Genomic DNA, 144,179 nt, shown 5'->3' on the forward strand with positions numbered 1-144,179 from the left:
GGATAGAAGATTGGCTGGCTGGCAGAAAGTAGAGAGTATGCATAAATGGGTCTTTTTCTGATTGGCAGGATGTGATGAGTGGAGTCCCACAGGGGTCTGTACTGGGGCCTCAAGTTTTTACGATTTACATCAATGGCTTAGATGAGGGGGAGTGAAGACATGGTAGCTAAATTTAAAGATGACACAAAGGAAGGTAGGAAAGTATATTGTGAAGGGGACATGAGGTTGCAGGTAGATATAGATAGGTTGAGTGATTGGGCAAAGATCTGGCAAATGGAGTTTAATGTGGGAAAATGTGAAGCTGTTCACTTTGGCAGGAAGAACAAAAGAGCAGAGTATTACTTAAATGGAGAAAGGCTATATAGTTCTGAGGTGCAGGGGGATCTAGGTGTTCTAGTACATGAGTCACAAAAAGTTAGTATGCGGGTACAGCAAGTAATTAAGAAGGCTAATGGAATGCTATCCTTTATGACGAGAGGAATTGAACATAAAAGTAAGGATGTTATGCTTCAGTTATACAGGGCATTGGTGAGACCACACCTGAATACTGTGTGCAGTTTTGGTCTCCTTATTTAAGAAAGGATGTGAATGCATTGGAGGCAGTTCAAAGGAGCTTTACGAGATTGATACCTGGAATGAGTGGGCTGTCTTATGAGGAAAGGTTAGACAGACTTTACTTGTTTCCACTGGAGTTTAGAAGAGTGAGGGGTGATTTGATTGAAGTATTCAAGATCATGAACGGCCTTGACAAATGGATGTCGAAAGGATGTTTCCTCATGTGGGTGAGTCCAGAACTAGGGGGCACTGTTTTAAAATTATGGGACGTCCTTTTAGGGCAGAGATGAAGAGAAATATTTTCTCTGAGGGTTGTGCGGCTTTGGAATTCCCTGCCTTAGTAGGTGGTGGAGGCGGGGTCATTGAATATTTTTAAGGCAGAGGTAGATAGATTCTTGTTAGGCAAAGGAATCAAAGGTTATCGGGGTTAGGTGGGAATGTGGAAATTGAAACAAAAGAAGATCAGCCATGATCTTATTGAATGGCGGAGCAGGCTTGAGGGGCCTAATGGTCTACTCCTTTTCCTATTCCTTATGTTCTCAGGATTCCTAGCCTCTGACCTGCTCTGGAATCCACAATCCACAGTATTTATATGGCTAGTCCAGTTCAGTTTCTGGTCAATGGTAACCCCCAGGATGTTGATAGTAGGGGATTCAGTGATGGTAATGCAATTGAACGTCAATTTATGATGGTTAGATTCCATCCTGTTGGAGATGGCCATTGCCTGGCACTTGTGTGGCACGATTGTTACTTGCCATTTGTCAGTCCAAGCCTGGATATTGTCCAGGTCTTGTTACATTTGGACATGAACTGCTTCAGTAAGTGAGGAGTTGTGAATGGTGCTGAACATTGTGCCATCATCAGCGAAAATCCCCATCCCCACTTCTGACCTTATGGTGGAGGGAAGGTCATTGATGAAGCAGCTAAAGATGGTTGGACCGAGGACACTATCCTGAGGAACTCCTGCAGTGATGTCCTGGAGCTGAGATGACTGACCTCCAACAATCACAGACATCTTCCTTTGTGCTAGGTATGCCTCCAACCAGTGGAGAGTTTTCCCCCTGATTCTCATTGTCTCCAGTTTTGCTAAGTTTCCTTGATGCCACACTCGGTCAAATGTGGCCTTGATGTCAAGGGCAGTCACTCCCACTTCACCTTGGGAGTTCAGTTCTTTTGTCCGTGATTGAACCAAGGCTGTGATGAGGTCAGGAGCTGAGTGGCCCTGGCGGAACCCAACCTGGATGTCAGTGAGCAGCTTATTGCCAAGCAAGTGCTGCTTGATAGTACTGATGATGAACCCTTCCATTGCTTTACTGATGATTGAGGGTAGACTGATGGGGCAGTAATTGGTCGGGTTGGATTTGTCCTGCTTTTTATGTACAGGACATACCTGGGCAATTTTCCACTTTGCTGGATAGATGGCAGTTTTAGCTTGGATAGGGACGCGGCAAGTTCTGGAGCACAAGTCTTCAGTACTATTGCCGGAATATTGTCAGGCCCCATAAACTTTGCAGTATCCAATGCCTTCAGCTGTTTCTTGATAATCGAATTGGCTGAAGATTGGCATCTGTAATGCTGGGGACCTATGGAGAAGGCCGAGATGGATCATCCACTCGGCACTTCTGGCTGAAGATTGTAGCAAATACTGACGTGTTGGGTTCCCCCATCATTGAGGATGGGGATATTTGTGGAGCCTCCGCCTCCAGTGAGTTGTTTAATTGTCCACCACCATTCACGACTGGATGTGGCAAGACTGCAGAGCTTAGAACTGATCCATTGGTTGTGGGATCGCTTAGCTCCGTCCATCACTTCTTCCTTGTGCTGTTTGGCACGCAAATAGTCCTGTGTTATAGTTTCGCTCATTTTTAGGTATGCCTGGTGCTGCTCCTGGCATGCCCTCCTGCACTCTTCGTTGAACCAGGGATGATCCCCTGGCTTGATGGTAATGGTAGAGTGGGAGATATGCTGGTCCATGAGGTTACAGATCATGTTAGACTACAATTCTGCTGCTGCTGAAGGCCCACAGCACCTCATGGATGCCCAGAGTTGCTAAATCTGTTTGAAATCTATCGCTTTTAGCATGGTGGTAGTGCCACACCACACGATGGAGGCTATCCTCAATGGGACTTCGTCCCCACAACAATTGTGTGGTGGTCACTCCTACCAATACTGTCAAGGACAGATGCATCTGTGGCAGGCAGATTGGTGAGGATGAGGTCAAGTATGTCTTTCCCTCTTGTTGAGACGCTCACTCCCTGCCACAGACCCAACCTCGCAGCTATGTCTCGGCCATCTCAGTTAGTAGTGGTGCTACTGAGCCACTCTTGATGATGTACATTGAAGTCTCCCACCCAGAATATATTCTGTACCCTTGCCACCCACAGTGTTTCCTCCAAGTGCTGTTCAACATGGAGGAGCACTGATTCATCAGCTGAAGGAGGGTGGTACGCGGTAATCAGCAGAAGGTTTTCTTGCCCATGTTTGACCTGATGCCATGAGACCTCATGGGGTCTGAAGTCGATGTTGAGGGCAACTCCCCCCTGACTGTATACAACTGTGCCGCCAACCCTGCTGGGTCTGTCCTGTTAGTGGGACAGGACATACCCAGGGATAGTGATGGTGGTGTCTGGAACATTATCTGTAAGATGTGATTCCATGAGTATGACTATGCCAGGCTGTTGCTTGACTAGACTGTGAGACAGCTCTCCTAATTTTGGCACTAGTCCCTTGAAATAGTAAGGAGGAGTCTGCAGGGTCAATGGAGTTTGCCATTGTCGTTTCCAGTGCCTAGGTTGATGCCGGGCGGTCCGTCCAGTTTCATTACTTTTTTGAGACTTTGTAGTGATTTAATACAACTGACTGGCTTGTTAGGCCATTTCAGAGGGCATTTAAGAGTCAACCACATTGCTGTGGGTCTGGAGTCACATGTAGGCCAGACCAGGTAAGGACGGCAGGTTTCCTTCCCCAAAGGGCATTAGTGAACCAGATGGGTTTTTACAACAATCAACAATGGTTCCATGGTCATCATTAGACCTTTGATTCCTGGTTGCTATTGGGGAGGATTTGAACTAACTTGGAAGGGGTGTGGGAACTAGGAGATAATATCAGAGAGGAATACCTGCTTGCACAGTATACTGGGAGAGATAGATAGGACTAGAATATGGAACAGTAAGTTAATAGATGGGGTCAGATTAAGGGGGAAAGTAACAAAGTATAAATCCGGGTTATGTGCATGTATGTGAATGCACGGAAAGTGGCAAATAAGATTGGGGAGTTACAGGTGCAGATTGCCATGTGGAAATATGATCAAGTGGCTACAACAGAGACCTGGCTCAAAGAAAGGCAGGACTGGGTGTTAAATATTCCTGGATACAAGGCGTTCAAGAAAGATAGGAAAGGGAGAAAAGGAGAGGGGTGGTGATATTGATTAGGGATAGTATTGCAGTGCTGGAGAAAGAGCATGCCCCAGATGGTTCAAGGACAGAATCTATCTGGCTAGAGCTAAGGAACAAAAAAGGTGCAATTACATTGCTCAGTGTCATTTATAGGCCACCAAATAGTGGGAAGGATGTAGAGGAACATATTTGCAAAGTAATTGGAGAGAAGTGCAAATATTGAGTAGTTATAATGGGGGATTATAATTACCTGAATTATAGACTGGGATAGTAGTAGTTCAAAGGGCAGAGTGGGGCAAGAGTTCCTTGGTGTATTCAGGAAAATTTTCTACAGCAGTATGTTTCCAGTCCAACAAGAAAGGAGGCACTGCTAGACCTGGTTCTTGGGAATAAGGCAGGCCAAGCAGATCAAGGGTCAGTAGGAGAACATTAAAGGGACATTGATCATTGTATCATGAGGTTTAGGCTGGCTACGGAAAAGGACAAAGAACAATCCAGAGTAAGAATAATTAACTGGGGGGAACCGACTTCAATGGGTAAGAACCGATCTGGGCTGAATAAATTAGAGTGAAAGGTTGGTGGGGAAAATGGTTGCTGGACACTCAAAGAAGAGAGTGTTTGGGCACAGTAAAGATATACTCCCTCAAAAGGGAGCAACCAGAGCCAGAGCTCCCTGGATGACAAAAGAGATAGAAAGAAGAAAAATTGCGCTTATGACAGATGTCAGGTAGAAAATCCAATTTAGAACTAGGCAGATTCCCTAAAGGGCATTAGAGAACCAGATTGGTTTTTACAACAATGGTTTCATGGTCATCATCAGACTTTTAATTCCAGGTTTTTATTGAATTCAAATTTCACCATTGGCCATAGTGGGATTTGAACCGCAGTCCCCAGAACATTACCCTGGGTTTCTGGAATACTATTCCAGTGACAATATGACTATGCCACCACCTCTCCTTAGGGGTGGTGCCAGAGGACTGGAGCATTGCAAACGTTATACCCTTGTTCAAAAAGGGGTGTAAAGATAAACCCAGCAACTACAAACCTGTAATTTTGGTGGTGGGGAGTCATCTAGAAATGATAATTCAGGACAAAATTAATAGCTACATGGACAAATTAAGGAAATCCAGCATGAATTTGTTAAGGGAAAATCAGGTTTAACTAACTTGTTGGATTTTTTTGAAGAGGTAACAGAGAGGGTTGATGAGGGCAATGCTGTTGATATGGTGTACATGGACTTCCACAAGGCATTTGATACAGTGCCGCACAACAGACTTGTGAGTAAAGTTATAGCTCATGGAATGAAAGGGACAGTTGCAACATGGATGCAAAATTGGCTGAGTGACAGGAAACATAGATTAGTGGCTATTGGATGTTTATTGGGCTGGAGGAAGGTTTGTAATGGAGTTCCCCAAGGTTGGGACCCTTACTTTTCCTGATATATATTAATGACCTAGACCCTTGTGTACAGGATATAATTTTAAAATTTGCCGATGCTACGCAACTTGGAAACATTGCGAAGATTCTGAGGAGTATAGTGTAGAACTTCAAAAGGACATTGACAAGTTGGTTGAATGGGTGGACAGGTGGAAAATGAAGTTCAATGCAGAGAAATGTGAAGTGATTCATTTTGGTAGGAAGAACATGGAGAGGCAATATAAAATAAAGGGTACAACTCTAAAGAGGGTGCAGGAACAGAAGGGCCTGGGTGTATATGTGCATAAGTCATTGTAGGTGGCAGGACATATTGAGAGTTTGGTTAATAAAGCATACAGTATTGTAGGCTTTATTAATAGGGGCATAGAGTACAAGAGCAAGGAGGTTATGTAGAATTTGTACAAGACACTAGTTCAGCCTCAGCTGGAGTGTTACATCCCGTTCTAGGTGCCGCACTTTAAGAAGGATGTGAAGGCATTGAAGAGGGTGCAGAAAAAATATTCATGAGAATGGTCCCAGAGGTGAGGAACTTCAGTTATGAAGATAGTTGGTAAAATTAGGACTGTTTTCCTTGGAGAAAAGAAGGCAGGGAGGAGATTTGATAGAGGTATTCAAATCATAAGGGGTCTGGACAGAGGAGATAGGGAGAAACTATTCCCACTTGTGAAAGGATTGAGAACAAGAGGGCAGAGGTTTAAAGCAATTGGCAAAAGAAGCAAAAGCAATATGAGGAAAAAACCTTTTTTACACAGCAAGTGGTTAAGGTCTGGAATACACTCCCTGAGAGTGTGCTGGAGGCAGGTTCAATTGAAGCACTCAACAAAGAATTAGACTGTTAACTGAAAAGGAAGAATGCGCAGGGTTATGAGGAGAAGACGGGAGAGTGGCGCTAAGTGAATTGCTCATTCAGTCAAGATGGGCCGAATGGACTCCTTCTGCTCTGTAACAATTCTGTGATTCCATGGGGAGAATTTTTCCCATGTCGGGTGGGCTGAGTGGGAATGGGTGTGAACCTGATCATTGTCCGCCATTTTACGCGGGTGGGCCAATTAAGGCCCACTCAGCGTATTTCTCGACACCCGAGGATAGTGGGAGTGGGCGGGCGGTGGCAGGAGTGCACTGACCGCCGGATCCAATAGCGACCCGGCAGCCTGTTTAAATGAAGCACTAGCAGCTTTTGCAAGGCTGCTCACAATGGCTGGTAGAAGGGCTCACCAGAGGGTTCCTGGTGAGCAGGCAAGTCTGGATGGTAGGGCAGCAGAGCAGGCCAAGCCAGAGGGTAGAGCAGCGGGGGCAGTGTGCACCTTGGTTTTCGGATGAGTGCCTAGCTGCCCTCCTGGAGGGGGTGGCAGCATGTTGGGAGGTCCTGCTTCCAAGGGACGGGAAGTGGAGGCCTCCCCACCTGACCAAACATACGTGGAGGAGGTGGCCGAGAGTGTGAGCTCCCACGATGTGGTGCAATGCACATGGGTCCAGTGCCGCAAAAGAGTCAATGGCCTCCTGCGCTCGGGAAGGGTGAGTGTTGACATGTTGACTGAGGTCACTTAATGCAGCCGTCACCCTTTCCCCCCAGCCCCACCCCCACACAACCCCCCACCCAGCAACTCTGAGTGCAGTTACAGCATTGAATCCTTCACGGCATGTATCCCTCGCTGGGTGGGCCAGCAGATATTGTCAATGTCTAGTTGACCCTGAGAGGGTTGTGCTGAGATGGGTTCTGCACCTGCAGCATGTGTGGCACTGACACCCAGAGCATAGAATCGGTGGGGGGGGGGGAACTCAAGGGTCTGCACCTAGGCGCAGTGCTGGAACTGTGAAGCATGTCAAAGTGAGGGTGCTAACATGCTGGGAGGAGAGCTTCCAGGTGGTGGGGCACCAATCCATCCGCTGGCCTTTGCATTCCACATGCTTGCACCTCCGTGCTTTGCAAGGTTACACCTTGTGCTGCCAAATGTGATGGAGGCAGCATTTGGGCAAGCGGGGGGTCAGCCCTGGCTCCTTTGTGTGAGTGTGCGGCAGCTGCGAGGTAATGAAGAACTGGAGTCTTGCAATGTCCCACTCTGGCTGGGTTGGCAGGGATGTGATGGGAATCCAGGTACAGGCCAGGCTAATCAATGCTCTTCTCTCCTTTTCAGAAGAAGACTGCACACAATTCTGCCAAGTGGATGTGGACTGGCAGAGGCCAGGCCCAGTTGGCCATCTTGACTCCTTTTGAACAGCAGGCCATGGATCTGGAGGGGTGACAAGTGCCCAGGTCCACTGGTGGTGGTGAGGCTGGGGTGCCACGGGGAGATATATTTACCAAGCACTGAGTTCACCATATGTGTCCCAGCAGCCACAGCACTGCTGAATGCTCAGTGATTGAAGTTTGCAACATGGGTTGACCATTGATTATGGAATGATGAGCGCATTACAATCCGGGAGTCAGGCGTGCACATTGACATTGTCTCCACTTTAACTAATCAAATGTCCTTGCTCTTCCTTTCAGCATCACCGGAGCAGGGCTGGGAGGAGGAGGCAGAGGGGCCACCTCTAACACCTGAGGGCCCAGAACATATCGATTCACCAGCGTCTCACCATCTCTGCCAGGCAGGCACCAGCGCAGATACTAGCACCTCGGTGGTAATTAGATCTTTCGCTAGTGTCCCGGGGCACAGCAATGAGGGCACTTCACTCTCACTTGAGGTGCGGGCGGAGACAGAGTGTCCAGGGCGCCGGCAGTCAGAGGACAACTGGAAACCAGGCACATGCTCGGTTGGTGGCTGATGCTGTGCCTCTGGAGTTGTCCGTGAGGCAGCAAACACTGGAAGTGCAGCAGGGTATGCGGGAGGATCTGGTGGAGATACGTGAGGCAATGCGTGGCATGGCGCCTATGCTGGAGGAGTCCGGAGCATCGCCGATGCAGCAAGCCCCATGGCTGAGCGCCATGCTTCCTCCATGGAAACAGTGGCGACTCTCGTGGAGAGGCTCCTCCAGGAGAACATTCAGGGCCTCCTGGGGTTGCGCTGGGACCTGCAAGCTCTCATATCGGCATTGATCACAGCTGGTCAGTGCCAGTGTGGGAGAAGGTTTGGGTACCAAGTATCCCAGCTCGGCGCCCATCCGTCTACGGTGAGCAGGGAGGTCCAAAGCGATCTCACGTCGGCGCAGCAGCTGCCTGTTGTCTCTGCGGGCTCCTCTCAGGGCGCTCCGGATGAGGACAGCAGCTCCTCTGCCCCTCTGCCAGTGACCGTATCATCCGATGAGGCTACAGCGACTGGGGAGATGCCAGCTGTGGAACTGGCCGCTCCCTCCCAGGCGGGGACATCAAAGGCTCCACTGGCCAGAGGATGGCTGCCAAGGTCATCGAGGCCAATAGGACAGCACAGTGAACAGGCTGTCTCAAATGCCAGTGCCAGCGAGGGGACAGCACCTAGATGTGGCACTCGTAAGCGTTAATTTAAGGCAAATTAGGCACACCGCGGGTTTCTCACCGGTGCTTTTATGTTGCCCCATTAAGACTTGGTGTGATGGGCAACACTCTTTTTGGTTTCTGAGGTTAATTTTGTAATCTCATTAAATTTTGATATGTGAGCATGGCTCAGGGTGATTCCTTACTGCTGCAGGTGGACGGGAACCCATGATGTTATGAGTGAGTTGCTTGACATTGAGCTTTATTGACAAAGGCCTTAGTTAATGTTCCTATCCAGGCAGATTGAGCACTCGGGTATTGAGTATGGAACCTACAGCCCTGGTGTGTGTTGGGGGTCCATCTGTGCTGGGCTAGCGGAAGGTTCTTTGGATTAAAGCCTCCCGGGTGTCCCTGCCTCCCTGGAGTATTCCCGGGACAGCCTCTACCCCCTCAGCATTTCTCCTGTGCGTGCTCATCCTCGGACTCACTGCTGGACTCATTGTGTGCAGCCAGAGCAACTGCGTCTACGTCTTCTTAATGCACTGCGTCGCCCCTTTCCCACGACAGATTGTGGAGAGCACAGCATGCAACCACTATCAGCAACACATGATCTGGGGGGTATTGGAGTGCGCCCCCTGAACAGTCCAGGCATTTGAAGCGCATCTTTAGAAGACTGATGGTTCTCTCCACCACAGCCCTAGTGGAGGCATGGCTCCTATTGTACCGCTGCTCAGCCTCTGTTCTTGGATGGCGGAGAGGCATCGTGAGCCACCTTTTGAGGAGATAGCCCTTGTCACCCAACAGCCTTCCATCCAGCTGAGCTAGAGCACTGAAGAGATCGGCACCTGGGAGTGTCTGAGTATGTAAGTGTTGTGGGAGCTGCCTGGGTACCTTGCACAGACTTGCAGAATCTGCATCTTGTGATCACACACTATCTGCACGTTCATGGAGTGGAATCTCTTCCTGTTGACAAAGGCACCGGGCTCACCCACTGACGCCTTGATTGCCACATGTGTGCAATCGATTGCACCCTGGTCGGGGAGGAAGCCAGCAATCACTGCGAAACCTCTGGCTCGCTCTGTCTGGCTGGCCTCATCCCAGTCATAGTGGATGAAAGTCAATGCATGCCTGAGCAGAGCATCTGTCACCTGCTTGACACAAGTGTGGACAGCTGACTGGGAGACTCCGCAAAGATCACCCACCAACCCTTGGAAAGAGCTGGAGGCATAGAAGTTGAGGGCAGCTGTGACCTTTAGCGCCACTGGCATGGGGTGCCCACCCACACAGTTGGCGCAGATCTCAGGGCCTCTTATCTGACAAATGGAAGTGACTGTCTCCCTTGAGAGATGGAGCCTCCTTTGGCACTGCACCTCAGACATATTGAGGTAGCTGCTTCACCGCCTGTATACCCTGGCAGCAGGATAGTGGCATCTTCTGCAGCCCCTTCCGCCTTGGACTTCTTGTTGACCCTGCGCCCCTCCTCCCAAAGATGGCTCCCCTGGAGGCTGAATGTGGACTCCTGGCTTCCTCCTCCTTCTGGCCCTCCCTTCCTCCTCAGAGGAGGTGCCTCCATTGGATTGCACAACTCCCATTCTCAGGCTAAGGGAAGGCTTCCTGAAACCTGCAGGCCCCCAAAATGATCTTTACTCTCGAGTCCTGACCTGAAGGTTGTGAGTCCTGTCCAAGCAGCTGGTATGAGTTTTGAAGTATTCCTGCTCACACAGGCGAGTAACATAACTTTCACAATTAAATATCTAACAGATACCACTTGGACCCCACTCACCCCTCTTATCCCGCCCGTGGATGAAGTTTATACAAATGTCTCCTACCCGTTGCGCCCGTGCAATGTCCTGAAGATTGCATGGGCCCTGAAAAATTGCAGACAATTGCTGCCTCAAGGGCCTTAAGTACCTGAATAATTAATGTCAGGTGTGCATCTGAGAACATCGCGTGCCCACCCACCGATGGCGCGTGGTGACGTCGGGACGACCGCCTCTGCACGCCAACGAGAAAATTCTGGCCTATGTGTGGGCCAGAAGCACCCTGCTCTCTCTCTCTCTCCTGTGATGATACTGCTGTTTTGCCATCAGCAATTGATTGGCTGCTCTGAGGCTCAATCAGTTTCAGCGCCATCAACTCTGCCGGAGTTCAGGATACCCAGGTCTGGGAACCCTCCATCAGTCTTCGCCCTTTCTCAATTTTTGTGCACCTATTTCTCCTGCAAGCAGAAGGAGGTACACTATTAGTTTCCCCACGAAGACTAGCAAAAGGTGGCAGCTCTTTTGTCCATAATGGGGGCTCACAAATGCCTCCTCCGCGCTTGAGGAGTCTGGTAGGGGTCAGCAAAGACAGGCAGCTGCTTCTTGCCGAGAGACAACCATGTCTCTGAAAGAATATGCTGCTGCCTGATCCCCTTGCCACTGATTGGGTGGTCACTCCTTCTCACCTAGCGCACCTTCTCACAATACCACATGCAAGACTCAGAAAGGAAAGTGTTATGGAGAGCTCACCTTGACAGAGCAAAGGAGGTCATTGATCTGTTTGTGTACTCACCCATGTTTGGGTCGTGACCCCACAGCTGCTGACCTCCTCTGCAATCTCTGTCCAGGCTTGCTTGGTCAAGCGTGACCGGCTCTTCTAACCATTCCATAGTGTGAGGACCTCCTGCCTTACACTTGCAGCCTGGAGGAAAACCTGTAGGGAGGCATCACTAAGCTGTGGGGCCAGCCAGTGTCTTTTCACTGCCATGGTTACACCAGGCTCCTGGTTAGTTATTTCGGGTTCTTCTGCACAGCAGGAATCTTATCGAATGGCAGAGCAGGCTTGAGGGGCCGAGTGGCCTACTTCTAATTCGTATGTATGTTCGTATGTAGAAAGGAACTTCGGCACAGTAGGTCAAGCGATCCTTTAAAACAATGCAGCATTGCATGCAGGGCTGGCAGCCCTTTAAATGTGGTGCCGGCATTTGCCATTCAATCAGATGATGCCGCCATTGGTGCCTCTTTTCCCACCTCTGCTCCTTAATTGGATGAGCCTCCTGTGAGTTAATTGGTCAGGCACTGTGTGATTACACCGGCCAGCCACGTGATACTTGAGTGAAAGTGGCAACTACTTCTGGTGCTGCTGCTGGGACCTGCAGCCTCTGTACAAAATTCAGCTCCATGTTTGAGCAAGCACATTGGACATCTGTCCTCACTTCCAGCAGGAAATGCCCCTGTCCAACATGTTTTTGTCCAGAGCTCCTGGAGTTACCGGAAGCAGAGTCCCTGCATTCTAGGGATGTTTCTTTTCCTTTGAAGTTCAGGTGTGTTACCAAAATCTTTACAATCTTCACACTTTGACAAAGTGCTAATAGCCTAGGGATCATGTTTCCTTGCCATCTACTTGACCTCTTTCAATTGAGGAAATTACATATTTAGACAGCTATCACCAGGAGGAATTCATTCTAAGGTAGCTTTTTGGGAGGTCTCTTGGAAAATAAATGATCTGTTGTGTGTTGGGTAATCCATCAAGGTAAAGAAACTTACATACATGTAGGCCTGTTTTTTTTTATATTTGTCCCCGGGGTGTGAGTATTGCTGGCAAAGTCAGCATTTGTTGCCCATTCCTAATTGCCTTTGAGAAGGCAGTTGTGAGCTGTCTTCTTGAACTGCTGCACTCCATCTGGTAGCCCCACTGTGCTGTTTGGATAAATTGGATAAATTCTGAATAAATTGGCAACAAAAATAATTTGTTTTTTTAAATAATGCCTTTAACATTGTAAACCATTCAAAGACATTTCACAAGAGTATTCTAAAAACTTGCTGGAAGTGTAAAATACCCTGTTCTAATCCACATATATATGTAGGATTAACATTTGGTTTAATCTCATGTGAAAATGTGACACCAAGCCACATAAGGAGGTATTAGGACAAGTGACCAAAAGAGGTAGCTTTTGAGGAGCATCTTTAAGGAGAGAGAACTGGAAAGGTGGAGAATTTTGGGGAGGCAATTCCAGAGCTTAGGGCCTAGATAGCCAAATGTGGTAGAGCCAGAATTGGAGGAGCATATAAATATCAGAGGGTTGTAGGGGTGGAGGAGGTCAAGGAGCAATGCAATGATGAGTGAATGGGATTTGGTGTGAGTTAAGTTGGGGGGCAGTAGAGTTTTGGATGAGCTCAAGTTTGTAGAGGATGCGAGGTGGGATTCCGGCCAAAAGAGCATTGGAATTGTTCGGTCTTGAGGTAATAATGACATAAATGAGAGTTTCAGCAGCAGATGAGGTTAGGCAGGGGAGGAAACAGGCAATGTTAAGGATGTGGAAGTAGGTAGTCTTGGTGATGGAGAGATATGGGTTTGGAAGTTTAGCTCCGGGTGAAATATGACACCAAGGTTATGAATGGCCTCGTTCAGCCTCAGATGGTGGTCAGGGAGAGAGGTGGAGTTTGGTGGTTAGGAAACAGAATTTGTGAGCGAGAAGGCAATGGCTTTGGTCTTCCCAATAATTAATGGGAAGAAATTCCTGTTCATCCTATAATAATTGTTGGACAAGCATGCCAAATCAGAGGTTTGATAGGATAAACAAAATTATGTTTCTACTTTTGCAGGAAACCAATGAGATTTATGCAGGGGGCCATAAATATAAGATAGTCAATAAATCTAAAGGAAATTTCAGGAAAATCTTCTTTACTCAGAGTATGATTAGATGTGGAGCTCACTACCACATGGGCTAATTGAGGCAACTAGCATTGATGCATTTAAAGGGAAACCAGATAAATACATAAGAAAGGTTATGTGAAGAGAGTGCTGATTGGTTGGCAAGTGACGTTGCCATGGAGAAGGCATCACTGATGGTGCATTTTCCATGGACTCTCTATGGCAACACCACTTGCTAACCAATCAGCACTCTCTTCACATATAGTATAAATTGTCTCTTTTTTCAGCAATACTCAAGTTCTGTACTACCAAACACCTAAAAGGTTATGATGATAGGGTTAGATGATAAGGGTTTGGCGAAGGCTCGTGTGGTACATAGATTATTAGTACCAAGACCAGTTAGGCCAAATGGCTTGTTTCTCTCCTGCACACCTTATGTTAATCGATGTAAATCTACAAAAAAAATCAAACAAATCAAAAATTGTCAAATAAAAAAAAGTTTCAATGAATTAAGCTTTTTACACAGCAGTGCAAAATATTTATGAAGTCATTTACATAATTAATCATTTGAATGAATCTGAGAGGTTCAATTTAAAAAAAAATCTATCCTGCATTTATGTAGGAGCAATGTGGTACATTAGAGGTACACTTGAGGTTGTAACCAAATTTCTATAGTGGTTGATTAATGAATCGTTGGAGTTCTGTCTGATATTAGTGCAAAGTGATATGGAGGAGAGCTCCTAATGTGACATCAGTGCAGTTAACAAATTCACTTAATGTAAATCATCTTGGCTTACTAAGCCAAGACATAATGCATAACTTGTTACAGTGTGACAATCTCACTGTGCAGCTGGCTCAGTATATAACATTGCTCTCTGAGTTAAAACCAGAGACCTCAGCGTGTCTGCTTTAAAATTGAGAAACTCAGATGAAGGGTCAAGAGTCATAGTGCATGATACTATCAAAGCTAAAATGAGCTGGGGAAAAGAAGAGATAAATCAAGAAGCAGCAATTATATGATGCAAGCCTGGGTTGGCAAATGTGCATGTTGCAGGATGAAAGAAAAATGAGGATGTGAGTAAAAGTTATTACTAAAAATGGTGACAACAATTTTGGCATGCTGTTTCCTGTATTGCAGGCTAGTTGCCTAATGTATTTCCTACCAGCTTTTCAAATGATTAGTTAATAATAGTTCTTTCCCTGGAGTTGTCCCCCTCCTTACTCTGTCTGGTTCTTGGTTGTTACTTCTGAAGAATGATGGAGTTTTGTTCCTACATCTTATCAGATAGAAATATGGTTATCCCCAGAGGTAATAGGGATGTCTCAGTGAATCATCTGTAAAGAAATTACTAGAGGATTATTAATTATTGACTTTGAGCAGGCATCATTCAGGGAAAAGAGTTGACGTTTCGAGTCCTCATGACCCTCCAACAGAACTGACAAGCAGTTCTGTTGAAGGGTCATGAGGACTCGAAACATCAACTCTTTTCTTCTCCGCCGATGCTGCCAGACCTGCTGAGTTTTTCCAGGTAATTCTGTTTTTGTTTTGGATTTCCAGCATCCACAGTAGTTTTTTGTTTTTATCATTCAGGGAAATATGTTTATCAAAGTTTAATTGTGACTTCAAAATAATCTGTTTAACAATATGGTCTATGCATACATCAGGAAAGCAACAACATATATTTTCCTTCACCAAATCAGTTTATTCAGTATCACGCTTGTTTTAACTTGCCAAGAAAGAAATTGGAAGAGACCAGTTGACTAATCAGTCGCCATGTCTAAACAGTGTGAGATGTGAGAAAAAAAAAGCAAACACAATGCTGGCTTGCCAAATAGATTCAGCTCAATCCCCAAAAGATATTACAGATACTGTGCAGCGTTTTGGTCAGGTTGCACCTGCAGCATTGTGCGTAATTATGGTCATTTCCACGAACGGGGGCATCCAAAGGTTGAAAAGCAGTGCAGAAGTGAGCAATAGGACTATTATTTGGCTTCATCGTCTTGAACTTTAAGAGAAGCTTGATAAGCTAGGATTTATCAAACTCCAAGATATTTCAAGGGGATCTTATAGAAATATACAAAACACTTAACAATAAATCAAGAAGAATGGGCTGGATTTTATGTAGGCAGCAGAAGACCTGCAGCAGGGGCTGAAGCAAATTGCGACTCTGCTTAAGCAGGCAGTGGGACCTGGGGCTGCATCTTGACTGCGGCAGCAATCAGGTGGTTGCTACCTGAGCTACCATCCCTAATAAGGACGATGGCCCGCCCCAAGAATTGCCGGCCTACAGCTGAGCCTACAGCTTAGCAGACTCAACAGCATCATTGCTAGCAGTGGCCACTTCTGGACTGCCCTTGCAGGATGAAGGTACTTTGATGGTCGTGTATCCTTTAGTCAGTTAATTGGGATCTGGAGGCATTGGGACCAGTCAAGCAAGCCCTGATGAGGGCAGGTGTCATTGAGGGCAGGCAACGGTGCCAATATTGTGGGGGAGGCCATTGCCACCGGGGTGCCCTCTGTGGGCCTGAAAGGAAGGCTTCCCCCACTGAAGCCCAGTTGGAGGCCATCAGAGTTTATCTGGCAGTCTTCCCATGCCATGAGGGCTCTCAAGTACTGGTAAAATGCCAGTGGAGGTGGTAAGAGGCCCTTAATTGGCTACTTTAGTGCCTCAATTGGGTTCCGGGTGGGCTGTCTGCCATCTTTCTTGCCACCGGCAAAATGTAATGGCAGTGGAAAGGTGATGGGAACACCACCAGTGGCTTTCCTGCGCCATTTTGGCAGCCTACCCACCACCCAGCTCATCCAGAAAGGGCTGGTGAAATTCAACCTGATATTTTCTGATATATCAGAGAAGTAGGACAAATGAACATAGATGCAGGGTTAAGAGCATCAACAACAACTTGTATTTATATGGCTCCTTTAACATAGTTAAATGTTCCAAGGTACTTCAATGAGGGTTATCAAACAAAATTTGCAACTGAGCCATTTGGGCAGATGACTAAATGCATGGATGAAGAAGTAGGTTTTAAGGAAAGAGTGACAGAAAGGTTAGGAGGGAATTCCCGAACTCAAGAGTGTTTGTAACTGAAACCACAGCTGATTAAAATCAGGGATGCTCAAAATATGATGTATTGGAGTAGTGAAAATATCTCAGTGTAAGGCTGGAGGAGCTGGTAGAGATAGCGAGGGGCAAGGCCGTGGAGGGATTTGAAAATAAGGTTGAGAATTTTAAAATCAAGACGAGAGCCAATGTAGCATGCACCAATGTGATTGGCCAATGGGATTTGGTGTAAATCAGGAAATGGGCAGCAGAGTTTTGGATAATCTCAGGGTTACCTCAAGTGGGAGGCCGTCCAGAGGTGCATTGCAATTGTCAAGTCTAGAGGTAACAGAGGCATCCATGAGGGTTTCAGCAGCAGATGAGCGAAGTCAGGGATCGAGTCAATTGATATTAGAGGTGTAAATAGATGGTCTTAGTGCAGAAATAATAAAAAAAGTTCACTCCCTCCACCACCATTGCACAGTGGCTGCAGTGTGTACCCTCTACAAGATGCACTGCAAACAGGCCTGTGGAGAACTGGTGCAACAGGATTGGCTAGGAGGGCTTTCAAGAAGTCAAACTGAGGCGATGAAAGCATGGATTTTGGCAGCATAAGGGGGAGAAGTAGGAACACAGGAAAATAGTGTACTGAAGTGAAAGAAAATGGTCTGAGTAAATGAATAAATGTAGGTGAGGGTTGAGTAGTTTGTAATACAGCAAAATTCCACACTCCTCAATAGTTTAATGAGGTAGCCAGGAATGCTGATGATGTCTGAGGCATATGGGAACTGATCAGAGCCAAAAAGGAATGACATCAGTTTTATTGACGTGAAATTCTGGCTTGATGCCAGTTAGGTAGATTGCACCAACAACATTTGGATTGATGGAAGAGTAACATAGGAACAAATAATTAGACCCGTATGTCATCAGCGTGCAACTAGAAGCTGATCACATACTACTAGATGATGTCACCAAAGGTGGGTGTGGGGGCTTACCATCTAGATGGTGAACAGGAAAGACCTAGTATTATAGGTGATTTTCTGTCTTGTTAGGAAATAGAGACAGTTTAAGTAAATTATATTTGTATTTGTGGGTGTTAAGAATGAGTTTTAGCTTTAAAGTTTAAGTTTGATTTGTATTTCTGTATTTGTGTTAAGAAAAGGTCAATTCGAGTTTTAATTTCACTTTAGAAGCTCTGTTGTATACTTGCATTGCTAATGAGTTTTATGACTCTTGAAGCTAAGTTAGAACAAACACATTAGTAGAAAAAACTGTGCTGTTGCCTAGCGACAGGGGTCCAGAGGGACAGTCCCTCCCCCTTGAGTTCAGTTGGCTGAAAGTACCTGCCAGAGAGACACTGGAGCAAAGGAACAGATAGCAGATATTAAGCTAAAGAGAGTCCCCAAATCCAGGGGAGCGGAACAGGAGGAAGTCCCGAGAAACCTTCCAGTCAAAGGAGGGACAGGAACCTGGAAAAGGTGAAGAGTAAGGAGCAGAGAAGGCTCCAAGGTTAAAGAGACAAAAGTTGCAGGATAAAAACAAAAAGCTAAAAGCTACTGCGGATGCTGGAAATCCAAAAAAAAAATCCAAAAAAGTTGCAGGAAGCAGATTAAAAGCAATATAAATGCTTGTGAGAAGTCAGAAGGCCCAAAGAGACATCTGAAGGTTTGTAACTCTTTGTTATGGGCATGTAAAGCAGTGGTGTACTGTTGACAGGTGAGTTGGTGCGAGAGAGTCCGTGGAAGAAAGCTTGAATGCACGTGGTGACCCAGGGGAGAGGAACATCGGAAGGAGAGTTCGAAACCCTGGAGGTGGATCCTTGCGGAAGGCATCTGAGAGCAAACGTCGGTTTGGGAGAAGATTCCAAAGTGAATTCTTGGAGAGCGGAGATTGGAAACCCACATCTGAAAGATGGAGTTCAGTGAGGCCGATTGGCTCATGGTGTTCACGCAACTGGTGGGCGTGGAGGAGAGGTCCATAGCATCTGTTTAGGGTGACATTTGTCACTTGGTTTCAGAGTGTGATGTGTCTGACCACAGGTCGCCTATTCGTTTACATGGACTGTGTACTTACTGTGAACATTAGAGTATAAGGTAACTTGTGTTATCCTTACAAACAAAAAATAAAAGTTAGGATCTATCAAGCCGGGTTCCACCCTAGGATCAGGCTTGTCCAGTTGTAACATTAGCTGGGATCGTAACACTCAAATTCAGAGATTGAGAATTACGATTGCCATAATCTCACACTAAATCTAACACCTTTATTGAGAATTTTAAACAAAACAGTTTCAATTAAATCATACAGTTACTCTTCAGGTGGTCAATCTGAGATGATAGTAGGTCGCTTTGAAGCGATCTTTGACTGAGATTTTCCTGCTTGGTTCACCGGGACACTTCCTGTCGATACATATATATATTGTCTTCCTTCTTGAAGACATACAGAATACAGTTTTTGAAAGAGCTTATGCACAATCCTCTTCTGGATGCAATTGGTTAGTGAGGTGCACGATCGGCTGTTGGTTGGTCAGCGTATTCCCAAGTTGTCTTCCATTGACTTAACTACATAAAGACTTCTTGCTGTTCAGCTATGATTACCTGTTTGGTTTCAATCAGTTTACTGCAATTCACTATTCTATTTCCATGTAAGTTATCCTATTAAATTCAGCAGTGTCACTGCAATGAACAACAGCAGTGTAATTAGTAAGTATCGCAACTATCCGTTTCCACATAGCAAACACTGCTCTGAACTCGTAGCCACTCTGTTAACCCTTTCCTTACAGGATAGATCCCTTTCTTACACTGGATGATTATGCAGAGGAGAAGACGATGAAGCCATTATGGCACCTGTATTAAGACATGCATCAGCAGTACCAGTGCAGAGCAGAGCCATAGAATTAGATTTTGGGGGAGCGGTGTTGGAAGAAGATGGAGGAAAGCGGAGAAGGCAGTGGAAAGATGTGAAAGATGAGGTGACATAGGAAATCATGGTTACAAGAGATCATTTATGACTTTGACTAATGTGGTCTCAGAGTTTTGGGTAGGGTGGAAGCCAGATTGAAGAGTCCTGAATAAGATGTTTTAGGATGAGTGGAAGCATGGCTGCAAGGCAACGGCATATTCCAGGGCTTTGGAGAGATGGAGAAAATTAGAGTTAGAGTGGTGCTTGGAGGCAATAATGAGTTTGAGCTGATTCCTTGAAGAGGTGCTGATTGGCATTCTGGAATGAGCTGAGGCAGTGTTGGAGAATAGAAATAGATTAATGATATCAACACCATAGGCTGAGTAAGTGCAGTTGGGTGGTCAAGGGCTGGGATGGGAATGGATACATAACATTACAGAATGGATTGAGCCAAGTCACCAATATTAAACTCTAGTTCATGTACGATTTATAGCATAGGTGAGTGTAACGATTTAGCCAAAAAGTGGAATGACACAGACGTTGACTTCATATGCCCATAATAATTAGTTTAATTGTTGTTTAACAGATAAAAGGAAAGGTCATAACTCAAATCAAATTATATGGCTTGGCGTTTGCAATGTTTAGACACTTTTTATGTCATGTCTGCTATTTGTCAAATGGTAGTTAGTTGACATAATTACCAATACTCAGAAAATAGCCTCTACAGTACTTAAGTTTAAACACAGGGTATAGTCAAACGAAGATGAAGCAAATAAAAATAGAAATGTAAAGTCAGTCAGGCAACACTTGTAGAGAAATCAAGTTAACATACTGGAATTTGCTGAAAAAAGTAAGTGTGTGAAAGATACATGCTATTATTAATTAGAGACACTTTATGGTGAGGAAGAGATTCCTTGCAAATTGCTAGAAATTGCTTGATGATTTTGCTGTTCTTTTGTTAGCTTCATGAACTTCACCCTTAACCTTTCCATGTTGTTGCATTTGCACATTAATTGTCCATTAAATATCACAGAAAGTTGAGTCTAGTAATTAATAAGTATCCTTTTAACAACGTAATTGTTAATGACCACCAACGAATCTCTCTGCACAGAAAATTAACAATTTAAAGTGTGAAGTCTCATTCAAGTAGTGAATTGCTGATGTTTCTTACTTGTCCTTTCTCTTGACTCTCTCCCATAATCCAATCTTTCTTTCCATCTTTATTTCTTTCTGTACCTGATTTGACAATGAAGTCACTCTATCTAATTCACCCTCCTAATCCATCTCTGTGTTTATTTCTTAATCCTTGAATTTTTTTTATTCGTTCATGGGATGCGGGTGTTGCTGGCTAGGCTAGAATTTATTGCCCATCCCTAATTGCCCTTGATAAGATCGTGGTATGCTGTCTTCTTGAACCGCTGCAGTCCATGTGTTGTAGCAACACCCACAGTGCTGTTAGGAAGGGAGTTTCAGGATTTTGACCCAGTGACAGTGAAGGAACTGCGATATAGTTCCAAGTCAGGATGGTGTGTGACTTGAAGGGGAACTTCCAGTTGGTGGTGTTCCCATGCATCTGCTGCCTTTGTCCTTCTACTTGGTAGAGGTTGCAGGTTTGGAATCTCATTGGTAAGGAGATAGTCTGTTGGTCTTGTTGTTCACCAAGGCCTCATTGCCCTGGCAGTGCCATTTTCAGTTCGCATTTATAGCAAATTACTGAGAAACCATTTTGTGAGCTGAAGGGTGCAGGCAAAGTTCTAACTAACCAGACACACTCTAAATACCCGATCCCAGCAAATTCTGGTCCAATGTTTCTGAACTGGTCACTGACCTAAAACATAATAAGAACAGAAAGTGTTGGGAAAACTCAGCAGGCCTGGCAGCATCTGTGGAGTGAGAAACAGAATTAACGTTTCAAGTCCAATATGACTATTCTCGGCACTGAAGAGAGGTAGAAATGTGATGGGTTTTATGCTGTTGAAAAAGGGGCGAGTGTCAGCTGGATCAAAAGGGAAGGTTGGAGATAGGTTAGACAGCAGGGGAGATTAAATACCAAACATGTCATGGAACAAAAGGCACAGGGAGTGGTAATGGTAGTTATAAAGAAACAAAACAGAACAGGGTCAGAATAAATGTCAGTTCTATCAGAAAGCAACAACATGAAGACAGATACAAACTGAAACTTGGGGAGGACAAAAATCAAAATGGAGGACAGAGTTCATGGTTTGAAGTTGTTGAACTCAATGTTGAGTCCAGAAGGCGGTAAAGTGTCTAATCAGAAGGTGAGGTCCTGTTCCTTCAGCTTGTGTTGGGCTTCACTGGATCATTGCAGCAAGCTGAGGACAGAAATGTGAGCATGAGAGCAAGATGGTGAATTGAAATTGCAAGTGACAGAAGGTCGGGGTAATGTTTGCGGACTGGAGGAGTGGAGATGTTTTGCAAAGTGGTCACCAGTTTGTGTTTGGGCTCCCCAGTGGATTGTGAGCAGTGAATACAGTAGACTAAATTGAAAGAAGTTCAAGGAAATCTCTGCTTCACCTGGAAAGAGTATTTGGGACCTTGGACAGTGAGGAGAGAGGAGGTAAAGGAGCAGGTGTTACACCTCCTGTGATTGCATGGTAAGGTGCCATGAAAAGGGGCTGACGTGTTGGGGATGATAGAGGAATGGACCAGGGTGTTACGGAGGGAACAGTCTGTTCAGAATGCTGACAGGGGACTAAAACATTAACTCTCTTTCTCTATCCATTGATGCTACATGACTTGCTGAGTGTTTCCAACAGTTTCTGTTTTTATTTAAGATTTCCAGCGAGCACAGTATTTTGCTTTAGTTGGAGAATTAAGCAAGGTCTTGTTTTTATATCTCCACTGCTGATTTATCCACATCTTGACAGGGTTTGAATTATGGCACAGCATTGTAATTGCTGCAGAGGAGAAAGTGCTCAGAATGAGAATCTGGTATGTCTAAGAGAAAAATTGGGAACCGAACACATCTAACAAATTCCATGTAGAAGAGTGCCTCATATATTAATGCTGCATTGTTTACATAATTACATTACATAGAATTTACAAAAACAGGCCATTAGGCCTAATTAGCCTATGCTGGTGTTCATGCTCCACACAAGCCATCTCCCACTCCTCTTCATCTAACCCCATCAGCATTCCCTTAAATCCATCAATGCTATTTGCCTCAATTGCACCATGTGGTAGAGAATTCACATTCTAACCACTCTCTTGAGTGAAGAAATTTCCCCTAAATTTCTTATTGGATTTATTACTGGCCTCTTGTATTTATCGCCCTTTGTTTTGGGCCCACCTCCATCAAAAGATTATTCTTTATATTTTCACATGTAACCAGGACAATCTTAGTGTTGAGGTGTTATTTGGATTCCCTGTATGTCCTCCTGGCCCATTAACATTCTCAATTCACATAAAACATGATTTTCTTCTCAACCTGGTTTTGCAATGTCAGCTTCCCTTGTTTAACACTAGCCCTAATTAAGACAGATTTGTCAATAACCAAGGTCAACTACAAGCTTCCTATTTGTGAAGGTGATAAATGAAAATAATTTAATCCAATATATCACTAGCTAGCTTAAGTTACTGCTGGTTGGAAACTACTAATGTAGGACAATATGGTAACACAGCTCAGAGTAAATATATCCATATTTTGGACCAAATGTCATACAAAACAATTCCACCTAGATGATTAAAATCTCTCTCACAACATTGCATAACAATTAGGAAATAAACTAATTCTGACAAAAATGGTATTGACCACAAATGTTTCATTTCTTCCTTTCCAGTAACAGGTCTTGCATATATTAGAAGTTAGGACAAAGATAGCCGAAGCACTATTACACATATATATATAAATTGCATCAGCTGTGGCTCAGTTGGTAGCACTGTCACTTCTGAGACAAAAGCTTGCAGGTTCAAGTTCTACTTCAAGGCTTGAGCACAAAAATCAAGGTGTTGATTGAGGGTGGGAACAGGTGGATGGGTGGGTAGTGGGGGTGTACTGAGTGAGTGTTGTACTGTTAGACTTGCATTCTTTTAGATGAGACTTTAAGGCAAAGTCCCATATGCCTGTTTGGGTGGATTTAAAAGATCCCACGGATCAACAAAGAGTAGGGGAGTTATCCCTGGTGTCTTGGCCAATATTTATCCCTCAATCAACATCATAAAAACAGATTGTCTAGTCACTATCACATTGCTTTTTGTGGAAGTTTGCTCTGTGCAATTTGGCCACCACATTTCCTACTTACAACAGTGACTACACTTCAAAAAGTACTTCATTAGCTTAAGGTGCTTTGGTCATGAAAAGCACTATATAAATGCAAGTTTTTATTTTTTATTAATAAAGGAAATTATGCAAGAGAACTGGCAGACAGCTAGTGTGATTCATTTTATAAAAAGGGAGATGGAACAAGTTTGGTTAGGGTAGCAAGAGAAAGGGTAGATAAGGTTATGGAGTAGATGTAATATATTTAGATTTCCAAAAGTGTTACAATTATGACACGGATAAGATTATTATATTTTGGGACTGTAGCTTTAAATTTAGAGTAAAGAAAAGGGAGGGGGGGGGGGGGCATGTGACCTGTTCTGAAGTCTACCTGACAGTAAGCCTGGGTGGTTTAATTGTTAGAGATAAAAGGAAGGCTTAGTTTGTTTTATTGAGAAGAAATTGCAAGGTATTTGTGCTTGTAGACAATGGCAGCAATCTCTGAATTAACATTGAGTAGACTCTGAGTCTCCCAACATCCCAGAACGGTGGTGTAAGTATTGGGTTATAAACAGTCATGTTGTAAGCTGTCCATTTATTTCTAAGATGAAAGGGAGTTGAGGTCAAAAATAGCTAATCAGCATGTCTACGTGAATGCAAGGTTAATATGTTTCACATTGCTATGGGGAGGAGGGCAGAGGAAGCCATTTTTGAGATCAGGTTACAGACTTCCCTACAAATCAATGAATATCACAGACAACAGTTTGGTGTGGTCAGTAGGAAGAAGAGGCTGCTTGGCTTTGTGAGCTACTTCAGCAGATGCAGTACGGAGATGGTCTTTAGTCGAAGAGATGTATCCTTCTAAGGGCTCTGGGTGGTATGTCCTGACATGGCCAGGGGGCAAAAGAAAAATCAGAATGGGCTTTACTGCTGGTGGTGTATTTAAGAAACTCTCCAAAAACTGAGATAGTCCTGAAGATGGTCACTTGAAGTTACTACTCAACTAATTAGCGATACGGGAACCCATTGAAAGCTGGGAGCAACTGTGGATGGTTTGCTATAAGGACTGTAATTCCAAGGAGAGTGCAATGTGTGATAATCATAAAAGGGGACCATTCCTTTCTGATGTTTAAGGTATAAGTTGCCTATAAAAAGAAAATGGTGTTTAGTGATTGTTTTAGTAATTTGTTAAAACGTGAAATCTTGCCATGCAATTCTTTTAGCTAGTAACTGAAAATTCAAATCCCTTTTTAATGTTATTAGTCTCCAAGGAGATTTTAACAGAATTGGGGGATTTTTGCGGGATTTCAGATCCACAGGCAGAGCTAAGTATACTGAGTTTGGCCAGTTTACACGAACAAGATTTCACGGTGACTTTTGCTATATTTACTGAAAAAGTAAAAATGGCTACGACTACTGCTGAAGCTTTGGTCGAAAGAGAGGATTGGTCTTTGAGTGCCTTGCAGCACTTAATGGTTAATTTAAAAGCAGTGGCAGAAAAGTTGAGAATAGATTTAAAAGTAGGTGCTACGAAAGCAGAGATGGTTGAGGTATTGGCTTAAAATGTGAACCTTGAGGAAGAAAACGTTAATCCAGGTAAAACGTAGTTTGAGTTGGCTAGGATTCAGCTACAAATAAAGCAATTTGAACCCAAAGAGAGGGAAAAGGAAAAGAATAGAAAGAAAGAGAAATTCAAAAACTTGAATTAGTATTTCAAAGAGTAAAAGAAAGGAAAAGCCTTGAATTACAGAGAAAGAAAAGCCAGAAAACTTGAACTGGATAGGGAAAGGATTTGAATACATGAAGAGGCAGTAGTGGGTAGAATTGACCATGAGTCAGATTTATCTCTTGGTTTTGATTTGGCAAGGAATATTCGCCTAGTTCAATGAGGGAGTTGAAATGTATTTTATATCATTTGGGAAAATTGCTACAAAGTTACAATGCCTACAAGAAGTTTTGACAATCCTATTACAAAGTGTTTTGGTAGGAAAAGCATTGAAGGTTTATTCAACCCTTTTGGATAAACAGTCTGGAGCTTATGACATCATGGCCATAAGACATGAAAGAAATCATAAACTGTTTAAATCAAACCTTACTTTCTGCTCATTTAAAAAATGGCTACAGGTCACATGGTTTGGAAGTTGACTACAGTTCTGGAAACTTCCAACAGTAATTACAGAACAAAGCACAACCTTCATCCTTGTGGAATCTCATACCTATCATTGTGTGGACCCATTACAATCAACAAAACAAGGGAGCAGTAGATGGTCTATCTCTCCAGCCTGAACTTAGAACAAAGAGTCATCGAAACTCATTATACTTGTGGAGGTGCTAATATCCACCATCTATCTCCCAAAACAAACAATGGATTTTGACCAGAGACATAGAAACTGATTGTACCTGAAACTGACAAATGAATGGGCAACACCAATTGACCTAAGCTCCTCTGGCCTTTGGAAAGTTTTTATGTTACATTCTTGGACTCCCAGGGCAGTCTGCTGTTAAGCATTTAGCCTGTCAACGCCAAAGCAGGACTCCAGGCTGACAACCAAGCCTGCCTCAAGTCCAAACCTCCTCAAAGTCTGGTTCTCTGGAAGATTCCTGCCATCGCCTATAGAGTGGACCAAGTCTCTGATTACCAACCTTATCTTGCTATGCCATCATCAACTTTGAAGGAATTTGGCAACACCTGCTTTTAGCTAGCTGAACCCGCCTGAACTGTAACTCCTACTTGAAGGAACCCTCATTGGACTCTGACATCCATGTGAATTAATATCCATATCTTTGTTTTTTTGTTTTAAGTTATTCCTAGTTGTAACACTTTTTTTCCCTATCTCCTCCTTGTGTGCTTGTGTGTATGTATGTAGTTGCGATGACCATCTCCCGGGTTTGAATGTATGAATAAACAATACTGCTTATTTAACCCTAAAGAGACTTTGCTGCAAAATTTAATATTGACTTCATAAACAGAGGGTTTGGGGAAACACGCCAAAGCCTATTTCAAAAATTTAAAATACCTATGCTTATGAACAGATGGCAAGAAAATAAAGGAATTCAGTTTGCCCTTCTCCCCTGTCCGTAATAGATGCATTAGACTGCTGTGCTCAATGTGTTTGAGCTGGTTCCAGAAGCTTATAAGCAAAAATGTAGAAACCTGAGGAAGAGACAAAATCAGACTTTTGTGGAATTTGAGAGAGAAAAAGTGGCACTTGATTGATAGTATAGGTCAATGAAGTTGGAGCAGGATTCTATAAACCTTAGAGCAGTATTGTTACTGGAAGAATTTTTAAAACTGTACTCCTTTAGGAATCAGGTCCCACCTAGAAGACTGTAAACTTTCTAAAATAAGAAACACTGCTATTTTAGCTTATAGTTACGACTTATCCTACAAACGCATAGGTGGCAGCAAACTATTGTTTGCAAACTCACACAGAAGCCTGAGAGATAAATGAGTGGATAATGAACAGAACACTAATCACCTTGAAGCGGATAAGCAAAACTGAAATGGCAGATGCTCCTCCAAGTAGTAAAAGAGGCATATATAGAGTATAGAGGATAAGAATGATTCAAGGAGACCAACATGTTGTTATTGTCATAAGGCAGCAAGTAAAAGTGGATTGCTGGAGTTAAGGCCAAAGCCAGTAGCTTGTGTAAGCGTATCTAGTGTTTTTCCAGAGAATGCTGTACCTGTAGGTGATGCTGGTGAAAAATCAATTCCATCTAATATATTACACCAGGTGTAAATCAAAGTATAAAAGATTATGGGAGTTTTATATTTGAGGGTGAAGTAACTCAATTTTTCACAGAATTCTGTGTGTGGGAGGCCATTTGGCCTATTGTATCTGCACCAGCTCTCCGTAATTCACTTACTGCCTTATCCCGCCTCCTCCCCGTAACCATGCACATTCTTCCTTTTCAGATAAGTCTAATTCCCTTTTGAAAGTCACGATTAAACTTGCCTCCACCAGATTCTCTGGCAATGCATTCCAGACCTTAACCACTCGCATTTTTGTCTGATAAAGGACCCAAAAATATTATTATCCTTAGGGTTACAAATTCAGCATTGATATCAAAAGCTGATATTAGCATCTTTTCTTCAGAGTTTGTTAAATAAAAGAGCGTTGGTACAGGATATTGATGGAATTGTGCACCTGTTCTATTGTATAGAGTGAATTTAAACTGTGCTTTAATCAATAGGTCTGCTATTGTTGGAATAGTGTCCGAATTGCTTAATAATCATGTTGATTTCATATTAGGGGAAAGACCTCTGGGGATAAGGTGTGTGCATCTCCTGGGATGGAAGGCTAATCTAATGAAATTGACAACGTACTCAAGGAATCAAGGACTATTTGTAATACTGCTGTAGAAAATACTGTTTCAACTAAAGATGTGTCCAAAGAATCAAAGCTCAGACATTTGAGAATAAAGAACCCTTGAAACCTCTGACTGACAATAAAGAGTTAAAGTCAAATGCAAATGAACTGAATCTGTCTACTTTGAACTTTCCTGCAGATCCTAAGCCACAGGTGTCAATACACAACACAGCAGCAGTGCTTCAGACTGATAGATAACCAAAGAAAGGCAGTGCTTTGAAGAAAAAGGACTTGTTTGTAGATAATGCCAATGCAGTGGAATTACAGGGCTGCACTAAAGTTCTGTAGTGGAAATGATGAAGCTGTGGCTCTTGCTTGGGAATAATTGGACAAAGCTTGAATGGAATGGGAATATGAAATTCAGAAAGAGTGCAAAGAACTGCGAGAGCTAATTAAGAAATATATGATTAAAAAATTTTGTCTGAACATAAACATAATCTCAACAGAATTCTTAAAGCACTGAAGGAGAACTATAATCTTGCATTTAAACAGGAGAAAGAGAGCTTGGGTGATTGCCTAGCTACAACATTTTTTGCAGATTTAGACATTAAAAAAACTTGCAGCCACGAAAAAAAATGGAGGTCAAACAAAACTTGGGCCAAGTGGATCACAGACTGATTCTAAAGGAAACAAAGAGAAATACTGAATGCAGAGAGTAAAAAGCAATATGATAGAAAATTTCTTCTGAGTCTACAATTTACACCTACTGGTATTCCAGAGACACTATCAGAAGTCAGCAATTATGTTTTTGATAAAGTCTCCAAGATTGAATCAATTGTGCCATCTTTTAACTAAGGACATGGAAACAACGTGAACTTAAATCGTTATGAGAAAGGAGCTACTACCAATGTCAAAGACACAAACCCTGTACTTAGATGAGCCTGGACAGTGAATGTGTGAAATATTTGCTCATTCTACTATACATTATCTCTAATACTTCCAACCTTGATTGCGCCCAGCCAAAGATTTATCCAGATCTGTTGAGGGGAAGCTGGATAAGTACATAAGGGACTACATAAGTAATAGAAGGGTATGGTGTAGGATTAGATAAAGTAAGGCCTCATGTGGAGCTTAAGCACCAGTATAGAAAAATTGGGCCAAATGCCCTGTTTCTATGCTGTTAATTCTATATAGTTCTATGTAATTTTTTTCAACTATTTAATCTATACTGTATTACTTCTCATATTCATTATGATTTTTATTTATTCTAAAGCCAAACAGCTCATTTGTAATAACTCCAAATTCCAATGTAATGTTCATAAAGTTCACTTATGCTTCCCAATAACTGATACACTGGTAATTTTTTTTCTTTATTCTTTCATGGGATATGGGTATTGCTGGCAAGGCCAGCATTTGTTGCCCATCCCTTATTGCCCTTTGAACTGAGCCATTTCAGAGGGCAGTTAAGAGTCAACCACATTGCTGTGGGTCTGGAGTCACATGTAGGCCAGACTGGGTAAGGATGGCAGATTTTCTTCCCTAAAGGACGTTAGTAAACAAGATGCGGTTTTTATGACAATCGATCATGGTTTCATGGTCACCATTACTGAGGTTAGTTTTACATTCCAAATTTATTAATTGAATTTAAATTCCGCCAACAACTGCGGTGGGATTTGAACTCAAGTGACCACATCTGCAGCAAGTGTTGGTTGCTGGAGGAACTCCGGCTCAGAATTGATGAGCTGGAGTCAGAGCTCCGGATGCTGTGGCACATCCGGGAGGGGGAGAGTTACCTGGACACTTTGTTTCAGGAGGCGGTCACACCCGGTAGATTAAGTACCTCAAGTTTGGTCAGTGGTCAGGGTCAGCAAGGTGTGACTGCAAGTGAGGCAGGTAGAGGGATCCTGTGTTCAGGAACAGAGGAGCCTCAGCTCTTGACTTTGTCCAACAGGTACAAGGTACTTGCTCCCTGTGTTAAATAGGGTGGTCAACAGGACTTTAAACTAGAAAGTGGGCGGGGGGGAGGGAAGGGTAAAACTCCAAGAAGTATGACTAATGGGAAACAAAGCAGCAGGTTACCATGTAGGGGGGTGGATTCAACTTCATGGAAAATTATGAAAAAACTGAAAAGAGAGCCCAGGAGAGGCTATTAAAGTCTCCAGAACACAAAATAGGACAGAGTGTTTGGAAAGGGCTAGGAATCTAACTTCAAGCACATCAGATAAAGGGACGATAATGAGAAAGGGGACGGGAAATACAGGACTGAAGGTGTTGTATCTGAATGCACGCAGTATATGAAATAAGGTAAATGAGCTTGTGGCGCAGATTGAAATTGACAGGTATGATGTGGTGGGCATCACAGAGACATGGCTGCAAGGGGATCAGGACTGGGAGCTAAATATCCAAGGATATACATCCTATCGAAAAGATAGGCAGGTTGGCAGAGGGGGTGGGGTTGCTTTGTTAGTGAGAAATGAAATTAAATCGATGGCAAGAAATGACATAGGGTCAGATGATATAGAATCTGTGTGGGTAAAGTTGAGGAACTCCAAAAGTAAAAAAACCACAATGGGAGTTATGTACAGTTTTTTTTTACAGTAGTCAGGATGTGGGGAACAAGATACACCAGGAGATAGAAAAAGCGTGTAAGAAAGGCAAGGTTACAGTGATCATGGGGGATTTCAATATGCAGGTAGACTGGGAAAATCAGGTTGGTAGTGGATCCCAAGAAAAGGAATTTGTGGAATGTCTACGAGATGGCTTTTTGGAGCAGCTTGTGGTGGAGCCCACTAGGGAACAGGCAATTCTAGATTTAGTGATGTGTAATGAGGCAGATTTGATAAGGGAGCTTAAGGTGAAGGAACCCTTAGGAGGAAGTGACCATAATATGATAGAATTTACCCTGCAATTTGAGAGGAAAAAGCTGGAATCAGATGTAACGGTATTACAGTTGAATAAAAGCAACTACAGAGGCATGAGGGAGGAGCTGGCCAGAATTGACTGGGAGATGAGCCTAGCAGGAAAGACAGTGGAACAGCAATGGCAGGAGTTTCTGGGAGTAATTTGGGAGACACAGCAAAAATTCATCCCTAGGAAGAAGAAGCATACTAAAGGGAGGACAAGGCAACCATGGCTGACAAGGGAAGTTAGGGACAGCATAAAAGCTTAAGAGAAAGCATACAACGCGGCGAAGAGCAGTGGGAAACCAGGGGATTGGGAAGCCTACAAAGACCAACAGAGGACAACTAAAAAAGAAATAAGGAGGGAGAAGATTAAATATGAAGATAAACTAGCCAGTAATATGAAAGAGGATTGCAAGAGTTTTTTTAGATATATAAAGGGTAAGAGAGAGGCAAAAGTGGACAATGGGCCGCTGGAAAATGAGGCTGGAGAAGTAGTAGTGGGGAACAAAGAAATGGCGGAGGAATTGAATAGGTACTTTGCGTCAGTCTTCATGGTGGAAGACACGAGTAACATCCCCAAAGTTCAAGAGAGTAGGGGGGCAGAGGTGAGTATGGTGGCAATTACCAAGGAGAAGGTGCTAGAAAAACTGAAAGGTCTGAAGGTGGATAAATCACCTGGACCAGATGGATTACACCCCAGAGTTCTGAAGGAGATAGCTGAAGAGATAGTGGAGGCGTTAGTGGTGATCTTTCAGGAATCACTTGAGTTGGGGAGGGTCCCAGAGGACTGGAAAATCGCTAATGTAACCCCCCTGTTTAAGAAGGGAGTGAGGCAAAAGACGGGAAATTACAGGCCGATTAGCCTGACCTCGGTCGTTGGTAAGATTTTAGAGTCCATTATTAAGGATGAGATTTCAGAATACTTGGAAGTGCATGGTAAAATAGGGCAAAGTCAGCATGGTTTCATCAAGGGGAGGTCATGCCTGACAAATCTGTTAGAATTCTTTGTGGAGGTAGACAAAGGAGAGCAAATGGATGTTATCCACTTGGACTTCCAGAAGGCCTTTGACAAGGTGCCGCACAGGAGGCTGCTCAGTAAGATAAGAGCCCATGGCGTTAGAGGCAAGGTACTAGCATGGATAGAAGATTGGCTGTCTGGCAGGAGGCAGAGAGTGGGGATAAGGGGGCCCTTCTCAGGATGGCGGCCGGTGACTAGTGGAGTTCCGCAGGGATCAGTTTTGGGACCACAACTTTTCACTTTATACATTAATGATCTAGATGAAGGAACTGAGGGCATCCTGGCTAAGTTTGCAGATGATACAAAGATAGGTGGAGGAACAGGTAGTATTGAGGAGGCGGGGAGGCTGCAGAAGCATTTGGACAGGTTAGGAGAATTGGCAAAGAAGTGGCAGATGGAATACAACGTGGGGAAGTGTGAGGTCATGCACTTTGGTAGGAAGAATAGAGGCATAGACTATTTTCTAAATGGGGAGAGAATTCAGAAATCTGGAGGGCAAAGGGACTTGGGAGTCCTAGTCCAGGATTCTCTTAAGGTTAACTTGCAGGTTGAGTCGGTAGTTAGGAAGGTAAATGCAATGTTGGCATTTATTTCGAGAGGACTAGAATATAAAAGCAGGGATGTGCTGCTGAGGCTTTATAAGGCTCTGGTCAGACCACATTAAGAATATTGTGAGCAATTTTGGGCCCCTTATCTCAGGAAGGATGTTCTGGCCCTGGAGAGGGTCCAGAGGAGGTTCACGAGAACAATCCCAGGAATGAAAGGCTTAACATATGAGGAACGTTTAAGGACTCTGGGTCTATACTCGATGGAGTTTAGAAGTATGAGGGGGGGGATCTGATTGAAACTTACAGAATACTGAAAGGCCTGGATAGAGTGGACGTGGGGAAGATGTTTCCATTAGTAGGACAGACTAGGACCCGAGGGCACAGCCTCAGAGTAAAGGGAAGACCTTTTAGAACAGAGATGAGGAGAAACTTCTTTAGCCAGAGAGTGGTGAATCTATGGAATTCATTGCCACAGAAAGCTGTGGAGGCCAGGTCATTGAGTGTATTTAATACCGAGATAGATAGGTTCTTGATTGGTAAGGGGATCAACGGTTACGGGGAGAAGGCGGGAGAATGGGGTTGAGAAACTTATCAGCCATGATTGAATGGCGGAGCAGTCTCGATGGGCCGAATGGCCTAATTTCTGCTCCTATGTCTTATGGTCTTATGTCCCCAAAGTATTAGCCTGGGTCTCTGGATTACTAGTCCAGTTACATTACCATTATGCTACCTTTTCCCCAATCTTCCTAAAACTGACCAGTTATGCATGTAAATACAAATCTCACTACTAAATCCAAACTGGGTGCTTCTTGCCCATCGACCCCTCGCATTGTATGCATACTTTCAGCCACCTAGATGCCACTCTGAAATTCCCTCCCTAAATCCATGCATCTCTTCATCTTCCTCTCCTTTAAGATACTTCATAAAACATAAATAGAAGCAGTAGTTCATTCAGCCCTTAGAGCCAATGAGATCATAGCTGATCTTCTACTTCAACACCATTTTCCTGCACTATCCCCATATCCCATGATGTTTTTGAAATGTAGAAATGTATCAATTTCAGTCTTGCACATACTCAATGACTGAGCCTCCACAGCCCTCTAGAGCAGAGAATTCCAAAGATTAACATTCTCTGAGTAAAGAAATTCCTCTTCATCTCAGTCCTAAATGGCCTGTCTCTTATTCTGAGACTGTGTCCCCTGGTTCTAGATAACCCCCTAGCCAGGGAAAAACATTCTTCCTGCATCTACCCTGTTGAGCCCTGTACGAATTTTGTATGTTTGAATGAGAGAACCTCTCATTCTTCTAAACTCCAGAGAATAAAGACCCAGTCTATTTAATCTTTCTTCATAGGGAACTCCCTCCATCCCAGAAATTAGTTTGGTGAACCTTCATTGTACTCCCTTTATGGCAAATATATCTTTCCTTTGGTAAGGAGACCAAACCTGCATACAATACTCCAGGTGCAGTCTCACTAAGGCTCTATATAATTGCAGTAAGACATCTTTACTCCTACATTCAAATCCTCTTGTAATAAAGGCCAACATACCGTTTGCCCTCTTAACTGTTTTTTTTAATTGACTCACCTCTTGTGTCTCTGAACCTTTCTCTCCTTTTGGGCATCAGTTTTTCTCATGCCTCTATGAAGCATTTTGCGACATTCTTCTACGCTAAAGATTCTATGTAAATACAAATTGTTGATGTTCACTGCTGGACTGCTGACATTTTTCAGCATGCAAAATCCACCTTTTTCATGTAACAGCTGGAAAACCGATGTTCTGCAACTTCTCAAAGGAGTGTTTAAAAAAATACACAACCATAAGACATTTACTCACAATGAGTAAAGACTTCCTCTATGGAAATCTTACCTCAATATCAATAACTAAGTATCACACTCTAGCTCCAGGGGGAGCCAGTGAGTTAAAGTTAGGCTGTTGTCGTTAAGGGCTGCCAGTTTCCATTATTCGGAAAATAAGTTGTTACATTGTACACAGAAGGGCCTTCCCCACCCCTCAGCACAGCATAAACTGTAATGAATGTTTTGGTATTTCCATGGTGAAAGCTAATTTCCCTATGCACAAGTGAAAAGCTTATTTCAAATTTCAAGGATCAGTTTATCTCGGTAACATTTGTTTGGGATCAAAGCAACACATGAGCTGAAGGGCATTTGGCTCATTAAGTCCATTCCATCACAACTGATGGATGTTGCACAACCTGTCCCTTGAGAGAAAATGCTATAAATTTCCTCCAATTTCCAAAGATAACTGCATAAAACCTAAGATATCTACCTTACTTCACCACTAACATTATTCATGTTTCACAGGCTGTTTTCCTGCAAATTACACTTCCATGGTTCAAGCAGGGCATGGATCATTTGACCATTTCAATCTTTTCCTTATTACTGTCTTTCCAGATATTAATCATATATTTACCATCTTTTATTGGAGTTAATTGATGAAGCATAGGTTCTTGATTGGTAAGGGGATCAAAGGTTACAGGGAGAAGGCGGGAGAATGGGGTTGAGAAACTTATCAGCCATGATTGAATGGCGGAACAAACTCGATGGGCCGAATGGCCTAATTTCTGCTCCCATGTCTTATGGTCATTGATTGTTTCTCTTGGGAATAGACTCCACAGCCTTTTAGGAAACAATGTGGTAGAGATTAGAAAGGATTTGCCTTTAGGCAGGATGTGCCCTAATAGGGAGGACTGAGGTTCAACCTCAGACCTGATTTCAAAAATTTGGGTGAATTTCTGGCAACGATTGAGCCTTCAGAGGTAACTCACCCATTCCCTTAGCACAACAGGCCCAACACTTCTTGCTGGAAGTCATCACTAGCCCGAGGTAAAATTAATTTGGTACAGCTGAACTGTATAAAGCAATTTGGAAATTTACACTGGAAGAAATTATCAAAAACAACCACACTAAGAATTTTTTAAAAATCACAAACTGAAGTATTGTTAAAATGATATAAGGAATTTAAGGCCCAAAGTACTAAATCCAAGGGCTGTGTGTAGAGTAAGAATGTGGATATAATTGATCTTGTTAAAGCTAGAGACAGGTATAAATTTCATATAGTCAGGTTTAAAGTGCTTACTAATGTTTTGCACAGTTATTCTAGTTATGCATTCTTGTTATAATTTGGATTATGTATATGCAAACAAAAAAATACAAAGTGCTATTAACAAGGTAATATGTTGTATTAGTATTCTTGTATAAGAAACTGACAAGCAACAATATTTTATAAGTATTCAGTTTTAATGAAAATTACATATTAAAGTGAGATGACCTCATTTTTAATTTTACACAAGTTAATTGACCTGCTATATATTTCGAACATTTCCTCAGTGTCAGATTTCCATCATTTTGATTTTTCTTTTCACTTTGTATTTTAACATTTCAGTCAACGTAGTGGACATTGTTTTAAAATGTTTGCACTTTAATAATTTGAAAAATAGCTTTTTGTATGCCTCCATAAGGCACCACTTTGGATCAAGAGCCACATCAGCCTATGCAGCAAACAAGGGACCAGGATGTTGACCCACCACCTCCATGGCTTGGACTTCAGAAATATCAGATAAATCTGAACGGCTGCATCTCGAAAGATAGACATCCTAGTTCACAGAGAATCTGGAAACAGCTTGTGACGTTTACAGTGATAGATAAGATCAAATATTTGCAATTACATAGCATCTTTAATGCAGAAAAATATCTCAAGGTGTTTCACAGAAGTGTAATCAAACATAAATGGATATTGAACGTAGGAAGAGATATTAGAAGTAGTCACCAAAAGCTTGGTCAACTAGTTGGGTTTTAAGCAGGGTGTGAAAGGCACAATATAAATGCAACTTCTTTTTGATTTATAAAATATTTTTAAATAATGGAAACACCACACTGGTGCACTGCTGGCATTCTTCTGAGATTAAAGCAGGGCAGAAGAACCTTTGCTGTTCTATAACTCATTTTGGAGAATTCAATTGTCTCTTTTTTTATTTGTTCTTGGGATGCGAGCATTGCTGGCAAGGCCAATGTTATTGCCCATCCCTGATTACCCTTGAGATTGTGATGGTGAAACATCTATGAACGGTTGTACTACACACACTGCTTTTTTTTTGAAAAAATACTTTATTCATAAAATATCTGGAAGAACATTACAAAATATTTCAAATTTGCCATCACAAAAAGTGCAATCTGATTCAACTTTTACACATGGATCACGAGGTGCTTCAATACGATCAATGAGTATTACAGTCATTTCAATATGGTCATTACACAGTCAGACAGTGCAGTGGTATTGGAGTTATCAACATACATCATGTTGTTCAATACAATTAAAAGTACAATTAGTATTCAATGCATATATTCACTGTGAGCCGTACAGCCCGAGGGGTCTATACCTTTCCCAGCCCGTCGGTGCACTATGGCAGAAAGATCTTAGACGGCAACCTTTCCCCATTGCGGCGGATGCCCCAAGCTTTAGTGCGTCCCTCAAAACGTAGTCCTGGACCTTGGAATGTGCCAGTCTGCAACACTTGGTTGGGGACAACTCTTTGCACTTGAAGACCAACAAGTTTTGGGCAGACCAAAGAGGGTCTTTCACCGAGTTGATGATCCTCCAGCTGCAGTTGACGTTTGTCTCGGTGTGTGTCCCTGGGAACAGCCCATAGAGCACAGAGTCCTGGGTCACCGCGCTGCTTGGGATGAACCTCAACAGAAACCCCTGCATCTATCTCCAGACCTTCTTTGCAAAGGCACAATCTACAAGGTGAACAATGGTCTCTTCCCCCCGACAGCCACCTCGAGGGCAACGTGCAGAGGGGGTGAGACTCCTGGCGTGTTGGAAGGATCTGACTGGGAGGGCCTTTCTCACCACCAGCCAAGCTACATCTTGGTGCTTGTTGGAAAGTTCTGGCGATGAGGCATTCTGCCAAATGACTTTGACAGTTTGCTCGGGGAACCATCCGACAGGATCCACCATCTCTTTTTCCCGCAGGGACTCTAAGATGTTACGTGCCGATCACTGCCTGATGGACTTGTGGTCAAAGGTGTTTCTCTGCATAACTTTTTCCACGAGTGACAGATCCAACTACTTGGAGCGGTCCACGGCAGCGTGGCCAGACCCATCCTTCGCAACACCGGGGACAGGTAGAACCTCAGCACGCAGTGACACTTGGTGTTTGCATACAGCTTGATGCAGCCACACACAAAGGCGGCCATCAGGATGAAGGCGATGTTGGGCACATTTTTTCCAAGCAGTTTGTTATGTTAAATTGAGTGGCATGCTAGGCCATTTCAGAGGACAGTTAAGAGTAAATCACATTGTTGTGCATCTGGAGTCACCTTTAGGTCAGTCAGTAGTGGCAGATTTCCTTTCCTGAAGGGCATTAGTGAATCAGATGCATTTTTATATTAGTTTCATGATCATTATTAATGAGGTTAGTATTGTAATCCAGATTTATTAATTGAATTTAAGCTCCCCGGCTGCCACATTGGGATTTGAATTTTTGTCTCCAGGGCATTAGTCCAGGTCTCTGGTTTACTAGTCCAGTAACATTACCATTATGCTACTACTATCCCTGCTTGGCAGTACCAAAAGTGATATTGTGATGACTGTCTGGGAAATTAACAACTTTGAAACGATCCAATTCAATCGCTTCATAAATATATATATTTGCCTGATTTTGATAGCTATGTATGGAAAGTAAACTTTATTTTAAAATCTTGATATTCTATTGTGATTTGAAGAGAATAGTTTTCTCTAGTTTATTCATGAATAGTTAGGCAGGGGAAGGTGATATTGTAATGATAAGATCAATATAGATGGTGATAAAGAAGATTGTAGTGAGGAATGATCAATCCAAACGAGTGACAATCACTATGGTTTCCAAATGAAACCTACTTCATAATTATTGAAAATAAATATATTTCATTTGTCTTAAATGAGTTCTTGAGGCGCAGGGCTGGCAACATAATCAGAAATCTGGGGGAAGTTAATTTACAGTTACAAAGAATATGTATTACATGCTCATTTAAAGAAATTGAGCTCTGTGCATTTTTCCCCCCCAAAGGTGTTGATAAGTCTAGCAAAGATTACATTATAAAACAAGGATTTGACAGCTGTACGACTTACTTTCCTTTAACATGTGGTCTTCGAGCCTCTAAAGCAGGGCGAACTTCTACTGAAGGAAACATTTATGAGGACGAGAAGCTCACTCATCGATACGCTGCAGACGTGAAAAGTGGGAAAAAATTTACAGGATAGCCAAGGCTGCTTGACCGAATCCCTGGGTTGCCACGGAGCATTGCCGGATGCGCAGAATTTAATTTAAAGGAAGAGTATGCAAACGGCACTGTATAATAAATTAGGAGGATGTTCAGAAACGAGGTAGACAAGCTAATCTGCAAGGCGTTTTGTGTTGCGTGTGTTTGCATTAAGCAGACTGAATCTTGCACTTGACTGGGTTATGATGGTGCGCGCGCAACCCCTCCCCCCACGTTCTGGAGGCGCGCGCGGCTCCCTGGGATTGCTGCTTTAATGTCCGCCATGTTTGCCGTGGCGCATGTCGCGGACCGACGGCCAAATTTCGGTTTCTCGGGCTCGGCTCGGTCGGCATGAGGGGCATTTCGAGGAGCGCCCTATCCACCCAGGGGACGGACTCCTTAACTCGCATCCATGAGCGGCTCCGGGCGTCCCGCCGCCGATTTAAGACTGGTCTAAAACGCCATCTTTGTGCCAGTGAGGTCCGCTCCTTTTTCTGCGCGGTGTGTGCAGTAACCTCGCGGCGATAATTGGGGATTTTATTTTCGGGGGTTAAAATTCCTCTCCCGGCCTCCGCGCAGCACCATGAGTAAACTCTCGTTCCGAGCGCGGGCGCTGGACGCCGCCAAGCCGCTCCCCATTTACCGGGCGAAGGATCTGCCGGATCTTCAGGATTGCGTCTCCATCAATAGGGCCGTGCCGCAGATGCCGACCGGTATGGAGAAAGAAGAGGAGTCGGTGAGTGAGAGAGGGGGGGGGTGGGTGGGCCGGGGGGGCGGGGAGAGAGGGAGAAGTGGCGGCCGCTGGCGCTGTACTCACTGCGCAAGCTACGGCTCCAGCCGCCATTGTTGTCCTTTCCAGCCAAAGGGCGTTTTGGCGCGGGATTTGAAACCGCGAACTCAACTTTTTTTAAAAAATTAATGAAGGCTTTAAATTATGTATAATTTTTTTTATGTCGACCGGAACAATTAAGATTTTTTTAAAATTAGAAAACAGAAAGCAAGAACTTTTTTTTTCCCCGAACATGTCACCGTAACCGTCCTCCTGCGATCTGGTGCTTTTGACGGTTTTAGTCCGGCTTTTTGAAAACGTCCCGCCCCTCCCTCCACCCGATTGGCCGAGAGCCCCTGTCAATCCGTACGCCCAGGGAGATCCTGGTCGCTGATTGGATGCAGGCGAGTGATGCACAGCTCGTGCTGTCCAGTGCCGGGATAAACAGTGAACTCCGTGCGCCGGCAGTTTGTTTGACAGGTCCCATTGCTTGGCTGCTCCTCTTGTTCCGAGGGAGAAAAAAGGATTGCTTGTTTTTTTATTTAAAAAAAAAACGCTGATGGCTTGAACATAATTTTAGCACTTGTCAACATTTCTGGGACTGATACCTTTGATTCCGTGTTGCAGACGCAGCAGCTTACGTTTTTGTAGAATGATCCAAGCCCATGTGTTATTTACATTTTATGCAAGTAAAACTTCAATGCAAATTTAACTTGAATAATCCTAACCTTTATTGGGGGTCAGTATCAGTATTTTAATATGGGTTTGAAGATTGCTGGGGTAATCAGTGACACGTTTTAAGGGATGTAATATTTCTGGAGTAAAGATGACTTACTGCTCACAGAAGAATGATTTACCTTGCGTGCTTAGAAATTGCCATTAAATTCTTGCCCACACTAATTATCCTATGTAGAGGTGTGAATTAGATGAAACACGACATTTAATGGTGCTGTACTGAAAAATCATATACTGGCTGGCTAATGGGACCACACTAGTGTAAGACCATAAGACATAGGAGCAGAAATTAGGCCATTCGGCCCATCGAGTCTGCTCCGCCATTCAATCATGGCTGATAAGTTTCTCAACCCCATTCTCCTGCCTTCTCCCCGTAACCTTTGATCCCCATACCAATCAAGAATCTATCTATCTCGGTCTTAAATACACTCAATGGCCTGGCCTCCACAGCCTTCTGTGGCAATGAATTCCATAGATTCACCACTCTCTGGCTAAAGAAGTTTCTCCTCATCTCTGTTCTAAAAGGTCTTCCCTTTACTCTGAGGCTGTGCCCTCGGGCCCTAGTCCCTCCTACTAATGGAAACATCTTCCCCACGTCCACTCTATCCAGGCCTTTCAGTATTCTGTAAGTTTCAATCAGATACCCCCCCATATCCTTCGAAACTCCATCGAGTATAGACCCAGAGTCCTTAAACGTTCCTCATATGTTAAACCTTTCATTCCTGGGATCATTCTTGTGAACCTCCTCTGGACCCTCTTGAATGATCATTTGATCCCTGTAAATTTGGTACCTGTAAATTAATCTGATTTAATTCATATACCCACTTGGATCCTATGAAATTTATAAGGAAGGATCATGATGGATGTAGGGAATGTGGTGTGTCAGTTCTGCTCATTCGAGACCTGGAAAGATATAAACCTGCCCCATAGGTGATTTTTTTCCCCCCGTGAGTAGATCTGAGGTAGGTCAAGTGGAGAAGCGTTTGAGCATCCCCGCCGCCATATTCACTAATATCCTGGTGGTGCAGAATATGCCTGCTAATATTGTGTCGCTGGATGATCATTGCACCATTGAAAAAAGGAAAATACATAATTATATTTTCTGGCATTCATATCAGTTGAATGCTGGACATAAGGAACAGCAATTAGACGAGCTTTGAGAGAATCTGAATTTTTTTTCTGAAAGCTGAAGTCTGGGATGCAGAAGCTGAAGATGGGGAAGAAAATTTCATTGTGATTCCACCTGATGATTGGGGAATCTGTGTGTAAATAATCTAGAGGCTGGGATGCTGACCATTGTCAGGAGCTTTTCACTTTGGTGGGCTGAAAATCTGCCTCCCTAATATGTGTCCCAATCAGTAGGGAAATGGAAAGAGTGGGCCTGAAAAGCTAGTTTCCATATGTATGTATTCAGCAGTTCCTACATTCCATTTTTCTTTTGGAAAATCACAGAGGGTGTTAGTTAAATAAAAAGTTGTTATTCCTGATTTACATTATTACTCAGCCTTGGTGTCCTGCCTTATATCCATTTCTCAAAAGAAAAATATAGTGTTAAAACTTGTCCATCAAAATATTTATTTATAAGTCTTCAGTTGTTGCATAATCTTTAATTAAATATTTGTGTTATTACTTAAATGAGAAAATCATTGTCCATCTCAACTTTGTTAAAAAAAAATACTGCTATTGTACAACGACATCATTATCAACTTTCTTGTTGGACTTCTTTGTCACATGATTAGTTAGTATATATGTGTATCTAATTATTTTTCCATTCTTTGGATCATATTCACTGTTTTGCACATCGTAGTTTTCTTTTATTCTTTCACAGGATGTGGGAGTCACTGGCTTGGCCAGCATTTGTTGCCCATCCCTAATTTCCCTTGAGAAGGTGGTGGTGTAGGTACACCCACAGTGCTGTTAGGGAGGGAGTTCCAGGATTTTGACCCAGCGACAGTGAAGGAACGACGATGTAGTTCCAAGTCAGGATGGTGTGTGGCTTGGAGGGGACCTTGCAGTTGATGGTGTTCCCATGCATCTGCTGCCCTTGTCCTTCTAGGTGGTAGAGGTCACTGGTTTGGAAGGTGCTGTCGAAGGAGCTTTGGTGAGTTGCTGCAGTGCATCTTGTGGATGATACACACTGCTGCCACTGTGCATCGGTGGTGGATAGGGTGCCAGTCAAGTGGGCTGCTTTGTTCTAGATGGTGTCAAGCTTCTTGAATGTTGTTGGAACTGCAACTCATCAGGCCGAGTGGAGAGTATTCCATCCCACTTCTGACTTGTGCTTTGTAGCTGGTGGACAGGCTTTGGGCAGCCAGGAGGTGAGCTGTTCGCCATAGAATTGTCAGCCTCTGACCTGCTCTTGTAGCCGCATTATTTATATGGTTGATCCAGTTCATTGTGCATAAACAAGTGGTCTATCCAAACAAAATCTTTAGAGCCCTTTGCTTTGCCATCTGAGTTTCATTTTATGAAATTTCTTATATTTAAACTTTTATGCAAAAATATCTGACCCCTTAACCCTTGTATTCTTTCTTCATTTCATCACTCACTTGAGGGAATTATATTCCCTCATCATTGTAAGGTACTTATCAACGAATGGGCTGAGATTCTTTCCTGAATTTGTAGTTTTTCCCTCTTTTCAGTGTTGGTATGCTCACTCCTCCTGAGGAACCTCACAACTACTGCTTACACCCTCAATTTGCCTGTAGATCCCTGCCAGATTTCTGATCATCAGCTGGGAATTTTCTTGCTATTTCCATTAATGGTTTAATAATTTATATGTGGTTGAATATTCAAGCAAATGGTAATTAATATTGTGGACTGTTTGATCAAATAGTACATGTATTCTATGAGCCTCCGCATGCAGTGCTTTTACAATATTACTGATGGAGCAAGATCAAAGTGACCATTTTCATTCCTCTCTCTACCCCCACCACCGCTCCTTCCAGAGGCAAGGCCATTGCTATCCAAGTTGGTCAAAAACTAGTGTTTGTCACAACATAACATAAGAACACAAGAAATAGATGTAAGAGAAGCCTGCTCTGCCATTCAATATGATCATGGGCTTTGACTCCACTTTCCTGCCCTACTCCAGGTGTTGCTTGATTCCCTGAGACACCAAGAACCTGTCCATCACAGCCTTAAATATATTCAATGATGGTGCATACACAACCCTCAGGTCGTGAATTCCAAAGATTCACAATCCTTTGAGTGAAGTAATTTTTCCTCATCTCAGTCCAAATGAACAGTCCCTTATCCTTATTGGCTCTCCAGCCAAGGGAAACAATATCTCAGTGTCTGTGCTGTCAAGCCCCACCATAATCTTGAATGTTTCAATGAGATAATCTTGAATGTTTCAATGAGATAACCTCTCATTCTTCTAAATTCCAGAGAATATAGAGCCAATTTACTCAACATAGGACAACCCTCTCATCACAGGGACCAATCTTGTGAACCTTTGTTGTTCTGCCTCCAATACAAGTATGTTCTTCCTTAAATATGAGACCAAAATTGTATACAGTATTCCAGCTGTGGTCTCACCAAAGCCCAGTACACTTGTAGCATGACTTCTTTATTCTTGTACTCCAATCCCCTAGCAATAGAGGTCAACATGCCATTTGTTTTACTAATTGCATGTTGTACCTGGATGCTAACTTTGTCAAGAGTCATAGAGGTCTACAGCACAGAAAAAGGCCCTTCGGCCCATCGAGTCTGCGCCGCTCAAACAGGTACCTAACTTCTTTGTTCCTTGTTTGACTACATCCAAGTCCTCTGAACATCAGCATTTACAAGTATCATGCTTTTAAAAAAATCTGCTTTTCTGTCAACGACAAAAGTGAATAACCTCTCACTTCCCCACATTATATTCCATCAGCCCCCTTGTCCACTCACTCAACCTGTCTATATCTCTTTGCAGCCTTGTGATGTCTGTCTCACAGCTTGCACTACCACCTAGCTTTGTATCATCAGCAAACTTGGATATATTACTCTTGGTACTTTCACCTAAACCATTGCTCTCTGTCTCTTTGCCTGAGATTTAATATAGATTGTAAATAGCAGAGGCCCTAGTGCTAATCCTTCTGGCACTCCATTAGTCATACCTGCCAACTTGAAAATGTATCATTTGCCCCTACTCTTTGCTTCCTGTCCATTAACCAATCCTCTATCCATGATAATATAATCACCCTCAACTCCACGAGCCTTTATCTTGCATATTAACCTTTTCTAAGGACTTTATCGAATGCATTTTGGAAATCCAAGTATACTGCATCCACTGGTTCCCCTTTATTCTACTAGTCACATTCGGAAAACCTCTTTTTAAAAAAAATTGTCAAACATGATTTCCCATTTGTAAAACCATGTTGACTTGTTCTAATCATCTTGTGCTTTCTAAGTGCATTGTTAAGATTGCCTTAATAATAGATTTCAGGTACTGATATCGGGCTAACTGGCCTGTCTTCTCTCTCCCTCCTTTCTTGACTAGTGGTGTTACATTTGCTAACTTCCAATCTGCTTGAATTGTTCCCGCATCTAGGGAATTTTGAAAAATCATAGCCAGCGCATCCACTATCTCTGCAGGTAACTTTTAGAATCCTAGGATGTAGGCCGTCAGTTTCTGGGGATTTGTCTGATTTTAGTCCCTTGAGTTTCTCCAGTACTTTTTGCTGCTGATATTAATCACCTTAATTTCCTCACTCTTATTAGCCCCTTGGTTACTTTCTATTTCACATATGTAACTTGTGCCTTCTACTGTGAAGACAGACATAAATATTTGTTCAATGTCCCTGCCATTTCCTCATTCCCTATGATAAATTCTCCCGTCTCTGCTTATAAGGGACCAATATTTACTTTAGCTACTCTCTTCCTTTTTATATATTTATAAAAGCTCTTACAATCCATTTTTACTTTCCTGGCTAGTTTACATTCATATGTGAACCCTGCCCCCCATTATTTAGTTTAAAACTCTCTCTACAGTCCTAGTTATACAACTTTCCAGGACACTGGTCTCTGTGTAGTTCAGGTGAAGGCCGACCCAATGGTACAGCTCCCCCTCTTCCCCCCCCAGCATTGGTGCCAGTACCGCATGAACCAAAATCCCATTTCTCCTACATAAATCTTTGTACCACACATGCAGCTGAACTAGTCTTATTCACTCTATGCCAGTTTGTTTGTGGCTCAGGTAGTAATCCAGAGATTATTATCTTTGTGGTCCTGCTTTATATTTTATCCCCTAGCTACTCGTACTCCTTCAACAACCTCTTTCTCAGTCCTACCTATGTCATTGGTACCCACGTGCACCGTGACAATTGGATCATCCCCCTCCTATTCAAGTTCCCCTCCAGCCCGGAGGAGATATCCTGGAATTGGGCAGGCAACACAATCTTCAGGATTTCCACTGTCAGCTGCTGAGAACTGTATCTATCCCCGTAACTATACTGTCTATCTATACTTACTATAACTACATTCCTTTTTACTCCATCCGCTAGAAAGACGCCCTGCACCACAGTACTGTGGTCAGTTTGCTCATCCTCTCTGCACTTCCTGCTCTCGTCCAGAAAAGCTACAAGAACCTCAAACCTGTTGGACAATTGCAGGGCTGAGGCTCCTTCATTGCTATCTTCTGGGTCCCCATACTTGCCTCAGTCACAGTAACACCCTCCTGTCCCTGACCATAGACCAAGTCAGAAGCACCTACCCTAACGAGTGCAACTGCCTCCTGGAACAAAGTGTCCAGGTAACGTTCCCCCCTCTCCCTGATGCTTTGCAGTGTCTGAAGCTGGGAATCCAGCTCATCAACTGTGAGCCAAAGGTCCTCAAGCTGCAAACAAGTAACTGCAGATCTGTTTGCCACCAGTCCCCACATGCTACAGTGGCAACACACCACCTGCCCTGCCATCTTTATTGTGTTTTATTTATATAGTTTAGAAATATCACTCAGCTGTTAACTATGGTTATATTAAGTAGTTTAACTAGTTAAGCTATAAATTTAATCCAGTACTGTTTAAACCAGAGGGATAAAATCTTAAAACTCACCCACGAATCATCTAACTGCTCACCTCATTAATGCCTTTGAACTATGACTGGAGGCTGAGTAAAAGTATAAAAGGCATCACCTTCTTTCCCCCTCTGCACCAAATTGCCAAGTTAGCACTTGTTCCTTGTTGCACTCGGGCCCTGCCATCTCCACTTTGGGTGAGTTTGACTCTCTGAAGTATCAAATCCACCAGACCATATGTTTTCAACTGTTTGTTTATTAATACTGTTTGTTTTCATGTTTGTTAAATTATATACTTCATATATTAACAGTTTTACATGTAAGGTGGAATTCCTGAGTCATTAAGTGTTTAAGTGTTATCACTTGCTTCCTGTGATACTTCTGCTTTTTTTTGTTCTTGATCACCATTTTAACCTGATTATCTAAATTCCCCAATAATATGCCATCAAAATAATACGTTCACCATTACAATGCCCTGTAATTGTCCCAACAGGTTTGAGATTCTTGTAGTTTTTCTGGACAAGAGCAGGAACTGAAGGGAGGATTACAATTACAGTTACAAATAGGAGGTTAGTCCAGATGAATGCGTGGCTGAAGAGATGGTGCAGGAGGGAGGGCTTTAGATTTCTGGTACATTGAGACCGTTTCTGGGGGCGGTGGAACCTGTACAAGGCAGATGGGTTGCACATGAACCGGAATGAGACCAATATCCTTGCTGGGAGGTTTGCTAGTGCTGTTGGGGAGGGTTTAAACTAACTTGGCAGGGGGATGGGATCCTGAGAGGAGGTTCAGCAGGGGGAGATGCACAGCCAAAATTAGAAGAGAGAGCAAGTGAGTCTGGAAGGCATAGAAATTATAGGTCAGTTAAGGCACAAAGGAGTTTGGCAAGGTTGGATGGTATTTATCTTATTGCAATGAGTCTGACAAATAAGGCAGATGAGTTGAGGGCACAAATTAACACATGGAAGTATGATGTAATTGCTGTCACAGAGACATGTTTGAGAGAGGGGCAGGATTGGCAGCTCAATATTACAGGATATAGAATCTTCAGGCGAGACAAGGAAGGCGGTAAAAGGGGAGGGGATATCGTAATATTGATCAAGGAATCAATTACAGCAGTAAGGAGGGATGACATCTTAGAAGGCTGCTCAAATGAAGCCATATGGGTAGAACTGAAAAACAAAAAAGGAGCAATCACATTGCTGGGAGTGTACTATAGGCCCCCAATCGGTCAGAGAGAAATAGAAGAGCAGATAGGTAGGCAAATTTCAGAGAAGTGTAAAAATAATAGGGTAGTAATAGTGGGGCACCCCAACATTAACTGGGGTAGTCATCGTGTGATTGGTTTAGAGGGAGTGGAATTCTTAAAATGCATCCAGGGGAGCTTTTTAAGCCAGTACGTAGAAGGTCCTGCAAGAGAGGGGGCGGTCCTGGACTTAATTTTAGGGAATTAAGCCGGGCAAGTGATAGAGGTATCAGTGGGGGAGCATTTTGCAGACAGTGATCGTAACCCCAAAGAACAAAGAAAAGTACAGCACAGGAACAGGCCCTTCGGCCCTCCAAGCCTACGCCGATCATATTGCCTGTCAAACTAAAATATTTTGCACTTCCGGGGTCCGTATCCCTCTATTCCCATCCTATTCATGTATTTGTCAAGCTGCCTCTTAAACACCACTATCGTACCTGCTTCCACCACCTCCTCTGGCAGCGAATTCCAGACACTCGCTACCCTCTGCGTAAAAAACTTGCCCCGCACATATCCTCTAAAGTTTTCTCCTCTCACCTTAAATCTATGTCCCCTAGTAATTGACTCTTCCACGCTGGGAAAAAGCTTCTGACTATCTACTCTGTCCATGCCATTCATAATTTTGTAAACTTCTATCACGTGGCCCCTCAATCTCCGTCACTCTAGTGAGAACAATCCGAGTTTCTCCAACCTCTCCTCATAGCTAATAATCTCCAGACCAGGCAGCATCCTGGTAAACCTCTGCACCCTCTCCAATACCTCCATATCCTTCTGGTAATGTGGCGACCAGAATTGCACGCAATATTCCAAGTGTGGCCTGACCAAGGTTCTATACAGCTGCAGCATGACTTCCCAGCTTTTATACTCAATACCCCTGCCAGTGAAGGCAAGCATGTCTTTTGCCTTCCTGACTACCTTATCCGCCTGTATTGCCACTTTCAGTGACCTGTGGACCTGTACACTCAGATACCTCTGCCCATTGATGCACTTAAGGGTTCTGCCATTTACTGTATAATTCCTGCCTGCATTAGACCTTCCAAAATGCATTACCTCACATTTGTCCGGATTAAACTCCATCTGCCATTTCTCCACCCAAGCCTCCAACTGATCTATATCCCGTTGTATCCTTTGACAATCCTCTTCACTATCTGCAACTCCTCCAACCTTAATGTCGTCTGCAAACTTACTAATTAGCCCAGTTACATTTTCCTCCAAATCATTTACGTATACTACAAACAGCAAAGGTCCCAGCACTGATCCCTGCGGAACACCACTAGTCACAACTCTCCATTCAGAAAAGCACCCTTCCACTGCTACCCTCTGTCTCCTATGACCAAGCCAATTCTGTATCTATCTTGCCAGCTCACCTCTGATCCCGTGCGACTTTACCTTCTGTACCAGTCTGCCCCGTTAGATTCAAGGTTGTTATGGAAAAGGACAAGGATGGGCCGGAAATCAGAGTTCTAAATTGGGTCGATTTTAATAAGATCAGATATGATTTGGCCAGAGTAGACTGGGAGCAGCTACTTTAGGTAAGTGGGACTCATTCAAGAAGGAAATAGGGTGAGTACAGGGCCAACATATTCCAGTAAAGACAAAGGGTGAGGGTCAACAAATCCAGGGAACCCTGGATGTCAAGGGATATACAGGATTGGATAAAGAGAAAAAGCGAGGCTTATGGCAGATACCTTGGGCCCAAAATAGCCGAAGCCCTAGAGGAGTATAGAATGTGTAGGGAGGAACTTAAAAAGGAAATTAGGAGAACAAAAAGGAGCATGAAAAGACATTGGCAGGTAAAATAAAGGAAAATCCAAAGTTATTTTACAAGTACATTAAGAGTGAGAGGATAACTAGGGAAAGAGTAGGGCCCATTAAGGACCATAGTGGTAATTTGTGTGTGGAGCCGGAAGACGTAGGTAGGGTTCTAAATGAATACTTTGTGTCGGTGTTCACAAGTGAGAGGGACGACATGGGTATGGAAATCAGGCAGAAGGACTGTGATATAATTAAAGAAATTAGCATAGAAAGGGAAGAGGTTCTAAGTGGTCTGGCAAGCTTAAAAGTAGATAAATCTCCAGGCCTGGATGAAATGTATCCCAGGCTGTTGATTGAGGCAAGGGAGGAGATAGCAGGGGCGCTGGCAATTTTCAATACTTGTCTGGCCCCAGGAGAGGTGCCAGAGGACTGGAGGACAGCCAATGTGGTACCATTATTCCAGAAAGGAGGAAGGGATAAACCAGGGAACTACAGGCCAATCAGTCTAACCTCAGTGGTGGGGAAACTATTGGAAGCAATTCTGAGGGACAGAATTAATCTACAGTTGGAGAGGCAGGGATTAATCAAGGACAGTCAGCATGGTTTTGTTAAGGGGAGGTGATGTCTGACCAATTTGATTGAATTTTTTGAAGAGGTGACTAGGTGTGCAGATGAGGGCAATGCATTTGATGTAGTTTACTTGGACTTCAGGAAGGCTTTTGATAAGGTCCTGCATGGGAGACTGATAACAAAGGTAAGAACTTATGGGATCCAAGGCAGTTTGGATTCAGAATTCGCTGAGTGGCAGGAGGCAGAGGGTGATGGTCGAGGGGTGTTTTTGTGAGTGGATGCCTGTGTCCATTGGGGTTCCACAGGGATCGGTGTTGGGTCCCTTGCTGTTTGTGGTATATATAAACGATTTAGACTTGAATGTAGGAGGGTTGATCAGTAAGTTCGCGGATGACAAGAAAATTGGTGGGGTGGTAAATAATGAGGAGGATAGCCTTAGATTACAGGAGAAAATAGACAGGCTGGTCAGATGGGCTGATCGGTGGCAAATGGAATTTAATCCGGATAAGTGTGAGGTGATGCACTTGGGCAAGACAAACAAGGCACGGGAATACACGATGAATGGTAGGACTCTGGGAAGTACCGAGGATCATAGGGACCTTGATGTACATGTCCACCAGTCCCTGAAGGTAGTGGGACAGGTAGATAAGGTGGTTGAGAAGGCATATGGGATACTTTCCTTTATTAGCCGAGGCATAGAATATGAGAGCGGGTGGTTATGCTGGAACCACAGCTAGAGTATTGCGTGCAGTTCTGGAATCTGCATTATAGGAAGGATGTGATTGCACTAGGGAGAGTGCAGAGGAGATTTACCAGGATGTTGCCTGGGGCTGGTGAGTTTTAGTTATGAGGTGAGATTGGATAGACTGGGGTTATTTTCCTTGGAGCAGTGGAGATAGAGGGGGGACGTGATTGAGGTGTATAAAATTATGAGGGGCATAGGTAGGGTAGAGAGGAAGGAACTTTTCCCCTTGGTGGAGGGATTAATAAGCAGGGGACATAGATTTAAGGTAAGGGGCAGGTGGTTTAGAAGGGATGTGAGGAAGAATTTTTTCACCCAGAGGGTGGTGGGAATCTGGAACTCGCTGCCTGAAAGGGTGGTAGAGGCAGAAACCCTCATAACATTTAAGTATTTGGATGTGCGCTTGCGATGCCATTGCATACAAGGCTATGGGCCTAGTGCTGGAAAATGGGATTAGAATAGTTAGGTACTTGTTTGACCGGCGCAGACTCGATGGGCCGAAGGGCCTTTTTCTGTGCTTTAAACCCCTGACTCTATGACTCTACATCTCCAATGCCTCTCCTTGTCCATAGGAACAAAGGACTCTGGGGCAGGAATAGGCCATTCAGTCCTTCGAGCCTCCTCTGCCATTCAATAAAATCATGGCTGATCTGATTGTGATCTCAATCTCACTTTACTGTCTGCAGCCCCCCACCCCCACCCCATTCCAATAATCCTTGACTGCCTTGTCTATCAAAAATCTGTCTAACTCTGCCTTGAATAAACTCAATGACCCATCCTCTATTGCTCTCTTTGGAAGAGAATTCCACCTGCTAACGACCCTCAGAGGAAAATAAATCTCATCTCAGTCTTAAAAGGAGACCTCTTATTCTTAAACTGTGCCCTCTGCATCTAGCCTCCCCCACAAGTGGAAATATCCTCCTGGTAGCTACCTTATCAAGTCCCCTTAGGATCTTATGTTTCAATAGGTTCACCTCTCATTCTTCCAAACTCCAATGGGTATAGGCCCAACCTGTTCAACCTTTCTTCGTAGGATAAGCCCTTCATCCCAGAAAAGAGTTGAGTACCTAGCTTCTGGCTCAAATTGAGCCAGGTCCTGGAAGATCTGCTAGTACATGTACATTGATTAGTTTAGTTTAAAGTTTTATTATGAATAGTTTATACAGATACATTTGTTTTTCATTCTGTAGCCAATTTTAAACAAACAGACTTTAAAAAAAAATACACTTCTGATAGTTCCATGTCCCTTGCATCATCTTCAGTGGCGTGTACATGATGACTCGCTCCCAGTATTGCTCTATGTCTTAGCATTTTTGAGGAACAATCTATGGTCACTTTTCTCCCAGCCCCCTCTTTTTTTCATGAGTTGAAGCATTTTCTCCCATTGGAATGGTTGAGACCAGTAATGCATTGATTTGGAAATTTTGAACTTTATCGCTGTACACTTCTGTCACTTAAAACAGAAAATGCTGGAAATACTCGGATCAGACAGCATCTGTGGAGAGAGAAACAGTTAATATTTCATCAGAATTTGTCTGTTGACACCCGATTAACAATATTTCAGGAAATGCTTGTGGAACCAAAGAGCTGTGTGCATTTTTTTTGTCATTAATACTATAAAGATGTTTACCAAATTTAAAGTTTACTACTGTTAGAAATTTCTCATCACAGATAAATTGCATTGTATTTTAAGTTGCATTTTCAGTGATATTGTTTATTGTTAATCACTGGCACAGACACATACAGTTGGGATTTGTATTGGCAAGTACTGCAGTCATAAAAGCTCAATGAACTATCAGTGCAAAATGAGATAACTTTTAAAGTTGGAAACAAGCTACTTCAGGGCAGTGATGTATTGGGGTTGTGGGATACAATTTAAATATCATTTTCAAGACTTTCTAAATACTGTTGCCCTATCTCTTATCTTTTTGACTGATAATCACTATGCAGCCTCCCATTTAATAATTATCTTGAGGTGTGCCTCATTAGTCAGACTTTCTCTCGTCCTTCAGCTGAGAATTTTTGCCGTATAAGTTTCTGGGAGTGCAAGCTGATAACCGCACAAGAAGAGGGCATCTGGGATCTTGGGGAACGACTGGACCAATGGTCTATCTACATAACCAATCAGCTTTAAGGATTGAGAAAGTAATGGGAACAACAGTGCAGGAAATAGGGTGAATTAGAGTCATTTGGTTCAGTAGGAGAAATAGGGAACTAAAGATTTGGATTAAGAGAAAAAGACAAAAAAAGTTTTTAAAAATTTAATGTTAAATTCTTAAATGATTTAATGTTAAACTGCAGGACTGAGACACTGTAGTTTGATCCCTTTCCTGGGTCATTGTTTGAGTGACATTGACAAGTTTAATTGACAAATGTGTAAATATAACAGTTTCTTGAAGCTTGGGGAGGTTGAGAGCTTTTTGGCAAGGTTAACAGTGTAGCGGCACAAATTGTGATGATTCGCAATTCTTCACAAGTTGCTGCATGATTTCCACAGTAATGACGTGGATTTCATTTGTAGTTATTTTGGCAGCAAAATCTGGGCCATCAATATCTTTGACATATGTTAAACTGAATTGTCAACAGTTGTTTCACTTTACATTTGAAATCCAGATGGTCTTTGTTTACTAATGTTTTTACAAACCCAGAACCCTTTTAAAATATTTTCTGCGCTTTTTCTTCAATTCATACCTAATCATAGGGGGAGCTTTGCCAGGCCCTTGGGGGGGTGGCGGAGAAGATTAGATAAAATTACGTCGGACAAGAATGCTGATGTGTTCCTGTCTCCTCCCTTTTCCCGGAGGTGGCTTCTTTGCGCTGACGGCAACCTTCAGTGGCGGGAAGCCAGTTGAGGTCGTTAATGAAGCAATTAGCCAGTATTTGGCATTTTACCAGTGGCGCATGGAACCCCTGCAGTGTTTGCTGTTCATCAACTCACAGGAGGCAAGTGCACAGTGAGAAGACAGAGTGCCATGAATATATGTGCAATCTGCATGTTAAAGGTGGAAATTGGCAAGCCAGAGGTCATCCTCAGGCAGAGGTATGCGATTGTATGATTGCCTCTTAGAAACTTGTGAAGTAGTGACTGCTATTTCCTCTAATCGTTCTGCTCCTTTCGTCCTATTGACCTCAGCAGCAGTCTCACTGCAGACACAGTGAAGGCTGCTGTCTGCCCTTGCAGTTGCATGTGCTGAATTACCTGCCCACTGTCCCTAATTAGGTGGCAGTCCTGAAGGTGCAGTTTCAATTGGATGCTTCCTGGAATATTGTACCTGCTGTCCCACTGTAACCTGAAAATGGTCCCACCATTCAGGAGAAACCTACATTGGGAGAATTTAGCCCTCTGTTTCCTTTAAGCACAACTTCCAAATAAAGGATACTACCTCTCAGATTCTCCTGTATTTTAGAAGTTATGTTACCTTCCTGTAATCTTTTGGAATTTATTTCCCTGCTTGTAACTTTTATAATTTAGATGCCAACATTTAGAAACACTTAAGTTTTCCTAGTTCAGTATTTTAATCTCAAGACATTTATTCCTTTTCCAGACTCTCAAAATAAAAGTATTCTGGAGTAAAATTGGGAATGAGTCAATAAAGTGAGTATCATTTGCTCTTGAGGTATGGTGATATTGACCCACATCAGTGATTGCAGATTTTTCTCAAATTTTAGGAAATCAGACCGTCCAACCCCATTTTGCTGTACCTAATCTAGTAGATTGGCTGATAAAATTAGTCACATCAGTAAAGTCTCACACCAAAGCACAAGACATGTATCTTGTCATTTTTCATACAACTATAGAAAGTACAGCTCACAGGATGAGTTTTAGGTTACTGTGCTAGCTCTTCAGCTGCAACAATCTAAAACTTGTTTCACTGCCCTTTCCAAAGTAGAATCATACAGCACAAAAAGAAGCAATTCTACCCATAGTGCCCATGCCAGCCCTTCAATTAGTCCCACTCCATTTTTCCCATAACTCTGGAAACTTTTCCTTTTCAAGTGTTTATCCACTTCCCTTTTAAAAGTTACTATTGAATTTGCTTCCACCATCCTTTCAAACAGTGCGGTCTGGATCACTTTCTGCATTTAAAAATAAAATTCTCCTCTTCTCTGGTTCTTTTGCCAATTGCCTTATTTTTGATTACTGAACCTCTTGTCAATGAAAACAGTTTCTCCTTATGTACCCTTACCAAGAGCTTTCATAATTTGAAAGTTGTTATTAAATCTCCTTTTAACTTTTCCTGCCCTAAGAAGAGCAATCTTAGCTTCTCTAATTTTGCCACATATCTGAACTCTCTCGTCCCTGGGGCAGTTCCAGTAAATCTCCTTTGTAACCTCTCCAAGGTCTTGACATCCTTCCTCAGGCATAGTGCCTAGAATTGGACACAATATTTCAGCTGACCAGTAATTTATAAAGGTTTAGCATAACTTCTCTTGCTTTTGTTCTCACTGCCCCTTTTTTTTAATAGCCATATCAACTTGTCCTGCCACCTGTCAAAGATCTGTGAAAGTGAAACCCTAGGTCTTTATTCCTATGCCCCCCCATTAACTTACCGGATTCCCTCCTATATTTGTAGTAAGCTTACAGGCAAGAAAACATATGGTGAGAGAAGTAGCACGATTGAGGCTCCACCACGAAGAACAAGAACGATGTAAAATTCTGAATGATGAAATATACAAATTTGACAGTTGTGATACTTATTTTAATACATAAAACCATTATTTAAGTGTCATGGATGATGTACCAAAATTTACTAGAGTATTTCTTGTTCTCTACCAACAGTGAGACAAATCCAAATGGAGCAAGGCAAGTTCTAAAATAAAGAAAGATGTAATTTGAAAGTTCCAAAACATTGCATAGGACAGTAGTTCAGAGCAAGAATACAGATACAGTATAATATACAAGACACTGCAAAGAGATTAGTACAAGACTCATGGCAATGGAAGGATGGTAAGGTAAAAGGCACTGCTCTTGGTAATAGTACAGGAAAGTGGAAAGGAGTAGTAGTACAGGGCACTGCATAGGCCAGTGGAATGGAGCAGTGGTACACAGAAATGCACAGGTTAGTCGTGCAGGGAATGCTTACAAGGAACTGTTCACAGCAGTCATGGAAGGGAATGGTGCACCCCATTACACAGAGCAATAATCAGTAAGGGAATCAAGGGTTATAGGGAAAAGGCAGGAAAATGGAGTTGAGGGTTATCAGATCAGCCATGAATAGCTATTGATTGAATAGCGAAGCAGACTCGATGGGCCGAATGGCCTACTTCTGCTCCTATGTCTTATGGTTATGTACTTGGCCATGAATGTGCCTGAATAATCAACACCAGAGTAAGTGTTTTTTAACACCGTTGGATTATAATTATTAGTCAGAACTTATGCTGATTAATCACTTATACTGCAGGACAGAAAAACTGGCTTAACATTTATCTGTAATGGCATTCTTGCCCTTTTGAGTCAGAAAGTAGTGAGTCAAACCCCTTTTCAGAGATGTGTTTATGTTCTGAAATGGCAGTTCCGGACCGACGGAGTGCTGCACTGTTCATAATGTGACTTTTCGTATAATACCATGAATCGAAGTTCCGATCTGCTCACATGTTTGCGCACATGTGGTGTATGTGTGTGTGTGTGTAAAAGGGTCCCATGGAGTCATGGTCCAAGCTTCCTGCCACAAACTGTTCCCCAGTCACTGACTCCATCTATCTCCTTCACAACAGTCTGAGGTTGAACCAAACTTTTCACAACTTTGTTGTCATTTTTCATCCTGAGATGAGTTTCTAGCCACATATTCGCACCATTACTAAGACCACCCTTTTCCACCTCCATAACAATGCATTCCTCTTCTCAGCTTATCTGCTGCTGACATTCTTATATGTGCCTTTATAACCACTAGGCTTGACTATTGTAACACTAGTATTAATGTGGCAGTGTGTACCATCTGCGATATGCACTGCAGGAACTCATCAAGGCTCCTTAAACAGCACCTTGCAAACCCACGACTGCAACCACCTAGACATATAAGGACAGCATATGCAAAGGAACACCACCACCTGGAAGTTCCTCTCCAAGTCACGCACCATCCTGAGTTGGAACCATATCGCTATTCTTTTACTGTCGCTGGGTCACAATCCTGGAATTCCCTCCCTAACAGCACTGTTGGTGTACCTACGCCACATGAACTGCAGTGATTCAAGAAGGCAGCTCACCACCACCTTCTCCAGGGCAACTAGGGATGGGCAATAAATGCTGGCCTAGCCAGTGATGCCCATATCCCATGAACAAATATTTTAAAAAGTAGCTTTCTGTCCCACCATCTAAGTTGTTAATGAATACAATCAATAGTTGAGGCCCCAACACAGATTCTTGTCACACCTTGAAAATTAGAAGATCTGTCCTTTATCCTACTCTCTCTCTCCTACTCGGTCAATTATCTAACCAGATCAATAATTTTCCTTCAATTCCATGAGCTTCAACTTTAGCTTTGACCTTAACAAATGCCTTCTGGAAGTTCATATAAGTAACATCCATAGACATGGTCCTGTCCATTATTTCAATCAGCTCTTCAAAATATTCAGTCAAATTTGTCAGGCATGACCTCTCCTTTCAACAAATCCAGGCTGGCTCTCCGATTGGCTGAAAAATTGTCAACGTGTTCAGGCACCCTAGTCTTGATTATAGACTTATGAGTTAGAGATATGGTGAGCATCGACCACTTTTATTTGCATATGGTGAGGGTCAGTAGCTAAGTCACCCTAAGGTCTTTGTACCCAGCATGTACCTTCAGCTTCAGGAGAGAAAAAAAAATTGATTTCATGAAAATAGGTTTGGTTTGACATTTTTAATTGTATTGCATATTTCAACAGTTACTCAGTAATGAATAGATATGGGAATGACTGAAACCCCAATCACTATGACAGGCATAATTTTTTTTAAATACTATGTTAGCTACATCCTTAAGGTATTATGGTTCTTAAATAAATACTTGAACTTTTTTGGCGCTGAATTCAGTGCTGCTGTTAATTCATACTTTGGAGACGAGTTCAAAAGAAAAGCAGTTTGGTTAAGTGAATCAAAAAGAATTGCAAACTGAAATTATTCAATGGTATATTGTTTTCTCTTTCCACTTCCCTGTGCGTGCATAATTAATTATCGTATCAATGCGTATCTGACATACTTTAGTTGACCGTCCAAGAGTGTTTTTAAAGGTCATTTTTGTGCTGATTGTTTGCCCTGGAGCTGAAACTTTCCAAACACCTGCCAATCAGTAAATTTTCCAACAGATTGACTCAAAGGTGTGCACACTTAACAGTTTGACTTTGTGGCCTAATAGGGATGTTTTTACACAAAGTTTCACTTTAGTAATTGATATAATTAATACGCAGGACGTTACTGATATAAAGCTCTTGTAACAGAACAGCATACCATTCTGCTTACCATAAACAGTGCTAAGCTCGACTAGTATCCTCTAATGGGATGCTTGGAGATGCATCAAAGCAGCTTAGGTTACAGCTGTCGCTCATCAACCATTGCTTGCTGAACTTCAGTTGCATGTATTGAATAGTGGTAACCAACCAGTTTTGGTACCTAAGCATATGTTAGCTATATCCTTAAGGTATTGTGGTTCTTAAGTAAATACTTGTACTTTTTGATGCTGAATTCAGCGCTGCTCTTAATTCATATTTTGGAGATGAGTACAATACAAAAAAACAGTTTGGTTAAATGAATTAAAAATATTTGCAAACTGAAATTATTCAACCTATATTGTTTTCTCTTCCCTCTTTGATGTGCGTGCAGAATTACCGAATGTACTATTGAGCCAACTGTCATATGCTGTAAGAGTATGGTGGCAATTGGTACTCTCAAAAATCTGAAACGGTTAACTAATTACAATGGGAGGAATGTGTAATTTCATCTACAAATTAGATTTTTCTAGAAGAACAAGAGTAATGAGTTAGCCGGGAACTGGTGTCATAGTGCAGCATGTTGGTAGAACCAAAGCGTATGTAGAGTCTCTGATATGAATTCTCACGTTGCCACTCGAAAGTGCAGACTGCCACAGGGGAAGAAAGGAGGATAGATTGGTACATAAAATTATCAACCTGAATTGTTGATGATCAAACCAATCAGTATTAGCAAAGTTGCCTATATTTACTGTATGATCTTAGAAGAAATGGAGAAAATGGAGAGCGATACCCTTGAATCGGTTCTAATATAGACCATATAACATTACAGCAGGGGTGGCAAACGTTAGTTTGCTTTACTAGAATTGTGGAGTCACCTCAGAGATGTGCTTTTAATTCTAGTACAAAATGTAAGATTACAATAAAGGGAAAAAAAACACAGCAGTCTGTGAGCAACTGTCAAGAAAAAAATACAGATTAATAGATGTTGCCAGCATTTTCAGCTCTTCCCTTTTGTTTTGGACTTTTAAATTGTGCTGTATGTTAATATCCTATTGTATGTACTAACTGCATAATGGAGAACATCAAAGGTAATTGTCAATTGCAGTCTGTTAAAGGGAAATAGTATCTGGGTCAGGAGAGTATTTAGAGAAATGGATTCATAGCTAGGGTATATTGATACTGTTTTGAGACATTAGAAAATTTGGGGCTGATTATTAATGAGACTGGCTGCAGGGGCTACTGCTCAGCTTGCTGTTTACTTCCATTTGTGCAGTTTCACAAAAGTTATATTGTTTAACTATGCAGCCAGATATATCACCATGAAATTGCTTTGTAGTTGGTTAGTACTCATTTCTTCTATTAGTTGTTCCTAAAGATCGTGAAAACATGCAAAAGGGTAACATCACAGAGCACACTGCTGTTACAGGAAATTTAGTATTCAGCAATTGTTTTGTAAAAAAAACTTCAGTTATTTTTATTTGATTTTTAAGAGAAGTGTTCTAATAAATAGAGCCTGCAAACAAAATAATCTTAAATGTCCTGTTAACCCCAAAGTCAAAAGTTTGTGTTTCTTTATTTAACATTTATTAACATTATTAAAATGAAGTTACTAGTGATTTCTATAAGGACCACTTTAGATTTTGTCAAAAATTCTAAAGTTGATCATACAGAAATTCAACCAGGTTTTCACAAAGTTCAGCTGTGTTCTGTTTTTCTAGTCCCGTATTTATTTCAAAAATGGTTATTTCTTCAGTTACTTCTGACAGGTCAGATTTTTCCCTAATGTTTGCAATGTGAACAATAAGTAATTACAATGAGAACCAGAAGCTTTAAATAACAGCTATTCTTGTATTGAGAAATAGGAGGATGCAAGGAGGTCATTGATGCAGCAAGTCCAAGTCGCATTTTCCCCCTTCCGTTTTTCTTCTGCTTATCCCCAGTGCTGTTGTACAGTATTGAGATTTCCCCATTTTGTACCAAATTATCACCAGGTCCACTAGAAAGTTGTGGAGATTTTACCTCTTCTTCCAGAGAAACTGTAGGCCAATATGGTTATATATCCGTTTGCTAAATTTGATGAGTAAATCGAGACAAAGACATTCCCAGCGTAGGTTCTGAGCTCTAGAATTCCCTCCATATACCTCTCCACCCCTCTCTCTTGCTCCTTTTAAGACCCTCATTAACCAAACTTTTGGGTCACCTTCCCTCAATATCTCCTTATGTGGTTTGGTGTCAAATTTTGTTTGATTTACACCATGGGATATTGTCCTATGTTAAAGGACTGCAAGTTGTTATGAAGATTGAAAGCTCATTCAGTGGTAGGTTTAAAGTTGGGTTTTAAAAGAGGAGAGGGAGATAAAGCTGTTGCAGAAGGGAATTCCAGAGTGTGGGCAGTTACAGACATAATGTGCAATAAGAAAGTATTTTCATCTATTCACCTATAGGCATGAACAGTATTTGTATCATTATTGTGCCAATAGATTTTTTGGGAATAATTTGCAATCATGTTAATGGACTTGAATTAATTACTGTAATAGCAACAAAATATGATGGGCATCCTGAAGAAAATATGCCTTTGCTAATTATTTCCCTTTTGAGAAAACAATGAAGAGTTTGTGTTGTGCCAATTAACTGAAGGTAAGTACAGATCAGGGAGGTTATTAAACCCATATGATCCAATCGTAATAATCAATTGAAAAATGGTATTAGATTTACAATGTCGCTTATAGAAAGATTGGTTTCATTTTTGTTATACGGAACAGTGTAACAATGTTCTAGTAACTAAATAGTATATTAGCATTATTTGTTATTAAGGCTGAACCATTGCTTTACACAAGTTGTGAAAGTTGACACTGATAAAGTACTGGGGGCATTGGGGAGGGGAGGAGAGGTTGGGGAAGTATTTGTACTTGAACTGGAGGAGACCTGGTTCTGTCAATGCTGTGTGAAATGCAGACTTGGCTTTAGATTTCTTCAGATAGATTGAATCTTCTGTAAGACAATCTCAGGAGACGCAGGGAAGTTTCATATTTGTGTTTCTGGCATAAATTTTAAAATTTCTAATTGACGGAGAATAACCCCAATGAAGTACCTTTTTTGATACTCTAAATAACATAAGTCTTATGAGCTGATAATCATATTTCTGCAGAAATTGCTGTCAATGCTTGAATTGCCACTGCTGGCCACTTCTTACTATCACATATTTCAGAAATTGAGGTAAAACTAATAACATTTTTCATTTCGGATAAGAACAGCAATGGAAATTGATTAGGTGAATTGCTTACTTTAATAAAATACAGCAGTGAGTTTGCTAATCCAAAAATGTTTGAAAGCTAGGCTTAATTGCATGGTTCTTAAATTTTCACAAACCTTCCTAGATCTGCTTTTAATACCAAACTTGGCATGAGATAAAGCTCCAGTAGTAAATGTGTATGATTGTAGAACAAAACAAAAACTTGGTATGGGATTCCTGCCAGTTTTTAACAAACGAGGGCTTTTAAAAAAAAACGAATTCTGGTTGGAGGTGTGCTTGGCTGGTAGCTTCCAGCAATGTCATTGCATGTTGTAAGACATGAAATAGTGATTCTGTGAGAGCGCTTTGTATGACCATGTTTTTCTGTGTAAACTTGATAGTAGTCATTCAAATTTCTTCTGAATTTTGCACCATTCTGATAAACTTTGGTTCTGTTGAAGATTTGTGGTTTAGTTCAGATTTTGAATTGTGGGTTACTGAATCATGCTGGATACTGCTGAGGAAAAGTATGTTCTGCCCCATTGTCAGTAAGTTTTTGGCTCAATAGGATCTTAATATTTTGAATTTCAATTACATTTTTTTAAAAAGAAATACCACCAACACTGGTTAAAAGGTGTGGAATGGAGGTACAATTTTGCATTTTTACATTAAATTATGAAATAAAAGCAAAATACTGTAGATGCTGGAAATTAAAATAAAAGCAGAAAATGCTGGAAACTCTCAGGTCTGGCAGCATCTATGGAGAAACAAACAGAGTTAATGTTTCGTGTCCGTATGACTTCAGTGCTGAAGCTATTATGAATCCTGGATGGAAAGCGGTGGGGAAAATGATCATATGTATTGGCAAAGGGAACATCCTGGATTTGGTGCTGTTGGGCTTTTGAAGTGGCTGCAGACTTGCTTTGAATATTAAGGTCATAAATGGATGAATGGAAAGTTATGTTGCAGATAGGGTAATAGCTGAAGGATGAAAAGTGGCATTAAGGGGATATTTTCTGATTTGATAGGACGTAGTTTGTGCACAACCCAGAGTCTTCATAGAAGCCTCACTCCATACATTATTTACACATGGACAGAGGGAATACCTCAAAATTGCTTGTAATCTGGTGAGAAGAATGTGGGAAATGATAAGGATGTAGACAGGTTAGGGGATTGGCAAATATCAAATCACTTGCATCTTTGTGTGCCTTTGCTGCCTCTCTAAAAGAACAATTAACTTGGGCACAAACTTCTGTCCTTTCCCTGTGTCATTTTTCCCCCCCAAATATTTATCCACTTTTAACCAATATGGATTCTAATTTCACCTCTGTTTCTTGTCAGGACATAACAATGCCCTCCAATCTTCTGTGTAAAAGGAAGTTTTCCTGACATCTCTTTTTGTTCACATGTTGATGATTTTAAATTTATGCTTTCTAGTCATTGACTGGTAGAAATAGTTTTTTTAATTTATTTTATTTTAAAAATTTTAACTCTTCTGGATCTCATTAACTACCTTTGTTCTAATGAAGAGAGTCCTGGTGTGTCCTTGCAACTAAAAGCTCTCACCCAGGTATCACCTTAGTTGATCTTTTCTGTCTGTCTCTGTGGTCTTGGTATAATTCCAAAAGTAATATTCTTGTTGCATTATAAACAATAATTTACATAAGTTTAGCATTACCATTTTTTATTTCTGTACTCTTTGCCTCTAATTATGAACCATAGAATATTACATGTTCTTTGGAGCACCCTTAGGACATCAAAGGTGCTATATAAATGCAAGATACATTTTATGACTTCATTAAGCTGTGTTCCCAAGATTTATATATCTAAACTCCTAAGTATGCTCTGCTAGTCCTTTTAAAATTTTGTGTCTATGACTTCTTCTTCTTCCTCCCAAATACCTGATGCATTCCTATTTTTCTTTATTCCTTCATGGGATGTGGGCGTCGCTGGCAAGGCCAGCGTTTGTTGCCCACCCCTAATTGCCCTGGAACTGAGTGGTTTGCTAGGCCATTTCAGAGGGCAGTTAAGAGTCAACCACATTGCAGTGGGTCGGAAGTCACATGTAGGCCAGACCAGGTAAGGATGGCAGATTTCCTTCCCTAAAGGAAATCCGTGAACCTGATGGATTTTTAACAACAATTGATAGTTTCATGGTCACTATTGGTGAAACTAGCTTTATTTTCCAGATTTTGTTAACTGAATGTAAATTCCACCAGCTGCTGTGGTGGGGTTTGAACCTATGCCCCCTGGGCATTAGCCTGGGCCTCTGGTTTACTAGTCCAGTGACATTACTACTGCGCCACCATCTCCCCTGTTTACTAAATTTTATCCGACCTCTGTGCAATCCAACACTTGCAGTTCTCTTTACAATTAACCATGCTCTCAATTTTTGTATTACCTTCAAATTTTAATAATGTACCCAAGTTCTGATTTTTTATTGTTAATCTGCTGTCGCACTTTTCATGGGGAAATCGCATCAGAGGGTGAAGAAACAATGGGCGGAATTTTCCCATCCAGGACTAAGTCCAATGGTGGGAGCAGGGAGTGTTTCCCGCTGCAGAGGCCACTGGGAATTCGCTCTGTATCACACTACCCCGGCCTAATCAATTATGCAGTTCGCGGTTTCCCGACGTATTGCGCAGTGGAGTGGCCTGGATGGCATGCACCCTGCCGGGTGCTATTTTTAAAAGGTGCCTGGACATAATTGACCCACCGTTGAAGATAGAAGATGGACCTGCAGGAGCACTGTGCAGATAGAAGATTGGTCTCCAGGAATCTGGAAGATCCACCTTGTAGATGCTCACCCCACCCACTGCTGTGTGTTCTCGGGTCCATAGTCGCTGGAGGCCCCCATGCCGATCTCCGCAGGCTGCCCCAGGCCTCCTTCAGTTAAGTGCCAACATGTACATGCCACTTTGGTTCAGACGTGTTCTGGACCAGCGTGATTTCCTGCTGGGGACACGGACGACCGGGCAGGAATGGTGACCCACCACGGTGAGTGGGAGTGGAAGATCCCACTGTCATTTTACGCTGGTGTGAAACCAATGTTTGGATCTTCCCGATGGGTCCAGGGTAGGCCTATCGAATTCACCCATTTTAGAGTCATATGTTCTCTCCTTTAGTTTTATTTTGTTCACTGCATTTCTTCTGATAAATGAGGACAGCAACTTTAAGAGCACATTGACTGAAATGGGCAGACACATAGCAGATGAAATTGAATGCAGAGTTGTGATGCATCTTGAAAGGAAGGCTGAAGACAGGCAAATAAGCTATATGTTACAATTTTAAAGGAGGTGCAAGAACAGAGAAACTGGGGGTTGGGGTGGTTATGTATATAAATCTTTGAAGGTGGCAGGGCAAGTTGAGGCAGCTGTTTTTTTTTAAAGAAAATCAGATGTGGATCCTTGGCTTTGCTAATCGAGGCATGGCTACAAAAGCTAGGAAGTTTTGTTAAACCTTTCTAAATCACTGGCTAGACCTTAGCGGAGTATTGAGTTCCTTTCTGGCACCACACTTTTAGAAATGCTGTTTAAGCCCTCGGAGAGGGTGCAGAAGAGAGCGACTAGAATGATACCAAGAATAAGCAACTTATGTTTTATGTTCTCCTTACAGCAGGGAAGGTTAAGGGGCGATATAATTGTGATGCTCAAAACTATATGGGGTTTTCCTAGAGGAAGAAATGTTTCCACTGGCTGGAGGATCGGTAACGAAAGGACACAGATTTCAGTTAATTGGCAAAAGAGTTGGAGGGAAGATGAGGAACATTTGTATGCAGCACGTTATTATGATTTGGAAGGGGGTGAAAGCTGATTCGGATCATAATTTTCAAAAGGGAATTGGATAAGTAATTGAAATGAAAAAATTTGCAGGCCTTATTGGGACACAGCAGTAGCATGGAACTTACTGAATAGTCCTTTCAAGAAGGGAGCAGAGGCATGATGCACTGCTTGGCCCCTTTTATTACAGTATGCTTCTATGAATTGCACTTTATTCTGTAAATATTATTGTATATAATTCAAAACTTCTAACAGCAATTACATTCTGCCACTACTGGTGGTGGTACCGAAAGTATGTAATTACAGCATGGCAGGTTTTTAAAGGCAGTTTCCATTATGAGTATGGAAAAGAATTTATCATAGGGAATAAGATGTCAATACAAGTATGCACAGACTTAAGGTGATTAATAAACATAGAGCAGTGGTTCCAAAAGTGACCCCAAAGGCACAACATTGTTTGTGTACCCAATCTGAAGAACATCAGAACCACTATTCTATTTCTCCTCTCCTAAGCATGTGGTAACTATGTTATGCCCCTTGATTTTATCACCAACTACCCAGGCAGCAGTTAGTTTAACATCTTTTGAGAATCCATATACGCAATGCACGCTGCATTTTTTTGTATCAAAGTGCTCTGTTATTTCCTTAAGAACTCAACAAAGTTTTGACAAATTTAATAATTGCAAATCCATGTTGGCTATCCTTAATTAACATACGTGTTTCTAGATGAATATTAATCTTATGGCCCCTCAAAGCATACCAGCTGCCCATGCTGAGATAATTGGTTTAACCCTTGCCCTCTTTGAACAAAATGTAACAGTGGTAGCATCTAACCCTCTGGTATAACTATATCTGAGGGTGTTTAGAAGTTTATAGTTAAAGCCTCTGCTATTTCCTTTCTCATTTCCTTCTGTATTTTAGTAACTGTGCCATCAGGGCCTGGTGCCTTCCACACTTTTGAGTTCCTCCAATTTTTGATGATGTCCTCAATCCCTTATATTATCAACTTAGTGCATCTGAGATGGGCAATTCCAAAGTTGCTGCTGTGTTTTTGGGAAAAGAACTGGGAATGCAAATGTCTCCCAATTTATCAATGGACTGTGGAAACAGCAACTTGCAGTGAAAACTGGTGAAAAGACTGCCTCAAAAAGGAAACGGTATGGGATATGGATATGAAACAAGGCAATTGCACCAAATCTGTACAAGACCGTGGAATAATATTTAGTTGCGGGCACTGTTATGAAAATGAAATAAACTTGGAATAGATTTCACTAGAATGATCTGCAGAAGAGGATATATTTATGACAGATTTGGAAAAACTAGTGCTATATTCACTAGAGCAGAAAAGATTGAGAAGTACTGAAAACAAATAAAATTTCTAAAAGAAGCTTCATAGTGTAAATCATGAAAGACTTTCCATTTGTTCAATTAGTATCATCCATAGGGGGAAAATAAAAACAGCGGGTTGATAGAATAGTATTACCATAAGGGCAACATATGAGAAAATTTGATACATTTGTATATATTTTTAAAAATGTGTGTGGAAAGAGCAGGTAAGAAGGTACTTTTGATGTGAAGTTAACACAAGCAAAGTGAATCACACGGCCACTTGCTGTGCGCATCACAAAGAACAGCTAACTGTTGTGTTTTTTTATAGCTTAAACTGTAGGAAAACTTGGAAAAATATAATTGTTTGGTTGTCACGTGACATGGATTGCCACAAATGTATGAAAACTTCCTCCAAGTGTCACAGTTTTTTGTCGCATGCTTCTGACTAAACAGTCTCTGTATATCACCCCTGTCTTTTTCAGCCTGGGTGTCTTTAAAAGGTGTGGTGCACTCTGGGTTATCCTTCGGTAAGAGATGGCAGTTTCTGTGACCTGCATCTATTTCTCCACATTCCTTTGTTCTTTCTTTTCTCTCAGCTTTTTCTTTCCCCGTCTTTCCCCTCTCTCCCCACAATAGCTAGAAATTTCTTGGCACTGAAGAGTGAGGTGAAATTTCCAGCTCTCGTCCCACATTCCAGCCAAACCTTTTGCATACATTTTAGGCAATAAATGACCAATTAGTATTTATAAGTAGATACACTGACCTGAGTGAGACAGAAAATGTTTGCCGAAAAATGCCTTGTGAGATCTTAAATTTAGTTTGTGGGTGATGGAGATATGTGACCCTTCTGAGACCACACCTCTTTGGAAGGTGTGATGCTGCGGATGCGCCTTAGATGCAAAACTTTTACGACCTCACATACTGGCGCTGCCACCTTTTAACGATTCACTTTGCCTGTTTACTTCCCATTTACAGGGCTGCTCAGTTTATATTATAAAAGGCAATTATGTGGGACCTTTTGCTGCTCTGGTGCTTTGAGCTGCTTTCAAGCCAATCCCTTCACAGCACACAAGAGCTAGGAAACACCTTTCAAATTGCAGGTACAGTTGAAACCCAATAATTTAGACTCCCTGTTAAAATTGTCCTGTTTATCAAATTACTGCCATTAAGGAAAGATACTGAATGAATTAGATGCAGTGCAGTTTACAGAAGCTGGAGATGGAAGATATGACATTATACTGTTGGGGATGGTAGTTAGTTGCTAAACTAAATATATTGAAACAGTGTTTTGTAGCTGGTAGCTTGCTTGCATAAAAATCACAACTTGCAGCTTCAATCAGAAGCATTTTCATACATTCTAAAGCAAATCAACTTTAAATTTCAGATGATGTGGATCCATAGTAAATCTGTTAAGTTTTTGATAGCATATTGCTGACCTTGGTGTGTCAGCAATTGCTTTACGTATGGTTAGGAATACTTGGTTAAAGCTTCAATTGGGCTAAGATGAGAAAGAACTTGCATTTTTACAAGTACCTTTCATGATCATTAGATGTCCCAAAGAACTTCATATCTATTAAGCACTTCGGAAGTGTTGACGGTGTTGTAAAGCAGCAAAATGAGGCAGTAATTTTGCACAACCAATGTCTCACAAACAACAACCAAATAATTTTGTATTTTTGTGATATTGGTTGGGAAATAAATTTTAGCTTGGGAGAGTTTCCCTGCTCTTGGAGCAATGTGGTAGGATTTTTTATCCACCAGAAGGATAAGCTTTGCTTTCTGTTTTTCACTGCCAATGCCTTTGTTCTTTCCAATTGTCTACAGTCCATTTCAATCGCAGGAAACAGCCCATTACTTTAGCTTCCTCTCTGCCAATAATTCCAAAGGGAAGATCCACTCTCTTACTGCATGCTTCACCAGCCTGACCTGACACACTCCCCATGTTCCCTTCTGATTCAGCTTAACTCAGCCCACCCAGCCCTCCTTTGCATCTCTCAACCTACTGTATGATCTGTCCTGTTTGGATTCATTCTTGACCAGGCCCACAGTAATGCCCCTTCCCCTGACCACCCTTTGCACCAGCTGATGCTAGTCCTTTGCAATCTTCTGTGCCACTAGCTCCTTAAAACAGGTCCTAATAATCCAAACAAATCAGACACACATTAAAAACTGAAATAGATTAAAATATCAGCTGATGGAAAGTTGTCCCATATCATATAAATATAGCTAATTGCTGAGTTGGTGGAAAATTTGTATATTGTATATACCCGAGTCTTACCTGCTACTCGGATCTCTAACTCCACCACGTTTTAACGATGGAACATGCGCCAAAACATGATATTACCATAAAAAACCAGTATTAGCAGGGTAATCTGGCTGGCTTGAGCTAAAATAGATAGTGTTCATGTCTTTTGCCACCACTATTCTGCTGAACAATCTAAAAATGCAACTTGAGTTCCTATGTCTCAAATTTCAGAAAGCTTATATTGTGTTGCAAGTATATATTGGATAATTTGCTATTTACTTTTTGAATTTTCTCCTTCCACTGAAGGTGACTTGGGATGGAATATGTTTTATACAGATTTTGCAATCATTTCAGTAGCTTTCACAAGTGGCCATTCTTCATTTATGTTTCCGAAATTTGAACATTAATTAGCTGTTCGACAGTGGAGCATCGCAGTAAAGCTAAATTCTTGCAAAACCAAATGTTTGCATATACACTTTCGAGAAGGAAGTGAAATTTTTTTTCTGCTCTGATTTTATAGCGAGAAAATACATGCTATTGTTGTGTTCAAGTTGAAATCAGGTAAACTACAACAGAGCTGGGATAAATTTGTTGCTTCCTGAATTTATATAGTTTTGTATTACTCGGCCATTGGGGAAACTCTAAACTTATCTTTAAAGGTTGCAATAATACCGTTTCCTTCTCTTCTTTCAGGAACATCATTTGCAGAGAGCTATTTCAGCCCAGCAGGTCTTCAGAGAAAAAAGGGAGAATATGGTCATTCCAGTGCCTGAAGCAGAGAGTAATGTCTCTTACTATGATCGTCTATACAGGGGAGAATTCAAGGTTCCAAAACAGCTCATTCACATTCAGCGTAAGTCGCTTATCGTCTGATTATTCTCTGACTGACTCGGCGCTTCCTCACCAGCACTTTTGTTGCTTTGGGATCCTTTCAGATGACTCCACAAATGGAGTAGCCAGTCTGTGTGCTTTAAAACTGCATTCTTTCATTTTCTATTAACACTTTTAAATTCATGACTTTGTTTATCTCCTCGTGAATTTAATGTAGGAAGGCAAAGCTTAGAATAAGGAGCATGGCTCTTTCTTCTTTTACGAGGTTTTAGTTCACTTCAGCCCTTCATAATGTAGATCCAGACGTAGAATTTGTGAAAATCTCAAAAGGATCCTTTGCATGGTTTCAGTAGTTTCTTTCCAAGAGCTTTTTTTCTGCACAGTGCAATGCAGTTTCCAGTCGGAAAATTTGATAACTTTCAGTGATTTACTTTGCCATAGATGAGTTATCTGAGTAAATGGTACAGTTAATAATTTTTATTTTTAAATTTTTATCTGACTTGCAAACAGAAGGGAATTGGTTTTAATTTGCTATTCTCATGAAATTAGCAAGTTTGTTTAAACTTTGAATTGTTGTCACAATCATCATGATAATGTCCTTATTGCTAATAAATTTCTAACTCTTATATTTTAAGCTTTGCTTTAAATTCTCTGATATTTTATTTTTTAAAAAATCAATTCTGCTTGTGTTTACAGCTTTTAATCTGGATAGTGAACAGCCAGATTATGACATGGACTCTGAAGATGAGATCTTATTCAATCGGCTGAATAGAAAGATGGAGATTAAACCATTGCAATTTGAAGAGATGTTTGACCGACTGGAAAAGGCTACTGGGAATCAGGTAATGTACTACTTGTTGATGTATTAGATGCCAATAACAACAAATTCCAGTTTCTGTACTTTTTTTTGAAAAAAATGATATATATCATATATTATTTTTATGTGTATATATATATATATATGTATATATTATATATAATGTACATCATAATGTTGGGTAATTAAACAGCAGGGAGATGCGCAAGAGTAACTTGGCTGATTTGCCTTGGTTTGATACCTTGGTCCCAGTTGGGTTTAGCTGATTTCTAGGTGCTGATGAACTCCATTGAATAATTTATTTAGAGTACTTGCTATTCTTCCACATTGAATGCAGAAACTTACAGATGTATTTTAGAAAATAAACAAAGCGTTCATTAAAACTAAGTTGACAGGCCTCGGAGTTGCACGCTGTGAAGTTCCTTTAACGAGTGCCTACTGTATCAATTTCTCACTTGTATATGTAATCAAGATCAAAAGTAAAATAGAACATGCAAAGACTCTGAATTTAAACTATGAATGCTGATGTTTGGGCGACTCAATGGTTTAAAACGCTGCTTTGTCATTTCTAGTAGCTGGGCTCAAATGTAATCCAAACTGCTGGGATGAAAGTCTCCCATCAATGAAGGTTGGATGGATAGAACAAAAATAATTTGGCTAATTAACACCATTTCCTTAAGGCATAAATCTATTCTAAATCTATCCATAGAGTGGTTCAACAGGCACATTTGTGTATGCCATGAGGATAGCTGGTGTCAAAAATGTAAAATTCAAGACTAATTCAGTGAGGCTCTACATTTTGGACATTGGAGTTGGAATACATTATTGGACCAGAGTAGAAGTGTGAGAAAAAGTACTAGGGAAACTAATGGGGCTAGGGGCCGATAAGTCCCCTGGACCTGATGGGTTGTATCCTAGGGTATTAAAGGAAGTAGCTACAGAGATTGTGGATGCACTGGTAGTAACCTTCCAAGAGTCCTTAGATTCTGGATAAGTCCCAGAGGATTGGAAAACTGCCCTTATTCAAAAATGGAGGGAGACAAAAAAAAAGGTAACTATGTTAGCTTAACGTCTGTCATTGGGAAAATGTTAGAGTCTATTATAAAGGATGTAATAGCAGAGCGTTTAGAAATACATAATATAATCAAGCAGACTCAGCATGGCTTCATGAAGGGGAAATCATGCCTGACAAATTTATTAGAATCCTTTGAGGAGGTAACAAGCAGGATAGATAAAGAGGAACCAGTAAATGTAATATATTTGGATATCCAAAAGGCGACCGATAAGGTGCTGCACATAAGGTTACTTAATAAGATAAGAGCCCATGGTATGGATAGATAAGTAATAGAAGGCAGAGAGTTGGGATAAGGGGTGGCATTTTCAGGATGGCAACCTGTAACTAGTGGATCCCTGTGCTGGGGCCACAATTATTTACAATAGAAGGGAAGTGAATGTACTATCGGCAAGTTTGCGGATGACAAAAAGAGGTGGGAAGGCAAGTGGTGAGGATGACAAAGAGTCTACAGAGGGATATAGACAGGTTTAGTGAGTGGGCAAAAACTTGGCAGATGGAATATAATGTGGGAAAATGTGAGGTTATGCACTTTGGCAGGAAGAATAGAGGGGCCGAATCTTATTTAAATGGAGAAAGACTACAGAAAGCTGCAGCACAGAGGGATTTGGGGGTCCTTGTGCATGAATCACAAAAAGCTAGCAAATAAGTTCAGCAAGTAATAGGGAAGACATGCAATGTTGGCCTTAATTTCAAATAGACTGTAGTATAAAAGTAGTGAAGTCTTGCTAAAACTATACAAGGCACTAGTTAGACCACACCTGGAATACTGAGAACAGTTTTGGTTCCCTTATCTAAGGAAAGATTTACTGGCATTGGAGGCAGCCCAGAGATGGTTCACTATGTTGATCCTGGTTATGGAAGGATTTTATTATGAAGAGAGGGTTGAGCAGGTTGGGCCTGTACTCATTGGAGTTTAGAAGAATGAGAGGCGACCTTATTGAAACATATAAGATTCTTAGGGGGCTTGACAGGATAGATGCTGAGAGGCTGTTTCCCTTTGTGGGAGAGTCTAGGACCGGAGGGCATAAGGGTAAGGGGGGTCGCCCATTGAAGACAGAGATTAGGAGAAATTTCTTCTCTCAGTGGGTAATGAATCTGTGGAATTCTTTACTGCAGAAGGCTGTAGCGGCTGTAGAGGTTAAGTATATTCAAGGCTGAGATAGATTTTTAATCAGTAAGGCAACCAAGGGTTATGGGGAAAAGGCAGGAATGTGGAATTGAAGGAGGATTATCAGATCAGCCATGATCTCGTTGAATGGTGAAGCAGACTCGATGGGCCGAATGGTCTACTTTGCTCCTATGTCTTGTGGTCTTATGGTTATGGTCTTTAACGTTGAGTGCAAAATAACAAAATGCTGTATTCCCAGAAACATCTCTCCCAAAAAGTTTATGAAAAGGGGAAAAAAATAGGATGCGAATAAACTAGCCAGGAATATGTAAACAGATTGTATGTACTTCTACAATTATACAAATAAGAGAGGAGTTAAAGTAAAGGTTGGTCCTCTAGAGTCAGAGACAAGAGAAGTCCTCATGGGGAATGAAGAAATGGCAGAGACGTTGAATAAATATTTTGTGTCCGTCTTCATATTAATAGACACAACTTACATAGCAGAATAGAGGCTAAACAAGGAGCTAATAAGAGCGAGGAACTTAAATAATTAATGTCAGCAGTGAAAAATTATTGGAGAAACTTTGTTTCTGTCAAATCCTTTGAACCTGGTGACCTAGATTGTTGGGATCTGAAAGACATAACTGCAAAGATAGTGGATGTACTAGTTATGATTTTCCAAATTTTCCTAGGCTCTAGAACAGTCTTAGCAGATTGGAAGTTAAATAGCATTGCTATATATTCTAAGAAAGAAGGGAGAGAGAAAACGGGAAACTACAGGCTCACTAGTCTGACATCAATTGTTGGGAAATTGCTGGAATCTCTTAATGAGGAAGTCTTAACAATGCATTTAGAAAATCATAGTATGGTCAAACAGAGGCAACAGAGGTTTTATGAAAAGGAAATCATGTTTCAAAAATTTATTAGAGTTTTTTGTAGTAGGATAAAGAGGAGCCAGTTGCTGTAGTTTAGTTGGATTTCCAAACGGCATTCCATTGGGTGTCACACAAAAGGCTGATATGCAACAGAAGAGCACATAGGGTTGGGGGGTATTACATGGATTGAGGGCTGGTTTTGCATGGATAGAGGGCTGGTTAACAGACGGGAAGCAAAGAGTAGGGTTAACAGGGCATTTTTGAATTGGCAGACTGTAACAAATGGAGTGCCGCAAGGATCAGCGTTGGGGCCTCAGTTATTTACAATCTATTCTACTGACTTAGATGAAGAGACCAAGAGTAATCTATTGAAGTTTGCTGACCGTACAAAGCTAGGTGAAAACAGAAAGCTATGAGGGGGCAACCGAGGCTGCAAAGAGATATAGAAAGGCGAAGTGAGTGGGTAACAAGGTGGCAGGTGGAGTCTAATGTGAGGAATTGTGATTATTCCCTTTGGTAGTAAGAATAGAAAAGCAGAACTTTTTCAAAAATGGCATGAAACTTACAAATGTTGATGTTCGGAGGACTTGGTTGTAATTGTACAAGAACAGCTTGACAGTGAGCAATTAGGAAGGCAAATGACAAGTTGGCCTTTATTACAAGTGGATTGGAGTACAAGAATAAAGAAGTCTTGCTACAATTGTATGGGATTTTGGTGAGACCACACCTAGAGTACTGTGCACACTTCTGGTCTCCATATCTAGTCCTCTAGATTGATTCCTGTGATGAGAAGGTTGTCCTATAATGAAGGGCTGAGTAAATTGGGTCTCTACTCTCAGGAGTTCAGAAGAATGAGGTGTGATCTTATTTAATTGCACAAGGTTCTGAAGGGACTTGGCAGGGTAACACTGAGAGGTTGTTTCCCTTGGTTGGTTGATCTGGAACGTGGGGGGGAAGAGTCTCAGGAAAGGGGTTGACTATTTAGACATGTGATGAGAATATTTTTCACTAAGGGTTGTGAATTTTCAGAATTCCCTACCCCAGAGCATTGTGATGCTCCATTGTTATGTAAATTCAAGGCTGACATGGACAGATTTTCTTCTGGAATCGAGCGATATGGGGAGCGGGCAGAAAGTGCAGTTGAGGCAGAAGATCAGCCATGATCATATTGAATGGCGATGCAGGCTCAAAGGACCATATGGTCTACTCCTGCTTCTATTTTTTAATGTTCCGTTGACTTGATGAACACAATGAAATAAAATCAGGAAACCTAGGGCAGAATTTTACGTCCTGTGGGAGGACGCCCACCCAACCCGATCGGGTGTAAAATAGCACGCAATGACGTCGGATAAGTGGCCCAACGTCATGGCGCACTCGTGCGATATTTCGGTTGGTGGGCAACCGCGAGGGTCGGCAGTGCGTCCGCCGACAATTAAGAGGCCTATTAAGGCCATTAAAGTTTCAATAAGTGGAATTTTTCGCTGCCTGTCCAATGTTTTGGTTGGCGATCAGGCGAATTGGCCAGGCGGCCGTTGTACTTTCGAGGAAACCTCATCCAAGGGCAGGACGAGGTTTCCAAGATTAATTAAAAACGGATAAAAATGTGTGGACATAATTTTCAACATCTGTATGCTGAGGTGACTCATTCTGATGTGTGGACATTGTTTCCGGTTTTTACGTTCGGTTTTTATTGATTTTAAATTCGTCAGCTCCCTGAGGCAACTCTCTGCCTTAAGGGAGCTTTCCTTCCGCGCTCCCCTGCGTCCGCGCTAACTTCAGCACTCGCCTGCCCCCATCCCGGCAGTGCTGAGCGTTTCAGCGCGCCTTTCACACTGACTTGTCGTTAATTGGCCAGCCAGCGTGAAATCGTGATGGGGGGCCGATCGCGGGCGGAAGCCCATTTCCCAGCCGCTCCTGGGCCCGCCAACCGCACTCGCATGCGGAGGTCAAAATCCTGCCCCTATATATGGTTGTACTATCACACATTCAATATTAAAAGTTTTTTTATAACTATCTTGTTCTTCAGCTTGTATCTATTCAAGAGGCCAGATTGCTTTTGAAAGAAGATGACTACCTGATAAAAGCAGTGTATGATTACTGGGCAAGGAAACGCAAAAACTGCAGGGCACCCTCCCTTATCCCCTTGGTGAAACAGGAGAAAAGAGATGGTTCCACTAACAATGATCCATATGTTGCTTTTCGAAGGAGAACAGAGAAGATGCAGACGAGAAAGGTGAGCATGGATTAGTACTTGCAGTTGACCTTGCTGCTCAGGTTCCTGATCTCAATAGTGGAAGTGAAGATTGGGGAGTTAGGGGGGGGGGGTGGGTGGGGAAGTTGCATTCCCATGTGGAAGGAAAATTAGAATCTCTCTTTAGTAATTGACTTCAGGATAGTATTGATGGAAATTTGAAACAAATTTATCTGTCCTGTGCTCTGAATATTGTGCAGCATGGTATATAATTCAGGAATAGGGAGATAATAAGAGTGCTATTGAGGGATATGCAGAAATAATAGATTTGTATGAAATAAGAATGTATTTGTGTTCAGTTTGCAGAATTATTGACAACAAAAACAGAATTACCTGGAAAAACTCAGCAGGTCTGGCAGCATCGGCGGAGAAGAAAAGAATTGACGTTTCGAGTCCTCATTACCCTTCAGCAGAACTGAGTAAAGTTAGGAGATGGGTGAAATATAAGCTGGTTTAAGGTGGGGGGGGTGCGGTGGGGGGAGAGAAGTTGGGTGGCGGGGGGGGGCGGTGGTTGTAGGGACAAGCAAGCAGTGATAGGAGCAGATAATCAAAAGATGTCACAGACACAAGGAACAAAGAGCTGTTGAAGGTGGTGATATTATCTAAGAAAATGTGCTAATTAAGAATGGATGGCAGGACACTCAAGGTACAGCTCTAGTGGGGGTGGGGTGGAAAGACTGACAGGGTATTACAGTTATAGATTTAAAATAATGGAAGTAGGTGGGAAAAGAAAAATCTATATAAATTATTGGAAAAAACAAAAGGGAGGGGGTAGAAACGGAAAGGGAGTGGGGATGGGGGAGGGGGAGTTTAAGATCTAAAGTTGTTGAATTCAATATTCAGCCCGGAAGGCTGTAAAGTGCCTAGTCGGAAGATGAGGTGCTGTTCCTCCAGTTGGCGTTGGGCTTCACTGGAACAATGCAGCAAGCCAAGGATCATCCTCCGCCATTTCCGTCAACTCCAGCATGATGCCACCACCAAACACATCTTCCCTTCACCCCCCTGGCGGTATTCCGTAGGGATCGTTCCCTCCAGGACACCCTGGTCCACTCCTCCATCACCCCCTACTCCTCAACCTCCACCTATGGCACCTCACCATGCCCACACAGAAGATGCAACACCTGCTCCTTCACTTCCTCTCTCCTCACCGTCCAAGGGCCCAAACACTCCTTTCAAGTGAAGCAGCATTTCACTTGCATTTCCCCTAACTTAGTCTACTGCATTCGTTGCTCCCAATGCGGTCTCCTCTACATTGGAGAGACCAAACGCAAACTGGGCGACCGCTTTGCAGAACACCTGCGGTCTGTCCATAAGAAAGACCCAAACCTCCCTGTCGCTTGCCATTTTAACACTCCACCCTGCTCTCTTGCCCACATGTCTGTCCTTGGCTTGCTGCATTGTTCCATTGAAGCCCAACGCAAACTGGAGGAACAGCACCTCATCTTCCGACTAGGCACTTTACAGCCTTCCGGGCTGAATATTGAATTCAACAACTTTAGATCTTAAACTTTCCCTCCCCCATCCCCACCCCCTTTCCGTTTCTTCCCCATCCCTTTTGTTTTTTCCAATAATTTATATAGATTTTTCTTTTCCCACCTACTTCCATTATTTTAAATCTATAACTGTAATACCCTGTCAGTCTTTCCACCCCACCCCCACTAGAGCTGTACCTTGAGTGTCCTGCCATCCATTCTTAATTAGCACATTTTCTTAGATAATATTACCACCTTCAACAGCTCTTTGTTCCTTTTGTCTGTGACATCTTTTGATTATCTGCTCCTATCACTGCTTGCTTGTCCCCCCCCAACTTCTCTCTCTCTCTCCCCGCCCACTCCACCTTAAACCAGCTTATATTTCACCCCTCTCCTAACTTTACTCAGTTCTGCTGAAGGGTCATGAGGACTCGAAACGTCAACTCTTTTCTTCTCCGCCGATGCTGCCAGACCTGCTGAGTTTTTCCAGGTAATTCTGTTTTTGTTTGGATTTCCAGCATCCGCAGTAGTTTTTTGTTTTTTTGTTTTTATCTCTGCAGAATTATTGAGTTGGGATTAAGGCTGAGCATTGCACAAGTGCTTTATTTGTTCTGTTGCTGACTTGAGAGTGTATAGTGTGACTATGAAGTGTTTAGAAAATTGCTGTCTCCTTGATATGCTATTTTTCAATTTTTTTATTTGTCATGGCTAAATTGTAAATTGTAAGAACAATGTTAATTCAGTAGGCTAAATGATGCAACTGACCACTTTTATCTGTTGATATGGGTGCTTTTTCTGTTCATTTCCGTTTTACAAAATGTAAGAATTTGATTTTTTCTTAACAGAATCGCAAAAACGATGAAGCTTCATATGAGAAAATGTTGAAGCTGCGTCGAGAGTTCAGCCGGGCAGTTACCATCCTAGAAATGATTAAGAGGCGGGAAAAGACTAAAAGGGATTTGCTTCATCTTACACTGGATGTGGTTGAGAAAAGGTATGACAAGAGTGTGTGTTCTAAGCCAGTAAAATAAGTCACTGTGGTTATCATCTAATTTTAGTCCTGACTTGCTGGCACCATGGTTTAACCTGCTGAACGTTTATTACTGTTTGAATAGGTATCATATGGGTGACTTTGGTGGAGAAATTATGAGTGAGCTGAGGACTCTGAAACAAGAAAAGATGGTCTCCAACACTCCAGTATCTCTTCACAATGGCAATCATTACAAAGCACCTGAAAGCAAAATTGTTAAGGTAAAAATTCCTTGTCAGATTTTCCCTTGAGTATCAATTAATCACATTTGTATTTATTGATATTGGACTATTCTGTGATTCTTATTTTTGTTAACAAAATCAATTTTCACAATTGGAGAAGTTTAGTATATTTAATTTGGAAAGGCTACTTTGGATTTTGTCCAGTTACTGATATCACAGATCAGACAATTTATCTTACTGTAGTAGTCTCTCAGACATGTTCAACATACTTTCTTTAATCTCTACATTAATGACTGAATACCACTTTATTGGTAAATTAACAGTCTGACCAGTTTTTCCAGAGTTGCACCCATCTTCAAAATGGGCTCAAGATTTACAAAATATGTGAAATACTTTGAAATTTTTAAAGAACAGCTGAAGTTGGAAACTATTATATTCATTGGAAAGGGAACAAAGTTAAAATAAAAATAGAAGGGACAGTAAGCAGTATTTTAAGAGTTCTGTTTTAGTAATGTAGGGTTAGCATTAGTTGCAACATATATTGCATTATTGCTAGCTTTTCAGTACCAGTATAGAGCAGCATTTGGTAAAGCTTTTGATCAAAGTAGTCAAAACAGTAGAATATAAACTATGGAAAGTCATGATCAAACTTTACATTGGCCTCCTTGGATCACAAGATAATTACAGGCAAGGAAATCATTCAGCTCATTTTTGGTTCACCCATGCAGAAGGACCCTAAAATCCCCCCCATTATAGTATTCAGCTGCTTTTTAAACCCATCTCTTATTTTCACTGTTCTAAGCAGGAGTTTGTTCCCTGAACTGATCACTTTCTGTCTTGCTGTCAGTCTTAATTGTTTTTTGCTAGTTTGACCAAGGCGTTCCCCCCTGTCCTACACTCATAGTTTAATTTAAAGCAATTTTCCTGATTTACCATCAAAATACATATCAAAATTTCTTACCTCTATAAGATGCCTCCTTTCAAAATTGATAAACTCAAGTTTCTTCAGCCTCTCATCATAAATGACAAGGAAAATCAGCCCTGTGACTCCTGTACACTGCTTTACCATTTAAATAACTTCCTTATTCCTCAGGAGAGCTGAACATATGATTACAGCTGTGGCATAACCAGGACACTAAAGCTTGATCAGTTTTTCTCTGACTTGTACACTGTTGTTTTGACTATTGATTTTGTGTATTTATATTGTTAAACTGTATACAAAGGATATTGGCTATTTTTACCCAACAAAATATATTTCTAACTCCCCAGAAAATTGCATGTGCCAGAGGACGCAAAGTGTAGTGGAAATCAAGCAATAGATTAAGTGAGCTTTTTTTTAAATCAACATTGCTTGATTGGAATTATCTTTTAATTCAAATTGAAATTTTGCAACAATATTTTATTTAAATTGATTAATTTGAATTGCTTAATTTGAACTATTGGATAATTCAAGTTCATTGGTGGGTAAAAATTACTTCAAATTAACCAGAGTAGACTGTACTTAACAACGTAGCTCTTTCCGGAAAAGGTACTACAGTGGTATTTCCACTGGATCAGCAATTAAGGATATTAAAGGGTTTTTAAAAACATGAAGAGCATTCAAGGGATGAATAGAACAAGATTACTTTCTCTGATCAGAAAGTCAATGGTATGGAGTCATCAATTTAATAGTGAGGAGAGGAGTTAGGTGAAGTTTTGAGTTTTTGGAGCAGGGCATGTGTTGAGGCAACAAGCAGGACATAGGGTTTAAGGAAAAATAAGTAAATGTTTTTAGCTGGAAGGTACAGCAATGTAGGGAGTGTGTAAGGCAGTGAGATTAGTTTTGGATTGCTGTAGCAAGCACCATCTCTTATGTCATCAACTTCTGTGGTTCAATCTAATGCCAGTCTGTAGCAGGAATGTAATATTTTAATTAAGAACTGTCATAGGTTGTGTAAAACATACATAACAGGAAATAGATTACTTAAGTTGCTTTTGTTTTGTTTCTTTTAAGCAACAACAGCCACACCTGATGTCATTCAAAGAGGAGGTTACTGATACTGTTCGAGTAAAAAAGAAATATGTGAAGAAGAAGCATAAAACTTCAGAGTGTGTTGTTTTACACCATCCGACTAGCACAGAATTACAACCAGCCCTGAAGAGGGACATTAAGCAGTATGACTTTCTCAGTTCTGATGAAGAGTCTTACACGCAGGTATACTAAGTTCTTTTCTATTAGTAAATTAATTGATAGTGGGTTCAGAATTTTACCAGAGCAAGGTAATGCACTGTGCTGAGCATAGTGACATATTTTAAATGAAGAGCAGGATAACATTATTTCTGCTTATATCTGCTAGTATGCTATTGAGAGACTATACATGGCCATGCTATGGAGACCAAACATTGGCCATACTCCCAGAGCAGGATTTTCCCCCTGTTTGTAGGGGGGAATGGAGTGGAGTTCAGGAGCAGGCGCTTCTCCGATTGGGGGCGCACTGCCATTTTACATGGGCAGGCCAATGAAGGCCCACCCAGCGTGATGTGTGCCGCAAAGCGCTCCCTGTGCGGGCGGGGAGGGATTTCCTAAGTTGAGTGCGCGCTCTTTCACACATGTGCGCGAAAGAGTGCACTCATCTCCCTGAGACTAAGTGCTGCCTCAGGGAGATCGGCGCCAAATTCAATAATATTAAAAATAGAAAAATAAAATTTCCCTGACATGTCCTCCCATGTGACGCTGCCACATGAGTTGGGACATGTCCATCACTTTTAGTTAAACTTTTATTACATTTTTAAGGGCCTTCATGAAACCTCATCCCACCTGTGGATGAGATTTCATGCTCTCTCTCAAGCCTGCCAGAGCTCCCGGCCTGCCCGCCAACCTTAAGGTTGGACAGGTAGGTCCTTTAACTACTGCAATTACTTTTTAAATGGCCTCAATTGGCCGTTGACAGGTCAGCAGGCGCATAGCTGATTCGGCTGCGCCCTCGCTGACCTGAAAATTGAAATGACGTGGGATGATGTCGGGATTTCTGCCCGACGTCATCCCTTGTAATTTTACGCGTCAGCGTGCGGGTCCCGCCCCCTCCCCGCACGCCGACCGGGAAATCCTGCCCCCAGTTTCAAAGGTGGTCAATAGTAATTTTTATTTGATTGAATATTGTGCTGATCAAAGCTCTGTGTTGGCAAAAGCAACACTATCTCTTGTCAACAGTGTTAGCATCAAGGAGATTTGAAACAAAGTTTATTTTACGCAGCTCCAGCAATGCACCTTAATTTTAATCTGAACCTCAGAAGAGCACACTGTAAGATCTACAACATCCACTTTTGTGCCAATTTATTGCTGAGAGTCTGTCCTTGGAGAAATTGACTCAGGCATTTTAAATTATGTACATTTGCATGTGCAGTAGTTTCATAAAATACATTTGTAATTATATGATACTTGTGGGAAAAGTATACTCGGATTTCTTAGAATCACTGCTTGTATTTGGAGTAGTGTAGATCAGGTGAGTGAAATGACGAGTGGTCTTGTTAGGCATAAGGTTGGGAGAGGAGGCCCTGTATGCTGGCAACTGTTCTGGTCAAGGTTAGTGCGCCTCATAACCAATGATTGGCTTGTTTTGCCAGCGGAGGTGGTTTGCATTTAGTGCGTTGCCAAAACGTAGGCCCTACACTACTTGGAATTCCCACATTTTTCAGGTTGAGGTGAACAACATTCCCTTTGTCATATGGATTGATTTCATTTAGAACTCTTAGATTGAGGAGATGTCTTTTTTAAAGAAAAGCTTTATTAATTCTTAGAATAGCTGAAGGTAGTTCGGCCTGGAATGCCACCTTTGTTATTCCTGCCTCGGTGTTAAGGGGCTGAAATGATTGGCCTGTAAACAAATGCACTGTCTTCAATGGTAACTCCCCCCTGCATTAATTTAGTTTCAGAGCTAGGACTTTGTGGTAGAATGTTGATGAACTTTTGCATTATCCAATCCTCTGAAATTTGAAATGACAAGATTTTTCATGGTTTATAGAGGAAAATTCATTTCCAAATTCACATCAATAAAAATTGTTTAAATTGATCTGAGATAAGGCTGTGCATCCGTTTAAATGAACACATTTGTTAATGGATTTTTAAAAAAATATTAACAATTGCAACATTTTATTTAAAGAAAAGTGAACTGATGTTACATGGATTACTAGAGAAACAACTGTTACAATTTGGGCATTTTCCTACCATTTTTAACTTCACAATACATTAACAGTTTCCAGAAATAGACCTGGATCTGCGAAATGAAACTTGGATCCTTATGCCTGACATTCATGGGGATAGCATGTCATAATACCATTGTACCATTAAAGGCACTTTATAAATACATGATATTGTTTTGAGATTCCAAAATCTTTTTGAGATCAAGTTGTGAACAGTGGTCCCTTGGTTATCTATGGATTTCTTATCAATCGTGGTGTTGCAAATAGGGAGCCAAGACCAAGTGGAAATCTTCTGATGAAGTGAGGTTAGATGGAGAGATATAATTAGCAAGGGCATGGAGGTACAATTCAATCCCCCTTTTAAAATGATGTGTTCTATCCTTTATTTTCATTCTACATTTCTGTGTCCACATTTATAGTAATAGCTGCTTATGTAGACTTATTCTATAATTACACCATTCCACTAATGTAGTTGCCACAGTACCACCCACAGGTAGGGGGTATAATTACAACACAAAAGTTTACATTGGTAACTTTCATCACAAGTATGGATGTAGGAATTTCAAATGTCAAACATTGACTGAAAACATCTCGAGTCTATAAATGACCATGCATCAGAATAGAAAATATTTAAAAAAACACCTGAGGCATCACTCAGCATTGTTGCAAAAGTGTATTATTATGTCTTTTCTTTTCCTATCTCCTCCCGCCCCTGCCTGTTTTTCCTGCCCAGTAATTTATGAGCAAAAATAATCAGAGGAGTATGAATATAAGATTTACTTCAGAAAAGGAAGGGAAAATGTGACATGATGGTATTTCTCAGTATTATGTACTATCCAAATTAAATTTTCTGAGGAGGATACACACATTATTTGGGAAATTAAATTGAGTTTCCTCCTACTGATATGAATTACTGTTTGAAGCTATGCGAACAGCACTGATTTTTTTTGTTTTTGTTAGGTCCCTTCTCCTGTATCGGAGCCGGAAGAAGACAGCGATCCTGATGGGCTTTTTGCTTTCAGGAGGAAAGCAGGTTGCCAGTACTATGCTGTAAGAAAATATATATATTGCGTGTAACAATTTAGCAGTGATTTGAAATTTATTCCAAATTATTTATCTGCTGTGTTGGCCAAATATTGCATATTTATTTAAAAGTTAGGACTTTAAAATAGTGCATCTACACATTTTCAGTAAATTAGCTCAGTGGGTTTTTTATACGTAGAAATTACAACACAGAAACAGGCTTGTTTGGACCAGTTGATGTTCTTCCTCCAAGAGCAGCAGGCTTAATCTCATGTGCTTATTTATGTTTTCAATTCCCTTTATCCTCCTTTTCTTCAACCACCTTCTAATGAATTCTGAAAGTTGACATGCTCCCTGTTTCATTCATTATTCCTGGTAATGCATTCCACAGCCTCAAATCTCCTGTGAAAGAAGACCTGCTCCTAAATCTCTCCTGTTTAATTGTATATCTATCTCCCTTGTTTTAGATCTCTCTACCACTGAAAACAGTTTATATCTATTGTGTTCCATCCCTTAATTTTTAAGCACCCTTGGCAAATCACTGTGTAGTTTCCTCTGTTCTAATGAAAACAGGCTGAATATTTGTCTTTATGTTTGTATTTCCTCACATAAGGCAACATCCTGGTGAATCTGCACCTGTAGATTTGCTAGATTCTGAATTACTCATCCAAGCCTCTCTGATTTTCAATATCTGTTGCATAGCTTGTTGAAAATATGTTTGATTCTTCCTCTTTTTTAGTCTGCATATTCAAATGGGTTATGCCCGTGGGGTTCAATGCTTATGTCACTGCACCTTTAAGACAATTGTGCAAATTGCTTGTTACTATCTTGTGTTTTCTCTGGTAAGGCAGAATCTCCTTGGGCAAGTTACAGACAATTCATCCCAGTCAGGGCCTTTGCTTCTGGCGACACTGGGAGGGAGCAGTGGGACAACAGGATGCATTTGGACCATCTCTATGTACAAAACAAATTTGGATAGTTTCCCCAAAAATTGTTTTGTTCTAAAAGCGCAAGCAAGTAATTGATGGAAGAGATGAATCCTCAAGCAGTTTCTGTACTCCATAGAGGATTACAGGAGTAGAGGTATTTGAAGGGCTTTTCCTTGAAACAAATTCCCACTACTGTCTCCACATAGCTTTAGCTTTCCATGTTTTAAATATTACCCACTTTTCCCTCAAGATGCTATGGCCTGCGTTCCAGCGATTTCCCCATGGTAAAAAATTTCATGCTTCAATAACAGTCAGTGTAAAGAAATTTTTCCTCACCTTGTTCTGTTGGTGACTATTTTAAAGTGGCGATCACTCATCACAGACTCCTGAGCCAGAGAAAATGCTCCTTATTCACTCCAAAAAAAACTTCAGAAATTAAAAACCGCTATTAAATCTTCTCCAAGCTTTTTGTTCCAATGGTAATAGATCCAGTATCTCAATTCATTCCTTATTACTAAAATATTTCATTTCTGGCATCAGCGCAGCTAGTCCTTGGCTCTGACTTTACTATCCCCCTAAAAATAAAAAGGATGCCCAAAACTTCTCTCCGAGCCCTTTATTGTTAAGTATTGCCTTGCCCATTGAAAGAAAGACTAACATTTAAATAATGCCTGGGGATGCCCCAAAGCTCTTTATGGCCAATGCAGGACTTTTGAATTGTGGTCACTTGTAATGTAGGAAATGTGGCAACCAATTTGCGCATAGTGAAGTCCCAGAAACAGCAACGTGATAATAACCAGATAATTGAAAGATAAATATTGGCCAGGGAACTGGGGATTAACTCCTCTGCTCTTCTTCGAAGTAGTGTATTGGGATCTTTTAGGTTCACCCGAAAGGGCAATTAGTGCTTTGGTTTAATGGCTCATGAGAAAGACAGCACCTTTGACAGTGCAGCATACCCTCAGTACTGCACTGGAATGCCAGCCTTGATTTTTGTGCTGATTTCTTTGGAGTGGGACTTGAACCTACAACCTTCAGACTCTTACAGTCAGAGTACTACCAACTGAGCCACGGCTGACACTGGCAAACATATCATTAATTTGCTTTTGTACTCTTTGCAGTTATCTTGAAACCCCAAATTATATTCGTTCTATCTATTTACCTACACTCAGTTTCTGGGAAATATGTTTATTCATACTCTTAAGATTTTTTGTGTTAGGTACATTCCTTGTTTTTCCTTCCAAAATATATTGCCTCACGCTTCACATTAAGTTGTTTCTGACACCTAATCTGCTCGTCCTGCTAATTTGTCTGTTAGCCTAAAGCTATTTCCACTAGTTATTGAATCAGTAATTAAAGGGCATAAATTCACGATTCTCAGAGAAGGAAATATGAGATTAGAATTTTTAATACATGGAATGTCTTACTGGAAACTAGTTGAATCCAAAATACTCTTTCTTTCAAGTATTTGGGTGAAAAAAATTTAACAATACAACTATGGCAATGACATGGAGCTAAATAGATAGTTATGTAAATAATTCTGGACTGTAATTTTTAAAAATTCTTTCATGGGATGTGGGCATTGCTGGCAAGGCCAGCATTTGCTGCCCATCCCTAATTGCCCTTGAACCGAGTGGCTTGCTAGGCCATTTCAGAGGGTTGCCATGGGTTTGGAGTGACTGTAGGCCAGACCAGGTAAGGATGGCAGATTCCCTTCCCTAAAGGATGCTAGTGAACCAGATGGGTTTTTCCAGTCGTCAATGATAGTTTCATGGTCAATATTACTGAGACTTTTAAAAAAAATTAATTGAATTTAAATCCCATCAGCTGCTATGGTGCAATTTGAACCCATGCCCCCAGAGGATTACCCTGGGCATCTGGATTACTAGTCCAGTGATGTTATCACTACGCCACCATCTCCCTTAACTCAACCCATTTGCTCATCTTGTGCTTTTTTTTGGTTCTAGTGAAATTTTAGATAAAAGCTAACTTTTCCTGTTAATTCATTTGGGCTTTTATTGGACTAAAATTTTCCCTTAATTTTTCTCTTTTTAAGACTTAAAAATAAAAATTGAAAAACAGCCCAGAAACCTGGACTTTAATATCAGCAATAAAAATTGACTTTAGTGATATTTCTTGATTGATTTGTCTATCGGGCTTTGCTGTGGCCAAATTGACGCCCAAGGTTATGGGTTCAGTAGCAGTGAATGCACCTGAAAGGTAATTCTTTGGTATAGCCATTTGGTGTATCCTTAGACTGTGATTTAAGCACCATGTAAATGCAGTTTCTTCAGTTTCTATTTAGTTTTATTCATAGACCCCATCTATCCTGTTGCTGCTTAAAGCTGTTTTACTGCATGTATGCTACATTGTTCACACTGTAACTCTTAAAAGTCTCAAGGCTGCCTAGTCAAACAACTGTTTTCAAGTGTTTAATGAGGACTTGCATAGAATAAAACAGGGAGACTGGTCAACATCAACACAATGATGCAAATTTCTTGGGGAATGAGGGTTTGGGGAAAGCAGGATTCCTAGGTTATGAGTATTTTCTTTCTCATTAAAAATCATTTCTGTTAGTGGACTTTGAACCATTTGAATGAGTTAAAGCCACATTTATGGTAATCTTAATAGTTTCCTTTTCAATGGTTTCAACAAATTTAGTTTTAAAGGTCACATATAAGGGTCTTTATAGATCCATGGGAGTAGAGTTGCGAAAAGACGATCAATCATTCATAATTTATGATCATTTATTGTATATTATACATTTCTGCTCCATTACAGCCTCATTTGGATCAGATGAGCACGTGTCCATGGCAGACTCCTGAACCAGCTGGGCTAAGTGAATCACGGTACAGGTACTGCTTAACCACACTCACCGTTCCAAGAAGGTGCATAGGTGTAGCACGGAGGCGCGTAGGTCGTGGAGGAAGGTATGTGAACATTTCAAGCCACCTAAAAGAAAATTGAAAAGAATTTGGGAGTTGACAGGGGTGTTGAATTTTTAATTTCTTCCTTTGGTGACATTGTTGAAGATCTGTTACAGTCTGATTGTCATATTGAGAACTTTGGGATAATAACAGCTGTTTAAATAGAACTAAAGTCTTTGAATCTGCTGGAGAATTGTGCACTTAGCAGTTTTGTATTTGCAAGATAGTTTCAACTAATGGAACTGCATTTATACAATATTGATCATTCCAGCAGCATGATGGACTATTGTATAATGGGGGCATGCTGTTACTATTTGGTTAGACCTCAAAATAATACTTAAGTAGGGGTTATTCTAATATATTTTTTTTGCAAATATTGAAGATTTATAATTTTGTTAATTTTCTACAAGCTGATGTGACAGCTCTGTAGCATTTTTTGTTTTATATCCTGCCTCTTTTTTTAAGGGCTGAATATTATGCTTGCCAAGTATGGCAGTGCCAGGGATTGGAATACTTTTTGCTAGTTTTTCTATCTGACAAACATGATGCTGATGATTTCTTTAGGGCTTATTGGTATTGTAAGAAATTGATATTGCGATGTTATGTTATTAAGCTTAGAATTGAGTGGAAATTTTAAAAACTAGTTTTATTTTTTTATATTTTCTTGGCAAGCTAAAAGCATATAATTGAAAATAATTTTTGAAATACTATTAAAAATGGCCTGGAGGGAGTCAAATTTTGATCCTTCAGAAGTGCTAAATTCAAGTACTTAATATAGCCCCTAAACAAATACAATTAGATTAGCATTTCTGGCACAAAAGCAAAATACTGCAGATGTTGGAAATCTGAAATAAAACAAAATAAATACTGGAAATATTCAGCAGCTCAGCACCATCTGTGGAGAGAGAAATAGAGTTAGCATTTCAAGTTGTTGATCTTTCATCAGAACCAGATTCAATGAAAGGTCATTGACCTAAAACGTTAACTCTTTGTTTCTCGCTCCACAGATGCTGTCACACCTGAGTATTTTTTGTGTTTTAATTTTAGCAATTCTGGTAGTATTGTCCGTCCTTACTCTAGTGGAACAGATTCTTCATATTATTAATTAGTTCAAGCGCTTGTGGCAGCCATAAGACCCTGTTTATCACTGTGCTCATAGCAGCTATAGAGATTTAAAGCAGACTATTTTTCTCCCCCTTCTAGGTTTTTGTTAGATCGTGCATCCACAGATCATGATCACATTCTACGCCAAATTGACCCAGAAATGCTGTCATCTCCTAGCTCCCCAGCTGCTTTACCGTCTGATGACTCATGGACCATTTCTTCCAATAAAGACTTTACAAATAGACTGTCACTTAGTGAAATACTAAGCAATATCAAAACATGCCGATTACGGCACTTCCAGCCTCGGTTATCCCAGCTTCAGGACAGCGATAACCACTGTACTTCCAAAAAATTAGGACAGAATGTGAATAAAAAAAGAATTCCAATGTCTTCTATTTTACCATCAAGTACCGTGATCACCAGTAGAAATAGGATATCTGGTGAGTAATGCCACTTGTGTAAGTCGTTCTGTTTCAATGGGACCTGTGACTCCTTCAGCCGTTAACAGCAGAATTTGCAAATGCTGAGCAATTAGTTGGAAGTCATAACAACCATAATGTTCAGATTTAAAAGTATATGTTTCTTTTTCTCTTGCTTTCTTCTTGCTCTTTTCCCTTTTTTGTTCTCCTACTTCTGGATATGTATTTTCTTCTGTGTGTACACAATATAGTTTTTGTTTCATGATGTATTCTTTCCTGCATGTGCATTGGAATCATTTCAGAAAATCACTTTTTACGGTGTACATTGAACTCCACCAGACAATCCTATGAAAGGGTTTTTAAAAGTGAAATATTTGTCATTTTCTGTCCTTGGTTAACCTAAAAAAAAATCCATTTAATTTTATTTGCTATTCAACTGACATTGAATAACAATATAAACATTTTTTTCTTGTCTGCTAACAGGTGGCATAACGGAAGAGCAGTACCACACCCATCAACAACAGCTTGTTCAGATGCAGAGACAACAGTTAGCACAGATGCACCGTCAACAATCCCAACATTCCTCAAATATCTCCCACGGAAGTTTACAGGTAACATAGGCTTGTGCAACATATTTGACTTTGTTTTTATTATGTTATACTCCTCCAAGTGACATGAGGGGATAGCGATATAGTTGCCTGTGATGGTGAATGGAATATTTGAAGCCAGTGTTTCAATTGACCATTGCTGTGACAGGTATAGTACAGTTGTATCTCTTGTCTGCAACCCTGACGTTCGGACTGATCTGTCTCCCTCCAATACCACTCAAGATAGAGCTCCAATTCCTTTGTAGATATTCCAAAACAAAGGACACTAGATTATTTTTCATAACTCTATCTTAGTGGTAGGAACACAGGAATCCAAGTAGAGTTTGGCAATGGTTTTTGTATGGGCAAATTGAATGAAATGAAATGATCCCTTGATCTGATTTGAACACTTTGAATAACCTGAAATGGGTTCCTGTCCAAGGACAGTGGCCACTTGCTGATTACAGAAGTAATCAAGTAAATGTTTGTCAGTCAACAAAGGCAACAGGAATTTAAGTAAGCATTTACATTTGACGCCTTTGGCAAACCAATGTATATTCTTTAAAGTATTATGATTTAGTACTTAATTTTAACTATACGTGATGTGCTCATTGGTAAAGAATCCCAGTTGGGATGTTCCAAGGCTGTGCTTGCCTTGCTTGCAAGCTTGCTCTAATCCATCCTGGACAAAAATGCTTAATTTTTTGTTACAAAGCATAATCTATTAGAACAAATAAAAAAGCCTAGCATCTAGTTTTTAACTAACCATTCTTGCCTCTGGTTCTGAGTTAGGTTTCCAATTAGTGCTTTGTTTCTTACAGCATATGCTCTTTTCTCTGGGTACTTTTGTTTCTCACCGCCTCCTATCCCAGCAAGAGCCTTGTGAGGACAAGCTGGTGGGAACATCCATTCATACAACTGACTTCTGTTTCTTTCCCCCATTGGGTAGTTATCTAGCCTCTATTTGGCACTACCCTATGCAGGATGACTGAGATCAGGGACTGAATATAATTGGTACTTAAACCTATGTGCCTTCAGCTGGTGGTCAAGCCACCATTTGTTATACATTTGTAATTTTCCATCTAACATCTCCTGGAGTAATTTGCTAATTTTAATTCGGTCATGGTTGATGGTTGTACAGCAAAAGAGGTTTCTCCTTCTCTACTGAAAAATGCAATATCAAGGAATAATTGATCAGTTTTCAAAACCAAGTGTGGACAAATTACACTAGTGGTATGATCCTGATATTGACCTCACTGTTTTTGAATACCATTGATTAAGCACTTAAGTCTTTGGGTTCACTGAATTGTGATTGTGAACTGATTAGATTTTTTTGACTTATTAATCTAAATTTTCTGAATTTCCATTAAAACTGTGAATTCAGCTGACTGCACATCCCTCCATTCTGTTACTTACCTGGATTCACTGATTGTGACTGCATTGTAGACTCATGAAAATCTGGATCTGTGCTTTGGCTTTCCGGTTAAAAGTACTGATTATAGTTCATGTCATTGTTGGGACCCTGCCTTTATTATCTGTGAGTGTCGATACAAAAGTGTCCAATGAATCTACCCAGGTCCCTAATTCCAATCTATAAAATAAGAGAGAGAACATTCCACAGACATCACAGTCCTGAAACTTGAAATAGTATCAAGCACAAATCCAAAAACAGCTTTAAAATTTTTACTCCCTTCGTGATAAATAAATATTACCATAGAAGTATTTTAAATGTAAATTATACTGCATTTTTGAAAACATTTTAAATGCAAATTGCACTTTTTAAGCATTTTGGGACTAAGTGCCAAATGCTATAAAGTGCAAATATTAGCTTTTGGTGTATTTTCTGTACATCAGCTGATAGAGCACAAGATTACAATGGTGGAGGTAAATTTGGGATAGACATTGAGGTATTTGTTTTCACAAAGTGACAAATGGTTTGCCAAAAAGGGTTGTTACATCCAAGGCATTGAACACTGATTAAAAGTAGCTATATCGGGAAGCTGGGTTTGTACTTTGGAAGGAGGTGATCAAATGAGCTGTAAGGGTTTCTTCCTTTAATATATCCCGTTATTTTTGGATATTTAATATTCCAGGTTATCAATATTGTGGGCACTATGAACGTTTCAGGGATTTGTATCTACATTGTATTCACTTCATTTCACCTTATCAGTATATCCTCTGTTTGTTTCTCTCTCACGTACTTGCCTAACTGCCCTTTATTTAAAGTTTGTTTGTGAAATAACTTTTCAGGGATCCAGGATATCTGATTGCTCTTCAAAAACGCTGGATTCAGCTAGTGCCCATTTTGCTGCATCAGCAGTAGTTAGTGCTCCTGGACCAGGTCAGGCAGAAGTTTCCAAGGATGCTGCAGGTCATACTACAAACATGAATGGTGTCGTTCAGCCTGCAGGTGAGGGTATAACACTGTTGTCTATGTAAAACCTTTTGCTAAGTATTAGCAAATGTTGGGAAAATAATGATTTTCAGCAAGTTTTTCTTGGGCAATTACACAAACTTAGCGATTTCAGGTTATCAACACTTGTAGTTTTTCTCCCACTTCTCTGTGATAAGAATTGAGATTGTGCTGTGTTTTTACCAAAGCAGACTGTCAGCTGAAAGCACAATAGAACATTAATTATAAAGGATTTCATTCATTTTTACTTTCAGTAGTGGAATGTTTCATGAACCAGAAATTGCAAGTAACTACCATGGTTTCTGGAGAGTATATGTATATTCAACATATGGGGCAGAATTTTGCCCTTGGTGGGTGTGTGGGCCCTACTGGCTCGGCGGCGTGTGGACAGCTGACCCCCGCCACTGAAACGGGGCCCACTGCCATTTTGAGTTGGCCTGCCCAGCGGCCTGCCCGACAGGAAGCGCTATGCGCTTCCTGTGTTATGGGGGAGGGAATCCCCAGCTGTCAAAGTGCGCTCTTTTGCGCGTGCGCACGAAAGAGCGCAGTGCTCCCTGAGACAAAGTGCTGTCTCGGAGATTACTAACAGTCCAAAAAACTTTAAAAATAGAAAAAGTAAAATATTATTAACATGTCACCCTCATGTGACAATGTCACACGAGATGGGACATGTTAATAAATATCACATAAAATGTATTAAAGTTTTTAAAAATGGACATGAAACCTCATCCCGACAGTGGATGAGGTTTCATGTATTATCAGAAGCCCGCTGGAGCTCCTGGCCTGCCCGCCAACCTTGAGGTTGGTTGGGCAGGTCTTTAATTATCTTAATTACTCTGTCAATGGCCTCAATTGGCCATTGACAGGTCGGTAGGGGGACAGCTGATTTCGCTGTCCGCCCGTCTTCCTAAAAATTTAAAGGGACCGGGATGACATTGGGGGTTCCTCCCGACGTCATCCCGTGTCATTTTCCTGTCGGTGACCGGGCCCCGCCCCCAAACCGCCAACAGGAAAATTCAGGCCATGATATTTTTTTAAATAATTAAATAAATTCAATGCTTATTGACCATCTTGCCTGATCCAAATGACCATCCGATTCTTGTAATTGTTTCAACCAAGAAGTAGTTGAAACCAGTCAGTGCAATGCTTTTCATATGAAGTAGAAGCTTTCAGCAGCAAGTCCCTGCCCTTCTGTTCCATTATGATCTGTCTGTACAAAAGCATGGCTATAATGGACAGGATTTCAACAAATGTTGGGAAACAGAATTTTCACCTTGAGCAGCAGCATTCCATTGAGCATAAACAATCCTGTCACTTATAAATAACCTCTCATCTTGCCCACAGATATTAGTTAGGTTTATTTGACCTTTAACAAAGTGGAGCTTGTCTGTAGAAAGTTGAGACCCATCTTCAGAAACTTTTAACAACAAATCACTTAGTTTGGTGACTGAGGTAAAAGCTGTGATGTTATATTGTTACAATGGAAGAATTGGATTTCCAGTGTTAATCATTGCAGTGTTTGCAATTTAGTATTCAATTTTTTGCCATGTTAGCAGAGCTTTTCTTTGATGGTTCTGTCTTTCTTGAGCAAGCGTTCTCCACTTATAAAAGTAAAATCTAGTTTTGTTGTAGAGAATACAGGGTCTCCTACTGTTGCATTGTATGAAGATCCATGATCTACACCATGGGCAGAATTTTCCCGTCGGCAATTTGGGAGCGGGGTCCGCTCGCCGACGGGAAAATGTCACGGGATGACGTCAGAAGGAACCCCCCGACGTCATCCCGGTCCATTTAAATATTGAGGAAGGCGGGCGGACAGTGAAATCAGCTGTCTGCCCGCTGACCTGTCAATGGCCAATTAAGGCCATTGGCAGGATAATTAAGCTTGTTAAATGCCCTGCCCGTCCAACCTTAAGGTTGGCGGGCAGGCCAGGAGCCCCAGTGGGCTTCTGATAATACATGAAACCTCATCCCGCCACCACTGGCGGGATGAGGTTTCATGTCCGTTTTTCAAAACTTCAATAAAGTTTGTGCTTCTTATTAACATGTCCCATCTCGTGTGACATTGTCACATGAGGGGGACATGTTAATAATTTTAATATTTTTCTATTCTTAAAATTTTTATACTGTCAGTAATCTCCCTGAGATTTGTGCTCTTTGACAGATGGGGATTCCCTCCACTGCCTGCACAGGAAGCGCATAGCGCTTCCTGTCGGGCTGGGTGGGCCTTAATTGGCCAGCCCACTCAAAATGGCGGTGGGCCCCGTTTGGGCGGCGGAGTTCGGCTGCCCGCCTGCCGCCGAGCTGGTGGGGCCTGCCCGCCCATCAAGGTAAAAATTCTGGCCATAACGCCAGTACTCTACAGATGTACATTACAAAAGGCCATGCAAAAGTGTAGCTTTGGCGGAAGGCTTGGTAAAATATTGTGTTCATTATCTGCTTGGGGACATTATCTCAAGTTCTCTAATTGATCAATGTCTGCAGTTACATTTCTAGAACAAAGCTTTATTCTGTTCAGGCTCTGTCCTCTAGAAGACAGTGCTTTGATGTTGCTCTTAAACCTGACCATCTGAGTTACTTAGTCCTATGAAATTAGGTGCTGAAGAAGGTGTTAAGTACAATATCCCTGGTATGCTGTCAGTTTCTTTGGAATAAAATCAAATATGAAAGACAAATGGTTAAATTAATTCCTTAAACTAATATACGTGGTTCGGAATGTCAGTTTACTAGTCGGCTTCAGTCGAATGACAAATCTTGCCTTTTTTTTTAAGTAAAAGGCTATATGTATAATGAATATTTCTGCTGGTTTTTATTGAGCATCAATTTTATTTTACAATAGCAATGGTTACGTTTGTGCTGCTGCAGTTATTAGTGATTAAGATTAAGTCGTGTTAAATGTCAAAATGTGTACTTGGTTTCCTTTGCTTTCTCAGAATAGTTAACAGTCAGAGAGCAAAAGACTGCAGGTGCTGGAAAATGTGGAAAAAGAAGAGTAGAATTGACCTTTCAGATCTATGGCTCTTTGTCATATCTGTAAAGCTGATGTTACTCTACAACAATATAGTCCTTCCCACAGAGAATAAAACAATTTGAAGTGACACCTGTATTTAGCTTGGGATTCCAATGCAGGTGGACAGTGGAATAATTTCTTAGTTGGTGGACATCACCGTGAACAATATAGATTAATTCTGTTAATTTTCCATTTAATATTTTGCACACAATACAGGTTTTACATTTAATTATTATTTATCCCTTTACAAGTGACTATAATACTAAATTTCAAGGTTTAAGAAACTGTAAGATCTAGCCTTGAATTCTAATTATGGATCACTTTTATTTTTTGCTGACTTATTGATTTCTGTGAAGTTATGTACCTTACCAAGTGCATTTAGGTGCTTGCCAGTAGTAAAAAGGGATAATGAACTGGGTTGCATCTGTAGTTATACTTTCAGCATTCTCTATTGTTTGAATTCTGACATTGATATCTTAGCCAGAATTTAAATAACTTGCTCTCAGAAGAACAACCCAGATTCTCCAGTCTCACTGCATAACTGAAGTTCTTATTCCGTGGTGCCATTCAATTAAATCTCTCCTCCAACCTCTCCAAGGCCTTGTAAACCTTCTGAAAAGTATGGTGTCCAGATCTCAGGCTGGGGACTAATCAGTATTTTAAAAGCTTTTGGCGTCATTTCTTTGCTTTTATGTTCTATGCCTCGATATTAATAAAACTAAGGATCCCAGTTTTCATAAGTCTTTTTAACTTGTCCTGTCTTTGGTCACTTCCTTCATCCCCATTAAAATCGCACCACTTAGTCCAGTTGGTCATCCAGCTTCATCAAAATATTGAATCTGAGATTTTGGCGTGCATTGATGCTGGACCCACTAATGGTATTATGTTCTTTTGTTTGAACCCATCTGGTGTTATAGTGCCACAAAACTAAGTATCTATAACTGGAAGAAACTGTGAAGGCCTTGTAAATTGTACACCTCCCCTAGCGGCAAAATCAAAAGCCTGTGACACCAAATTCCAGAAGCTGGAAACATGTATAATAGATTGAAGGCTTCTGAAAGTTTCTGCACCTGAATTGTCTACAAAAAGATATTGTTCCCGCTGCTATTCAGTTTCATAATTCTAATATAAAAGCAAAATACTGCAGATGCTGGAAATCTGAAACAAAAACAAAAATAGCTGGAAAAATTCAGCAGGTCTGACAGCATCTGTGGAGAAGAAGACAGAGTTAACGTTTCGAGTCCGTATGACTCTTCATCTGCATCATTTTTGTTTTTGTTTCATAATTCTAATGTTGGACCGTTCAGAGTTTGTGCAGAAAACCAATCAAAAATAAGACCTCACTCTTCATATGCAAAGAGATTAGCCCATTTTTAATTGCTATTCTTGCTTCTTTTCACAGGCACCTATCGGAATCTCCAAACCTCCAATGCTTCTTCATCCTCTAGTCCAGGGTTATCTACTGTACAAATTATAAGAACTGTCAGTCGCACCTCAGCAAATCACGTGTTCCCTGCATTACGCACAAGCAGTCCCCAGTCGTTTCCTGTGAACAATTCCTGTATAGGAACTGCTGTGCGGCTGAACAGTATGAATGTGGTTACCCCTGTCAATGTGCATCTCAGTGCAAGGACTTCAGCACCTTCTCCTTCTGCCTTAAAGCTGGCCACAGCTGCTACCAGTCTTGACAGGGTGCCAAAGGTGACCCCTAGTAGTACCATCAGTAGCTTGGCTAGGTAGGTAAAGAAGTTTTATGTAATCAAGTTCTAAAGGAGTATAAGTGGTTTCTGAGAATGAATTTTACCTACCTCATATATGTTGATAGACTTTCTGCAATTTGTGTAGTAATTTAAAAATTATTAATCCTTACAGGAGCAATGATATAAATTTATTGAGGTCAATCAGATTTTCTTCTTGATTGGGGTGTTTGTGATGACCTCTTCCCTTCACCCATCCTGCTGGGAAAGTAAGCAATATTCAGAGTAGCTGTACAATGGGGCAGGAAGGGAAAGGAAATGTAGAAGGTGCAACTGCAAAATACAGCTACTTAAAGCTTGTTAGTGATTAAAATCATTCGACTAAGCAATCCTTAAGGAAAAAAAAGTTTGAAAACTGCATTGATTTAAATATTAGATCAATGCTCAGAATTAAAATTTAGTATCTAATTAATGGATTCTTTGAATTTAGACAACTTGATAAGTTATTTATGATCCAATTTTTCCACAATTATTCTGAGACATATTGAAAGTGTTTTACCTACCATTGTATTTATCACATTCCTTAATAGTCTTTATTTATGAGTTAATGTATGATTTCAGTTGTATTCGTAGATTTTATTTTACCTTTGTGTGCCATTCATTATTGTTTTTCTTCGAGCACTAGAGGATATTGTGCATGAGGATTATTCAAAGTCATAAGTTACAGAATAATTAAAGCTCAGGAAAGTTTACAAGGCAGTGGTTTTATTGTAGGATTCAGATGATTTGTACATCCAAATGAGACTGCAACTATTGAATTGAAATCTGTTGTTAAATGTACAGTGAAGTTTATTGGATTAAGTTGGGAGGGGGAAGGGATGTTTGTTTGTTTCTTATAAATGCCATGATAGAATCAGATTAATGATTGAGATACAATTTGCTGAGTAATATCAGCTGGGAAATAAGTTAGCCTGTCCAAAATAAGATTGTATTTGTGCAGCATCAATTAAAAGTATAGCTGAAATAGAGAAAGAAACCTTAGGGATGCCTTTGTTCTCTTGTAATTACTGATTGGACGACCAGTATTTGAAAGTAAAATACTTTGAACTTAAATAAGGGAATAAAATCAATTTTAATGTTGGAACCCATTTCTAGTCACAGCACAAATAGACAAAACAATGCTCAAAGGATTTAAAATTTAAGGATCACTCCATTTGAAGTGGATTTAACAAGTTCTTTTTATATCTTCACTTTGCTTTCTATAAGAATCGTGCTGTACAGCTGTAATTTCTATAAAAGTTAAAGGTTGTTTCTTTTCTTGCAGGGAGAGTAGCGAACCAGAGAGATTATTGAATGGTATTGCAGACAAAACAGTAGCTATGGAGGTGACATAACGTCATCTAAAGCACCTCTTCTAAGACATAGTGATGGAAATCTTGCATTCCAGTAAGAATGCAGAATAAGGCACCCAATGGATTGCAAGTGCTAAATGTGGACCTGAATGGTGTCATATCATAAATGTAAAATTCTGTCTATATATAAATGTAAATTTTGTAAAGTTCAGGTGATCACTACCTTGTACAATAGTTTATTTGTATCATCATATGTATTTCTGTTACTTGAATACTAGATATTCATCATGCTTTGCACTTGAAATTACAACAGAATGAAAATGACACAAATCTATGGGATCATGAGCATGAAATTGGGATCCTTTTGTCACTTGTTTTAACTATTTATTTTGCCATGTTTACATTTTGTAACTTGTACAAATCAACTTTGTGCTTAAAAAAAATTTAAAGATATTTAGGTAGGCCATGTAAATCCTTGTCATTTTTTGTACATTGTAAAGTTTTCACTTTTTTTTCTCACAAATTGAATAGATGGATGTTTGGTAAATACTAAGTGACATTTCTTTATCAGACATTTAAGTCAAGACAAAAAAATAGTATTTTCTATTGTTTTGGAGGGTGAGGGTTGTGAAACAGAATTGAAGATGATCAACTTCCATTTTGCTCCTTTTCCTGTGGCTGCAAGGCAAGTAACAGGTTAGAAAGACTGTCTGACTTTTATGTTTGGACTCCTTTAGTATAGTGTTTTTATGAGTTTATACAATTACGATTACATAGGCCTTTTCAACAGTATTAGTATTGGAATGTTAGTGTCAGCACTACATCAGACAACTTCCTTGTTACTTGATCTTGTTAAGTGGAAAAAAATGCAGGGAAATTAAACATACATATCAGAATATCTGTTTGGTCTAGCATTATTTCACAAAATAGGGGCTGCATTGCTAACATGTAAAAAAAAAGGCCAATTTTTACTTATGCCACAACTGAATCTAAATTTTAATATATTCTTGATATCATTTGAAGGAAAGATTTTGTTGTGGTTCTGGTGCCTTTCCTATAACTGCAATGCCTTGTCTGAGATCTGTATAGGTTTCTGGAAGATGATGAAATGCAGACAACTTCAGTGGCAGTCACAATCTTGAGACAAGGATACAAGTTGTCCACTATGGGCACAATCGGCAAAATGTGCAGCTCTGGTTTTGCCAAAGTGATGTTAATGCAACCTCATTGGCATAAGCCTGATGTAAAATTTCCCATGAATCAGCTACGGTAATCAATTCCCAACTGGAACAGTATTCTCTAGCTTCACAGAGGACTGGAATTGCCTGAAATGAACCATTCTTCAACTGGCTGATTTAATGCTCTTCTCAAGTGGCTGCAGTTAACTCTGTTGATCTGAGCTTGGTACATAAGATCTGTGACCAGCAGTCATTTGAAGCCACATATTTGTTTCCTCTGCTGTAATTGACTGAATTTAGACTAAATGAAATTTAACGTAATTGCACCAACAATAGGAGAAACAGAACTGGGCCTGTATTCATGTAGCCGTGAATGCCCATGCACCTGAGAATCTGGGCACAATGTGACCATTACCCCACAAGCAGCTGCAATCAGCACAAACTTGCCATTTTGACCTGGGAACATGTCCAGTTTTGTGAGCAGGGACTGATTTGGGCAATAGACCTTTGAACCAACATAAATGATTGTGAATACTCCAGTGAAAAGTGGTTATGGACAAATGTGTTTGAAATTATGTAATCTTATGGTCCTATTTCATTCAATTCCACTGATAGCTGGCTGGAAACTCAACGTCACAAAGTTGATTGAGTCTGTTGATTGGGTTCTCTTCTGATTCGAAGAAACTTGATGTCCTTTTCAACCATGAGCTGAGTTTCTAATTCATATCCTGTCTGCCAAAAAACTATCCTGTTTCTACGTTTTGTAACAATGCCTGCCTCTGCCCTTGTACTCATCTGCTGTTGAAACCTTTATATACCTTTATCATCTCCTGTGTTAATTACTCGAATGCTTTCCTGGCTAGCCTCCCATTCTTCACCATTTCAGAACTTGAGCTCATGCAAAATGCTGGTGCTTTTAACCCATCCTGTATCACGACTCTCCTTAATTTGTTGGCATAACTCCCATTGTTTAATTGAATGCAGCGAGATATTTTTGTGTCAGTTTAATGTTTTCATTCACTTTGGAACAAACAGCTCAGGTAACAAAGCAACGGCTAGTACGTAACAAAATAATTTAAAATTCCAAATTCTATAATTCTAAAGATGTCAACTTAGTTCACACTGCATTGGATGTTTGGTATTCTAATTGTACTAAGTCCACAAAATTACACTGCAACATTCAGTATTGTTATGAATGTAACTGGCCATATGTCAAAAGAATGAATTGGCTTGAAGCACCTCAGGGCTATGCAAGTGCAGTTACCTTGGTAAAGCAAAGAAAAAAGCAAATTCTGCTATAAACAATCAGCATACACCAAGATTGTAGATCTGCACTTGTTTAAAGAACTGATTTGTGAATAATAAATGACAGCTTTTTTGTCACCTATTACGAACCAGGACAAGGGCATGAGTGTTGGCAATTATACACCCTCACATTTCCATCAAAATCTAATAGTGCATAGGCAAACTTACTCTGCAAACTGTAATGCTATTTATTGGTATCAGCAAATGAAATGAATCCCAATATGTTAACAATATGGTAAATGAAGCCTGCCACAAATTTACTGCTGTGCAGTGATGATTGCCAACACCAAAACCATTTTTGATACAGGTACGAAAGTGCTGTATTTCTGCATTGTAAAGACTAATTAATGCATTCTAGAGTTCTAAGGTAGTGGCATCTTTTTTGTAAATGTTTATAATACTATGGTTTGGTCTGGTAATTTATCAGAACTCTGCTGTTCAATTTCCCTTATTTTCTCTCAGGATGCAGAAACATTTCATTTAACTACAAATTTTGATGTAGAATTTTATTTTGTTAGGTTTACCAATGCTTAGGTTAGTCAATGATGAATCCATTTGTGTGTTCCAGGATTTTGATCCAGCACTAGTGAGAATGGCCTAATGGCAGGGAGACCCAACAATAAGTAGCATTTATGTTTCTTTAATGCACGTTAAGTCAGTGTTCGAGGGTTGAAGCCCCTCTCCAGATCATTGAGTGCATAATCTAGGCTAACATTCCTCTGAATGCAATTTCAGATGAGATGTTAAATCAAGATCTATAAACCTCATAGGTGGATGTAAAAGATCCCATGATACTATTTGAAGTGCAGGAGAATTCTCCCAGTATTCTAGTCAATATCATTCCCTAAACCAAGATCATTAAAATATTCTTTTTTTATCTCGTCGTTTGTGGATTTGGTGCAAATTGACTCCTACATTCCTATGCATTACAATAGTAAGGCAGACTTCAAAATACTGTGCGCTGATCATAAAAAGGAACCTAGAGGAATTTAACATACCAATGTAAAAATATGATTGCTTAAGAGCCCTAGGTTTGTGATGCTCTGTTAATCCAATTCCACTGTTGCAAAGCAACTCCATTTACGATCTTCCCAGCACACATACTTTTATTTCTTTGTTGAATGAATGATATAGATGGTTCATTATAACTTATTTTTATAACCAAAACTAGTAGGAAAGTTCATTGTTTAAATGTAGTTTGGAGCAGTTTCGACAGTATGACACTCAGGGACACTCAGATCTGAACAGTAATAGAGAGTAACTCAGTTAAGACAACACAGTAACTGCTTCCTAAACACAAGTGTAGTAGGTTCAAAGTTCTTTGGACTATAAATAACTCCAGAAATCTTACAGTACTCAGTGTAGATGTATTGAAACCATTTATATTTACTAATTTTACTGGACAATGGGACTAATATAAAAGCTATACTGTTACTTTCAGATGTGAAAATATGCATCGTTTTCAATGCAACCCTTATTCCTATTTCCAAAGGAGAAAATCACCACAAGATGGCACTCCAAACTACGTCTGACCTCAGCAGATTTGTGAAAATCTTGAAAACACATAAAATGACAGTCTACAGCAAATTATGAATCTGAGGGTTTGACATTTTAAGCACGATTTTCTGCAGCACAAATAAATTGAAAATGCTGTATTACTTGCTGCATGGTGATCCATTTGCTTACAAAAGATATGTTTAAGAGAGGTATCATTTATAAATGGTCTTATTTCAAAGAAAATACAGTAAGTTAAGGCTCAAAATATAATGTGATACAAATGTAAGACAGTGGTTAGACTTTACATCAGACTAAACCCATGTGCCTGTTTTCAAAGCAAGTCTGTTTAAGGAAATCATTTTATTTACTTTGTCTTAATTGCCGTGATTATGGACGTTTATTAAGATGTAAATAAGGGTAGATAAAGGGGAGCCAGTGGATGTGGTAAATTTGAATTTCCAAAAGACATTTGACAAGGTGTCAAAAGATAAGGGCTCATGGGATTAGTGATAGTATATTAGCATGGATAGAGAATTGGTTAACATTGAAAGCAGAGAGTATGGATAAAGGGGCATTAATTGGCAGACGAATGGGGTGTGGCAAGGGTCAGTGCAGAGGCATCAGCAACTTCCAATTTACATTTAACGGTTTAGGTGAAGGTACCGAAAGTAATGTATCCAAGTTTGTTGCTGATACAAAGCTAGGTGGGGGGGACAAGCTGTGAGGACACAAAAGAGGCTGCAAAGAGAAAAAGACAGGTGAAGTGAGTGGGCAATAAGGTGGCAGATAGAATACAATGTGGAGAAATTGAAGTTATTCACTTTGGTAAGAAAATAAAGCAAAATTGATGAGAAACTTAAATATTGACATTCAGAGATTTGGGTGACCTCATACAAGAAATACAAAGATACAGATACAGAAAGCAATTAGGAAGGCAAATGATATGTCGGCCTTTATTGCAAGGAGGCTGGAGTACAAGAATAAGGAAGTCTTACTACAGTTGTTTTGGTGATCCCACACCTGCTGTGCCACAGTTTTGGCCTCCATAACCAAGGAAGAATGTATTTGCCTTGGAGACAGTGCAATGAATGTTCACTAGATTTATTTCTGGTATGAGAGTATTTCCTTTGAGATGTTGGGTGTATAATATCTGGAATTTAGAAGAATCAGAGGCAATCTCATTAAACTTTACGAGATTCTGAGGCAGCTTGACGGGGTGGATGCTGAGAGGTTATTTCCCTTGACTGGAGAGTCTAGAACTATGGGGCTGTGAATGCCCAGCCATTGAGTGTATATAAAATTGACAGCTGGATTTTTGGACTCTAGGGGAATCAAGGCAAATATAGATTGGGCGGAAAAGTGGAATTGAGGTCAAAGAGAAGCCCTGATTTTCTTGAATAGCGAAACAGACTTAAAAGGCCGTACAGCCCACACAAATTTCTTGCTCTTATGTAATCAGAAGTGGAGTGAAAGATTTTTAATAATCCAAATGCATTTTGTAATCATTAAGTCAGGTAATGAACAACTTTGTGGAAAATGAATTCAGTGTCACATTTTAGCTTTAATCACACCAAACAATGGTATGCTTATACATTGACTTAAATCATTTTGCATGTTTTGAAGAGAAGGAATAAGAATAAGTATGGACCATTCAGGCTGCCTAGCATGTTTGCCTTGGGTACTCAATTTATCGAGGGCAATTCATTGCCACATATAAACCTTCAAAAGACAAAGCTCAGATAATTTTGTCTAACCTCTAGAAGGTAATTGAATGAAAACTGCAGAGAACTTTGTATTCAACATTAAGCAGTTGTACTGAACAAACAATATTAGTGTAGTATCTCAAAGGAACCAACTATGAAATACTCAATCACCTATGCAAATTACATTGCCTTTTATAACCAGACATAGCCTTACATGCAGTTTGATCTATGACAGGCCAAATATGAATTACTTTAACCGTTTGTGGGCATCTATGTATTCTTGTGTGAGAATAATATTTCTTCTAGTTTTGATGTAGTTTCTGAAGATCAAAAGCTATCATGATACATAGATATGTTGAACTATATTGCCCAAAAGATAATACAAATTTTACATTATTTCTAATTTATGTTTTCAGAATATTAAATATCAATAAAATTGGAGACTCTCGCTGTAATGATTGGAAACATTAGCCACTGAGAAGAATAAGAGAAGCAAAGTGAGAATGTTGCCATCTCAACCTCACACCGTGTGACCTTGGTAAATGGTGCCTTTGTCATCACTCTGTCAAAATCCTGGAATTTCCTGCCTAGTGCCATCTGCATTTGCACTTTCACAGGACAAATGGAAATGGACAGTAAATATGTCCTTGCCAGCATCAGTCACATCACGAGAAATTTAAAATGCCGCGATAAAATGCCATATCCCCACTTTCTCTCCATACCCCTTGATGCCCCTTATATCCAAAAAATTATCAATTTCTTTCTTGAATATACTCAGTGACCTGGCCTCCACAGCCATCTGGTAGAGAATTCCACAGGTTGACTACCCTCTGAGTGAAGAAATCTTTCCTCATCTCAGTCCTAAATGGCCTGCCCCGTATCCTGAGACTGTGGACCCTGGTTCTAGACTCCCCAACCAGGGGAAACATCCTCCATATATCCAGTCTGTCTAGCCCTGTTAGGATTTTATATGCTTCAATCAGATCCCCTCTCATTCTTCTAAACTCTAGCGAATACAGCCCCAGTTGAACCAATCTCTCCTCATACAACAGTCCTGCCATCCCCGGTATCAGCCTAGTGAACCTTCGCTGCACCCCCTCTATGGCAAGTATATCCTTTCTTAGGGAGACCAAAACTGCACGTAATACTCCAGGTGTGGTCTCACCAATGCCCTGTATAACTGCAGTAAGACATCCCTACCTCTGAACTCAAATCCTCATGCAATGAAGGCCAATATATCATTTGCCTTCCTAAATGCTTGCTGCACCTGCCTATTTACTTCAATTGACTGGTGTACAAGGACCCCCAGATCCCTTTGTACATCCACATTTCCCAATATATTACCATTTAAATAATACTCTGCCTTTCTGTTTTTCACACCAAAACGTATAACTTCACATTTATCCACATTATACTGCATCTGCCATGTATTTGCCCACACACACAACTTGTCTAAATCACCCTGAAGCCTCCTTGCATCCTCCTCACAACTCACAACCCCGTCCAGTTTTGCACCGTCAGCAAACTTGGAAACATTGCATTTGGTTCCCTCATCCAAGTCATTTGTATATATCGTGAATAGCTGGGGCCCAAGCACTGATCCCTGCAGTACACCACTAGTCACCGCCTGCCATCCGGAAAATGATCCATTTATTCCCACTCTCTGTTTCCGGTCTGTCAACCAATTCTCAATCCGTGCCAACATATTATCCCCAAACCCATGCGCTTTAATTTTGCCTACTAGCCTCTTATATGGGACCTTATCAAAAGCCTTCTTGAAATCCAAATACACTACATCCACTGGTTCTCCCTTATCTATTCTACTAGTTACATCCTCAAAAAACTCCAGTGGTTAAGCATGATTTCCCTTTCATAAACCCATGCTGGCTTTGTCTAATCCTGTTAATGCTTTCCAAGTATTCTGTTACCATGCTAGCATTTTCCCCACTACTGATATTAGGCTAACTGGTCCATAATTCTCTGTTTTTTTCCCTCTCTCCTTTTTTAAATAGTGGGGTTACATTTTCTACCCTCCAATCTGTAGGAACTGCTCCAGAGTCAATAGAATTTTGGAAAATGACCAACAATGCATCCAATATTTCCAGGGCCACTTCCTATAGTACTCTGGGATGTAGATGATCAGGCCCTGGGGACTTTTCAACCTTTAACCCCATTAATTTCTCTAGCACCTTTTTTTTACTAATACTTTAACTAATAAAACAACCTTTTATCACTACTGTCTGTTTCCTGTCACTCAGCCAATTTCTTATCTAAGTGCCTACTTTCCATTTTATTCCATGAGCTCGAATTTTGCTCACAAGTCCGCTGTGTGGCATTGTATCAAATGCGTTTTGAAAATCCATGTACACCATATCAACAGCGTTTCCCTTATTAACCTTCTCTGTTACCTCCTCAAAAAACTCCATCAAGTTAGTTAAGTATGATTGTTCCTTAATTATCCTGCACTTGCCTAAGTGACTATTGATTTTGCCCCGAACTATAGTTTCCAGAAGTTTCCCTACCATTGAAGTCAAATTGACTGGTCTGTAGTTGCCAGCTTTATCCTTGCATCCCTTTTTGAATAAAGGTATAACATTTGCAATTCTCCAGTCCTCTGACACCACCCCTGTGTCTAAGGAAGACTGGAAGATTATTACTAGTACCTCTGCAATTTCCACTCTCTTCCCTCAGTACCCTTGGATGCATATCAGCTGGTCCTGGTACCTTATCAATTTTAAGTAAAAATAGCCTAACACCTCGTCCTTCTCAATTGTAAATTTTTCTACTGTACCTCCCCTCTCTCCTCGGCCTGGGTATCATCTTCCTTTGTAAAGACAGATGCAAAGGAATCGCTATTTCTCCTGCCTTCACGTGCAAGTCCCCTTTTTATCCCTAATCGGCCATACCCTTTCTTTTACCGCCCTTTTATTATTTATATGCTTATAGAAGATTCCCTTTAACGTTCGCTGCCAGTCTCTTTTCCTGCTCTCTCCTTGCTTTTATTATTAGTTTTTTCACTTTTCCTCTTGGCTCTTTAAATTCAGTCTGATTCTCCATTGTATTTTCTCCCTATCATGTCGTACGTGCACTTCTTCCTTTTCATTTTCACCTCTATCTCACTCATCATCCAAGGTGCTCAGGATTTATTTGTCCTACCTTTCCCCTTCAAGGGAATATACCTTGACATGGCTTGCAATACTTTTTCTTTGAAGGTGGCCCATAGTTCAGCCACCATCTTTTCTGCCAACATTTGATTCCAATGCATTCTCATCCCATCGAAGTTGACTTTCTACCAATGAATTATCCCTGCTCTGGATTGTTCCTTGTCCTTTTCCATGGTCACCTAAACCTTTTGATACAATGGTCACTGTCCCCTAAATGCTCTTCCACTGATATTTGATCCACTTGGGCCAAGTCGTTCCCCAGAACCAGGTGCAACAGTGCCTGCCCTCTCTTTGGACCAGAAACATACTGCTGCAGAAAATTATTTTGAACACATTCCAGGAACTCTCGCCCCTCTTGTCCTTTTGCACTATTCCTATTCCAAATTATATATGGATAATTGAAGTCCCCCATTATAATTACTCTATAAATCTTGCCCCTCTCTGAAATTTTTTTGCAAATTTTTTCTCTACATCCCCTCCACTAGTTAGTGGTCTATATATTACATCGATCAAAGTTATTGCACCTTTTCACTCCTTACCTCTAGCCAGAGAGATTCCATCTTTCACCCTCCTGGAACATCCTCTCTCTCCAGGACTGTAACGTAATCTTTAATCAATGCTGCCACTCCTCCTCCAACCCCTCTTCTTCCTTTCCTGTCTTTCCTAAACACCTTGTACCCAGGAATATTTAATGCCCAGTCCCTTCTTTGAGCCAGGTCTCTGTTTTAGCAATAATATCATAATTCCGTTTGTCAGCCTGTGCCCGTAGTTCACCAATCTTATGCACCACACTCTGTGCATTCACATACATGCACCACTCAACTGGTTCATCACCATTTTTTCAGGGCAACTTGCCAATGTTGTCTCTTTCCTGAGTGCAAATAAAAAACAATAAATTTAATCAATATAATTCCAAATTTCAATGTGCACAGTGCATAAATATAGTAATTGCATTTCATGTGATTGAAGGTGTGAGATTATCTTCAATCTTATACATTTTGCTCATTTTTAACTATGACTGTACTGTTAGTGGAAACACCATATATTATAAACTACATTGATTTGACCTATCACCTTGAAAAAAGTTTAAGGCAATAGCATCTAAGTATAAATGTTAGACACACCAGTGTATAGGTTAGATAAGGCAAAGAAGTCAGATTAACAATTAGTGGGTATTTATAACAGAAATGTCATTGATGCATCCCATTTTGTAGGTGGGATCTATCTGGCTCCATTCAAGATAAATATTAAAGGTTTTAAATAGTTGTTTGGTAGTACAGAATTTGGTAGAGTCTATTATAAAGGATGTAACAGCAGAGCATTTAGAAATACATAATATAATCAAGCAGAATCAGCATGGCTTCATGAAAGGGAAATCATGCCTGACAAATTTATTAGAATTTTTTGAGGAGGTAACAAGCAAGATAGATAAAGGGAAACCAGTAGATGTAATATATTTGGATTTCCAAAAGGTGTTTGATAAGGTACTGCACATAAGGCTACTGGATGAGATAAAAGCCCACTGTGTTGGGGGTAGTATATTAGCATGGATAGAGGATTGGCTAACTAATAGAAAACAGAGAATTGGGATGAGGGGGTCATTTTCAGGATGGCAACTGATGGAGTGCCACAGGGATCAGTGCTGGGGCCACAATTATTTCAATATACATTAATGACTTGGATGAGGGAAGTGAATGTACTATCGCCAAGTTTGCGGAAGACACAAAAATAGGTGGGAAGGCAAGTGGTGAGGATGACACAAAGAGTCTACAGAGGGATATAGACAGGTTAAGTGAGTGGGCAAAAACTTGGCAGATGGAATACAATGTGGGAAAATGTGAGGTTACGCACTTTGGCAGGAAGAATAGAGGAGCTTAATGTTATTTAAATGGAGAAAGACTACAGAAAGCTGCAGCACAGAGGGATTTGGGGATCCACGTGGATGAATCACAAAAAGCTAGCAGACAAGTTCAGCAAGTAATAGGGAATGGAATGTTGGCCTTTATTTCAAAGGGAATGGAGTATAAAAATAGGGAAGTCTTGCTAAAACTATACAAGGCACTAGTTAGACCATACCTAGAATACTGTGAACAGTTTTGGTCCCCTTATCTAAGGAAAGATATACTAGCATTGGAGGCAGCCCAGAGAAGGTTCACTAGGTTGATCCCAGGGATGGAGGGATTTTCATATGGGGAGAGGTTGAGTTGGTTGGGCCTGTACTCATTGGAGTTTAGAAGAATGAGAGGAAACCTTATGGAAACATATAAGATTCTTAGGGGACTTGACAGGGTAGATGCTGAGAGGTTGTTTCCCCTTGTGGGAGACTCTAAGACCAAAGGGCATAATCTCAGAGTAAGGGGTCTCCCATTTAAGATGGAGATGAGGAGGAATTTCTTCTCTCGGAGGGTAGTGAATCTGTGTAATTCTTTACCGCAGAGGGCTGTAGAGCTGGGTCGTTAAGTATATTCAAGGCTAAGATAGACAGATTTTTAATCAGTAAGGCAGTCGAGGGTTATGGGGAAAAGGCAGGAAAGTGAAATTGAGGATTATCAGATCAGCCATGATCTCATTGAATGGTGGAGCAGACTTCAATGGGCCAAATGGCCTACTTCTGCACCTACGTCTTATGATCGCATGGTCTTATGGTATCCCCGAAAAAAGGGACATTTTTTGTCAAAGCTTTTCATCTTGCACTCATCAGGACAATTCACAAGAATATGAAATGTAAAGGGAAGAACAATTTATACTACATAAGAGAGCCCTGAGCGCAAAATGATCTGATTAAGGTAGCCATCCTGCAGGATGCCTTTGATGCGCCCTATTTCAGCATCAAGCTTGCATAGTGAGAAAATAGCTCGGGCCCTATTTACGAGGTTGTTGATAAAGCCAATCTTATAGCGTGTGGAACTGTAAGAATTCCAATGCAAATATAGACCAGTGAAGGTCGGCTTGTCGTAGACCGTGGTAGAGAACCCCCTGGCAGATTTCTCAACCAGTACGTCAAGGAAGGGGAGTTCATTTGACTGCTCCATTTCAAAGGTGAATTTGAGCACAGGATGGAGCCCATTAAGATATGTAAGGAAATTATTACATGCAGCTGCAGATTTAAATATAACAAACGTATCACACACATATCGGAAATATGCAACAGGTAGGAGATTAGGTGTCATTCTATTGAAGACACACTTCTCATGGAACTCAACAAGATGTTTGAGAGAGCTGGGCCTAGAGGGGATCCCATGGCAGCACCATCTATTTGGGCATACATGGTGTCATTAAAACTGAACTTACCTGCGTGAGTTGTCGATTTCCATCTTGAAAATCCTAGAAGTTTCGGTAGCCATTGGTACCATTGTGTTTGCTATATTAAAACAAAAGATAAACATTCTGTGCTACTGTTGACAGGCCTTGATGTACAGGTAAAAAATCTTATATGTCAATTTGTAACCAGATCTACCAAATATTGTTACTTACTAGATCAACATACTTCGATATACTTAATTTCAAAAAGGAAATTCTAATTTTATGAGGTTGCTTAATGACCATGAAAATAAATGTAAAATCTGAATTAAAAATGCCAATACTTGACTCCAATTATTTCAGTTCCCAGTTTAATTTAAGATTGATAATGTTAGGTAGCTTGTGAAATTTAATGTCTGAAACCAGAAAGGTGCTGTTACTCTTTCCAACATTTCAGGAGCTAGGAGATGATCCCTTTTCTTACTTCATGCATTTTGAGAAATGGGAACATATCTGTTTTTATTCTGCACTTCAATCAAATGTATTCAAAATTCTGTTACTACATATTGGGATTAAATTAGGAATCACAATAAAAAACAAAATTACCCAGCAAAGATTAATTGACAGCATTAACTTCCCCCTTTCAAGGATGAAAGCATTTTCAGAATACTATTAAGCTAAGGATCTCAGAATAATCTTTAACTCATTTTCCACTGCACAGTCAGATCAATTTTATTGATTTCATTACACTAATTGAGGATGTTCTTCAATGGGATATTTAACTAGTTCTGCACCTCCATGTTGTCTGGAATCAGAAATGACCCAATCCATGTGCCTTGGGAATGCTGCCTCATTACCGTATTATTCATAGAGGTCACAGGTTAGCATAAACATAATTTACGGCATGAGATACTGTGAAATTACTGTTGGCTGATTGAACACCTGCCTAGTTTCAAGATGTTATAACCAGTCAAAAGATTGTGGCAGCATTTTTTCTAAAATGTGTGTTTTCAAAATTTTGCTCCAGTTCTAAAGCTAGCCTTCAAATGAATAATCAAATAGCTGCATTTGTGGCACTGACATGATGGGTCGAATGGCCTCTTGCATTTTTATAATTCCATAACAATCTTTCTCATCATTATTATTTTTTCATGGATTTTCTCAATGGCAATAATTGGGACCAATAGTTAAAATTCCTAGATACAAGCAAGAATAACAAAACCTTTTTTCTCCTAGTTTACACATTTTAATTTTCCAATTAATTGAAAACAAGAGACATGTGATTTTTACCATATTGTTGTGAATTTCTTTTTACTTTCTAGTACTTTCCTGTGTGCATTATCTGTTTTGTATAATTCTGTCATCTGTTTATGCATTTTAAAGGTATACACACTACAAGGATAATTAATGTTCATTTCTCTATTTATACTAATAGTTATCAGTTATTTTAAAAAATATCGTTCTTGGAAAGTGGGTTTTGCAGGCAATTATGTTTATTCCCCATCTCTAGTTGTCCTGAGATGAGGGGTGGTGCATATTCTTGAATTGTTGTAGTTCCTGTGCTGAAGATATTCTTGGGACAGTTCTCCCTTATTGTCCAATAAAATTTATTGATTGTTTTGCAATGTTCTTTAAGAAAAGGTAAAGAATAAATTTCACTTTAGATTCAAAACAAATGATGAACCCTGCTTAAATGAAATGCACAGAAGAGCATTGCAGGAGAAGAATGAGGCAAGCTTAATAATGAAGTGCCAACCTGGGTAAGCTGCAAGACAGATCTACATGAATGCTAAACAGAGGATGCAACATGCTATCGACAAAGGTAAGTGATCGCACAACCAATGGATCAGATCAAAGCTCTGCAATGTTGTCACATCCATTCATGAATGACGGTGGGCAATTAGACAACTAACGTGACGAGGAGTAGGCTCCTTAACATCCCCATCCTCAGTGAAGGTAAACTCCAGTATACAAGTGCATTCACAAACATTTCAGCCAAAAGTGCTGAGTGGTTCACACAACTTGGCCTGAGCACACTGGATGTGGCAAAGGGTATGGGCTCCAGCAACATCTCAGCTGTAGTGCTGAAGACTTGTGCTTGAGATCTAGTTGTTCCTCTAGCCAAGCTTTCCAGTACAGCTACAACATGGGCGTCTACCTGAGAAAATGGAAAATTTCCCAGTTACATCCTGTCCACAAAAAATCAGGGCCAATCCAATCCAGTCAATTACAGTCCCATCAGCCTACTCTCAATCATTAACCTAGTGATGCACAGGTTGTCTTCAGTGCTATCGAGCAGCACTCACCAATACACTGCTCACTGTTATGATCCCCAGCTGAGGCTACCACTGGACAAGCCTGATCCCAGGGCGGAACCCAGCTTAAGAGATCCTAACATTTATTTGTTTGTTTAGATACATGGAGAGTAGTTACTGAACAGAGTCACAGGAGTCAGCTGATGAACTTTCAACAAAGGAATAAAAACATTTATTCAACAAGAAGAGACAAACTATATTACAAAACTCCTTCACCTACAACCAAACTGTTACCGACATATACAGATTTGTAAAGATAACACAAGTTACAAAAGCTATCTTATACTTTGATGTTCATAGTAAGTACACCGTCCATGTACCAATAGGCAACCTGTGGTCAGACATACCATACTCTGAAACCAAGTGACAGATGTCACCTCAACCAGATGCTATGGATCTCTCCTCAACTCCCCCCCCAGATGCTTGTCACACTATGAGCCAATCAGTCTCACTGAATTCCTTCTTTCACATGAGGGTTTCCAATCTCCACACTCCAAGGACTTACTTTGGAATCTTCTCCCAAACCAACGCTTTCTCTCAGATGCCTTCTGCAAGGGTTCACCTCCAGGGTTTCGAGCTCTCCTTCTGATGTTCCTCTCCCGGGTCACCACATGCATTCAAGCTGTCATCCACACACTCTCTCTCACCAACTTAGCCATCAACAGCACATCACTGCTTCACATGTCCATAACAAAGAGTTACAGATTTTCAGTTGTCTCTTTGGACCATCTTGCCTCTTGCAAGCTGTTCTCACTTTAAATCTTTTTTCTGAAGTTTTTGTCTCTTTTAAATCTGAAGCCTTTCTCTCTGCCCCTCACTCTTAACTTCACTTTTCCAGGTTCCTGTCCTTCTTTTGACTAGAATGTCTTCTTTGGACTTTCCCCTTTTCCACCCTCCCTGGATTTTGGGGTTTTCCTTGGCTTGGCTATTTTCCCCTTCTGGGTGGCTTCTGCTTCACAGCTGTCTCTAAACCAACTGAGCTCCACCAGCTTCCAAAACAAACTGCTGTTTTCTAGCTTTTCTGTGTGTGTGTCTGTGGGAAGGACCTGTCTCTCTGGCCCCCTGTTGCTAGGCAACAGCCCAATTCATCCACCTTTGCTTGTTTACCTTAGCTTAAGCCGTAAAACTCTCATTAGAAATGCAAGCACCTTTTTAAAGTGAAACTAAAACTCTATTTGATCTTTCTTAATGCACAGATACAGAAATACAAATCAAAGTTAAACTTTAAAGCTAAAACTCATTCCTAACACCCACAAATACCAATATAACTTACTTAAAGTATCTCTATTTCCTAACATGATCTATGCTCAGTTTGAGTTCCACCAGGACTACTCAGCTCCAGATCTCATTACAGCCTTAGTCCAAACGTGGACAAGGGAGCTGAATTCCAGAGCTGAGGTTAGAATGACTATCATTGGCATCCATGAAGCATTTAACTATGTGTGGCATCAAGAAGCCCTAGCAAAAATGAAGTCAATGGGAATTCGGGGGAAAAATCTCTACAGCTGGAGTTATACCTAGCACAAAGGAAGATGGGTGTGGTTGTTGGAGGGCAACCATCACAGCCCCAGGACATTGCCCCAGGAGTTCTGCAGGGTAATGTTCTAGGCCTAAACATCTTCAGCTGCTTCATCAATGACCTTCACACCATTATAAGGTCAGAAGTGGGGATGTTCACTATTGATTGCACAGTGCTCAGTACACAACTCCTCACCTAATGAAGCAGTCATGCTCAAGTGCAGCAAGACCTGGACAATATCCAGGGTTTTGGCAGATTAGTGGCAATTGTGTGATTCATGTCACATAAGCGCCAGGCTATGACATCTCCAACAAGAGAGAATGTGATCATCTCTCCTTGATATTCAATGGCATTATCATCACTGAATTTCCTGGGTGGGGATAAGGGGTCACTGTTGACTAGAAACTTAACTGGACCTGCATCATAAATACTGTGGCTAAATGAGCAAATCAGAGCTGTAAATTCTGTCGTGAGTAACTCATCTCCTGACTCACCAAAACTGTCAACACCACCTACAAGACACAAGTCAGGAGTGTGATGGAATACTCTCCACTTGCCTGGATGAGTGCAGCTTTCTAAAAATTCATTCTTGGGACGTGGGTTTTGCTGGCTGGGCCAACATTTATTGCCCATCCCTAGTTGCCCTTCAGAAGATGGTGGTGAGCTGCCTTCTTGAACATTTGCAGTCCATGTGATGTAGGTACACACACAGTGCTGTTAGGAAGAGAGTTCCAGGACTTTGACCCAGTGACAGTGAAGGAACGGAGATATATTTCCAAGTCAGGATGGTGAGTGGCTTGGAGGGGAACTTCCAGGTGGTGGTGTTCCCATCTATCTGCTATCCTTGTCTTTCTAGATGGTAGTGGTCATGGGCTTGGAAGGTGCTGTCGAAGGAACCTTGGTGAATTCCTACAAGAACACTCAAGAAGATCGGCACCATATAGGATTAAGCAGCCTCCTTGATTGACACCTCAGCTCCCACCTTAAACATTCACTCCTTCCACCACTGATGCAGCATGGCTGCAGTGTGCACCATCTACAAGATGCATTGCAGCAATTTGCCAAGGCTTTTTTGATAGGACATTCCGAATCCGTGACATCTACCACCTGGACAGGTAAGGGTAGCAGGCGCATGACAATGTCACTATTTCCAAATTCCCCTCCACACCATCCTGACTTGGAAATATATTGGCATTCCGTCAATGCCACTGGGTCAAAATCCCAGAACCCTCTACCTAAGAGCACTATGCGAGTATGTTCACTTCATGGATTGCAACAGTTCAAGGTGACAGCTAATGACTACCTTCTCAAGGGCAACTAGGGATGGACAATAAATGCTATTCTTGCCAGTGACACTCAAAGCTCAAGAATAGGAAGATAAAAATGATACCTATAAAAATTGGATCAGTTCAGTCTCTCTATTGTTCGGTGCAAGCCTGATGTGTTTTGAAGTTAAGGTGTTGGATTGTTTGAAGTGAAGTTCTTGAGGTTGTAAAGTTGTCTCTGTAGCTGCAATGGCTTCACCTGCTAAATTGCCGGAGGTTGCTTTCATGGGTAAACTGAATCGAGTAGGGGAGAAAGAGGAGTTTCTTTAGTTCTCTTTCAAAGAACTGCGGTGTGGTCCTCTTTTAGCCTGGTTGAAGTTCGATGGCTATGCTTGTTGATCTCTCTCTTCCTGTATTGAAGTCCCTTCTGCTTTGCTGAAGATGATTCTCTGTGGATCTGCCACTTCTTGCCCCTTTCAAAGCTTTTTGCAGGTAAGGCAAGGTGTGTAAATTGGATAGATATTTGAAGGACTGGATAATTGAGTATTAATTTTTGGAACTGGCTAGCTAGATTGCAGAATAATTCCTGGCCCCATACTTCCTTATGCACATGATAAGCGCTATAGAAAATTAAAATAATAATAAAAATGCAAATTGGCAAAGGGCAAATAAGATTAGAGAGACAAATGCGTGGCTCAAAGACTGGTGTGGGAGAAGTATGTTCCAGTTTGTTGGTCACTGGCATCAGTACTGGGGAAAGTGGAGGCCGTACCGTTGGGGCGGCTTACACCTGAACCATGCTGGGACAAGTGTCCTCGCAAATCGCATAACTAGGAAAGTAGAGGAGGGCTTTAAACTAAACAAGAGGGGTGAGTGAATAAGCTTGGCAAGAGGTAGCAATTCAAGGTGTAGAGTCAAGACAGGAGAGCAAAATAGTAATATGAGAAATGAGGGTCAGAGAATGGCAGGAAGGGACAGAGAGAAAAAATCTAAGAAAACATCAACAGTCAAGACTAGATGTTACCAAGGTAACAAAAAGACAAAACTGAAGGCTCTCTATCCGAATGTGTGTAGCATTCATAACAAAGTAAATGAATTGATGGCCCACATTGAAGTAAATAAATATGATCTTATAGCAATTACTGAGACGTGGCTGCAGGACGACAATGATTGGGTCCTTAATGTTGAAGGGTACATGGCATTCAGTAAGGATAGGAAGCTAGGTAAAGATGGAGGGGTAGCACTGTTAATCAAAGAGGGCATTGGTACAGTAGTTAGAGAGATGACCTTGGTTTGGGAGATCAGGATGGGTGGAGATGAGGAATAGTAGTGGAAAAAAGTCATTAGTGGGAGTGGTCTACAGGCCCCCTAACAGTAGCCACAGTGTAGGACAAAGTTCCAGAGAAAATATTGTGTGCTTGTGATAAAGGATGGCAATAATCATGGGTGATTTTAATCTACACATAAACTGGAAAAATCAGATTGGCAGTAATAGCCTGGATGAAGAGTTCTTAGAATGCTTTTGAGATAGTTCCTTAGAGCAGCATGTTCTGGAGCCAAGTAGAGAGCAGGCTATTTTAGATTTGGCATTGTGTAATGTGACAAGATTAATTAATGACTTCAGAGTAAAGGCACAACTCGGTAGCAGCGACCATAATATGATTGAGTTTTACATCCAGTTTGAAAGGGAGAAGAGTGGGTCTAAGACTAGTATCTTAAACTTAAATAAGGGCAAATATGTGGTGATGAAAGCTGAACTAGCTGAAATGAACTGCGAAATTAGGCTAGAGGATAGATCAATAGAGAAGCAGTGGCAGACATTTAAGGGGATATTTCAGAGTATTCAGAATAAGTACATTCCTACTCTAAAGAAAAATTCTAAGGGGAGGACCCACCATCCGTGGTTAACCAGGGATGCTAAGGAAAGCATCAAACTTAAGGAAAAAGCATACAACTCCGCAAAGATGAGTGGCAGGACAGATGATTGGACAGAATATAAAGAATGGCAGAGAATGACTAAAAGGTTAATCAGGAGAGTGGATAGTAAGAGTTTCTACATTATTTAAAAAGTAAAATAGTAAGTAGAGTAAGTGTTGGTCCTCTAGAGAGTGACAGTGGGGAGTTAATATTAGATAATAAGGAAATGGCGGAAGAAATGAACAAATATTTTGCTTCTGAGTTCGCTACAGAGGATACAAAAAATATTCCAGTAATAGCTACAAATAGGAGGTGAATGGGAGAAAGGAACTTGGGGAAACTGAAATCACTAGGGAAACAGTACTGAGCAAATTGATGGAGCTGCAAGCCGGCAAGTCTCCGGGTCCCGATGGACTACATCCTAAGGTCTTAAAAGAGGTGGCGAATGAGGTAGTTGATGCGCTGGTGTTAATTTTCCAAAATTCACTAGATTCTGGAAAGGTTCCATCAGATTGGAAAGTAGAAAATATCACCCATATATTCAAGAAGGGAGGAACCAGGAAACTATAGGCCAGTTTAATGTCTGTCATGGGGAAGTTATTAAAATCGATCATTAAGGAGGTCGTAGCTGGGCACTTAGAACAGCTCAAGGCAATAGGGAAGAGTCAGCATGGTTTTGTGAAAGGAAAATTATGTTTAACCAACTTATTGGAGTTTTTTGAAGGAGTAACATGCACAGGGGATAAAGGGGAGCCTGTGGACGTACTGTACTTGGATTTCCGGAAGGCATTTGATAAGGTTATAGATTATTATATAGATCATAGATTATTACGGAAAATAAAAGCACATGGTGTAGTGGGTAACATATTCGCATGGATAGAAGATTGGCTGGCTGGCAGAAAGCACAGAGTATGCAGAAATGGGTCTTTTTCTGATTGGCAGGATGTGATGAGTGGCATCCCACAGGGATCTGTACTGGGGCCAAGTGAAGACATGGTAGCTAAATTTGCAGATGACCAACTGGACCAACCGGAAAAATGGGCCAGAAAGTGGCAGATGGAAATTAATGCGGAAAAGTGTGAGGTGTTACATTTTGGAAGGTCAAACCAAGGTAGGACATACACAGTAAATGGTAGGGCACTGAGGAGTGCGGAGGAACAAAGGGATCTGGGAGTTCAGATACATAATTCCCTGAATGTGGCGTCACGGGTAGACAAGGTTGTAAAGAAAGCTTTAGGCATACTGGCCTTCATAAATCAAAGTATTGAGTATAGGAGTTGGAATGTTATGGTGAGGTTGTATAAGACATTGGTGAGGCCAACTTTGGAGTATTATGTGCAGTTCTGGTCGCCTAAGGATATCAGTAAGATTGAGAGAGTGCAGAGAAGATTTACTAGGATGTTGCCGGGTCTTAAGGAGTTGAGTTACAGTGAAAGATTAAACAGGTTAGGACTTTATTCCTTGGAGCGTAGAAGAATGAGGGGAGATTTGATAGAAGTTTACAAAATTGTGAGGGGTATAGACAGAGTAAATGCGAGTAGGCTCTTTCCACTTAGATTAGGAGAAATAAACACGAGAGGACATGGCTTTAGGGTGAAAGGGGAAAGATTTAGGACGAACATTAGGGGGAACTTCTTCACTCAGAGAGTGGTGAGAGTGTGGAACGAGCTACCATCTGACATGGTAAATGCGGGCTCACTCTTAAGTTTTAAGGATAAATTAGATAGATACATGGATGGGAGAGGTCTGGAGGGTTATGGACTAGGTGCAGGTCAATGGGACTAGCGGAATAATATTTCGGCACAGACTAGAAGGGCCGAATGGCCTGTTTTCTGTGCTGTAGTGTTCTATGGTTCTATGGTTCTATGACACAAAGATAGATAGGAAAGTATGTTGCGAAGACGACAAGAGGAGGTTGCAGATGGATATAGATAGGTTGAGTGAGTGGGCAAAGATCTGGCAAATGGAGTTTAATGTGGGAAAATGTGAAATTGTTCACTTTGGCAGGAAGAACAAAAAGCAGAGTATTACTTAAATGGAGAACAGCTGCATAATTCTGAGGTGCAGGGGGATCTAGGTGTTCTAGTACATGAGTCACAAAAAGTTAGTATGCAGGTACAGCAAGTAATTAAGAAGGCTAATGGAATGCTATCCTTTATTACAAGAGGAATTGAACATAAAAGTAAGGATGTTAAGCTTCAGTTACACAGGGCATTGATGACACCGCACCTCGAATACTGTGTGCAATTTTAATCTCTTTATTTAAGGAAGGATGTAAATGCATTGGAGACAGTTCAAAGGAGGTTTACTAGATTGGTACCTGGAAAGAGTGGGCTGTCTTATGAGGGAAGGTCGGACAGAGTGGGCTTGTTTCCACAGGAGTTTAGAAGATTGAGGGGTGATTTGTTTGAAGTATACAAGGTCCTGAACGGCCTTGACAAGGTGGACGTCGAAACAATGTTTCCTCTTGTGGGTGAGTCCAGAACTAGGGGGCGCTGTTTTAAAATTAGGGCCCCCCCCCCTTTTAGATCGGAGATGAGGAGAATTTTTTTCTCTCAGAGGGCTGCGCGATTTTGGAATTCTCTGCCTCAGAAGGTGGTGGAGGCAGGGTCATTGAATACTTTTAAGGCAGAAGTAGATAGATTCTTGTTAGGCAAGGGAGTCAAAGGTTGTCGGAGTTTAGATGGGAATATGGAAATTGAAACACAAGAAGATCAGCCTTGTTCTTATTGAATGGTGGAGCAGGCTCGAGGGGCCGAATGGTCTACTCCTGTTCCTATTTCTTATCTTCTTAAGCCTTTGTTTGGCAACATCCTTTCTTAGTGACTCACTTAATTAGTCTAAATAAATTATGCTTGGATTTGCTAAATTAAATGACAAACTTGTATGAACCATTGAAAGCAGGCAGCCATTGAAAGGCAAAGTAAACTTTCAAAACATTGGCTTTATTTCACATTTGACATCTTGCTAAATGTTTTAAATTATATTAAATTAAATGATATCATGTTAGTTACTTTATTTTTCAGACCGTTTAGCAGTAGTGTTGCAGCCATCATCTCTATGTATGGCCCTTGTTTTGTTCCTGTCCCCACCTTCAATTTCACTATTTGCTTAGACCTATTAAGAGAGCTCACTTTAGCTGATTATATCGCTGAGGGTAGGGAAAGGTCACACAACAAGGAGGATGAAATCTTCCAGAGGCTGAAATTTGAAAGCTTGGCTGCTTTGCCATCGGTCTGTTACAATTCTTTAAAAGGTACCTCACCTTGGGCAAGTTAAGAAAAATTAACTTGGCACACACATTTAAACATTTTACCTTCCAAAACTCAGTTCATAGCAAGCTCAAAGTGAAAATTTTAAGTTGTTTTGAACATAACTTACTATACATTTGCAGATCCCAAGGTGGAACCCGGCTTGATAGATCCTGACTGTTATTTTTTGTTTAGAAATGTGGAGGGCGACTACTGAACAGAGTCACAGGAGTCCGCTGATGAACTTTTAACAAAAGAATAAGACATATATTAAACAAGAAAGGATGAACTATATTATAATACTCCTTCACCTACACTATAGCTTTACAGGTATATACAGCTTCATAAGGATAACACAAGTTACAAGAGCTACCATATACTCAAAGGTTCACAGTAAGTACACAGTCCATGTAAACCACACCAGACACAGGGGTCAGGAACACCACACTCTGAAACCAAGTGGCAGATGCCACCCCAAACAGATGCTATGGATCCCTCTTCAACTCTTCCCAGACGCTTGTCACACTGTGAGCCAACCGGTCTCACTGAACTCCATCTTTCACACAAGGGTTTCCAATCTTCACTCTCGAAGAACTTGTTTTGGAATCTTCTCCCAAATGATGTTTTCTCATGGACACCTTCCACAAGGGTCCACCTCCAGGTTTTGAACTCTCCTTCCAATGACCTTCTGCCCTGGATCACCACATGCATTCAAACTTCACCTTCCATGCACACTCTCTTAGATGCTCATCCATGCCAACAGAACACCACTGTTTCACGTGCCCAATGTAAAGAGTTAAGGACCTTTGGCTGTCTCCTTGGATCTCCTGGTTTCTCACAAGCCTAGTTTGCTTTAAGCCTGCATCCTGCAGCTTTCTGCCTTTAAGCTTGGAACCTTCCTCTGCTCCTGACTCTCAGCTTCACTTAACAGGACCTTTTCCAGATTCCTGTTCTTCCTTTGACTAAAAGGTCTTCTTGGGACCTCTCCTTTCTGTCTCACTCCTTGGCTTTGGGACCTTCCGGTTCTTATGGGAAATCTGCTTTCTCTATAGAATCCCCCTGCTGTGTCCAGCCTCTCTTGGCTCCTGCCTTCAACTGAACTAAAAAACTGCTGTTCTGTTTTTCCCTGTCGCTGTGTAGGCCTCCTGTTGCTAGGCAACAACGCAGTTTTTCTACCTTGTGTTTGTTTTACCTCCTCATCAAGAGTTGTAAAACCTCGTTAAAATGCAGGCATCTTTTAAAGTGAAACCTAAAGTCAAGATCCCCCCTTTCTTAACACACAAATACAGAAACACAAATGAAACTTAAACTTAAAGATATGCCTTATTCTTAACACACACAAATACACATATAACGTACTGAAAACTACCTCTAGTTCCTAACATTAGTTGAACAGTTCCAGGATTTTGAGTCAGTGACAGTGAAGGAATGGTGATAACTGTCCATGCCAGGATGGTGTGTCATGTGCAGGTGACAGAGTTCCCATAACATACTGATCTTATTCTTCTTAGTGGAAAAGGTCACAGGAGAGGGAGATGCAATTGAAACAATCTTGATAGTGTTCCTACCGTACATTCTGTAGATGGCAGGGGCACCAACAAGTGAAATGTTCTGTCCGGGATAGTTTCAGGCTTCTTGAGTGTCGCACCCAAACAGGCAAGAAGTGAATGTTCCATCACACAGTAAGGGGCAAGGGGCTCAAGAGGAGACAGGCAACAATGTCAGAGTGAGATGGAGACTGAGTGAGTAGCGAATTAGGCTCACGTGGGAATTTTATGCATGGTGGAAAGAGGTGCGGTATACATAGGAATTATTGTAAGTCAGGAACAGGAGCAGCTGAGCAGAAACGGACCTGGGTGTAAACCTCACCTTCAGAGCTGTGTTTGAAAAAGAAAAAAATTAAACAGTGACATCACAGGAAAACCTAAGTTCATTGGTTGGTAAGAAACTGATGTTAGGGAGTGTCTTTAAATAGCCTTAAATTAGAAAAGCATATTATTTTTAAAGAAGTAGCTACTTGGATTTGAGTAAGAAACACGAGGAATAAGGGAAAGTCAGGGTCAGTAGCTTAAAGTAATATAAGTAAACAAAAGTAAAATAAAGTTAACATAAGGGAGGTAAAGTTAAGACATGGCAGGGCAGCTCAGTCATGTGAAATGCGTGTCCTGTAATATGTGGGAAAACTAATTACCTAGATAACCACATGTGCAAGAAGTGCTACCAGCTGCAGAAACTTGAGCCCTGTGTTTTGGAGCTTTAGCGATGGCTGGAGTCACTGTGGTGCATCCGCAAGGTTGAGAGCTACATGGATAGCATGTTCAGAGAGATGGTCACAATGCAGGTTAGGAGCATGGAGGCAGAAAGGGAATGGATGACATCCAGGCAGTCCAAGAGAACCAGGCTGATAGTGCAGAAGCCCCAGGGGTCCCGCTTACTAATTGGTTTTCCAATTTGGATACTGGTGAGTGCAGAGGAGTGCAGTCAGAGCCATATTTGTGGCACCATGAATGGCACGGCTGTACAGGAGGGGAGAAGAAGAAAGGAAGAGCAATAGTGATATGGGACTCATTAGTTCAGGGAGCCGACAGGCATTTCTGTGGCCGTGGATGTGACTGCAGTATGGTGTGTTGCCTCCCTGGTGCCAGGGTCAAGGATGTCACCGAGTGGCTGCAGGACATTCTTCAGGAGAGGATGAACAACCAGAGGTCGTGGTCCACGTTGGTGTCAATGACTTTGGATGGAAGGGAGATGTAGTTCTGCAGACAGAATTCAGGGAGTTAGGTAGAAAATTAGCAAGCAAGAGCTCAAAGGTAACAATCTCTGGATTACTCCAATGCACGTGCAAGTGAGTACAGAAATAGAAGGATAAGGCAGATGAATACATGGCTGGAAAGATGGTGCACGAGGGAGGGCTTTAGATTCCTAGGACACTGGGACTGGCTCTAGGGGAGATGGCACCTGTACAAGCCGGACAGCTTGCACCTAAAAGAGCCAGGACTGAGTTCCTTGGGGGGCGTTTTGCTGGTGCTATTGTGGGGGTGGGGGGTCATGAAACTACCATATTTTGCATAATATTATTGTGGGGCATTGTAAAGTAGGCTTATGTCTGTGTGTGCGTGGATGGTTTTGTCTGTGTGGCTGATTTAAGTGAATTAGAGTCGGATAGACTGAAAGGTTGAAATTATCACAAGAATCAGGTGTAAAAAAGGTATTTGAAATGCTAACGAGTGAGCTCGGGTAAAGTCAGGAGATAGGGTATGAATGAAATTTGCATTTTAAGATAAGTAGCAAGGTGTTTGATTTTCAAAGAAACATGATAAAGTTTTACAACTGACAGGATAAATAGGGCCAGGTTATTATGTTTATTTTTCCCAAAAGGAAAAGGCCATATTGACAATATGAAAGATGTTTATAGTATGAGAAAAGTAAATTCCAAAGACATATGGAAACAATGGGATTTAAAGACTGAAGAGGAAGAAATATATTGGAAGAAGGATGAAAAGTTGTATTGGGGTGGCCGTGTAAGAGCTAAAAGACACACCGTGTGAAACAGACTTGGGGAAACAGGCTCTAGCCGCTTTGCAGAAGTCTGTTGCTCCAGTAACCAAGGCTCTGCTAAAAAGCCTTCGGATTTCCATTGTTGAGTGGGTGTTGTGGTAACTTTGCTGGCTTGCCTCGCTACATTTAAAATCTATTTTGGACTTTTAGGGGGTGTGTAGTTGGGAGTCAGGCTAATTAGGAATTTTGGGGTTTGTTATAATATTAAATAACGGTGTAACTGCAATCTTGAGTATGTGTTTTAATTCTTTTCTTTTGTTAATAAATGTTTTAATTTGATTTTTTAAATCTCTAAAGGTGTTAATGGACTCATTACTCCTGAATTCAGTGCACATAGGTTCTCATAATAAATACAAATTGCAAAACCATTGTGATAACATGGCCAAGTTTTTCTTGTGGATTTGGTCAGCCTGGCAAATACCACCTACTGTATCATAAGAGGGGCTTTAAACTAACCCAGCAGGGGGCTGGGAACCAGGAGAGAATATTAGAAAGTAATACCATGGCGCACAAAATACTGGGAGAGACAGATAGTACTACAATAGAGGATAGTAAGTTTTTTTTAAATTCATTCACGGGATGTCAGCTTCATTGGCTAGACCAGCATTTATTGCCAATCCCTAGCTGCCCTTAAGAAGGTGGTGGTGAGCCGCCTTCTTGAACCGCTGCCATCCACCGACAGTGCTGTTAGGGAGGGAGTTCCAGGATTTTGACCCAGCGACAGTGAAGGAACAGTGATATATTTCCAAGTCAGGATGGTGAGTGACTTGGAGGGGAACTTCCAGGTGGTGGTGTTCCCATCCATCTGCTGCCCTTGTCCTTCTAGATGGTAGTGGTCATGGGTTTGGAAGGTGGTGTCTAAGGAGCATTGGTGAATTCCTGCAGTGCATCTTACAGATGATACACACTGCTGCTACTGTTTGTCAGTGGTGGAGGGAGTGAATGTTTGTGGATGTGGTGCCAATCAAGCCGGCTGCTTTGTCCTGGATGGTGTCAAGCTTCTTCAGTGTTGTGGGAGCTGCCCTCATCCAGGCAAGTGAACAGTATTCCAGCACACTCCTGACTTGTGCCTTGTGGACAAGCTTTGGAGAGTCAGGAGGTGAGTACTCGTCACAGGATTCCTAGCCTCTCACCTGCTCTTGTAGCCACAGTATTTATATGGCTAATCCAGTCCAGTTTCTGGTCACTGGTAACCCCCAGGATGTTGATAGTGGGGGATTTAGTGATGGTAATGCCATTGAATGTCAAGGGGTGATGATTAGATTTTGTCATGTTGGAGATGGTCATTGTCTGGCACTCATGTGACATGAATGTTACCTTCCACCTGGGTCAGCTCAATCCTCGATATTATCCAGGTCTTGCTGCATTTGGACATGGCCTGTCAGTATCAAAGGAGTCGCGAATGGTGCTGAACATTGTGCAATCATCAGTGAACGCTCCCACCTCTGACCTTATGATGGAAGGAAGGTCATTGATGAAGCAGCTGAAGATGGTTTGGCCGAGGACACTACCCTGAGGAACTCCTGCAGTGATGCCCTGGAGCTGAGATGACTGACCTCCAACAACCACAACCATTTTCCTTTGTGCTAGGTATGACTCCAACCAGTAGAGAATTTCTCCCCCTGATTCCCATTGACTCCAGTTTTGTTCAGGCTTTTTGATGCCACACTCGGTCAAATTCAGCCTTGTTGTCAAGGGCAGTCACTCTCACCTCATCTCGGGAGTTCAGTTCTTTAGCCCATGTTTGAACCAAGGTGGAGCTGGAGTAAGGGAGAAAGTAATGAAGCCTGAATCAGGGCTGTACTACATGGATGTGAATGCACGGAGTATAATAAATAAGATTGGGAAGTTACAGGTGCAAATTGCCATGCGGAATTATGATGTTGTGGCGATAACAGACTTGGCTCAAGGAAGGGCAGGAATGGGTGTTAAATATTCCCGGGTACAAGGTGTTCAGGAAGAAAAGGAGGAAGGGTGACTGTGTTGGTTAAGGAGAGCATTGCAGTGCTGGAGAAAGATGGTGTCCCAGAGGGTTCAAGAACAGAATCAATTTGGCTAGAGCTATGGAACAAAAAGGGTGTAAATACATTGCTCAGTATAGTCTATAGGCCACCAACTAGTGATAAGGATGTAGAGGAACAAATCTGTAGTGAAATTACAGAGAGGTGCAAACATTATACAGTAGTTATAATCGGGAACTTTAATTACCCAAATATAGACTGGGATAGTAGTAGTGTAAAGGGCAGAGAGGGTCATGAATTCCTAGAGTGTGTTCAGGAGAATTTTCTCCAGCAGTATGTGTCCAGTCCAACAAGAAAAGAGGCACTGCTAGTCCTGGTTCTTGGAAATGAGGTGGGCCAAGTAGATCAAGTGTCTGTGGGGCAATATTTAGGAGACATTGATCATTGTATCATAAGGTTTAGGATGACGGTAGAAAAGGGCATTGGGCAATCCAAAGTAAGGATAATTAACTGGGAGGACTTCAATTGGGGAAGAACGGAGCTGGGCCGGATAGACTAGAATCAAAGTTTGGTGGGAAAATCTGTAGCTGATCATTGGGCTATGTTCAAAGAAGAAATGGTTCGGGCACAGTCAAGTTATATTCCATCAAAAGGGAAAGGTAGGGCAAACAAATTCAAAGCTCCCTGGATAAAAAAGGAGATAGAAATTATGATAAAGAAGAAAAAGTGTGCTTATGACAGATGTCAGTTAGAAAAAACAATTGAGAACCAAGCTGAAATGCAGAAGGTTCAAAGGAGAGGTGAAGAAGCAAATAAGAGAAGTGAAGAGGGATGATGAGAAAAGACTGGCAGACAAAATAAAGGGGAATTCCAAAGTCTTCTATAGTCATATAAATAGTAAAAGGGTGGTAAAAGGAGGAGTAGGGCCGATTAGGGGCCAAAAAAAGGGATTTATACATGGAGGCAGAGTGCATGGCTGAGATGTTAAATGAATACTTTGTATCTGTCTTTACCAAGGAAACAGATGCTGCACAGGCCATGGTGACAGAGAAGGAAACTCTGTTACTAGAAGGGTTGAAAATTGATAAGGAGGAGCTATTGGATAAATTGTCAGTACTTAAAGTTGACAAGACACCAGGACCAGATGAGATGCATCCAAGGATATTGAAGGGAGTGAGCGTGGAAATTGCAGGGGCATTGGTCATAATCTTTCAGTCTTCCCTAGACTCAGGGAAGGTGGCAGAGGACTAAGAATTGCAAACATTACGCCCTTGTTCAAAAAGGATTGTAAGGATAAGTCCAGCAATTACAGACCAGTCAGTTTAACTTCGGTGGTGGGGGAGCTTCTAGAAACAATTATTTGGTGTAGAATTAATAATCACATTGAAAAATGTGGGTTGATTAGAAAGAGCCAGCATGGATTTCTTAAGGGAACATCATGTTTACCTAACTTGCTGGAGTTTTTTGAAAAGGTAACAGAGAGGGATGATGAGGGTAATGCTGTTGATGTGTACAATGACTTCCAAAAGGCATTTGATACAGTGCCGCACAACAGACTTTTGAGAAATGTTATAGCTGATGGAATAAAAGGGGTAGTAGCAATGTGGATACAAAATCGGCTGAGTAATAGGGAACAGCTAGTAATGGTTAATGAATATTTTTCGATCTAGGAGAAGGACCCTTGCTTTTCCTGATATATATTAATGGTCTAGACCTTGGTGTGCAGAAGACAATTTCAAAGTTTGCGGGTGATATAAAACTTGGAAGCATTGTAAACTGTGAGGAGGGCAGTGTTGAGCTTCAAAAGGACATAGCCAAGTTGGTGGAGTGCTTGGGACTGTCAGATAGGTGGCAGATGAAGTTCAATGCCAAGAAATGTGAGGTGATTCATTTTGGTAGGAAGAACATGGAGAGACAATACAAAATAAGGGGTACAACTATAAAGGATGTGCAGTAGCAGAGGGACCTGTGTGTATATGTGCATAAGTCATTAAAGGTGGCAGGAAAGGTGGAGAGAGCAGTTAATAAAGCATACAATATCCTAGGCTTTATTAACAGAGGCGTAGAGAACAAGAGCAAGGATGTTATGCTGAACTTGTATAGGACACTAGTTAGGCCTCAGCTGGAGTTTTGTGTACAGTTCTGACCACACTATAGGAAGGATGTGAACACATTGGAGAGAGTTCATAAGAGGTTTACAAAAATAGTTCCAGGGATGAGAAACTTCAGTTATGGAGATAGATTGGTGAAGTTGGGACTGTCCTCCTCGGAGAAGAGAAGGCTAAGAGGAGATTTGATAGGTGTGTTCAAAATCATGAAGGGGCTGAACAGAGTAGATAGAGAGAAACTGTTCCTGCTCGTAAAAGGATCAGGAATGAGAGGGCACAGATTTAAAGTGATATCCAAAAGAAACAAAAAAAAACTTTTTCACACAGCGAGTGGTTTGGGTCTGGCATGTACTGCTTGGAAGTGTGGTGAAGGCAGGTTCAATCGAGGCATTCAAGAGGACATTAGATGATTATTTAAAATGTGCAGGGTTAGAGGAATAGGCAGGAGAATGACAGAGTCATAGAGCTCATTTGGAGAGCTGGTACAGACACAATGTGCTCAATGGCCTCCTTCTGCAACGTAACAATTCTGTGATTCTGTGATTCACTTGACTTGAGCCTTGTGGATAGTGCAGAGGTTTTGAAAAGTCAGGAAGTGCGTTTCTCATTGCAGAATTCCAACCATTGCTCAAAGTCCTGATATGGCTGATCCAGTTAAACTTCTAGTTAATGTTAAAATGTGGGGGACTTGGCGATGATGATACCATTGAAGGTTAAGGGATGATGGTCATTAACTGGCATGTATGTGCCATGAATGTTACCTATGACTAGTCACTATATCACTTAAAAGCTCAATTGGAGATCATCCACGGTGAAGTAATGGGTACTGAACAGATGCAAAAAAAGTCTTATCTTATTTCTCCCTCTACCCAACATAACCTCTCCCCCATCCCAGTCACCCCAACATTACCATGCCAACAAGGATAATGTTTAATCAACTAATATAGCTTCTGAACTAGGGCCCTGCCTATACAAAGAACCTATCTTTACTCTGTACGGATGTTGAATGACCTGCTGTTACCTTTAATATTTACTGTTATTTTCAGCATTTTGCTTTTTATTGAATAGAATGGGCCGATATTCTCTGGAGTTTAGAATAATGAAAGTTGTTTGAAATGTATAGAGCACTTAAGAGTGCTCGAAAGGTTGAAGCTGAAATCTTGGCTGCAACGCCTGGAACTGGGGTTCATGGCCTCAGGATAACAGGTCAGTCATTTAGGGCTGAGACGAAAAGAAATTTCTTCACTTAGAGCGTTGTAAACCTTAGGAATCCTCTACCGCGGAGGGCAGGTATGCTCAGTTAATGAGTATATTCAAGACAGAGGTTGATAGATCTTTGGGCACTGAGGATATCAACAGATGTAGGAATCGTAGTTGAAAATTAAAGTTGAAGTAGAAGTTCAGCCAAGATATTATTGAATGGTGGAACAAGCTCAAGGAGCCATTTGGCCTACTCCTGCTCTTATTTCGTAGGTTCTTAATAGGAGTTGGTTTTGGGGAGCACTACTGTTCAAAGAAAGTGTAACATTCAGAAAATCATGCTTCTGGCTCTCTTAAGCTGACTCACAGGGGACATTTTCAGCTGTATTTTTTTCAAAGTTTACCAACTCATTTTTATAGAAGGCACAATGTTATTTTGTCCTCAGGCAGTCACGCTATGTTCCCAATTCGCCAATATTAATTTACATTCTTGTTTGTGGGGTGGAGTGGTGATGGAGGGGTTTGGGGGCACAGCGGTAGGGAGGTATCAGGAATGGCCAGATATAAAAATTCTGCTTCAAAGCCATTCTGCTTGCTATCACAAAGGTTCACAATCTGACAAATGTTGTAGCTGCAGCAGCAAAAAAAAAACTATTCTAACGCCCTTTTTCTTAATTTTTAATTTACGCATCTTCCACTAGCTGATAATGACCTGGATATTGTGGTCAGCTCACCATTCACCTCACTGACAGCTGACCACAAAAGCAGAGCGTGGTGCCCTCTACAGGGTGTCTGTGAGCATGACAAGAAACAGCGAGGTATTTCATCCAATCAGATTGAAGAGCCCTGAGACACACACCATTGGTTTTTCCCAGCTCCATGGAGATGGGGTTAGAAGTGGATGGGGAAGCAGAAAAATAGGTGGAAGCCACAGTCTGCATCACTCTCTACCACCATAAGGGAACTTTCCCATGGATGGACTGGAAATTTTGTCGGCTGCCAGCTCCACGAAGGTGGGTGGTCAATTAGTCCAATTGAGGCCCTACTTAGGGACCATTTTGCACTGGCACTTGTAGGTTACTGTCTTTAGAGCACACCAACCCCTCCACTGTGTTGGAGACTGTCAGTTCAACTGAGGCAGCCTTTCAGTGGGAGGCCAGGAGGATTTTGAAGCCAGAGACTCCATGCTCCGATGAAGGGGTCACATGGATGAAAAGCCACAGCTCTGTCCAGGGAGAGCCCTGTGGAGGTGTTTCCCCTCCAACCTGATGTCCCCTACCAGCTTTGGACCTTTCAATTTATGAATTCAATGCAGGCAGCCAAGACCACCCCGTGTTGAGGCACCCTTGCATTTTCCTGCCTGCCTCAGAACACCCACCTATCCCAGAGAGCTGTTAATCTGATTTAACTGCAGGCCCTCCAATATGGCCTGCAGCATTGGGAGTCTGCCCACCATTCTTATAGGATGGAGAGTGTGGAGATGGCCAATTAGGAGGACGCCTCCTGGAAGGTTGCACCAATGGGTTCAGGACCCCCATATGGGCCTGATGCAGGGCCCTGAAGCCTGTAAGAAAATCCAACTTACAGAGTCTAAATCAGGAAGCATAAGCAGGAAATATAAGTTATATTGAAATCATGTATAAAATGAAGAATAAAGCTTGAGAGGAACAGATGAGATCAAGAGAGTGAGCGAGATAGCATAAAAGAGACAGACCAAAACTTTTAATTTAAAAAAAAATCTCCAACACTAATTAACTTCTGAGGGGATGAAACTCCAGACCTGTAAATTTAAATTTTCAGGACCAGAGAGGTTGTTCTGAAGTAATTATCACTTATCACAGCTTTAAAAATTCACTTCTTCCTGAATGCCCCAACCTTAACTATTACAGTCACCTTTAGTGGGGGACTAGTGGACAAGTACCCCAAGTTCACAACACGGTATTCATTTCAGTGCTGAGTCTAATGATGTGGAAGGGTAGGGTATGTTTGACAACAACTTTTCGATTTCTGCAACTGACAGCACATGTGCAGATGACAGAAGTTGCTGTCCAATTAGTCTTACAGTTAACATTACAGCAAAATCGGCCCATTATGCATATTTTACCCTGATACTAATTATGTGACTGCGCATTTTTTGTAAACCTGATAAAATCGCCTACAAACCAATGCAACAAGACAAGATAAAATAACATACAAACCAATAATACACCTTTAAATCATGCAAGATTATTTTTCGCATTGGAAATTTTGTCTATAAAGGCAGTACAAGATTCTTAGAAACAATCACAAGAAAGGAAAATTTGGAACAAAGTGCACATCAGCTATTTTTAAAGTTAATTTAAGATTTTGCAGAGGACAGATCACACTGCAAGTCTAGAAGTATGTTATAAAACAGATAGTAAAGGTTTCTATAAATATTTTAACAAGAAACAAGTTAGAAAGTGAGTGTTGGTCCTATAGGAAGTGAGGCTGGAGAATTGATAATGTAAAACAAGGAAATGGCAGGTGAATTGAACAGGTATTTTGCATCAGCCTTCACTATAGAGGACACAAGTAACACTCCAGAAGCAGCTATAAATCAAGAAATGGAAGGGAGGGAGGAACTCAGGAAAATTACAATTACCAGAGAAGTGGTACTGAGTAAATTGTTGGAGCTAGGGGCTGACAAGTGTTCGGGTCCTGATGGATTTCATCCTAGGTCTTAAAAGAAGTGGCTAGTGAGATAGTTGATGCATTGGTTTTAATTTTCCAAAACTCCCTAGATTCGGGAAAGGTCCCATTAGATTGGAAGAAAGCAAATATAACTCCATTATTCAAAAAGGAAGGAAGACAGACAACAAGAAACTACAGGCCAGTTAGCTTAGCATCTGTCATAGGGAAAATGTCAGAAGCTATTATTAAAGAAACTCTAGCAGGGCACTTGGATATGTTTAAGGTAATGAGGCAGAGTCAACATGGTTTTGTGCAAGGGAAATCATGTTTAACCAACTTATTGGAGTTCTTTGAGGAAGCAACACGTGCTGTGGATAAAGGGGAACTGGTGGGTGTACTGTCCTTAGATTCCCAGAAGGCATTTGATAAAGTGCTACATCAAAGGTTATTGCAGAAGATAAAAGCTCACAGTATAGGGGTTAACATATTGGTATAGATAGAAGATTGGCTAGCTAACAGGAAACAGAGGATAGATATTAATGGATCTTTTTCAGGTTGGCAAGATGTAACGAGAGGTGTGCCACAGGGATCAGTGCTGGGACCTCAACTGTTTACAATTTATATAAATGACTTGGATGAAGGGATGGATGGGATGGTTGCCAACTTTGCTGATGACACAAAGATAGGTAGGAAAGTAAGTTGCGAAGAGGACGAAAAAGGAGGCTACAAAAAGAGATGGATAGGTTAAGTGAGTGAGCAAAGATCTGGCAAATGGAATATAATTTGGGAAAATGTGAAATTGTCCATTTTGACAGGAAGAATAAAAGAGAAGCATATTATATAAATGGTGAGAGATTGCAGAGCTCTGAGATGCAGCGGGATCTGGGTGTCTTAGCGCATGCATTGCAAAAGGCTAGTGTCCAGGTACAGCAAGTAATTAGGAAAGCTAGTAGAATGTTATCATTTATTGCGAGGGGAATTGATTACAAAAGTAGGGAGGTTATGCTTCAGTTATATAGAGCAGTAGTGGGACCACAAATGGAATACTATGTACAGTATTGGTCCCCTTATTTAAGGAAGGATGTAAATGCATTGGAAGCAGTTTAGAGAAGGTTTAACAGACTAATTCCTGGAATGGGTGGGTTGCCTTATGAGGAAAGGTTGGACAGGCTAGGCTTGTATCCGCAGGAGTTTAGAAGAGTAAGAGGCGACTTGATTGAAACATATAAGATCCTGAAGGGTTTTGATAGCGTGGATGTGGAGAGGATGTTTCCTCTTGTAGGGGAACCTAGAACTAGGGGTTACTGTTTAAAAATAAGGGGTTGGCCATTTCAAACGGAGATGAGGCAAATTTTTTCTTTCAGAGGGATGTGAGTCTTTGGAACTCTCTTCCTGAAAAGGTGGTGGAAGCAGGGTCTTTGAATATTTTTAAGGCAGAGGTGGATAGATTCTTAGTAAGCAAGGGGGTGATAGGTTATCAGGGGTAGGCGGGACGCAGGTTTGAGGTAACTATCAGATCAGCCATGATCTTATTGAATGGCAGAGCAGGCTTGAGGGGCCGAATGGCTTACTCCTGCTCCTTGCTCGTATGTTCATATGTTCATATTGCCAGTTCATCTGGAATAACAAGACAGTGCGACATGCGTTAGAGTCACCGGGCTGAATAATATGTTGGGGTGCCGAGGGCGGGTTCCACACCCGAAAGTCAGCGGCCTTTCGACTTCCGGTCCTGCCTTCGGAACGCACCCAATAATACGTTGATTGGGGCTAATCAAGATGAAGGGCAGGTTTGAGGCCTTCATCCCGCTTAATGAGCACTGTAGGTCTGCCCTCCGAGGTCATAGGCCATGACCAGTACTTTAAAGGGCCCGCTGGCATGGGACAGTGTCAGGGGACCCAGCAGATGCAGGATCGAGTAAAAAGTCTCTGGAAGACATGTAAATGAGCAGCTTGCAGACTTCGAAGTTGAGTGCATTTTATTTGTTATTCTCCTGTCTCTAATTCTTGACACTGTTCAGAGTGGCATTCTTTTTAAACCTCAGCAAGTTCAGCACTTCTTTGCATGGAGGACTTGGAGATTTGTTACCTGTTTTCTACAGAGATGTCAGCCATTGGAGCAAGGGAGAGGTGGGGGAGAAGGGCCAAACCAGCCTCTAGATTCAACAAGGACTTCCTCAGAGGCCTCCTGCATGCAGTCTCCACCTGATGTGAACAACTGATGCCAACCCCTGGCAAGAGGAAGCAGCCTAGCCAGACACATGCAGCATGGGAGGAGGTGGCCAAGGAGGTCAACAGTGTTGGCTTGGTCAGAAGGACTTGGTCCCAATGCCAGAAAAGGCTAAATGACCTAAAGAGGTCGGCCAGGGTGAGTAGGGCCTCAGTATGAGCAATCTTGGTCCAGTGTGCTGCAGGGCGTGCTGGAGAATGCAGGAGGGAAATGAGTTTGCCTGCTCCTCAAAGGCAGCATGATTCAACCAGGGCACAGCTGTCCTCGACGATGTCATTGTGCATTTCAAGCAATGGTCCAATTGTCGACGGGTACTTTGCAGAATCAGCATATGATGCATGAACATAGCATCCAGGCTGGCACGCACTGAAGTGATAATAGGTTTTTGGCATCCCATAAGATTATTTGAAATTGTTAATGACTGCACTCTTACAAATATTTTCAGGAGAAGCCAGCCCCTGATGCCTGCGAGAGAGCCACACAGGCTGGGGAATACAAAACCTGGAAGTTCTGAGTCATTTTGAAGAGCCTGAGTCCTCCAGGAGGTGAGATTGGAGAAAGACCTATGTCTGGTGAGATGGCAAAAGACTCAATCAGATAGAAAAGAGGACAGGGCTAGTTGAAGTTTAATGGAGGGTAGGCATTATTCAATGAAGCTTGCTAATATAGTTGTTATAGAGTTGATTTTCCAGGCAACTTTTCTTGGTGGAAACATTGAACTTCATTTACAAGACAGTAGCAGCAGCTATATATGTGCATCTAACTCTATAACTAAAGAACTCTCTTCCAGAGGTTTCCCACGCTGCTAACTCATTGGTTTACACAGATCATGTGATCTTACAACACATTATTCTTAAAGCTACAGTTCTAATGTTTCTCAAAACTGTAATTACTACAAAGTTCAGACATTCAAATCCTGACAAGCTTCCTCATCTGAAGCTTCAGATGATCGTTCAAGTGTACATAGTCTCTGCAGAGTCTCATCAGCCATGTTGGACAATAGAACGGTTGTTGAGCATCTTGTAATAGTACTGATTTGGAAATGTCTTTAATGCCTACTAATCCCCTTACTCATGTCTCTTTGTCACAGGAGAAGCCTCTTCTGCTCAGCCTCTGCCAGAAGGTGTTCCACCACCCCCTCCGGGAAGGAGAAAGAGCCCTCAGAGGTTGCAGCATTACATCTTCTCTCAGCACCAAGTGCCATCGCAGATACTGGCACCTCGGCAGGGACTAGCGTGTCACACGCTGTCGAGGGCACTTCACATTAACACGTACACCTGCTGGAGAGTGTGGTGGAGCAGTTGGAAGAGTGTCCAGGGTGATCCAGAGGCTGATTCAGCGTCAGCTGATGAGCCTCTGGAGTCATCCATAAGGTGGCAGATGCTGGTTCCCCACAGCAAAGTCTGTGAAGATTTGACAGGTATACCAGAGGAGTTGAGAGCTCTGGCCCGGACTGTGGAGGTGTTCATCCAGACCACGTGCACTGCGATCACCCACTCTGCAGGGTGCCAAGCTTCCTCCATGGACAGACTGGCAACTGTCCTGGAGGGGCAAATCGAACATATTGCAGTTGCAATCGGCGAATTGCACTCAGACCTGCACACCATCGCCCTGGCTCTGAGCCCAAGGACACAGACAAGGGAAATGGGAGCTTGGGTGCAGACCTAGCTCCTGGGACCCCACAGGAAGGCAGGGAGGACCAGCTGGTCCTTGTGGCAGAGGATGAGCAGCAGCTGCCGCCATCTGGAAGTACCTCTCAGGGCACTTCTGATGGGGGTGGCATCTCCTCTATCCATTCGCCATTGCCACAGTCTTCATGCAGTGCCCGATGATCCTCATGTGTCTCAGCATGATTCTTCTAAAGTGGCGGCCACTCAAGCCCTCAGCCACACAGAGGTTGCCCGCCGAGGTCATCCAGACCAAGGGAGATGGCGGATCAGCTGCCTGTCTCCAGTGCAGCTGCAAGCGAGGTGGGGAGCACTGCACCAGGGCACACGTCAACACAAATATCCACATTAGTCACAAAAAGGGATATGTGGGTGAGTTGCTTTTTGTTTGCTGTTAGTAATCCTTTCACGTTTGCAAATAAACACATATCTCACTGTGGCTGTGCTGTGGCTATGGCACTTTGATCTGGAGGTTGCCCAGCTCTGGATAATGTTGAAGGAGGGCAGGAGGAATTGTGATTTCATGCAGGGAACTGGATAGTGTGTGGATATGACGGGGACAGGACTCGCTCATAACACATGGGCAAAGGATCGTCCAGGTGGCCTCCTCAAGCATGTCTGATGCAGTGGCATTACAGGCTATCGAAACCTCTGATGTTTAATAACCTCTAAGCCACCCCTGGTGTCATGGCCATCCGTGTGATCACAGCCAGGCCCTTCAACCTGAACATCACAGTGTTCCCTCACCCCATTCTTGCCCTCCTTTCGTAAGGGCTTGCCTCTATCTGACATGCCCTCATCCTCCAGGGTAACTCCTCTTTGAATAAGCGAGGTTATGGAGGGCACAGCAAACCACAACCATCAGGGACACCTGTGACAGGGAGTACTGCATTGCCCCTCCAGATTTGGCCAGGAACCTGAATCTCATCTTCAGGAGACTGATGGTCTGCTCCACTATGGCCCTGTTACTTCCGTGACACTCATTGTACCTCCTTTCTGCCTCAGTCCCTCACAACCATTTCTTCAATGGATACCGCTTGTCACCTGTGAGCCACTCATCCAAGAAATCAGGGCCACTGAAGAGCTCTGGCACCTGTGAGTTCCGAAGGATGAAGGAGTCATTGCTGCTGCCCAGGCACCTGGGACACATCGGCATGATCTGCCGTTGATGATCATAGACCAGTTGGACATTGAACGAGTGGAAGGGGTAGGTGGGAATGTAGAGTTGAGGTTACAATCAGATCAGCCATGATCTTATTAAATGGTGGAGCAGGCTCGAAGGGCTGAGTGGCCTACTCCTGCTCCTAATTCATAAGTTCATGTAAGCCCTTCCAGTTGATGAAGGTGCAGGGCTGTTCAGCAGGAGCCTTTATGGTGTCACGTGTACAATCAATGGCTCCCTGCACCCTGGGAAGGCTGCAATCACTGCAAATCCTCGTGCTTTATCTACCTGACTCTGGACATCCTGTGTGAAGAGGATATAGTCCCCTAGCCTTCGGAGCATAGTGTCAGTGAAGACCTTTATGCAGTGGTGTGCAGCACGTTGTCTGATGCTACTGAGGTCTCCACAGGTTGTCTGTAAGGTGCTTGTTGCAAAGGAGTTGAGTGACAGTAATATTCAAAGCCACAGGCATTGGGTGCCCCCCTATGCAGCTGGATGAGATTTCTCCTGTGAGCATGTCACAAAGTGTTGTTACTGTGGCTCTCGATAGCCTGAGTACATCAATGACTGCAGGGAGTGCTCATTTAAATGATCACTTGATAACCTGAGTCTTCTCCTGCATTGAGTCTCTGGCAATTGTAGATAGCTCAACCTCTGCCTGTAGACTCTAGGGGCTGGATAAGACCTTCCATGCCCTTGCTGAGGGTCTCTGAGTGGCTCTGGACCCTCAGGCTCTGGCGATGCTCTGTCCCCTTCATGCACCACCAGTGCATCCTGGACCTCCCGCTCTGCCCTTCTTCCTTTCACTCTCCTCCTCCTCCTCTCCTCCTCACTGGAGGTCATGCGTCCCACCACAACCACAGCGCCCATCTAGCACAGATGCTTTATAGCCCTCTGAGATGGGCAGGGATAAAACCTAGCACTCAGCAGAGCACTCCGCAGCCAAGAAAAGGCCTCTATCTTAAATTATTTCAGAATGGCTAGTCTGCTCATTCAAATGAGCACTCCTTGCAGTCATGTACTAATTGCTAAGCTGAGACTCTGTGCTCAGCTGCAGCTTTTAAACCTGCCCCAACAAAGCTTACCCTTTTAAAAATAGTTTCCCCACATGGCATGGTTCTGACTCTGAAGCTATATTATTGCTTCTGCCTACAGAGTGTATTACGGCAGTCAATTGGGTCATTAACAACCTTAATTGCATCTTTAATTGAGATTACCATAGTGCATGTGGGGTTCTGACTTTTAAGCCTGCCCACATAATGGTGTGATGATGTCAGAAATGCCACCTGAAGTCATCATGTCCGATAATACATCTCCCGATGCGGAATCACTCCCCTTTTGGGAGCCTATTATTCAGCCAACATGTCAGAAGGAACTTGAAAAAGCGGAAAAATAAGGGTATTGGGGAACATGTGGTAGAGTGGGATTATAATAGTTGACTTGTGGAGATGAACACCAGTCAGACTTGATAGGCTAAATGACACATTTCTACAGCTTTAGGAATTATAGCAGTGAGTGGTGGTGGAGGAGATTCTAGCAATAGCTGAAAACCATTGTCTCTAATTATTTTCCATGTAAATAGTGATTAAATACCATACCTTGGTCCAGTCCTCCATCACCCCTAACACCTCATCCCCTTCCCACGACACCTTCCTATGCAATCGCAGAAGGTGTAACACCTTCCCTTTTATCTCCTCCCTTCTCATGTCCAAGGCCCCAAACAGCCCTTCCACGTAAAGCAGTGATTCACTTGCACCTCATTCAATTTAGTCTACTTTATTCGCTGCTCACAATGCGGCCTCCTCTACATCTCGATCGTGACCTTGAGGCTCATGATGTAGTCGGAAAACTTCTCACATGCCCATTTAACCACAAGAGCTTCCTTCTCAATGACTGCGTATCTTGTCTCTGTGTCCGACAACCCTCTGGAGGTGTAGCAGATGGGTCAAAGACTGTCATCCAATTGCACCTGAGAGAAGACCGCCCCGAGGCCTGTTGACAAAGCATTGGACATAATGGTAGTGGGCAGGGCCAAGGTTGTATTGGGCCATAATGTCAGTGGAGAGCAACTCCAAGTTAGGTAAAAACCTTGCCAGCTGGTCATCATCCTCAGGAGATGCTGGAGGTCAGGAAAGGAGGAAGGGGTGGGGAAGTCGATGACCGCCTTGATTTTTTGTGGGTCTGCTGTTATGCCTTTGTTGTTGACCAATTGGCCCAGGAACTGAATGGAGGTCTTGATAAATTCACATTTGCCGTTCAGTGACAGCCCTGCCTCTTGCAGTCGCTCCAGGACTGTTGTGAGTGTCTTGTCACTCTCTCCCACTGTGATCCTGTGAACCAAGACATCGTCCATGTGGCAAATGACCCACTGAAGGCCCTGCAAGATGTCAGATGTCATGTGTTGGAATAGCTCTGGTGCTGACGTGATCCCAAAGGGCAGACACAAAAGCAAAATCTACCAAAGTGGGTAATATATGTGGTTAGGAGCCGGGAGTCCTCATCAAGGGAAAGCTGCCAGAAACCACTCTTAGCATCTAGTTTGGAAAACACCATGCTCCTGAAGAGTTTAGTCAGGCTCTCATCTACTGAGGATATGGGATGGACCTCCCTGGCCATAGCCTTGTTAAACTGTGTCAGGTTGACGCAGATGCGGAGGTACCCAATCGTTTTTTGGACTGGGACCATCCCAGAGCACCGTGCGGTTGTCTGTTTAACTGGGGAGATGACTCCCATGTTCACCATCTTGTCCAGCTGTCACTGTACTTTCTTCATAAGGGGGTGGGGGGCTTTCCATGGAGTGGAAAGGCACATTGGCTTAGCATCATCCAGGGGCTTAATCCTGTATGCATTTTTCAGGCGGCCTAGTCCTGTGAAGGGCTTCAGGAACTCACGTCTGTATTTGGAGGAGGCCCTGATAGGTTGACCTCATCAATCGGTTGCAGGAAGTTGAGTTCGATACAGGCGTAGCAGCTTAATAGAGAGTAATCCTAGTCATGGATAATGAAGAGGGTTGCTTGGATCATTTTGTCCTTACACTTCAGAGTCACCTGCAGAGTGCCCTTGACTGGAAGATGGAGTCCTCCTGCCGCGTGAAATGGAGTGTCCATTGTTCGAAGCAGGGGGTCTTTGAGCCATGGTTCCTTGTCTGACAGGACTGTCACGCTGGAACCTGAAACCAATTTAAAATCTGTTAGGTGACCATTTACCAGGATGTCAGAACTCTAAAATGAAGAACCACAATCTTTGACCTCACCAAGAAGCATGGCTCTATGTCTTCTGGGTCTTCAGTTTCGACCTTGTGGATTATCTTTGGGCTTTCTGTGCGGTGCTGGGGTTTTGACTGGCACAGTTTGCCAAAGTGTCCCTGTCTGTTGCAGTGGAAGCATTGGGCTGTACTCACAGGACACTGGCTTCTCCTGTGAGGGAGCTTCGCACTGCAGCACTGGCAAGGTTGCTCTGCTGAACGGTTCAGCAGGAATTGCTTTCCCTGACTTGGATTGTCCCTGTGTCTTTGTGATCTGATAAACTGGACTGAGGGTTGGCTCCTGCCCCTTGGTGTATTCTTTCCCCTTAGAATTGTCCTGTGCTGCTCGCATAGCTCAGTCTAACTATCCAGGTTGCCTCCTCTAGGGTTAGATCATCTTTTGCTTACAGGACTGGAAGTTGAAGTCTGGAGCAATGCTCTCACTTAAAAATATTTTCCTCCAAATTCCCCAATTTGTGACAGGTTTGGGCCTTGGGTGAGTCCAAGTGGATTTGGAAATGTGGAATTGTGATCCAAATTAAAGATGTTTAAAGTGTCGGTATAATTTTAAGATCTTACAGGCTTTCAAGATGGTGCCACCATTCACTGCAGTGCAAAAGGTTTCCCGATTTGCCAATTTTGGCGGGCTCTGCAAAATGGCAGCAGTGTGCTTCTGGAAGAAATTTTTTTAACAATGGCTGCATGGGTCAGCTGTCTGCCAACTTATTTTGTTCAGCAATTTGCTGTTGTGAGTAGGGAGGTGTTCAAATTCAACAGAGGCTTGTTGTATTACAAATTCAACGGTCGTGACATTCCCTAGAGGCTGAGTAATTTAATTAATCACTTTTCTTTTCTTTTCCGATTTCGGAGGCCACGTGTTGAGGCTTGGAGTCAGGGATTAACGGGTTTTGTTCAAACGGTGCTTCTAACTCTGAATTGGTAAATGGAGTTCTCAGGTTGCAGCCTGGAATTTAATAAGATTTAGCTCACCCTTGTGGGCTCTGCATGCTGAAACTGGACTCCCAAGGCAGATTCAATGGAGTCTTCTGCTGCAGTAAGACTTACGCTTTTAGCTTCCAGGCCCTGTTTCGGGAGCTGTTTTTGGAAAATTTCGTCAGCGTCTTCAGCTTCAGTTGGGAGATTCTTTCAGGTCAGAATTTCCTTTGAAGGTTTTCTTTTTCTTAGTCTTTCAGCATTTCTGTGAGCTTGAGGGTTTTTGACCCTGAGCTGCCACCATGTTTGGATGGTGTTAGTTGCAGAACTTGTCTGTTAAACATGTCTTTGTAATCTTCTGTATGTTAACAGCAAGTCTTTATTAGCTACTTGTAACTATATACATATTGTTTATAGAGTTGATCTTTAGACAACTTTTCTTAGTAGAAACATTTAAGTTTATTTACAAGTCAGCAGCAGCAACTACACATATGCATCAAACTCCATAACTAAAAAAGAGCTCTCCTGTAGAGGTTCCTTGCACTGTTAACATATTGGTTTACTCAGATCATGTGATCTTACAACAATTCTTAAAGCTACAGTCCTACATTTCCCAAAACTATAATTACTACATTCCTCCCCCTTTAACTTTTCTGTATATTTTGAATTTACAAGGATATTTACCTCATGACATTACAATATTTACACAGATAATGAAATTACAAATTCAGTCTTTCAGGTGGTTTCCTGATCCATGTGGAATGTTGTAGCTCCACAACTTCAGATTCTTTTGTAAGAAACACATTCTCTAGAACCGCATTAACATCAGGTAGCTCATTAGGCACACGGGGTTCAGTGTCTTCCATTCTGACGGAGACAACGGGCATATCTGAGCAACTTCAACAACTGAACCACTGGTTCAGTAATGGTTACATCATTTTGTCAGGGTATCTCTCTTTTTCTTAAATGATCCACATGTTTATGGTTGATCCACATGGTACGACAATGGTCTGGTCACAGAACTCACTTTACCAGGTAACCACTTCGGCCCTCTACTAAAATTGTTTACATATAATGATTCTCCAACATTAAATTGTTGCTCATGACTATGCAAATCATAAGTAGTTTTTTTGGTTCCCTTGACTTTTCTCAACCTTCCCCTCCAAATTTGGAAGTATTAGGCTTAGCCTTGTCCAAAGACAGCGCCTTGGCAAAAAGATAAGCCTGAATTGTACCTTTGGCGGGCATGCGCGATCGGCTGGGAGTGGCCGGGAAATAGACCGCCGACCACGATTGGCCCCCGACTGCGATTTCACGCTGGCTGGCCAATTAACAGCAAGCCAGCATGAAATGCGTGCTGAAAAGCTCAGCGCTGCCAGGGCGGTTGGGGGTGGTAAGAGGGCGGGCGATGATGTCACCATGGATGCAGGTGAGCGCTGCAAGAGAGCTCCCTGAAAGCAGACAGGCCTCAGGGAGCTGCAGATATTCAAATGATGAAATAAAGGTTTAAATAGCTGCAAAAAAAATGTTCATGCATCACAATCAGGGACCTGAAAATATAATTCATAAAAATGCTGCCCACAGATATTTTTATTTTATTTCATAACAGAGATTTCATCCTGCCCTTGGATGAGGTTTGATGGGAAATGTAAAGGCTGCCTAGCCAATTCGCCCGTCCACCAACCAGAAGGTTGGATGGGCTACGAAAAATCAGAGGCAATTGTGCCATTAATGGGCTTAATTTTCCTCTTAATTGTTGGTGTTTGCACTTGCGACTTTTGCAAAATATTGCACGAGTGCACAATGACTTCGGAACGATTGCCCGATATCATCTCGTGCTATTTTATGCCCGATCGGGTTGGGCGTGCGCCTGCCTGCAGGACATAAAACTCTGCCCATAGGGGCTTTTTTGGAACTCTTGGGTAAATGGTGCGAACTGGTACTTGTCAATCGCTGGATTGTCTTTTGATTGACTAGCGTTCATGTATGGTAATTCTGGTAGTTGCAAGTGAACAAATGGCACAGTCATGGGTTGCCTCTGATCCAGAGTTCTAGAATAATTCACAAAATCAGGATGTTGAGCAATGCCGAATCCCACAAAGTATGATTTTTTCCCCAAAAGTCATTGGCTTATCATTAATTCTGCATCCTCTTTCTATGTGTCTTCTTCTTTCTACCATAGAATTTAGCCTTGGCCTTCTTTTTGACTTCACTGTCGGCCATACTTCTTTCAGATATAATCTCAACTTGTCTTAGTTCAGCCATGCTACCCATGACTTCATTGTCTACTCACTTCTTGGAAAGTTCTACAACTTTTGCTTTTAAAGCCTCTTTAGCTTCATTTAGCTGATTCTTCAGCTCTTCTGCCTCCTTCTTGTATCTGTTGGCTTCCTCCTGGAGCCTTGAGCATTGCTGCGTCTTCTCTGTCAACTGGTTCTTCAGTTTGTTCAGAGAGGTGTTAAGTTCTTCCTGTTGCTCTTCGTAATTTTTCAGAGGCACAAACTTTAACCTGAGGGATCTTCGTCGTGTGTGAAAGTCTTTCACCAGGTTTCCCTTTTCTTTGCTAAGTTTATTCACTTCATCTTGAATTCTGTCATTCAGCAGTCTCTTTGGGTTTCTTCTGCTGGTCTTCCAGGTTGCTGTATAAGACAGCCTTCATTTCCTCAGGTTGCTGAATGTTTACACTCTCCTTTTTCACCCTGTTGTGGTCCTAGGACTCTCCAGGCTCTTTCTGAAGTACTTTGCCTTGTTCCTTTTTCAAGACAGGAACTCTTCCAGCTTCCTTTTGAAATCTCACGGGCCAATCAAGGTTAATTTCCCTCAACCAGTTTTGACCCAGAAGGCTTGGCCTTCTACCTTCTAATACCATCACTGGTAGATGTACCGATTGGTGTCTATAATGAACAGTTGCTCTGGTGACACCTTTCACTTAGATTTCTTCACCTGTACACGTTTTCAACTTGGCAGATGTTTGTTCCAAATTTAATTGTTGATCACCTTTATTTAAATATCTGAAAGTTTGTTCTCCTATTACAGTGGTAGAAGCACCTGTGTCCACTTCCATTTTTAAAGGTTTACAGTTCACTTGCACTGTAACAATAAAAGGCTCTGTCTTCCCAAATTTCCTGTTGAGCAATGAAAAAAATGTCAGAATTGGTTGTTTCTGGCTCTTATACACTATAGACTTCATTGGACTTCATTTGTTGCCTGGAGGCCCATTTAAATCTCGCTTTGCACTGTTTCATTATGTGTCCACTTCTATGACAAAAATAACATTCTAATTTTTAAAATTGCCAATTGCTGGAAGACTGATTGTTTCCACGTTGATAAAAATTAGTTTCGCATTTGTTGCTAAGCTGTTTCCTCTCAGTTTTCGGTTAGCGGGGGCTGTTTCCCACTTCGCGGCAGAGTCCTGGCTT

The 144,179-nt window shown here is 41.5% G+C and overlaps 1 protein-coding gene across 2 annotated transcripts; it reads left to right on the forward strand.

Annotated features, from left to right (window-relative positions):
- Positions 1-38,869: 38,869 nt before the first annotated feature.
- Positions 38,870-98,590, forward strand: epc2 (enhancer of polycomb 2). 2 transcript variants are annotated; one of them, XM_078552526.1, is made up of 14 exons: positions 38,870-39,351; positions 69,107-69,266; positions 69,941-70,086; positions 75,146-75,352; positions 77,688-77,836; positions 77,958-78,093; positions 80,048-80,248; positions 83,194-83,283; positions 86,967-87,115; positions 88,316-88,656; positions 89,119-89,246; positions 91,473-91,632; positions 96,048-96,381; positions 97,667-98,590. In XM_078552526.1, the coding sequence occupies exons 1-14, from the start codon at positions 39,199-39,201 to the stop codon at positions 97,734-97,736; spliced, it is 2,424 nt and encodes an 807-aa protein (XP_078408652.1). In that variant the 5' UTR covers positions 38,870-39,198; the 3' UTR covers positions 97,737-98,590. The 2 variants fall into 2 exon arrangements, with proteins under 2 accessions (XP_078408652.1, XP_078408653.1); XM_078552527.1 differs by lacking the exon at positions 38,870-39,351 and adding an exon at positions 67,143-67,268.
- The last annotated feature ends 45,589 nt before the right edge of the window (positions 98,591-144,179 follow it).

Source organism: Cetorhinus maximus, chromosome 11 (genome assembly GCF_964194155.1).
Source record: "Cetorhinus maximus chromosome 11, sCetMax3.hap1.1, whole genome shotgun sequence".
Classification (NCBI taxonomy): domain Eukaryota; kingdom Metazoa; phylum Chordata; class Chondrichthyes; order Lamniformes; family Cetorhinidae; genus Cetorhinus; species Cetorhinus maximus.

Excerpts from the sequence above, each read along its gene's own strand:
- epc2 (XM_078552526.1), top strand. The coding sequence starts at position 39,199 with ATGAGTAAACTCTCGTTCCGAGCGCGGGCGCTGGACGCCGCCAAGCCG. Across the intron at positions 77,837-77,957 it reads CTGGATGTGGTTGAGAAAAG|GTATCATATGGGTGACTTTG; the intron begins GTATGACAAGAG and ends CTGTTTGAATAG. Across the intron at positions 78,094-80,047 it reads CTGAAAGCAAAATTGTTAAG|CAACAACAGCCACACCTGAT; the intron begins GTAAAAATTCCT and ends GTTTCTTTTAAG.